The sequence below is a fragment of the Chroicocephalus ridibundus genome, chromosome 2, assembly GCF_963924245.1.
Source record: "Chroicocephalus ridibundus chromosome 2, bChrRid1.1, whole genome shotgun sequence".
Classification (NCBI taxonomy): domain Eukaryota; kingdom Metazoa; phylum Chordata; class Aves; order Charadriiformes; family Laridae; genus Chroicocephalus; species Chroicocephalus ridibundus.
Genome location: NC_086285.1, coordinates 141,812,901 through 141,928,125, shown reverse-complemented (window position 1 = coordinate 141,928,125; position 115,225 = coordinate 141,812,901). Strand labels below are relative to the sequence as shown.

General features: G+C 40.8%; 2 protein-coding genes across 2 annotated transcripts; one reads left to right on the top strand and one right to left on the bottom strand.

Annotated features, from left to right (window-relative positions):
• Positions 1-16,632: 16,632 nt before the first annotated feature.
• C2H8orf88 (chromosome 2 C8orf88 homolog) lies at positions 16,633-30,278 on the top strand. Its single transcript, XM_063324031.1, has 5 exons — positions 16,633-16,711; positions 17,522-17,592; positions 21,512-21,596; positions 25,247-25,353; positions 30,166-30,278. Exons 1-5 carry the CDS (start codon positions 16,633-16,635, stop codon positions 30,202-30,204), a joined length of 381 nt encoding a protein of 126 aa, XP_063180101.1. The 3' UTR covers positions 30,205-30,278.
• Positions 30,279-33,260: 2,982 nt separating this feature from the next.
• NECAB1 (N-terminal EF-hand calcium binding protein 1) lies at positions 33,261-104,491 on the bottom strand. The gene is made up of 13 exons (XM_063327172.1): positions 104,376-104,491; positions 99,422-99,446; positions 86,735-86,843; positions 69,612-69,637; positions 67,125-67,222; positions 51,486-51,622; positions 48,958-49,067; positions 46,537-46,613; positions 41,798-41,851; positions 39,846-39,958; positions 37,680-37,757; positions 36,552-36,643; positions 33,261-33,617 (listed from the first exon to the last, which is right to left on the bottom strand). The coding sequence occupies exons 1-13, from the start codon at positions 104,415-104,417 to the stop codon at positions 33,589-33,591; spliced, it is 990 nt and encodes a 329-aa protein (XP_063183242.1). The 5' UTR covers positions 104,418-104,491; the 3' UTR covers positions 33,261-33,588.
• Between the last annotated feature and the right edge of the window lie 10,734 nt (positions 104,492-115,225).

The window sequence follows — 115,225 nt, the reverse complement described above, 5'->3', positions numbered from 1 at the left end:
AGAACATCTTTAAAATTTCACTGTTATTTAATGAAGTCTCTTACCCACGCATAATACATCTTTCTTGTCATACTTTCCATTTGTTAAAAAAATAGCATAGTTGCCTAGATAAGAAATAGGTAAAGTTGATTTCTATATTATTTGCCTTCAAAATTTTGCTTATGTAGTGTTATTGGAGTATTTTGGGTCCTCTTCATTTTTGTAACGTGATTAGTTTCTCAAGTTAAACTTTTGAAATCCTTTGAATTCTTGTCCGTTTAAGGGGTGCCTTTACAACATACTGAACGTAATTTTGAACCATTTCAGAGAGATAAAACCTAAAGCACCTTGAAGAAATGAGTCATTTAGTACGGGATTTCTACTGAGCATCCGTTTGAAAGGTGTAACACACCTCCGGAGAAGCTCTGCACCCCGAGCTGAACCCCACGCAGCCAGCAGGTGGGCCATCGAGGGACGCGCAGGTTTTCACAGGTGTTCTCTGGCCGTGTGTCACTGAGAATGCAGTCACCCTGCGAGCCTTCTCTTCAGAAATCCGAGTTTGACAAACTGGCATTCTCTGATTATTATTTCTTTTTTTTTTTCCATCAAAAATTACTCAGCTAGTTCTAATCAGTGCTGAAGAGGGCTGAAAGAGCCTACCGTGCTATTTATAGTTTCTGTACCGTTCTTATTTAGGAGTAAGAAAACAGCACTTTACATTCCTGTTAGCATAAAGGCACACTATTGTTATTTTGATGGAAAGGTCAATGAACTAGAAAGTGTGCTTTAAAAAAATATTTAACTTGCCTAACATTTCCATTCTCAGAGCTTTAATTGTCTCTTATTTCTATTTTCATGCCTATAATGTCAAATATTAATCTTTTAGATCAAAACTTTCCATCCCAGGTGTCTGTCTCTGGTATATTTTCTGTGCAGACTCAGTTTAAATAGTAGCGTTTTTCCAGGAATGAGAGCAGGGGGGAAAAATTGTTTATTTGTTTATGCTTAAATAAAACCACACAGCCAGAAAATTCCAGCCATCCCTGCTGCATGCTTTGGAGCGGTTTGTCAGGATCAGTTGGCATTATGTCAGGCACGTTTTCAACTCTCCTGCGAAAGCGAGCTGAAATATGGCTGAGTTACAAGACTCGGAAAAATTTCACCTGTGTGTGCTCAGTAGACATTTGTTAGAAGTAGCTAAAAATCTCAGAACATCTCTCTTATACTGGTTTTTTGCTTCCTCTGAACTGGTCGAGTTGGTACTTTCATTCTGGAGGTGCAGGAAATAATACGTGGCTTGTCCATAACTCCTCCTCCTCCTGTACCTGAAAGAAGAGAAGGACTCTCTCCTCCAGTACCGTGGACCACTTTGTTGGCATTGGGCAACATGAAGGAAGAAAAAAAACGTAACAAGGAGTCAGGATGGAGAAGCAGCCTAGAGGGGGACAGCGATACAGAACAGATGCAGAAAACACAATCTGCGGGAGTCAGAATCAAGGAAAGAAGAGAGGAAATCACACCATGGAAAATGAGGAAGAAACACCTAATAATTTCTTAACAACGTTAAATTCTCTTTAAACCAACCTTTATATACAGATTGCTACTTTTTTGTGTGTGTGGTAAGCCTTTTGGCATAATACCTAGTCCACAAAGGATTGCAGCATCCCTGAGAAGATGCTTTTAGTACTCCTGATCGTTTTCCATCTGACTTCACAGCAACAGGGTGAGAACGGAGATAACCTGGGCTACGAGCTGGTCTTCTGGGCTTACGCTGACGTTGTCACTGTCTGCATCAGTCTATGCTGTATCAGGTAATGGGAGCTGGAAGACCTGTAGAAGCAAGACAGTCCCCTCTCAGATGAAAAGCACACTTGTGATCCCCTCAAGTTGCCTCCATCAACACTGTCCTATGTGACCAAGGGACCTTGGAGTTCCCGGCAGGAACGCCCTGAGCTTGACAGCACCCAGGGACATCCAGCATGTCCCAGGAAAAGAGGGAGCCAATGTAAGCTTTAGTGTGAAATCCACCCCCCCAAGAGCCAAAACAACTAAGAAACAAAAACTACAAGGGCAATTTTAATTTTTGCATATTTTAGATTATAAATGAGTAAATGTCACTTATAAAGGTGTTGTTATTTAATGTTATATTTAGATAATATAGTCCTAACTGGATGCTAGGAAACTAATGGAGCTAAGCAAAATTGTTAAAAATGCATGCACAGTACAAAACAAAACAAAAATAAAATCAGAGCCTGCTACGAAATAGCTTAGATTTTCCTCCGAAGATCTGGCTCACAAAAAAAAAAAAAAGTTTATCATCATTGTTATGTATTTTTCTAAGTTTGTGTGCTGTCAGCCCTCTTCGCTAGCCCTGAGAAAGCTGATGAAACATCGCTGCCGGCATCACTGCGTACCTGCTGTCTCATGCAGTGCTAGCACGAGAACTGTCCCCAAATTCATTCATTTCATTCTGATTAGAAAAACACTACAGTGGTCTCATTTACATATTGCTGAACAGAACAGATGCTGTGGGTTTCCTGAAAAAGTGTGAGAATCTGCATTTCTATTGAAAATACTTCCAGTTTTGTTTAAAACGCCCTGTCACCAGTATCAGAGGTGATACGCAGTAGACTTCATTGACTGGTAGGCTTGCAGCAAGTTAACACCTTTTGTGATGGCTAACAGTGAAAAGAAGACACAACCTCACAAATGAGTTTTTCTTTCCAAATTTGGGAAACACAGCATAGCAACTATTACTGATAATAAAGCCTCAGTTGTACAAACATACTGTAATTTACTTTGTGGAAATGGCACAGTTCTGGTATCACATCTATGGCAGGAAGCTTAACAAGAATGCTTTTTCCGCATTACAAAGTAAAAATGAGTGAGAATAAACCTTTTTTCTTCATCTTTGTTTTAAGGTAAAATGCAGAAACCATAATGTATTAAATATAGTGATTTTAAACCAATGTCATTAAACCAGAACAAAACCACTCTGCAGTCCTTCTCTTTCAGTTTAGTTTAAAACAAAGATTTAGTGTAAATGGCTTGGAAAATAATAAAATACTTTTTTTTTTTCTTTAGAAAAGCTTGGGATATATCTCATTTTGGGAGACATTAAGTGGAAGCTTTCCATAGTTCCCTACCTGATGAATTACAGAGGCTCCTCTCATTCAGGCTTTGTCAAACAAGCTATTGAATTTTCCTGTGCCTTTAGCATTCGGAAGACAGAGCATGTCAAGAGCGTAGAGACCTCAATGTCACGCTTCACTGCGCGTGGGAAAAGCAGCGCTGCTGTCACGCACAGACCGCGTGGCGCTCTGTCGGCCGTGAGACTGCCCTTCTCCACAGCAGAGAAGTAGCCCGGCTGTAACAGTAGCCGGCCATTAGCACAGCGACCGGAGCAAGAACTTCTAGCACGGACACAAAAGACGATATTATCATAGCACAATTTATAATCTTGTTATGCCCAAACCAGCTCATGTATTTTTAATACAGCATTAAGTGTATTGGACTGTTGCTAATACTGATTTGATTTCTGAGAGCAGGCAGAGGAAGAAGAAAATGATACGATTTACAATTTAAATGTTTATATTTGTGAAATTTAATTTACTTCCCTACTAGGATTATCTGCTTTTAGTTGCACACTTGTAAGCACAGGCTGGCTGAGCGAGAAAGCTTGAACGGAATTTTCAAATAGCAGCAGATCCTAATCTTGGCTTGAAGGAAAGCTTTGGTGTGAGCTGATTTAATGAGATATTTATGCGAGCTGACTGAGACCTAAGTTTCCTATTTCGTTATTATTTATGGAATCTCTGTCATTCTTCTAAGTCTACAATATTTTCTAAATTGATGGGGAATATATATTTTAATGAATATATCCACTTCTTCCTCTTTGATACTCTGACTAGAGTGACATAACATTTTCTGTTTAGTACAACTACCTGTAACATAGTTTCAACGATGGCCATATTGCTAACTTTGCTTGCATCCAGGACATCAAAAGTTAGGATTTACTTATCCTGCAAGAAAAGGTATTGCTGATAAGAGCGACTGATACCACTGGAGTCCTTGGAAGTCGCTTTCCAGTAGTAAGATCAGACCGAACAACAAATTCCTGACCCAGGGCAGCTTAATGTTCAGAATGGGACACCGACAGCTGGGTTTATCTTTCAAAATACGTGTATCTACCCCTGGCTGGAGGGGGGCAGGGGGGAGTGAGAGGGTCCCAGCAGCTCACGGGATGATTTCTCATTGACACCGATAGCCGCGTAAGAGACTTCTGGGAAGAACGGCCGGGGAGATCTCCTTCAAATTCTCAACTTCCTAAATGCTTTTGTGCTTAATTAAAAACTTTGGATTAAAAATGAAATAAATGTGAAAACAGTTTGTATTTGTTGATTAAGCTGCGGTTAATATGTTATTAAAAAGACTATCCCAGAAAAGTTCAGGTTTCTTATAAACCTTGGTTTTAATTGGCAGTGGCAGTTAAAAGACAGCATGAAAACTGAAATACTCGCCTAAAAATCTTTTTTTTTATATTTCCAATCTTTGAGGAGAAATGTCATTTTTTTGCTACCTCTTATATAAACAGAGACTTTCTTTTTGCAAATGTCTTTCACTACACTTGTATGATAAACATTAAATCTAGATTAAAGCTCTTTGCAAAAATATTTTTCCCAAAACATTTTTTAAAAAACTTGTAATATAAGCTGTGGTAGAATAATATAAAATAGAGAGATACGATGTACTGGTATAAATTTGTCCCAGACCAAGGCATATTATTACTCTAATACCTTTAAAGCCCTAGAAAATAAGATTTAAAAATGAAAATAAAGGAATACCTGTTAACTACCTTGTAAGGCCAAGTGCCTCTGTAAGCATACGCTCAGAGACTGATTAACAAACAGTATTTCCTACATAGAAATAAGAACTTGTTCTAATATTTTTTGATGTTTCCTTTTTATATTTAGTAAGATGAATCGAAAATCCTTTAGTTGTTTTTGCCAGTTAGGGGGCCACATTCGGTGCTTATTCTCAATGTCAAAGAGTTCATCTGTTTATTTGCAGGCAGCAAATTTATTTTCCAATTCATATACTAAACAAGAGACTCTTGCATATTAGAGAAATCAAATTAATTTTGGTTCCTGTGGTGACTGTATGGCTTCAGTTCCAGAATAAGGTTTCTAGGCACTATTTTTGGTCTTGTGTGTTGTTTTTTTTTAAACTATGTTTGGTTAATGTCAGCAACAATTCTTTTGTTCCTGGCCTGCTCTTGTTCTTTTTTGTCATTTGCTATTTGGTGACCTTTGCTTTCCCCCTACTTTTGCCAGTGTTTAAGAGGCACACAGTAAATTACAGGATAAGATCCAGAGCATCTGGGTGAGAAAAACAATCTTCTTGGCCAGAAGAACCTGCTGTCCCAAGTTACGTAAACAGCTGAAATTTGATGGGGCCATTGCTACAATGAAGTGGCAAGCTTAGATAACTGACAGTAAGTAAACCAGGAGTGTACTGGAGCATAAACTGTACAGTTTCTGGCTTCTGTTAGCAGGGTAATCTCCAGGAAGCAAAGCCAAGCCAAGCCCCACAGTGGATTAACTCCCCCTTGGTGCACCCCAGTGCAAGTCTTCACTTGCCAGAGCATTCCTGCTTCTGGCAATTAGTTTCTATTGCACAGAGTCCCTGCTCCGGCAGGAGTTATTTCACTAACTCCATCAGACTGCTATTTCTGGCAGAGAAAAGGCAGCCACTAAGTGAGTAGACTAAACCTCCAGTGCTAGACTTCTCTGTTGCTCTTAACTGCTATTTCTCAGATCACGTCAATGCAGCGTGTTGGTTCTCTCGTGCTAGTTTGCATGGCAAGAGATCGCAGTTCCACACAGCGAAGCAGAGAATGATGTTCTTTCACTGTCTTCACCAGCACACACAGCAGCCCGCTGACCTCTACGCTGTAGGTGGGTGCATGCTCCAGACTCTGTTTTAGGACAAGACTATGGTTCATCCCCTGCCTCTTCCTTGTCGCGCTTCCAGGGAAAATGGGGAGTGTGTACTGCTAAGAAGCTGCAGTAGTTTTCCCTGTCCTTTTCCACAGTTATAATGTCTGCTGGATGACACATGAAGCATTACCTGTCCTGCAGTATACATACGGGTGCAAAGACAGAAAGGACTGGAAAGCACATTTGCTGTAAGCTTTTAAAACCCTGATACACATACACACAGAAGAACACCAAAATGGAGACAACTCAGTATATAATGAAGAAACATCAATATGCGCTGAAGTTATACTGACTGCTGTCTTGGTACTTCATCATTACAAGCTATTAGATATACGCTATCACCTAGAAGAACAGTGAACTGGCTCAAGACAGATATCAACTTAAAAGCTATGGAAATATTAATCTCTTTCTCCTGTAAGTAAATTAAAATTTAAATGATAACACAAGTAAGAAACTTTATTCTGATTCCTTAGAAATCAGCTATACCTTGCATCTAGAAAAAGCTGAAGGTGGTCATAATTATTGCATTCTAACATGTGGTAATTCACATTTATTAATTTCAAAGTAATATATTTCAAGGTGACAAAGCAAATCTGATTTCCCAGGGTGCATGGCAATGGATTAATTTGCAAAGGATCGCTAATTTTCACTTAGGTCATTCTTACCCTCCTATGTATGTACACATATCTGAACACATAACAGTTTTATTATCTTGCAATCATATTTGCTATTTGGCATGTAAACTAAAATTGTCAACAATTTTGATAACCATTTTCCCCGCAGCTGTGACATAAACAGATTATCTCAATCCAGAGAAGCATGAATACATAGTTTTAATGTGTGTAATTTTTATAATCACTACTCTTTTGCAGAGCTAATACGTGTTTCCTTGTGTCACATTCCAAGCTTTGGTCTTTTTTTTTCCTGTTATGCTCTTGGTCATGACTCCTCTATCCCATTTTTACTGTATCCTTATTTATCAGTACAGGTTTTGGTGGCACTTACTGAGTCATGCTTTATTTCATCTGAATCCAAAGGTAGCAATGTCTTAGTCATAAGACACTATATATACTTCTGGTATTAAAAACTATGACAACCACCTCAGTCAGCATAAGAACTAAATCCAATCCCCATGACTGAAATACTGGGAAGCAAAATTCTGCATTCTATCGGAGCATGGGTCGACTTCTCTTGAAGTTTCTTTTCAGGTTCAGAGACTAATTCCAGAACATAGGATTTTTAGGCCTTTTAATTCAGCTATGATAGATATATCAGATGTAAGAATTCAGAGTAAAGGAATCTATACAAATAGCAGGTGATATTCTGGCCCAAACTCAGAAAAAAATGCAAAACTTGCACTAAATTCATTAAGCCATGATTTCAAAATTCTGTTCTCCCGAAGCAAATTGAATGCTTCTGGGATATTATTATCAACTATTAACTGTGTGAGTCTCTTTTCCTGTATATATATATATTTTTTTTTTTTAAATCTGGCTATTACTAAGTGTATGTATACCTAGATTATAAAACTTTGTTGCTCTGGATAATGACAGATGTGGATGAATTTTTATTGATGGATTCATGTAGGACCACAACCCTTTCTTACCTTCTTTTTCTTATGCTTTTGGTAATACAAAAAAATAAGCAAACAGCAGAGATCTTGATACTCTGTGACATCCTCCTTCATATACAAAGTTAGTTCATCACGCTGTTAGCTGCAGTCTAGCAGTTTTCCTTCATAGGGATCAACTGCCCCATGGCATCTTCTTCCACTATCCAACACAATCACAGCAAAATAAAGCTCTGCATGTGAGATGTGCCCTCCACATTCTAGTTCCTTCAACAGAGGCACAGTTTAGCCTACCAGAACCCAAAAGGACAACTCTGAGAAGCTGGTCCGGGCAGTAAGAGCAGACCTTGCTACCGGGACAAAATGCCAGTGACATAACAGAGCCTACAGGTTCCATGGGCGTTTCTGCCTTTCCATCCTCCTGCCAGTAACTTCTGAAATCCCCTTCGAGAAGAAGGACGTGCAGGTGGTTTTTCAGAGCATACAAAATAACGTCAGTTGAAATTTTCTTATTTGATGTCTGCAGTTATTGAGAATATTCAGTTCACGCATCCTGAATGCCCTGTTCAGTTTAGCTGCGGTAATTAACGTCTGCAATTCAGTACTGCCATCTCTCAGGGATGAGAGATGAGCAAGGCACTCCTCCCCCCAAATAATGAATGCTTAATTTTGATATTTATTTTATATATTTATTTGTAGCATTCATTTTATTTGCTATTCAGGGATTTTTTGTTACTTGTATGGTGCTTTTGATCCTTGCCGTCAAGCTTTTTCTCCACATTCAGAGAAATCAAAATTTTGGAAGAAAAACGATGAGAATCTGTTATAATTAATGATCCCAGAAAATTAATTTTAAAGAAAAATACAAAATCCTTCTCCTAACAGAAACTTGACAGTTGACAGAAGTGAAAGAAGTTTTGCATGTGAAGAAAAGATATCTGCATATATTAATGTACATAGTATTACATGGTGATCATAAACATTCAAACCTCTTTTTAGTTACACTTGGCAAGCACTAAATACAGCAAAATCTTCCCACTTTTAATTCAACAGTTTCTCTAGTCAAAAAGAACAAGATTAATACCCATGATTAATTTTCTGAATTCTCAACTCTATTGAAAGAACAGCATCAATATAGTAAATAGTTCAACTGCAGGACCAGGCAGGGGGTAAAAAAGCTTTTGCATTCTTTCCCTGCGCTGCCAACACAGGACAAGTCACTAGGTTACCTGAAGTAGCCACTTCACAAACGTGCAATGAAAATATTCTGTGTGCACACATAAACATTTACATGTACATCCTTGTCTCTCAGTGTTTGTTCTATTGACTAATAAAGCATGTAACACTGGAAATAATGCTTTTTGCTTTGTGATGAAATTCCTTTGAAAGTGGCTTTAGAAAAAGTCTCCCCCTAAAGTACTGATAAATAAATCACAATTACATACAAAAATAGGCTGATTACATTTGGCTGCAAAACTGAATGACAAATTACACTGAAAATGGCTTTTTAAACTTGCAACCACAAGTCTGCCCCCAGGCTGACCCAAGAGTCCTTTCATTTCAGCACAAACCCATTACTTTGCTATCAAGTGCCATCCATTACAAAACTACAGTCATGTGCAATTACAATTACACGCTCATTTAGATGTGCAATTGCTCATTTTTACACGTGCAATATTGATATTGTCTTCCATAAATGTTTTATGCTTTCCTGAACCATATCAAGTAAAGGGAGTAAGTTTCTGCAATCTATAACCTTCAGGAGCACAAGCAATACGGTAAAAAAAAAAGGAAATAATCTCTCCGATTAGTTCGCCAATTAGAAAAAGCCCGTTGGTTTTGGGGTGGGTTTTTTCTACTTATACGCATTTTGTTTACACAGCAATAAAACCTGTAGTATTTATATTTTGCTATATATAATAAATCTCTCTGTCCTTAGCTCTTTCAATTAACTATTGTGTATATATCACATATTTGAGAGAAGACTATATTATCATCATGTAATGTAAGAATATAAACAATACCAAATGAGGGAGAAGTTTCCAGTAGGGTAATAACCAGCGGCAGGCAAACTGGGAGACAACTGATAAGGCAGAAAAAATGTTAGCTTATGTTTTCATTTCCCACAATTGGAAGCAGGATTCTCTGTAGGCACAGGCAAAGTTGCTTAAGGCAGCAGGTTGCTGGGATCTGCGAAATGGCTTCAGTCCAGTGCTCCCTCTGCCTACGCCAGACGGTTGGAAATCTGGCCTCGCTGCTGCTGGTGGTATTGCCAACTCATGGGGGGCAGCGTGTGAGGCGATAACTATTCCTGCTGGGACAGTCAGTGCCTCAAAAACCAGCCATTACCAGCCCTAATATTCCCATCTTCCCAGCAGGCCCAGGAGCAACAAGCATTCAAAATATCTGGCACGCTCCATTTCTTTCCTCTTGCCCTATTTGTGCTCCTGCCTCTTCTTCTTCCCTTATATATTAAAAGCAGCTGCCCAGTTTACAGCTCGTATGAAATACACAAGTGAAGTTTTTTACTGTTTAATTCATCCTTAACATATTTAAATGTGCAAAAATACTGGAAGGATATGTAGTTCTACATCACTCTATGTGGTATCATTTCGGTATGTCAACCACAAGAAGGGTGGTGTTGATCTTGTGCAAACCTGGTTTGCAGCACCTGGCATGCTTCTTTCAAAAACCACAACAGCCCCATGAAAAAACATACTTTTATCTTGGGTGCCCCATTGACTTTCCTGTCAGTAACTGTTATGGAGTAACAGCGGGCATTTAATATTTATGTGCACTTACGTATTAATAATTGATAATTCGTGCTGATTTAGCTAAGGGAAATGGTTGACATGAATAAGGGAGTAACTTTTCTACATGATAATCTTCCAAGAATAGATGACGGGTCAGAAGAAGCATGATATGTCTGAGCATAAACTAATTCACTTGGGAGAAATTACTTCAAACCAGACTTTAAATGGCAGCAAGTGGGTTAGTGGGTATGCAGATACACTGCATCTGTGTCTGCATAAAGAAATGTGATGGTGCACCGTGCACCATCAATACAGGAAACTAACTGGAAGATGATGTGTTCTGAGAGAAGGCTATAGGAGCATGACATCTATATATTAACCTCTACTTCAGGGACGGTATTCTACTCTGCATCCGTGACAACAAAAATAACATTCAGAGATTGCAGCAAAGAAGAACAACAACGCCTGGTGGAACAAAAAAGTCTTTAGGTGGAACAAACCAGGATTGTAAATCTTAACATTGGATATTAATAATTAAATACCTATTATTTAAGTACTTGCTATTTATATAAATAAGTTACATACTTGATGTTACCCACCTATTCTGAACCTCTGGAGTCAGAGTTAATAGCTGCTATGAAATATTAAAAAAAAAAAAAACAAAAACCAAAAAAAAAAACCAAACCCCAAAAAACCTCCCCAAAATTTAACCAAAAAGTTAAAGGACTTTTCATTAACGTTATGTACTATAGTAAGTAAGGCGGAATCTAGCAAATTAACATCAGGGAATTTTAGTCTGCCCCTTTGGGAGCTAGCAGGGCGTATCCATTGCTATTGCTGATTGCATGTTTTTAGAAAAAATACATTTAGATTTCCAAAACATGCAGGATGCCATCACTTATATAAATGAAAAGCCAGTGGCCATTCTCTGGTCCATCATACTTGTGTAACTGGTTGGTGCAATTGGGCAGGTTGGCAAGGGCTGTTTTCTGGTTCACAAACCACACTTGACGCCTTTCCCAGGCCTGCGGATTTTCGTTTTCTTTCTGGATGAGTCTAGTTGTGGAGACCTCACAGCTGTGTTCCAAAGTCACTTACTTTCTCCTAATTTCCACTGTAAGGCGTTGACGAGACATGACTACACTCTATGGGATGCAGTAGTTCTAAGGATAAACAGACTTAATTTTCGAAAGAGGGGGGAAATCTCATTAACTACCAACAATGGTAGGGAGGAAGAGTGCGTGGAGAAGTGCTTTCTGTTCAGCCATTAAATCACCCAGATGCAAGCTGACTCCTAAATTGCGCTTTTTATGGGCATTATAGTGATTGAGATCAGAAAGTACCCACAGTACAGGCCTCAGAGTAAGAGCACAAGCCGTACCACCCTCCCCTCACATACACCCTGGGCTTCCTGCTGTTTTCACGCTGGTGGTGCACTAGCTGCGATAAGGTAACGTACACTTTATTAAAAAAAAAAAAATTAAAAAAACACATGAAAAATACCCTTAGCAAAAAAAACCAAACCAAAACCAAACCAAAAACCCAACAAAAAAACCGCATAACCACAAAGCACCCAGCGACCTGAAATGGCAAAACTTGAAAGGCGAAGGGAAAAAGAATCAGCTAAAGCTTACTTTACAAACGACCCCACCTTTTATTTCCAGCCTCTCTCAGTCCTGACACGAGAGGGAGCTGGCGGCAGCACCTCACCTTGCCTTTTCCACCCCCCCACCCTCCCCCCGCCTCGGCAGCGCCGGCACAAACCCGCCACGCCTCGTAGGGCACCCCGAAGGGTGAGGTCTGTACCCCCCTCCCTAAAAGGCGGCGGGAAGAGAAGCAGCCCGGGCAGCCCCGCTGAGGGACGCCCAGGTCGCCACAAGCCCCGCTCGTTGACGGCGCGACCGTTAAACGCCCGGCGGCACGCGGCTCTGGCCGGCGCCGTCGCGCGAAGGCCAGCCCCGCCCCGCCCGGCGCTGAGGGAGAGCGGGGCCGCAGAGCCCGTTCGGGGTGCGGGGGGCGGAGGCACTGCTGGCGGCCGTGGAAGCGGCCTTGGGAGGCGCTTATAGGTGGGCTGGGGCGGCCCTTGGCATTTCTCGGCCCAAAGCGGGGCGGGAGGGGCTGGCGAGCGGCGAGGTGACAGGCCGGGGAGGGCGGCCGCGGGCTGCGGAGGTACCGCGGGTCCGGGAGGCGGCTTCTGTCAGGCGGGTTTGTTTCCTTGCGGGTTGTGGTGGGTGTCCGGGGGCTCTGACTGAAACAGTGCGGTGCCTCTTCGGGCGAGGGGAGATGGTCAGTTTCTGGTTACTCGTGGGCCTGCTGGGCTCGGGGGATATTTCATGAAAAAGTGTCTTCATTCTCTTTCATGTGTCCAGGGAAGAGTCTTCCACAGAACATTTCTGATGGGCCCTTGTAAGCTGTCTACTGGGAACGTCCCGACTTGTTAAGATGCTCAAAAAAAAAAAATCATACAGAAGTCCTGCTGGGCCTGATTGCTGCTGCAGAGGGCTTGCTCTCTGGTGGGCAGGTCACAAACTGGAGTAACTCTTGAGAAGCAATATGGGCTTTGTAAGAGGCAGGGGAGGTCTTGGAGTGCAGGAGGTAGCCTGTAAGCAGTTCGTTTCTCATCTATTAAAACTATCCTTTCTCCACTCTGCTTGATATTAGTCAGATAGAACACTGTATTAATGCAAAAGGTTGGGTTGGATAACTTGTTGAGATCTTCTCTAGCCTCTTCCTTCAATTTAAAGGAGGAAATAGAGTGGTTAGAACACTGTACTTTATTTCACTCCTGTCCAACTCCCCTCTTCCTGTCATATTCTCATCTGTTTTGCATTCTTTGGAAGTATGTGGTTTCTTAGACATCCTCCTTGTGGAAATTGGGGGGAAGGGAGAAAGCGGTGTCTTGCTGTCCCCACAAGTCATCTTACTTTCATCGACAGGAGAAAGTTTTAAAAAATACAGGTGTGGTACATTCTAGAAGCTAGCCAGCCTCTTAAACAGTTTTTCCTGTTTTTCTTAAAGAGTGTGTGTGTATCATTTGCAGTCGGGGTATGGAGGAAAACTTGCCTTTTTTTAATCTTATGAGGCAAATATCATTATTGTATTGCTTTGTATGGAAATTTAGTATGTGGTATAAATATGGCTGAAACAAGCATTTCTAATCTGGATAAAATGAAATACATCATCCATGTCAGTAGTCTCGGTTCACTGACCTGCAGGAATTTTCAGTGTTGCTTTTGATTATAGCTTTCAAATCTTTCTTTTTTAAGTTGAGAAGGTAGGAAAACCAGAGAACCAAACCAGAACTTTTTTCCTAGCTTTAGCTCAACTGTTCTAATTCAGACATTAACCCTTTGACAACTGGTTTCTAGACCTGAATGGGTTCAGACTGGCTATGTTGGAAAACTGTTACTTGAATATAGTGGAAGTTCAGTGTTCAAGTTCAAAAGATTATAATGTAGTAAATAGGTTTTTTTTTTCTATAATGCAAAGACCAAGTAAAGTGGGGAGTGATACTGGGTCCTATTTTAAATAGCCTAACTTCTCTTTTCCTGTTCCATACTGGAATTGGATAATCTCTTTAGTTTTAACTCTTGACATCATGACAGTTTCCTTTGAATCTTTTTTTGTTACAATTCTTCCCTTGTCTTGTTTCCTAGAGAAAATGGAATTTCAGTACCATAATTATTGCATTGATTGTTGTTTCTGCTATTCTTTTTCTTTAAAAGAAGATGAAGTTCCTTCAAGTCATGAAATCTTGCAGTTGGCAAAGGAAGTGGGGGTGGGAAGGAGAAGAATTAAGATACAGATATTACAAATTAAGATAATGTGACTGCTGGTTTATTTATGGGGGAGATTTGTCAGCCCCGCACCACCTTAGTAGGTTTTGGTGCTTCTGTAGCAGCTAAACTGAGCGTGAAAATGCAAAACTGTATTAATTTAACTAAAGTAGATATTAAAAAACAATTATGCAAGTTTATGTATATATAAGGAACTCCTGGACAGCCAGTAGACTGTAAAGGGTACACTGATGAAAAGAAAGGTTTATGGCCTATGGAAGAAGGGGCAGGCCGCTCAGGAAGACTACAAAGATTTCGTGAAGCTATGCAGTGAGAAAATTAGAAGGGCCAAAGCCCATCTAGAACTTAATCTGGCTACTGCTGTAAAAGACAATGAAAAATGTTTCTATAAATATATTAACAACAACAAAAGGAGGGCTAAGGAGAATTTCCATCCTCTATTGGATGGTGGGGGAAACATAGTGACCAATGATGAAGAAAAGGCTGAGGTATTTAATACCTTCTTGTCCTCAGTCTTTAATAGCAAGACCAGTTGTTCTCTGGGTACCAAGCTTCCTGAGCTGGAAAACAAGGATGGGGAGCAGAATGAAACCCCCATAATCCAAGGGGGGATGGTTAGCGACATGTTACAGCACTTAGATGCACACAAGTCTATGGGGCCTGATGGGTTCCACCTGAGGGTACCGAGGGAGCTGGTAGAAGTGCTCACCCCACCACTTTCCATCATTTATCAGCAGTCCTGGCTAACCGGGGAGGTCCCAGTTGACTGGAGGTTAGCAAATGTTATACCCATCTACAGGAAGGGCTGGAAGGAGGATCCAGGGAACTACAGGCCTGTCAGTCTGACTTTGGTGCTGCAGAAAGTTATGGAACATGTCATCTTGAATGCCGTCATGAAGAACATACAGGACAACCAAGTGATAAGGCCCAGTCAGCAGGGTTCTTGAAAGGCAGGTCCTGCTTGACTAACCTGATCTTCTATGACAAGGTGACCTGCTCAGTGGATGAGGGAAAGGCTGTGGATGTTGTTTACCTGGACTTTAGTAAAGCCATTGACAGCGTTTCCCACAGAATTCTGGAGAAACTGGCTGCTCATGGCTCAGATGGGCATATGTGTCACTGGGTAAAAAACTGGCTGTCTGGCTGGGCCCAAAGAGTTGTGAATGGAGTTAAATCCAGTTGGTGGCCAGTCACAAGTGGTGTTCTCGAGGGCTCGGTACTGAGGCCAGTTCTCTTTAATATCTTCATCAATGATCTGGACGAGGAGATCAAGTGACCCCTCAGTGAGTTTGTAGATAGCATCAAGTTGGGCGTGAGTGTTGATCTGCTTGAGGGTAGGAAGGCTCTACAGAGGGATCTGGACAGGGTGGATCGATGGGCCAAGGCCAATGGTATAAAGTTCAACAAGGCCAAGTGCACCCAAGTGCACTTGGGTCATAACAACCCCATGCAGCGCTACAGGCTTGGGGAAGAGTGACTGGAAAAGCTGCCTGCCAGAAAAGGACCTGGAAGTGTTGGTCAGTAGTTGGCTGGATATGAGCCAGCAGTGTGCCCAGGTGGCCAAGGAGGCCAACAGCATTCTGGCTTATATCAGAAATAGTGTGGCCAGCAGGACGGGGGAAGTGATCGTCCCCCTGTACTCAGCACTGGTGAGGCCCCACCTTGAGTACTGTGTTCAGTTTTGGGCCCCTCACTACAAGAGAGAAGAGCAACGAAGCTGGTGAGGGATCTGGAGCACAAGTCTTATGAGGAGTGGCTGAGGGAGCTGGGATTATTTAGCCTGGAGAAAAGGAGGATGAGGGGAGACCTTATCGCTCTCTACAACTACCTGAAAGGAGGTTTTAGGGAGGTGTTGTCAGTCCCTTCTCCCAAGCAGCAAGTGATAGGACAAGAATAAGTGGCCTCAAGTTGTACTAGGGGAGGTTTAGGATGGATATTAGAAAAAATTTCTTCACTGAAAGGGTTGTCAGACATTGGAACAGGCTGCCCAGGGAAGTGGTTGAGTTACCATCCCTGGAGGTATATAAAGGACATTTAGATGTGTTGCTGAGGGGCACGGTTTAGTGGTGGACTTGGCAGTGCTAGATTAACATTTGGACTTGATGATCTTGAAGGTCTCTTCCAAACAAAACGATTCTATGATTCTAATTAAAACCCCATTGAATTAAATTAACTGTTAGAAAATACCTTCATTTCCATCACGTGTTCCCATCTCCCTTCTCCAAGTGTACAGACATATATGTAGGAAAAAATCTTCTTGAGAAGAAGCTAGGGTAGATCAGTTGGAAGGAGAAATGAGAGAGATGTCTGATTCTGTCTGTATGCAAATTGTATCCAGCATATTCTGTCATTTAAGAAAACACGTGTATTAGGCCTTTCTTCTTTTTCCTGCCCAGATAGTAAAAAATAGTATATTGTCTTGTCCAGTGCAACTAACGAGTGGTAGACAGACTGCTCTTCTGACTTAACATCTGTATGTGAAACTGAATGCTCTGTATGATTTCTTCTGCTTTTTTAAAGTGTGATACTTCAAAATGTTAAAGGAAACTAAAAAGTTTATTGGTAAATCCCTTCAGCCAGCACGACCTGTGCATCATCTGCCTTCTAAACAAGGTGAGTAGCATGGCTAAGATACAGTTTACTTTGCCAAAGCTTCAGTTGCTTTTACGGAAATAGCAAGGATGTGTAAAGTGATGGATTTTTTTTCCAAATGCTTTTGTGCAAAGACAGTGATGTATAAATATCTTGCTGTGTGTTGATCATCTCTGTGATAAAATCTGAATTTGAACTGCATTAGATTTATGCAGAACTCTTTTTTGTGTTATTCTTCTAACTTGACATCCGAAATTCTGGCTTCAGAAAGCTGGATCAGGCCTCTCCATTGAATTTGGATTTCTTGAGTTAGTGGACTCCTGCTATTGAAAACATAAAATACGCATAATTTAACAAACAGGTTATTGTTTAGGTTTTATTGCAAGTACAGTATACTGCATTGTATGGTTCTCATGTAGCCTTCATTCGAGTTTAAAACAAACAAACAAAAAAGCCTAAGGAAAAAATCATGCAGTATTTGTGTCATTGTTTTTTTGTTTGTTTTTAAATCTCTGTATCCCTTCTGGATATCGCAGTATTACAGCTTTTATTATTGTTAAGTTAGAAATTTTTGGTGGCCAGGGGAACGATGACAGCAGTGATGGTGTGGACAGAAGCTAAGTGACATGATAAATTTTTATTTTGTTTAAAATTCATGGAAGAAATGGAAAGGTGGTACTGTGGTGATTTAGAGCTTTTGTGAATAAATGCCTGTATAATATGAATAATTTCAGCAATGTTCTTGCGGCAAGTATCACAAAATAAAAATGTGGAGTCTGTTTATTTAAAATATTTTTTCTTAATTTTTTCTCTTATCTTCACCGGCATCAGGCATTCCGTTAAACTTTCAGACTGAATTACCTAGCAACACTGAAGTACATTTGCAGACTAAGGTTGACTGGGTGAGTATTGAGTAAATAGTAGATGACAAAGTTGATGGAATGTGTTCTGGAGTGCTATAAATTGGAGGTCAGCTGATCCCTTATTTTACCAAATGAAAAGTAAACGGTATTTTCAGCTAGGAGTGTCCTTGAATCCGTATGTTATAAACCAGTAGTGTTAGAGGTGTTAAAAATAAGTATGAGTTTCATGAATGTGTTTCCCTGATATTTGCATGCACTAGTAGCTGAAAAATACACCTTATGAGTTACTTAAGACTCTTATGAAAGTTTGTGTGGTGTTTCTTTAGTCTTAATTGAATTGAAGACAGCTATTTTAAACTTAAAGTACACATATTCAGTTTTTGCTTACTATGTGTAAAGAGTAACATTAGAAAGAATTATTTTTTTTGTTAGCACATGCACAAATGGATGTGAGGCAGCAAACGTCACAAAAATAGATAATTACACAGTTCCAGTGCATTCTGTAGTTCTGTTTCATTGACTCTGCTGGATTGGGCAATAAATGGGCCTTAGCATTCAAAAAACCAGAAGCACTGTAGTGCTTTATTGACAGAAATACTTGGTTTTAGACATGGTACAATGTGTTTTTCAAACTTTAAATAGGTTGTAGCCACTTGCTGCAAAATGCAGTTGGCAGTGTTCCAACTGGAATTCTTGATGTTTCATAGTCTGAATTTGATTTTCTGTTGATAATGATTTGAATGTTCTTCAGAGTGTATTGGAAGTTTTTAATTATTTTTTGTTTTGTTTTGTTAGGCCAAGTGTCCATTTTTTATTTTAGAAGAGGTCTAATAATCCTGAAGTCCTTAATTTATTGTATGAAGCTTTTGGAAGCTACCTTTGACTTTTTCAGAAATCAAGATGTTGACTGCCTATCCTTGATCCCATATGGAGAAATTAACAGCTATACTTGTCTTTTAAGCAGTGTGTATTTAGAAGAACAAGCAATTCCCTTTCAGAATAGGCCTGTGGTCAGCAGTGTTGTAGTACTCAGTTTCATCAATATTTGGCTACATGTATAGCTATATCTACTTTTTAAACTTTTTCTTTGGCATAGGATGTTGAGAAGGCTTTTTAATACTTTTGACTGTCAAGCTGTTTCATGGGTACCTCCAAATACCAGCTGATAAGTACCCGGTGAACTTGTTGATTTTAGTTGGTGGGCAGCATTGGCCTGGAGGCTGGCATAACAGCTTCACAGAATATTTTTCTAAGCAGAAACATGCAGCAGCTAGTTCTGAAGATACTGACACCTGAATCTGAGGATACGAAGTTGTGTATTACCACTCTTGCCAAAGTCTTGCCAAACATTCTCTGTGTCTAAAAAAGCATCAACAATGATCTGAGAAAGCTGTGCATTGTTACCCATTTGCTCTCCCCATTCCTTGAATCATGTATGTATATCACTTCAGGAACCTGTTCTTTAAAATTGTAGTTGTATTTCAGGTGCTTTAAATCATACTGCTTTTTTGATAAGACGGAAGTAATGCTCTGTATGTACCATCATAAAACTTTAATTATCTTTACTCCGTTTCTTCCTCCTCCAATATGTTTTACAGAAGATAAATGATCACAGGATGAAACAGACTGTAAGGTGAAAAACAAGAACAACTGTTGACATAACACTTGGTTTTCCTTTCAGCAATACTAACTTTTTACAACTTTTTATCCCGGTCATGGTCTTATGTAGCGATGGTCTATTAAAGAGAGAATAAATATTCAAGTTGCGATAGGTTAGGTTACAGGAAATGCAGGTTACTTTTTGGAGAGCTTGGTGAACAGTTAAGATTTTTTTAAAAATAAAGCAGATTGTATGTGCCACTAACTTATAAATAGATTTAAAAAATAAAATAGGCTTTAGAAACAAAAAAAAAGCCAACTCTGACAAACCAGGTTCTTAAAGCAGTGAAAGAGCTGAAGAAGAATCTGGCAACTGAATTCTCCAAACTGCTTTACTCTGTGATATTCAGTATGCATGCTTAAACCTGCTTAGACTTCTGCCAGAAAAAAATAATCATCATTATGGCACATCAGGGGTGCTACTGAGTGTTCGATTCAACTCTGCATAAACAGTGAATTAAAGTATTAAACCTACTGTCTGAAGAACTTATAGTCTAAAACTTCTAGTCTTAAGTCTTAAAGGAAGTGGAGAAGAGCTAATGCTAATAGTGAGCACAGTGATAGTGCTTGTATCTAAGATGTTAGCCTTGATTTCAGGGAATTTCCATCAAAGTGGTGTTCAGAGTGAGAGTGCCTGAATACTCACTGTGCCCTAACCAGCTAATGTAAAGCAAAGAATAATTTTTATTCCTTCACGGTATGCAAATGATACTAAGCTTCAGAAATACATGCCCTGCTCTAGGGATAGTCTTTATAGACGGATTCCATTCTTTGTAGATGGATTTCAGATAGGAACACATATAAGAGTTTTGTTGTGAGTGGTGATACTCAAATGTTAAATTTGGACCAAAACCCAAGCGTAATAGAACTTCTGATATTATAAAGCCATTGGCAAGATGATGTTATGGGAGATGGTGCAGGAAGAAATGTAAAAATATTGTGGTGACATTGTCTGGCACATGGCTGTAAATTCTGCTTTATTATGCATATCTTTTTCTTGTGGATTTGAGGACATGTTAAATCCTTTTTTGTACTTGGAGAAAGCGTTTGAATAGCTGAGACCTGCGAAGACTAGTTGAACATCACAAAGCAGTTGGAAGTATGGCCCTCTTCATTCTCTGAAATCCATAGATTTTTCAGATATTTTTTCCCCCTGTAAGTTTTAGGCAAATCAGGAAAAGGTAACTACATTTGAACCACAGAAAATGGAACTGTGAGCAGGGTGGGTAATATACTAGAAATATTTTACCATTTCTCAATTTGTCTTAGTGCACCATGAAAGCTGGTGGTGCGCTTACAGTACAAAGTATTAACTGGTGTCTCTGTCTAGACAATAGGATCTCTTCCACTTTTGACAAACGCTTCCCAAAATTTTCTGTTCTTCCTGCCAACAACCCCCTCCCCCCCAGTCTGTTTCAGAATGATTCAGAATTCAGTTTTCCTCAGCCAAACATTTTGGGAGCCAAGACAAACTGTTGAGGATACACTTCTTTCCTACTTTCCAAAACGCTCACTTCAAGGTTTTGGCAGCTGGAAGGAACTCAGTGTTATATTGTAGATGTTGAGTCTTGATGTGTATGAAACCTTTTGCTGAGTGAGAGAATCCAAGTCTCTCTTTTGGTATTAAGGATTAAGTCCTTCCTGCTGTTATTGTTCCCCAGTGTAGCAGCTTCTGGCTGTGTTCTGGGTGAGATGAGAAAAAAGGAGGAGATAATTGTGTTCATTTTGAAAACTAGAAATAGCACTGTAAAATTCTGTCTAAAAAATTGCTGTCTCAAATGTGCTTACCTATACTGTTTTGTAGGTCGTTGAACTATTCCTTTATAGTGTGTAATAAAGAGTAACAAACACTCTACAGATTCAAATTAAACTTCTCAGGCATTTTACGTTACCAGTATTCCTATTTACAGTTAAAATTATTTTGCAGAACCTTCATCTTTCAAGTTAGAGATGCATCAACTGTTATAAATAGCTACAGTTCTGACTATGGTTTCATTGGTGCAAGAGTGTTTCCTTTCAGACTGTTCTTAAATTGTAAAGAAGATGGTGATTCAATTGCAAGGACTAGAAAAATTGAACAGAATCCAGTTTTCTTCATGCATAGAAAATACTAATTGCCCAAAATCTTGGTGACTGGTGAAAGCAAAACTGATTACTGAAACTGTGCTACAACTGTTATTTTTAACTAAAAAACCCAGAAACATACATCCTTGTTTTAATATGGTTAAAGGAAACAAGCTTCATAACTTAATTTTGTGAAATATATAAAAAAAGTTTAACTCTTTCCTCCCTATTTTAGTCATCTGAAATGACTGAAGTGAAGATTTTAACTCAAACCATGATGCCTTGTCAACCAAAACAACATGAATCAGAAGCAAAAAAAGGTAAAATACTGCATGGAGATCTGTGTCAGAATTGTAATTTCTGTATGGAAGACAGTTGAACTTTGAAGAGATATGGGCTGCATATTATTTTTTTCCGATTAGCCAGGGCTTTGAGAGTCTGGCTTCCTTCTGTACCACAATTTGAGAGCAATATGAAACCTTCCTGTTTTTCACATAACACTCTAGAGAAAGTATACAGTTTGGCCCATAACTGACTTGCTTGCGTATAAGGGTGTAGCTGTCTTGGGTTTTGGTTTTTTTTTATTAAAAAAACCCCAACGAACCAAAAAAACCCACAAGAAAACCAAGTAAAAACAAGCGCCAAGCATAAAAAAAAATCTGCACACAAACTCCTGGTTTTGTGTAAACTTTTTCTGTGTGTAGAAGTACAGGTTTGGGTTGCGTCCCTGCCTGTTGCGGTCATAGCATACTATCTTTAAGACTATTGCATGCAACCAATTTAAGAATTCAGTAATTTGGCTTTCTTTTACTCCTCTTACCACAGTTCTTCTGAAATACCTATTTTCTGATGGTTAGAAATCACTTAATTTCTTTTATGATTAGTCCTGGACAGTTTGTTCTTGTGTCAACACAAGACCTTAACACAGGCCCTCTGTCCTTAAGGTTTGCTCCTTTTGCTTTTCTTTCTGTATGCCTGTCACTTAGTACTCATAAAGCATAATGGTGTTTTTGTCATGGTTTGGTAGTTTAAGCAAGCCAAACTTCTACTCTTTTTTCGTTAAGGGATAATCTCAGATTCCAAACATATTCTCACAGTCCTTCTTTGCACTGCTTCCTGCTTGATTCTTCATTCTTAAACATGTCACAGAAACTGTGATAGCGATCACAATTAAGTCATCAATTCATTGAGACAATTTTTTCTGTTAATGTCTTCCTTTAATTGGGCATCTCAAATCTCTATTGGTAATCTTCAATCCTTAAGTAATCTCTGGAGACTCGGTTTGTTCTGTTGCTCTTCGTACTCGAGAACTGAAAGAATTCTGTTAATTTTCATTGAGCCTTTCCTACTTTTCCTCAGTCTGAGATTACCATCATCCAGGTTCTTCAGCAGTAATTCTTCACTGTTGTGTGTTACTGGCTTGAAAGTAAGCTTTCTGTGTTTTCCCTTTCAGGCTCAGGTTCATTATTTGATTCTTGATCTTGGTAAATAGAATAATGTTCTGTTCTTTGGATCTAGTTCGGTGTCTGTTTGGTGGTGACTTCGGTCAAGTTCTGTCTGTTTGGTGGTGACTTTCTGATCCATTCTCATTGATTCTGCTTGTGGTGTGTAGAGGTTACTGTGTTCTACAGGATTTTCAATGGCTTCTCATCAGAATCTGGTCTCTTGTATAAGCCAGCACTTTGGACCCTTTTTAGTGGTTAATTGCTCTGTGATGCCTTCCTGGCTCTTCTCTGCATTTGTCCATAATGTCAGAATTTTTTCAGCACTTGTTTTCAAAGGGCTTTTGTTTGTTTGATGTTTGTTGTAATCCTTTCTCTCAGAGTAACACAACTTTAGAGGTCCTGTTGTTCAGCTACTGCCTATACATAAGTCTCTTTTTTTTTGTAATTTTTTTAATTTTTTTTATTTCCCCCTTGCATCACACTGTGAAATTTCCACTGGAACTCCATTTTCATCTCCAGCTGTAAATGAAGTTCTAGATAATAATTTCCATTTGATATCTGTTTGGTGGTAATATGCCCTCAATTACCTGTCTCTACAGTTGTTAAGTGCTTTTTACTGCTATCTCAGTCACTTCCTTGCTTTCTCTTAGAATCATAGAATAGTTTGGGTTGGAAGGGACCTTTAAAGGTCATCTAGTCCAACTCCTCTGCAATGAACAGGAACATCTTCAAGTAGATTAAGTTGCTCAGAGCCGTGTCCAACCTGACCTTGAATGTTTCCAGGGATGGGGCATCTACCACCTCTCTGTGCAACCTCTGCCAGTGGTTCACCACCCTCATCATAAAAAATATCTTCCTTAGATGTAGGCTGAATCTACCCTCTTTTAGTTTAAAGCCATTACCCCTTGTCCTATCCTGAGTCCTTCTCAGCAGGGCTGCTCTCAGTCCCTCATCCCTCGGCCTGAATTGATACTAGGAGTTCCCCCGACCCCAGGTGCAGGACTTTGCACGTGTCCTTGTTGAACCTCATGAAGTTCATATGGGCCCACTTCTCGAGCTTTTCCAGGTCCTGGATGGCATCCCATCCTGCAGGCCTGTCAACTGCACCACTCAGCTTAGTGTCATCTGCAAACTTGCTAAATGTGCACTCGATCACATTGTCTGTGTCATTGATGCAGGTATTGAACAGTACTGATCCTAATACGGACCCTTGAGGGACACTACTTGTCACCAGTGTCCATCTGGACATTGAGCTGTTGACCACTACCCTCTGGATGTGACCATCCAACCAATTCCTTATCCACTGAACAGTGCACCCATTAAATCCATCTCTCTCCAATTTAGAGAGAAGGATGTTGTGGGGGACTGTGTCAAAGGGCTTAGAGAAGTCCTCTTCTTCATATGTTTTTAAACAAGAGGGAAATAAAGCAAGCTGTAAATTTTCAGGTATGCTCATGTTCTTTAAACTATTCTTTTTAAAGTTCCCTCATGCTCTCATGTAAGTTCAGCAGTTATTCCAGTCACTTGTGATCAAAGGCCGGAAAAAAATCCCATTCATGATTGACTTTGTGGCCTCTCTTGTCAGCTGCCTACAGCCTGAAAAGCAGAAACCGTAGTCACTCAAGTGACTGTATAACTGTTACAGGAGGCCCATTATTTTTAAAGGAATAAAATTCTTTGTCACTCAAGTGACTGTATAACTGTTACAGGAGGCCCATTATTCCTAAAGGAATAAAATTCTTTGTCACCAAGGACCAGAGATAACATTTGTCCCTTCTTTGCCTTATTCCTTTCCTCTTGTTTCTGCTTTTGTTTGAGAATATCAGCTTAAAATAGACATGGGTAGACATATTATATCTGAGGCTACACTAGAGTAGAGATAGTTGTACAAACTCAAATGATAACATGCACATTCTAAGCAAAGACCCTGACTGTTGTTGATTCTGTGTAAAACCCTCAAAACTATTTAATTCGTGTTAATCCCTTTGCTAGTTTCATGCAGCAGATCTCATAATTACTTTTAGCCATTGAAAAACATTAACTTAATAGCTCCAAGAAAAGATACACTCAGTTTTTGTTATCTGTCCCATTGAAACATGTGCTGCTTTGGTGTAAGTTATAAACGTATTTTCTTCTAGGGCTTCAAGACCAGTTTGTGGTGTTTCTGTTAATTAGAACAAGTTATAGGGAGTCTGTCTGTAGTGTAAGGTTGGATTCACCTTTTTGTGTTCTTTTGTATTAAAACAACAAACCCTTATTAGCTTGGAATAGTCCTCCGTATACTAAGTCAATTTGATAGAGTTAAAGTGAAATGCTCTGTAATTTACTACAAGTTGTCCTGATGCAAGATATAAACATTGTAATATCAAAGGTCAGACTTAAATTAGTGCTGGTTTTAATACTGATTTTTATATTCCACATGCAGCATTTCCACCCTTCTGTAAGAAACCAAATCAGTTTTCTGAATTCACAACCTTAATGCCTTAAACAACAATGTTGAACTTGGTAATTTTGTATATTCACAGAAAGGATCAAATACAGCAGAGATTTTCTTCTGAAACTTTCAAGTGTTTCTCTGTCTCAGAGGAAGCCAGAGTTTCTTCCTGATCATCCAATTGTACTTGAAAAGCCAGTAAGTGCATTTTTCATGTTAAGTGAAGTTATAAAAACAGTCATGGAGGTTTTGACAACCCATTTGATAGGAGACATTTTTCTTCAGACTAGCCTGCCAAATTGATAAAACCTTCAAAGACAGATTGTGTAGTTTGGTTCTGTTACTTTTGTACATACCTTTCCCAGTCGGTATTTGGCATGTTACCATGGCAAGTACCATATAAAGGAAATGCTATTTTCTTTGATTTCAGGAAAAAGATCAGGTATGTTTACAAATTTAAAGTAAGTATGAAATTGTATTAAAGCTTTCTACTATGAAATCACAGTACATAGCTTTGGTATTCTATGTGAATTCCATCCCTGTCTTTTCAGAATAAAGGAGAAGAATTTTCATAAAGTTCTGTTTTAGTGAAGGTCCGATTCCAGTATTTAAGTTGAGTTGTCCATGCATCAGTGTCCACCACAAAACTATTAATGAGCTTAATGTAGTTCGTGGTATTCTCTTTGGTCTGTGTTGTTGGGGAGAAATTAATAGAAATGAAGTGCCACCTTAACCCTTGAGATGAAATAATCCTGAAATACTTTGTATGCTAAGAGAAAATAATCTAATGGTTCGCATTCCACACACCAAGTGTGGGAAAATGTTCTTGGGTATAAACATTGTAATATTAAATCAGGCTACGCAATGGACTGCTTCCGCAGCCATCAGGGTGTGGTTCTAGAAATAGGATTCCTATCCTGGAGAAGTGTAGAATAAATCATAGAATTATCTAGGTTGAAAGGAACCTTTAAGATCATCAAGTCCAAGCGTTAGCGTAACACTGCCAAGTCCACCACTAAACCATGTCCCTCAGCAACACATCTACATGTCCTTTGTATACCTCCAGGGATGGTGACTCAACCACTTCCCTGGGCAGCCTGTTTGAATGCTTGACAACCCTTTCAGTGAAGAAATTTTTCCTAATATCCATCCAAAACCTCCCCTGGCACAACTTGAGGCCACTTATTCTTGTCCTATCACTTGCTGCTTGGGAGAAGAGGCTGACACCCACCTCGCTACAACCTCCTTTATGTCCAGATGATTACTGTGTTAGTCACAGTTCCAGGTGGTTTTAAATTGTTTAAATTTCTACTCTTTGGAAAAACAAAGTTAAACTAACATGACAGTAATCAGCCTTTCCTGATCTTACTTTTTACATCTTTGTTATATTTTTCCTCAAGATGAAAGCTTTACTTGTTTGAAAACCTGCCAGCAGATAAGGAAGTTTCAAGTCCTGAATTTTCTGACTTTTTTCCCCCCTCTTCCTGTCGCTTGAGTTTGTAAGGGGAGAAAGTTTTGACAATATATACATTCTCACATGGTTAAGTTCATAGGTAAAGGAGGACACACCCTCCCCTCCTCCCAGAAATGGAATCAGTGGACGAATGAACTCTAAAATTGCTCATAACGTGGCTAAATTGCAAATAATTTGAATAGAGGGAAAGAAGGATAGTAAAAACTGATGCAAGCCAAGATGGGTTGCATGTGTTCTAAGAGATTGTTTTGGGGCTGGAGGATCTCTGTCTGTAGGATGACGTCATAAATGTTTTCAGTTATATATAGTCTTGTCTTTAGAAATAAGAGCGTGTCAATGATTGTGAGGCCTGCTTTTAAAGTCTTTCCTCTGCTTTGTGTTTGTCATATGTATGTAAGCCCCTACCTGCAAATGCTAGTTTGTCATACGGATAAAAAAGCAGTGAGTCTTCTCATTCTATTCAGCTGCAAAAGGGATGAGTAAATTACAAACTCTTATTAGTCAGGATCTTGTGTTAGAATAACATAAAGCGTATCACTTAGCTATCATTATAGGTGTCTTAAGCACAAAGTATGGATTGTTGAGTAGGCTGAAGGAAAAAAATCCTGTTCTCATTAAAAAAAAGCAAAAGCTAGCAAAATTGCTGTGTGGTCTTGGAGACAGTGTTGAAAAACGTATTTCAAGTATAGTTGTCTCATTAGTATATAAAAGTGATATTATTAGCTTGCCAGTTATACTTCAGAAGTTAGTTCCACATTATAAGGATGAAACTTGGTCAGCGATAGTCTGTATTATTTTTTTTCAGAATTGACTAGCATAAATGTTTTGGTGTTAATATAGGATAAAACTATCCACTGTTCTGGTGTAGAATTTTAGTGTAGGCATTGCATTTTTAGTACTTGGGAGTTTGTTTAGAGGCATATTAACATGACTTAAACATGTAAGCTCTTTGGATGTGAACTGTCTTAAGATGTATTTTGTATGCCAGTATGGGTATACCTTTTCACTAAGCAGTTTTCTTATTGGCAAGGAAGAGGAAAAAATTAACATTGTTTCCAAGAACATTTCAGTTAAAGTATATGAACCTTGTTAGAAATTCCATTGCCATTTACTGAAATAAAAATGTTATTTGTGGGACACATGTACCCTACCCAGCTAGTCACTTTCTATGAAGAGATTAAAGCACCTGGGGATGTTAAGTTTTTCTGTATGGTAATTCAAATATGAGAATCTTTGAATAAAATAGAAGCTGAATCTTACCCAGGAATGCCTGAGACTTGACTCGGCCTGTCAACTAATGGATCTTACTTTTACATCTTTCCTATTACTGTGGAAAGTTTCACGTTGAATTTCAAGAATGAGGTGTGATAAATGAGGAACGATAAAACACAGTTCAAAATTAGAAGAAGAAACTCCAATTACTGCAGATGTTTTATGGGACAAAGGTGTGCGTTATTTCCTCTTCTGAGTAGCTGCATCTCTTGGAAAACATTACTAGTGAGAATTTAATGAAATACAGGGCTGATTAGTCAACATGGAAATAGGAGAGGCCCCTGTTCAGAATATGGGGCTCATTGGTGTAAAGCTTCTCTTAAAACAGTAAAACTGAATACCCAATTTTTCTATCCATGAGAGTGTTTATCTCAAATGAGAATAATCTGAGCCCAGTATCCCATAAAAGGACTGAGCCTATTACTTTTTTTTCTTAATAGTTCTTATAATACATAGATTGGAGGAAAAGCATTTCATAATTCTTGACCATGTAATCTGAGAAGGAGCCTGGGGTCAAAGAAAAATTGGAGATAAATTCAAAACTAATTTATCCAGAAAAGGCAGTGATTTCAGGCTTCTTCTGGTGCAATATGGTGGCATCAGTCTGTTGTGTTAAATTGCCTGCTTTGTGTGACAACTTGGTTATTGAGACTGGATGTCAGAGTTTGAGCCTTCCACGCTGAAGTAAAGAACAAGTTGATTAATAGTGGAAAGCCTATGGGACAAGTACAAACAGCTTTAGTTTTGATGCAGACAGTGTTTTCCTGGTGCTGTTTCTTTCAAATCTGTTTAGTGATGAGACAGAATTATAATCTAAAGCCTTGTTTTGGGTTTGTTTTTTTTTTTCTTGTTTGTTTGGTTTTCTTTCCTAAGTATTTTTTTTTTGTAGCTTTTAATGAAATTTCCCATAATCTTGTAGTTTGGAAGGGACCTTTTGAAATCTAGTCCAATCCCCCTGCTCAAGCAGAGTCAGCTAGAGTAGGTTGCCCAGGATCATGTCCAGTCAAGTTTTGGATATCTCCACAGGCAGAGACTTAACAACTGCTCTGCGGAGAGATTTCACAGCCTGTTGCAGTGCTTCACCCTTACAGTGAAAAAACAATTGGTTTGGGGAGGCTGTGAAAGCTGTGTCCCTTTCATCAGATCTTACTGGATGTTCCCATTAGTTAAAAAGCAAAAATAAATCAAAAATCTTCCTTTGTGGTTTCTAGAAGGGTGGGAGAGATACAATCTAATTTTAAGGACATCTGGTAGCACAGCTGATATGATAGTGAGACATTATCTGAATGTTGCTGTTCCTGAGATTTCTAAGGTAAGGGTTCAGGTGGATTTCTGTGCAGTTTTGCTTGTGGCATCCTGATAACAAGTCATCTAAAGACAGTACTCTTTTGGTAGCAGTAACAGAAATTATAGTAGAGCATTTGTATCCTGATGATATCATTATTCAGGACTTGTTTTCAGTGGAGTGTGGAAAACCACTTAATTTACTTAAACTGAACAGTAAGTGGTGTTCAATTGTTCTGTTATCCATTGTCTTTCCTCTGCACTGTAGTTTCCTTCATGCAGCAGATTCTGTAGTTACATGGGAAAATTCCAGTGTGTTGATCTATCCCATGTCACCCATTTTTTCTGCATAGAAACCAGAGGGATCGATGAGATGCATGCTTAAATTAAATGAATGATGCTTACAAGGGGCAGGAGGAGGCCTCCAAATAAATTTCTAATGAGGAACAGACAGTCCTATAACATGACAGTGAACTTGTATTTAGGAGCAGGTGGTTGTCAACAGTTTGCTGACGAATTGAGTATTCGGGCGATTCTTACCCATCTTAAAACTTCCCTCGTTCTGAATTTTTGAAGTCACTGCTGAAGTAGACGTGCATCTATGAGTGAAAGCCATATTTTCAGATGAAGAAAGCTTCCTAGAGTGACTTGTACAAGGGAGATGATGTTACAGTTAGTGGGCTGTGGGTTGTGTTTGTCCCAAAAGACATTTGGGTTTTTTGAGATGTGGGGATCAGGCGTACCTATACATAGCTCAGCATTTGAACTGAACTGATGTTACTGTGTTAAGAAAGTATGCCAGGAAGACCTCACATTAAGTCTCTCTGATTAATGAAGTAGAACTGTTTGCGTTAATTAAAAAAAAATATCAAATTGTTAAATATATGTGGAGTAGAAAAGAGTTATAGGCAGACCCATGAAAACTTCGTTTAAATGATCTCTTATAACTGAAGTAATTTGAGGGTTTGTTTGTCTTACAGGAAAAGAGCAACCCTTTTATTGACATATGCAAGAAATGACAGGTTGTTTGGAAATGACAAATCCATCAATGAAGGAGCTACCTATGATCTAGATCTTTATGATTTTTGAAGGTACTTGGGTGCCTACAGATGGAAGTAGGACCCTATGAAACTTACGGAAATGCCTGTTTCTTCCAGCAATTGCCTGAATGCTTTAAAAGTCAAACCTTTAATTTGTAATGCCTGAGATGGTAATACAATTACAGTGAAAATAAATAATTTTACATTTTGCTGTGAGAGAATTTTGTCCCTGAATTGTTTGTGTTATATAGCCATATAGTTTGACCATAAGTTCTAAACCAATACTTGACTGGGTCTTTTGGCTTGCTCCCACCTCCTTTCTTTAGCAGTAATAATGGAACAAAAAAACCTGCCTGTGTCAAATCTCAGATGTTTTAGGGTATGTACTCCTCTACCTTATTTCTGCCCCCGCCCCCTCAAAAACCCCACAATCCGAACAACCAAACCTTCACTTGCTTGCTTTCTTCATTTGAAGTATTCATCTTGACACAAAAGATTCCTTAATATTTTGTGAATACATACCTTATTTCAAGGTATAAACTCTCTTGTTACTAACAGTTTCACTAAAATGGGAAATCTTCTCTCATCATGGATCAGATCAGACCAAGAGAACTGTCTACGTATTCCAGTCCTTGAAGTTCTTTGTAAATAATTGTCCAGTGTTTTTGACTTTGAAATGTGTACAGAATGGACAAAATTGAGGAACAAGACAGATTTTAATCACATCTTATAGGAGTAAATGGGTATACCAATACATAGTTAATGCCATAATTTTTTTTCTTAAGTTAGAATAGTATTTAATAGTGAAGTGGAAAGCAGTAGTTTGAGCATTTCCTGAAAGTATCTTTCAGTTGACATGCATCAATAATAGTTATTTTGTAGGAATATAATTACCTTCAAAACCGGTATTCAGACCTACAATAATGTCATTTGGGCACTGAATGCAATTTTTTAACCTCTGTCACAAATGATAATGGAAGCTGAATGAGAATGTGTTGAACAGTAATTGCAATACTGCAGAAAACTTTCAAGTTGCATTCGATAGACACTGAAATTCTTTCCCTGAACTATGCAAATAAACTTGTTTGAATTCAGTTTCTTTTATGTTTAGCATCAGTTAGTCAATTAAACTAAGCTTCCAAGTGTATTCTCTTTGCATGTTGTTTACAAGTAATATTACAAAGAACTAAAATCTTTTTTGCTTGTTTGGTAATCACTGGGAGTGATTTTTGGAGTGAGTCCTACAGATCGTTTTCCCCAGTATGTGTTGAAGGCAATTTCTGTGTGTAGGTCTCGAAACTCTTCAGTGAAACTTCTTCAACTTGTTCTTGTGTATGATTCATCAAAGTGGTGTTTTTACTAGTAAATATACAAAGGCGAATAACTGTTAGAAGGACATATGACCTACTAGAAATTTCCCCCTCCTCCCAGCACCTAATTGACATGAAGTTCTAAAGCAGGTTATTTTAATATGTGTTATCTAGTGAAAAGGAAAAATGTCATAAGCCTCAGCATAGTGTGTCAGTTTTCACTTATGGATTTACCCTGTAGCAGTGTCACATGTCACTGTGTTTCCTCTGTCAGTAGATCAGTAGTGACAAAAGAAAACATGCCATACACTAGACTGACATCTTGTCATAGGAAAAATCCAGCCAGATCTTCAGGAATATGAGTAGTTTTACTTTGCTAAAGATAAGAAACCTTTAAACTTTCACTGCTCAGTCATTTGTGAGTGTAGTATGTCTATTTGGGTGCTTTTTTAAGAATGAGCAGATCTGTAGCTGGATCATGTCAATATGGAAGGCTTTGGACTTCAGCATTAAAAGCATTCACTTTTGCAGTTACTCTAAGAAGATTTAAAGGTGAAATTTGTCTCTAACATGGGCACCAAATTTAGGTGTGTAGGTATGACTTTGATATCCCCGTTTGCTTAGAGAACCTAAGCTACATTGACTTTATTGGCAAAGGGTTTGATTCAGTTGCCTGAAGGTAGGCATCCGGTGTCATCTGAGACAGGTAGGATATCTGAAGGAGCTGCATGGGGCTGGCATAAATGACACACAACCTAGAGGTAATTCATGTCCCTCTCAGCTGGGAGCTGGAGACCAGTTGGGATACCGTAGAGCATCTCACGCATACTAGATGCCTTTGTTTAGCCAACTAATTTTGCCTCAGAGCTCCATTGATACAATATGACCTAAGATGGCTTGGTCGCATGCAGGTACCTAAATGTGACACCTTTCTTAATTTTGAGCTCAATCCTGGTCATGGTTTCTAGCATACGGAACCTTACTGCAGTGAAGATAGCTCATTTGTAGTCTAAATTCCCCACTTGTAATTACGTCGGTAATGTGCTGGTTGAGTTGAAATAAAAATAGGGAAATCCTACACTGAAGATTTTTTTTTTATTGAATATGACTTTCATTTTACTTTTTGTGTACTGTTTGTAACTTTGGACTGCTGAGATGAGTGGAGAGAGTGGTTATTTAGCATGTAGCGTTTGTCAACCTGTCACAGAGGTGTGAGGTTACCATAGTCACTTGCCTTTCATTCTTGGTCTGGAGGACATACCTTCTGCTCAGATGGAGGGCACAACAGCAAGACTTCTTAGGGAAGAAAGTATTTCTACTTTGAGGTTTATGGCTATTTATGCTCTAACAGCAGTTTCTCTAATGACTTTTCAGTGAGCTGATGGTGATAAAATATTTTCTGAGTGTTCAGGACATAGAGTTCAAAGCAAATTGGTTGTGAAATGTTAAGTTTGTGGATCTGAAGTGGGTTGGCACACAGGCAGATGTGTTTCTTCTTGCGAGGGTAGGGGCTGGAGGCTGTGAAGGGACAATGGTACTGCCTTGTCTTGCCGTGGGCAGAAAATTTCCTGTATGAGTGAAGTTGTGTATTGACACAAGAATTGTCCCTATGTTTATTCTCCTAATTAATGACTTACTGCTTCTCTGAAGCACAAGACATTTTGAAAACGTGTGTTCATGTTCATACCTGTTTCTTCTATAAAAGGAGAAAACAAAAGCATTAAGTAACAATTGTTTATTAACATAAGACTAAAACTTTTCACAAATATTTAGTCATACCAATCAAGGTACACTTTTCTGTGACAGTGTTGACTGAATATACACAATAAACAGTTTAGCATAGTTGTCTTATTTCAGCTTTTAGGATGCATCATTTCACTGGAGAAGGTAATAAATGTGCAGTTCTCCATATTTTAAAATGGAGAATACCACATCCATGATAACAAACAGTATCACAACATAAATTCATAATCCAGCACACCTGTACAGTGCTATATGAAAGTTACTGTAATGAAGAACAATGTGACATTAACATTATTTGGAACCACAGCTTCTAGTTGTTATTGAGGACCCACCACGATGCTGAAAGAGAGGAGAATTTATTTATTTATTTGTTAATATAAACAGTATTTCTTTCTCTACCTCTTGTAAAAAGCCTAAATAAAATAGCTATAATGTATATAAAGGAACATTAATTTATATATGAAGCTAATACTACTTCATTTGAAAACTGCATGCTTTCAAGGATGAGACCTCTCCAGGCAGGAGAGGAATACTTAAAATCTAGCAGAGCTGAATATAAGTGGTGGTGGTGGGTGGCTTTAGTGCAAGAATTTATATCGCTTTTTGATAACATACAAGGAAGCACTAACGTGTCATAGGTGCAGCTGCACAGAATGGAGTGCCCAGATCCCCAGAGAGCAAAACACATAAATCCTCGCTCCTGTTCGGCAGTGTGTGTCGGTATTTTCACTGAGCGCTGTGTCCCCTGGGGGGTTGTGCTGCCTGTAATGACTTTATTTCATGGTGACATTATTCAAACCTGATGCTGTTCTTTTTACTCAACTCTAGGAATTAAGAGCGGTTTGCCCAAAAAGTAAGAGAATTGATGGACTTGTAAAATGTCATTGCCATAAAAGAAGGTCTGTAATCACCAGATTATAGTCAGGGCTGGAGTGAAACACATGTGTACTTCTTCCTCACAGTCCCTCCCTTTTGCCCTTTTGAAATTGTATCTTATGCAAGACAGGAACCACAAGATTTATGGAGAGAGACAGGAGGAAGGAAAGGAATTGTGACTGTATCTGAGATGCCAAGGCCTGTTAGCGGAGGGGTGTTTGAGGCTCAGTAGGTTTTGCATTATTTGGGGATTAAATTCGTTAACGCAGCTTGTTTCTGTGAATTTGTCCATAAATCCTTCAATTTATGGCATTTTTATGCAAAATGTTATTTTCGAAGAAGAATGTTGAGAAGATACTTAAGAATCCTACCTGAATTTGGCCTAGGAGTCTCTGACACATCAGTGGATTAATGAATTTTGGCCAAAAAAAATGCCAATTTAAGAGTTTATTTCATGGATTACATTGTCATAAATGTTTAACGGTTTTGCCCTAGCTTTTGTTTTCTTCACCAAAAGGTTCTCTAGTGTCCTCAGGTCCAGATCTTCTGTATAGCTTAGGCATTCACTGAAGATGAACTGAGTGATTGATGCCGCCCTGGTAGATTGGGCAGAAGCAATTTGGTGGGTTAACAAGTGTGGAAGTGATAATAATAGGTTTTGGTTGCTATTAACTTATGGTAGATGAATTTACTTTAGGATAATACTGGATCTTGAAATTCCATGTCTTCCTGAATCATTCTTAGCCAGGTAAGTGTATCCTTATTAATTTTAATTAATCATCTGAGTGAAGACTCTTGGGTTGTAATCTTTGAATCAGATGCACATTACAGTTTAGAATTGTTTCAGTTCTTAGTTAACCAGACGAGTGAAAAACTGTAGATGCATCTGAGCTAGGGTAAATTTGGTTTTAAAACAGAGCCTATCTATGTGCTAGTTGCAGACAGGTTGGGCTTTTTTTCCTGATTTTACACTGGTATTAGTTTACGGTGTCTAAAATCCTGTCCTAAAGTATACTGGTAGAGCTGAAGCCATCATGTTTTACTTCTTTCATATGTCTACACAAATACGATTTGTATAGATCACATATGCAAAGTACTTTGCATGAAACAGAAGTTCAAACGTCTGCACAGATTTCTAAATAACAGATAATCTATAAAACTGTAAAAATAACCGTGAATGCATTACTTACATTGCCCCCCCCAGCAAGGAGCACACAGTGAGAAATGCTGTTTCTATGGCAACCGCCTGCCAGGATAGAGCGCTGCAGACTGAAATCCTTCTTAGCAGGCAGGCGATGCTTTAATGAGCATTTTGAACCCAATTTCAGACACTTCTATATTTAGGCATTTGTAAACGATGTTTACATTTTATTGTATGTTAATTGTGCTTTAGCTGTGAACACTCCTGGGTCATACTCAGTCAAGCTCTTGGACACAAGGAAGTTTGGGAAAAGACCGCATTGTTTCCTATATCCGAGTTTGTATTAAATCCAGCAATTTCCCAGTAAGATGCAAGATTTGAAGGGATTCCTGCTTCACTAAGTGCAATCTCCTGACACTGCAGGAATCCCGGGCATATAATTGTGTGTTGAGATTGGACTCATGAGATCTAAAAGCGTCTTGGCTGGTTTCTTTTAAGGAGAAACACCAGTTATAGGACTATGTATATATTTTTTTCCTATTAGATGGGGTTTTATTATTTTAAATTTAGTCTGTACTCAGACATAGGGGAAATTCATTGTAATAGATTTGTGTTGCCTGAGATAAAAATTTTGCTGTCGTCTCTCTGAAAATACGGCCCTGATGCTTGCTTTGCCTCATCCGGCACTGTGTCTTTTAGCGGTCATTTCTCTGAGGACGAAGGTGTTACGTGCTCATTGGTTTGTATTTGAAATAGCAATTCGGAATCGTTAACACCTTGCTTTTTCAAAGTAGTTTGTTTTTTCTGTGTTTTAATGTAGCAGAAATTGTACAAGAAATTGGTTTGTAAACAGAAATTATTAGTAATTAAGTAATTAGTAATTAAGGTTCATGTCAGTCAACGTAAATATGATTAAGTTGAAGTCTTCATCAGCAAGCGATTTTTTGCCTGAAAGTCTTAAACAGGGCCTATTTAACTAATCATAAATAGTATTGTTTATTCTAGATACTTTCTTAAATAGCATATGCTAGCCGAACTTTCCATTGTATAAAATAAAGCACTATGGGTCTTATTCTTGCTGATGCATTTACATTTTGATGCTTAAAATAAAAACATTTGGAGTCCCTTTCTCCATCATACCTTGCCAAAGAAAATCTAAGGGTGATATTACACAGTGGTCCTGCATACGGAGCGCACTAGTCTAGCAGAACTCTTCACATGGAATAAACCAAAGAACGTGAAAAATTGGTATTTACCAGGGACTAGCATTGTTGTGATGAGCTCTGGAGTTTCCAAGAAGTCCACGTTACTCCTTTGGAATGTCTTGCTGTAATTCATTTGAAGGTGCCTAAATAGTTGTAAAAAATAAGAATGAGAAACAAGTTTTTTAAAGGGGCTAAAAATCTTTATGAGCATCAGAAATTTTACAATTAATGCTATAACAGAGATTTTGTGCTTCAAAACTTAGAAAATTATGACAGTGGGAGAGGAGACCAGTTCAGCTGTGAAGTTCCTGCATGTTATATTAAACACGCTTTTTTCTTCTGCGTGCTTAACTGTTACCCTGATGCTCGTCTCTCGGTTGTGACTCCGTACAGCAATTCTTGTTCCAAGTGTGTTGACGTGTTACCGGTGTTCTCAAGTCCTTCTGAAAGTAAACTTTGAACTGGGGCTTTGTTCAAAAGGAAAGAAACTAAGCTTCAAGAGACTTCTCTGTCTTCCTTCAGAATGGTTTCTGTCCACAGGTTTAGGATTGTGGGGTTGGTTTGGGTTTTTTTTTAATAGTGAAAGTGGTTAAGGCAAATGTTTTTATTTCTACTCAATTTCTTAGCCATCTGCCTGCTGCAGGCTAGAACTCAGCTGGTAGGACTCTTAATCATTATAACACTTATTTTGGGCCCAAACCAGACATTCTTGGAGTCTGTTGGACGGGGTTTTGTGATGTGGATTTGGGAAGCTTTGGGACAGCCCCCCATGACTGCTTGCAAGCTTGAGTGTGTTGCTGGATGGCGTGCCTCCCGCCTCATTCATTTATTTTATTGTCATCATTGCACTATGGTAATATTGCTGTTTCTCTGTTCTTTTGTCTCTGATCACCTACGGTACATCTGATGCCGTACTTTTCTGTGTTCACTTTCAGGCATTTGCTGTTTCAACTAGCTGTGTTTTTCTGACATTTTTATTTATACATTTCAGTATGTTTTAGTCTTTAGCGATTGAAATATTGTTCTGAGGTGTTAACTATTACATATTTAGCAAGAGATGAATTAGCAGTATTTAAAGTAATTTATATTCAGTCCTTCTATGCAACAGCTCTGTAACTTTTAAAACTTTCTGTAGTCCAAAAAAAACCCCAAAACAAAAAAAAAAAACCCAAAACTTACCTATTCCAGGCATTGCTGTTCTCCCAGAACTCATAAATAATGAAGCGGGAATCACTTGGAAGCTTCTGTATGGAAACACTAAGAATTGTAGGATAGAACTATTTAATCAAACACAGTTATTGGACATATGCATCTTACTCCAAATTGCTTATAAGTATGAACCAAATGCAGTGATTTTTGGAAAAGCAAACAAATTAAAACCCTCAAATAATAAATTTAACAAATAAGTGATTTGGGGAAATATACTGTGAATTATCTGAGCTTTTTTTTTTTTAAACTCCTGGAGTATTTTCACGGCTTTTTATTTATTAATATTTTATCTCAGTACACTTACGATGGACTCCTGAGAAACTAGTTTTTCATATTGCTCCAATAGCGCCATTTATCTAAAGAAATGCTAATCAGTAATACAGAAAATTAATCAAACTACTGTGGTTCAGGGAAAATCAGCTAATAGAGCATATTGCACATAGAGAACAGTTCAAGTAAGTTTGTAGAGTAACTTGTGCTGGTTCATTGAAGAATTACACTGAGAAGTCATCCTTTTGTACTGGAGATGCATCAAAGCGGCATAGAGTTTAGGTGCTTTGGAAGTGGCTAGCAATGGAGTGTAAAGACAGACAGGCTGATGTCTGCTGCAGATTCACTTTTAAAGTAATACCTTTTGGTACTATTTACTTGTCCTTATGTCATTCAGCTACCAATTTATCATGGGTGAAAAATGACCCACAGAGTATCTGCTGATCCTCTACACAGAATCATCTCGTTTATTATCCTGAGCAGAACAGCTTTCTCGCATTTAGGGTACTTAGACAGTTGGGTACTCAAATTGGTGTTTAGATGTATATCCCCCCCCAAATAAATATATATATATGTGTGTGTGTGTGTGTATTTCTTTGTGTCCCCAAGTGCAAGATTGCTGATCTTGCTACTGATACGCTTGCAAACTGGCCTCAGATTATATTTCATGCTGCAATAAGAAATTCCGTGCGATTTATTGGTTTTCTCCAGCCGTATGCAAACATACATTGTAAAATAGCAAAAATATCAAGAACTGTTGGAAAAAAGTCTACCATAAACAGCTACACTGAAAAGCAACCGGTAGGTGGCATTATAGACTTACCAAATGCCTGTGAACTTCGGAAAGAGTAATTTTTTGCCATCCTTTGTTAAGTTCCATTCCAGAGTCATGCAAGCTCTCCCCCCTGGCGTGTTTGCAATCACTACAGTCTTTGGCTGGATGTTCATTTTTGGAAGGGGGCTACGGGGCTTCTCTTCTCTGTTTTTTTCCAGCTCTTGGCCCACAATAGAATTTTATTTTCCTCATCAGACTTCCTTTACAAGTGAACCACTGCAAAAAGGTCACTCGTCTTCCAGCTTAACTTACTTTTTCTGGTCTGTGTGAACACTAGTGATACAATCACCATTAAGTGTGATGATCTCCCAGCGACAAGGCTCATAAATTAGGGATGTGATGGGCAGCCTTTGAAGCCTTTGTATATATAGGAAGATCCTGTATTGTGTACACATTATAAAAATATTTATTTCATAATGGTCAGAGTGTGTACGGTAGTAGCTTTCTCAAGTATGTTAAATTTAGAAATTCAGTACAGTGGTGAGTCCTCAAAATTTGTTCTTAACCCAGTTCTAATATTTTATTTAATTCTAAAAGAAGCAAAGCAGAAATACACTATTTCATTGAAAATTTTGCTTTTTAATTTTTCACATTCTTTATTATGAATGAAAATTTTAAAATGACAGCCTCCCCTTGAAAGCTTCCAAACAGAGAACTGTCAAACAAGTTGATAAGTTGCTCTCTTGCCAGGCGAGCCCAAATGAAGGATGGCAAATGAGTTTTCCAATAAAGTGTCAGCCAGCCTAGGAGTGGCCATGAATTGATGACCTGCAGAGCTGAGAAGTCTTAAAAGATTGTTTAGCATCTTTGGGATAGCCTGTGTCATCATTTCTGATACTACTTAGAGTCTGCACATATACTTTGACATCTCTTTCTGATTTTAGTTGTCTTTGAAAAGCTTTGTCTTAAACACATACATAACCAGCCAGGAAAGAAGATGTTACAGGTTCTTTCTTCATAAATAATCCAGCTCCACTTATAGGTTATTCAAGAAATCGGACTACATTCCTTCCTTTGTACATTGTACTTACTGCAAGCAGCCACCCTGCGAAGAAGCAGATTCCACGTACTGCTTCAGAGCAAGCCGGAATTCCTCGATTTCTTCTTCTATCACAGACATTTGACGTTGAACAATCATTATATGCTGATACAAAAACATTACAATATTACTGCCATATCATCTTCTGAATTCCTTGTACTTTAAACTCCGAAAAGTCTGCCATAAAACAATGAAGCGCACAATCATCAAAAAAACCTCCACAGAAGTTCTTTGAAGTTTGCGGTCCCTGTTTTAGTGCTTTGGAGTGGGTAAGTAGAAACACTTGAGTGTAGCTATTACAGAATCATAGAATCACAGAATGGTTTGGGTTGGAAGAGACCTTAAAGACCATCTAGTTCCAACCCCCCTGCCATGGGCAGGGACACCTCCCACTAGACCAGGCTGCTCAAAGCCCCATCCAGCCTGGCCTTGAACACTTCCAGGGATGGGGCATTCACAGCTTCCCTGGGCAACCTGTTCCAGTGCCTCACCACCCTCACAGGAAAGAATTTCTTCCTAATAGCTAATCTAAATCTCCGCTCTTTCAGTTTAAAACCATTACCCCGTGTCCTATCGCTCCACTCCCTGATAAAGAGTCTCTCCCCATCTCTCCTGTAGGCCCCCTTTGGGTACTGGAAGGGGCTATAAGATCTGGAGCCTTCTTTTCTCCAGGCTGAACAACCCCAACTCTCTCAGTCTGTCTTCATAGCAGAGGGGCTCCAGCCTGCAGAGCATCTTCGTGGCCCTTATATCACATCAGGCTGAGGCACAGAATGGAAGCTCCCAAAATTAGTGTTGACCTTAGAGAAACTGGGAGTTTTCAGAAATCTGGATGAGAGAGTCTTTTCAGAAGAGTCCAAAGCAAGTGTTTATCTTTGGAATATTCAACAATAAAGTCAGTGTGTTTCCTTGGATTAATCCTTATGCAAGCAGGGGTGAGTTTTGAGATAAGAACAATCTGTATTGGATGGAGTCTTACTTCCATAAAGTGCTCTTGTAGTCTTTTACCTCTCAGAGCTCTGACGCACGCCTGAATGAGATGCCTAAGGTAGCCCATGTTAAATGATGAATAGAGAGGGGGTTTTTTTCCCTCCACTGCAAAAACTGAACAATCTTTATAAGCAGGACTGTGGAAACATTTGGCAGTACAGAAGTCCTATTTATCCTGAATTATTATGGTTATCATTTAGTTAATGTAAGTACTTTACATATTGATTAATCCATTGGAGCATGTCAGTTTTTTTGCTAATGAAATATATAAAGAAACACCAAGTGCTGCTTAATTAATAAAACCTCCTGTCTTGTACAGCTTTTTAACTTGTTTCTGCCTTGATTATTGATACTGTTATGGCATGGATTATCCCTCCATCGTAAGCAGCAGGAATGCTAGTGTATTTGAAAACTGATCTTGGGACATGAACTTAAGTTGATTTATGGTTATGATTTTGGTTTTCTAAGTTGTAATATTGATTACTGCTTAAGAGTAGAATAGATGCTCCCCCGTCTTGCCTGGTATGGCTTCCTGTAGCAGTTTTAGGAGGGAGGGAGGGAGGCTGATTGTACAACCATGATTTAAAGCATGCATGCAGCATTAGGTGATCATGAGCTGAGAAGCTATCACCCTGTAAACACTGCTGCAAAAGTCGGTAAATCTTACAAATGACACCTTTCACTCCTTATGTGAGCTGACGTTTTGGCTCACTGTATCATTTGAAAACAATGCAAAAATGAATATAAAAGTTTCTCCTGCATATTCTAAGTGTTGGTGTGTTGCATCTTACACAATGTCTTCTGCTGACTACAATGGATTCTTACCACTGAGAAAAGGGAGGATGGTCATTTTTTTATTTTTATTTTTTAACAAAAGAGATCACATGAGATTGTCGTCTCAATAGCGGGCATGGAAATCAAATGTCAAAAGTCATTATCTGGAAAAGCACTTACAGATTTTGCATTTTCTTCCAAAACTTCCTCTTCAAATGGCTCAAGCTTTAGGTCCTTTCAGGCAGTTGAAAAGAAAATAGAAATATAAGAGGCAATACTACAGCTGTATCCTGGTCTTACCTTTTTAACATGCTATTCTAGTAGCTAGATTCTGTTATATCTCCAGAAGTTATAATTAAATCCCTTCTTTATTAGCTGTAAGTCAAACACAAGCACTGTTTGCAGAATCTTGCATGTTTCAGTGGTTAAATCCAATCCAGGCTGTTCTGTAAAGTTTTATTTATAATGCTGAGCAGGTAATTTTTCATTTGTAACAAATCTGCTTGCTCACAAATGTACGTTGGACTTAATTCAGAAAGGACAGATACCTTCCCAAATTGACACGTGGGCTATGGAAATGCGGAAGGACAGTCATTTGACATGAACGATCAGCTGTCGTAAAATTTTATACAGAAGAAACTTCTCAGGGGGAAGGGGTATGGTTGCAAGGGACTGTTTTCTAGCATTGAAAAAGATCCAGGTCAGGTTTCCGAACTGCTGCGCTTGCTTCTGAGGACAGACTGGGCAGCAGCAGCACAGAGATGCCCCTGTGAGGCAGGACTGTCCTTGCTTATCACACACACTGGATGCGCACTTCGTGAATCAGTGATTCATGCAAACACCACCTAGTAGCGCACACAAAACTATCACTTGCATGCTAGGCACATGCGGTACCCTCTAACCCGGTGCCATATGGATACTCTGAAAAATATCCATACGCCTGAAAAAAAGCAGGTCGATTTGCAATAGGCAGTTGGAGCAAAATGTACTGTTACTGGTGCTTTGCTTCTCATTGCAAACTGTCGTTGTGTAACAAAGATTAAAAAACATTCTACTTGCAGAAGGGTGAGGATTGATTAACCTCAGAGCGGCGGGCATTTTGCCTGCACAAATACTGTACTGGCTGAAAAGCCAACACGAGGTGCGCAGGTAGAATTCAAACGAGCAGGGGAGCTCCACCAGCAGCGGGTGGCAGAGCAAGGCAGGCGTGAAGCAGCGGTCACACAGCAGCTGCCGTGCAGCTGCGCCTCGCCTGCAGAATGCGCATAGAAAGGCACGAAATGGGGGTTCTATACTTTCCGTGCAATTTTTTTTTTAGGGCTACTTATGGAAAAAGAGAGGAAAGGAACGACTCAAGCTGTACTGCAAACTTTCTTCTATGGTAGCAAGAGAAGAATATTTTTTCCGGTATATATAACTTTAGAACTTGAGGAGAAAAAGACAACTTATGAGACTGATTCATGGTTAAATTCATGTTTAACAGAAAACAGAAGAGTTAGATAACACTAAATCAGTCATTCACCAGGTAATTTTCTGGTAGAAACCACTGATGGATAACTTGCTGGCCCCCTCAAGAAGCTAAAAATAATCTATACAAGTTCTCCAGTAATATTATGTCATTAGACAGGGCAGGACTACACAGATGAGGTAAGTCTACACAGACAGCTTGCTGTCACCTCGGAGCATGCGAGCACTGGCACAGAGTCCTCATCCCTGTGGAAGGAGCACTCAGGCATCGGCCAACTCAAGAGAGCCCAATGCAGAGATGAGAGCTCCTGCCAGACAGTAACCATGCAGCCTGGAAATGAAAACTGACCAAGACTGCAGCTCACAGCTGAGGCTCTACGGTCCCTCCTCAGCCCAACCTCACCTCTGCTGAGAAGCAGTAGCTTCTGAAATTGCCTCTTAGTGTGACCGTGTGATCCTTCTGCTCTGCTTCAGGGCAAAGTCAAAAAGAAGAGCTTCAGTAGCTGCTGAAAGACAGCTGAAATGTAACACTTCTGTGGATGTGGTGGGCTAACCTGGAACATCAGCTGGGCTAAAAATTATTAACTTACTGCTGAGAGGTGGCATGTGTAATGGCTTTATCCCAGGTGGGAAGTGATGACCAGCACTTGGTCGCCACTTGATGTTTCTGTCTAATTCATTTCAGTCTGAAGTCCGTGGTGATCCATGCAATCAGCTCTTTCTTGACTTTGCCTTTTCTTCACTTTGCTTTGGAACAGAGTAGATGGGCTGACAGTCTCCTACTGCTAAGAGGCACCGACATCCTTTCTGCAGTCCATGTCCCAGTCATGACCCAGACACTGTTTTGCTAAATTTTGTTTAAACATGGATCACAGGATGCTCCTACTGTCATAAAGTGTAAGATTTAATAAAATGAGGACAAGAGGGAATGTCATTACTACAAAAGAATTCTCACAGTCTTTTTAATATGCCTTAGGACACTTTATAGGACCAGAAGTTTTACGATTTTTAAGTTGCATGCCTAATAAATTGTGGTTTTTTAGTTCACAGAGAGAAGTGCCGAGAGAAGAAAAATCAAAGGAGGTGGTCCTAGAGAAGCTGTGGAAACGGTGAACTTCTCACCTCTCACAGTTAGACCTGGCTGTGAGATACAAAGTCAAGCAGATGCAAAGTTAGGCAAAGGTGGATATAGTCTATCTATTGGCAGGTTTGTCTAGTTGCAATGTTTTATTAATCAAGTTTTATATTGATAAGGAGATAATTATGGAAGGTCTGTGCCCTGCCCCTGTTTCCCTTTGGCACTGAGCTCCTTTTCAAACTGAGGTTCTCTGTCATCTGTAGCAGATTGGATCATTTTATAACATCCTTGTTATAAGTTTATTTACTACAAAATAGTTGGCTGCTTTTTGTAATTCTTGCATTACCAAGTTTCTTTTTCTTTTTTTCACTAACATTCGTTTAAATGTTAAGTTTCCTTAAACTCCTTTTGGGGAGGTCGCTGTGGCAGGCCCAGCGAGCTGCTGCGTCCAAAGCAGAGCTGGGAGTAAAGCTGGACCACAAGCGAGAGTTACATTTCATGATGGACTTTGACATTTCAAAATCCAATTTATAGCTGTTCAGAAGAAAATCAAGTTGCTGCTAAAATGTCATTAACGTGGCAACTGCTGTGTAATTGCTTTTCTCATGCAGAAATGACCTCCAGGAGAAAGCTGGTGTGTGCAGGCAGAGGAGTGTGCCCTGGCCAGAGGCTTAATGGACTGAGCAGACCACGAGGAGCTGCTGAGCATAGCAAGGCACAGAGTGAGAAGCTGACAGAAGTTACAGACAGTGCCACAAGGAAAGGCCGAATTTCACAGCCGAATAAGGAGAAGCGATGCAAGAGACTGTCAGACCTCAGGGATAACCAAAGGGACTACTGGGCTCCTTTTCGGGAGCGGAGCCTTGCAAGGCCAGCAGGGCTGGGGGTGACCGTATCAGTAATGCAGCTCATCAGTAATAAGGCTGAGATGACAGAAATACCTAATTTTGGTCCCAAACTGGGACCAAAGGGGAAAAAGTAATTAGCGGCAGTTTGTTCATTTGGAAGGGAGCAATGGCAGAGAAAGGTCAGCGTGCTTGTCTTGCTGAGCCTTGTGTTGGATCACCACTGCTTATTCTGTCTTCTTGTTAACTCCCTTACTTAACTATTTTCTAGGTGTATAATTTGCTCAAGTTAGACTAGCGGGTGAATAGGAGGAGTCACTTCTCTGTCAGGACCCAAGGTCTGCGCTGATGCTGAGTTACAGGTCATGGGTCCAGCCACAAATACTAGATGGACTTGAAGCCCATGATAGCGTTCATGGGGTGACTATCCATCCTGATCAGCTGGAAAGAAGGAACAGGATCAGGCTGTTGCATGTTCATGTTTCCGCGAGTGCTGCCGGTCTGTTTGCGGGTGCTTGTGAAGGCACCTGTGCTGGTGTGTGTGGATCCATGTGTCTGGAGCACATGCAGAGCCTTGCTGGGATGGGCAGCATCAGCCTCACCAGGACTTGGACCAACTCCCGCCCTTCAGCCAAAAACCTGGTCTCTTGTGGACCTGGAGTAAGAAATACCCTGGGGCCTAAGATCCACTGAATTCAGCCACTCCCTTAGCACCTATCTGAAATTGTGTGTTCTTCAATTGGGACATTTTATGTAGAGAACAACACAGGAATTTATAATCTTACTTTTTCTTCTGCTCTTCTTCTTTCTCAAAAAAAAAAAGTCACCATACACAGACATAAACCACCTTTTATAACAAAAGAAATAGACATTTTCTGTACAGACAGCCATAACTCCAGTTTTTACAAGCCCTGGGAAGCCTTGGTAGTGTTGGATCCGACGGGTCATTTGTCAGACTGCCGGAGGGCTGTGCTTTGGCGTGGGAACTGCAGGCAGCCTCAGGCCGCTGGGGACCAGTGCAACCCTGGAGCTGGGGCAGCTCCCACGACTCCCAGGTGGGATGGTGGGATTTGCATCAGCTTTTGTTGGAACTGCACTTACTAGGAAAGTGGTTTAATCTTTATAAATTAGTATTCTCTGACAAGCACGGAAGAAACAAAACTTTTTGTCAAGCTTTAGTGGGAAAGTTTGGAGAGGAAGAGAAAAAAATCAGATCCTAAAGTGAGAGGCTTGTCCCGTGTTCCCCAAAAGAAGCGTAACTAAATACAATAACATCCTCCAGTCATAGAGTAATGTGACGTTTCAGTTCTTTATGAAAAGTTGGATCTGTGGTGACGGGGAAGGGAAGCCTAGGAAAACCACGTCATGGTCTCATGAAACAGGAAAGAAGAAGGTGAAAGGAATAGGTGGTGTTGAAATTTTGCTCCTTATTGATTGGAAAGACTGCAACGGGGACATCGAAAGCATTTGTGGTTTAAGGATTGTGTTACTGAAAGTGAGAGAACAAACAGGTGAAAAGAAAGACATACCTTCTTTTCCAGCCTGTCAATCAGCTTTTGGAGTCTGTTTATCTGTGTCATCCACTGGCTGTCTTCCTCAGTCCAACCTTTGGAAAATATAAATAACAAACATTTATGAAATGTTACTAAAAGCTGGAACATTGTTTATTCATTTATTTTATATTAAAGTGTTTAGCTTGGCTTGCAATTTATTTTGCTTCTTAAAGATTGTGCTGTAGCTTGTTTAATGTTCATTTAACGTAATGAAAGCATGGTTTTGACTATATGAATTATTTTCTTTTTTTTCAAGATACAATAGAAATCCAATACAGAATGAAAACTATATTCTAGATTAATGCCAGTGCTTTTGAAATCATGCTGATACCTGAAGAACGGAATGTTCTTCTCTGCAGATGGAACCAGCTCATAACTTGAGCACCTCCTGCTCCAAATGCAAAATCATCTTGGCGGGGTGTGTGGGTTAAAGCTTTCTCTGTCTTAATATTTTTCTTAGTTTGCCATTTCTTAATCTTCTTTACATGAAAATTTCTATAAAAGTAAGAGTTAGCTCTTCTGCTGCATAGCAAGCCTCTCCCTGGGTCTCCTTTCAATTACATCCCATGGAGGGACCATGTGCTGTGTCTTTTCTGCAGTTCACCCCTGAGAGCACTGGTGAACGTGAAAGAAATGCAGTCAAGACTGACTTAAACATGCTGGCATGGGCAATACAGCTTAGGCGGTAGGATCTTTCTTCCTCCTGTAGAGAGACAGCAGACCTGCTGTAGGGCCCTGACTGCAAGGACGTTGCCGCGGCCAGCCTCTTGGTGACCCCAGGGTTCCTGCCACAGTGCTTCTCCCAGCAGGATTCCAGAATTATTCAAAGGTTCCTTCCCAATAAAAATTACATTCTTATCATCAGCAGAAAAGAGTTAATTGGGGGTACATGTGCAGCTAAATTATTTAGTTTTCTGGCATGATATGTTGAAGGATCTGCAGGAGCCTCCTAACATCACAGAATGTCTCGTATGCATTAGGAATAAGGGGCTTTCTCTTCGTTCAGAAAAGTTCATTTAGCTGCAACAGATGCTTTTTACCTACACGCTGAGGGGTTTTCACTTTTGTTAGTCATCAGCAATATGATGTCTTAAGGGTTTTCTCGTGTTCTTCCATTAATTATGGATATAATCTTGCAGTGGACTCCATGGCTGATTTAATAACATTAACTTCTTCGCTGGGTTAAAAACTGGCTGGATGGTCGTGCCCAGAGAGTTGTGATTAATGGGGTGAAACCCTCCTGGCGGCCAGTCACCAGTGGTGTCCCTCAGGGCTCAGTTTTGGGGCCAGTTTTGTTTAATATCTTTATCAATGATCTGGATGAGGGGATTGAGTGCACCCTCACTAAGTTTGCAGATGACACCAAACTAGGTGGGAGTGTTGATCTGCTTGAGGGTAGGAAGGCTCTACAGAGGGACCTGGACAGGCTGGATCGATGGGCCAAGGCCAATTGTATGAGGTTTAATAAGGCCAAGTGCCGGGTCCTGCATTTTGGTCACAACAACCCCAAGCAACGCTACAGGCTTGGGGAAGAGTGGCTGGAAAGCCGCTCGGCAGAAAAGGACCTGGGGGTGCTGGTGGACGACCAGCTTAACATGAGCCAGCAGTGTGCCCAGGTGGCCAAGGCCAACAGCATTCTGGCTTGTATCAGGAATAGCGTGGCCAGCAGGAGTAGGGAAGTGATCGTGCCTCTCTACTCGGCACTGGTGAGGCCTCACCTCGAGTGCTGTGTTCAGTTCTGGGTCCCTCTGTACAAGAGGGACATTGAAGTGCTGGAGTGTGTCCAGAGGAGAGCTACCAGGCTGGTGAGGGGTCTGGAGACCAGGTCATATGAGGAGAGGCTGAGGGAGCTGGGCATGTTTAGCTTGGAGAAGAGGAGGCTGAGGGGAGACCTCATTGCCCTCTACAACTACCTGAAAGGAGGTTGGAGAGAGGTGGGTGTTGGCCTCTTCTCCCAGGTGAATAATGACAGGAGCCGAGAAAATGGTCTGAAGTTGCGGCAGGGGAGGTTTAGATTAGATATTAGGAAGAATTACTTTACTGAAAGAGTGGTCAGGCCCTGGAACAGCCTGCCCAGGGAGGTTGAGTCACCATCCCTGGAGGTACTTAAGAAACATCTGGATTTGGCACTTCAGGGCATGGTCTAGTGGCAGAGATTGTAGGGATTTTTTTTGTGTGTGTATGGTTGGACTCGATGATCTCAGAGGTCCTTTCCAACCACGAAGATTCTATGATTCTACGACTCTATATTAAACTGAAGATTGATTTCTGTCAGTAAAGTACCTGAGTTAGTCACCATGTCTAAATTAAAGTTTTAAGAGGAAGATACATGTACATTTTTCTGTGTGTGTGTGTATGCATGTTTTTTAAATGTATTTGAAGTGTAAAATACCATACCTGTGTTAAAATGAGGGCTATTTGGCAACAGGCTGTTCTTCTGAAGCCTTCGAGCTGAGCGTTTTCCTGGCCATTGAACCGAGAGCACTTCTGGTTTTGTTGGGCCTTGTCTGCACAGAAACACAGGAGACTTCACAAGGTAAAACATGTGGGAGAGCTCTCCTCTCTCTGCTCTCACAAAATGTCCTGCGTGTTCCATTTTGAATTAAAAAAGGAGAAATACCTATTAAGACCAACTGAATTATTTTCCAGATTTTCACTATTAATAATCAGTTGTGTTTAAGTTGCTAGTCATTAAAGAAGTGAAAAAAAGGAGGGTTAAACTGGTGTAAATGTATCTTCTAGGCAGAGAAAGCGCGAGGTCAGTGCCTGTCCATGATGTGGTTCTGACCTGACCTAAGGAACCCTTCACGCTGTTTCTTCATTCGCGACAGTTTTGTAGCATCTCTGCAGAAGAACTGAGGTTATAAGAACAGCCAAAAGTGAGATATGAACTTTAAACATTGACCTCTTCAGCTTAAAGATTGAAAAGATAAACAGCAACATGTATCTGTTAATGAAAAAGGAAAACTGATGAGAATTGGCTACTACTGGGTGGAGGGCAGACACATTTCTGGGAACAGTATTGAAACACAGCGGACACAGAAATGACTTATGTTTGTACTGCAGCAGCAGAGATGTTGAAGCCTGAGAGTTTGTGTGGGGGCTGCGGGCTGCCTCCACTTGGTTCTTCATCATCCAGATGGAGAGCAGTGAAGGAGCAGGGCTGCGGTTTAAGTTTTGAACAGTCAGTTGGACGAGTGACTGCAAGGAATATTGGACAATAGTCTAAAAGTTCAGTAGATAATTCGGATTCTGGTCACTGCTTTGGAAAGCTCTCTGGTCTCCTGAAGCACACAATGAAGGTCCACCAAAAGCTCACAAGCTATATTAAGGAGATGTTTTAGGGTGGTATTTTCTGCAGCAAAAAATTCCTTCACGGTAAGCCAAATTATGGCAGTTCCCCACTGTGAGCACTCTTAAATTAGCTTAGGAACATCTTAATGGGATTTTGATTCAGACAGTTACGTTAAACATAATTGAAGATGATTTTACATGGGGACCAGGGCATCTGCATTAGGAACTAACTAATTTTCTCCGGAATAGTTGTAGTTAAAGTGCTGAGTTTGCCTGGGTTTTCCATTGCTACCTCAGAAAAATGGGGAAGATGGTATTTGGCTTAACAGCGGCATACCTCTTTCTCATATTTTTTTTAGACGTAAATAGCATAACTATAAAAATTCACCATCCAAGAGGATATTTCTGAACAGCTGTACTAATAAAACTGGAGAAAGAATTCTCCACAATGCCCTACCAGTCAATGTGGACAAGAAAGCTGGCAGCAAAAGGAAGGTTCATGTCACCCAGTTCTATGCACCCAAGTGAGTGGTTTGAGGTGATCTTTCCAGACTGTATTCCTAGTGAGGCTATCCTCACTGAAGTCAACTCAGAGAAGAAGCCAATGATCACTCCAGAGGATGGTTTAGATGACCTAAGTCAGGCTCCAGCCCTGAACTGGCCATTCGAGACTTCTTTCTCTCCCATCAGGTGTGGGGAACCTGGAAAGAGGTACGCATGAATGGAGGGGTACATGTACTGTGCACACTCCGTGCTCCCTCAGCCTTTCAAAACCCGTTTGCTTCCTGCAGTCAAGCTGCCAGCAAAAAAACCCCAGGGTGTTATTCATGTACTTCAGAGATTGCACAGCCATCAGCAAAGCAAGCAAGAAAATTACATTTCCAAGAGAAAGAATGAAAAAGCAATGCATTTTAAAACACAGGAAATGTTGAGATCTTCCTTGTCCATGAAACCCAACACCTTGTATTTTGCATTCCTTATCATCTTTAACAATAATATACTGAGGAAAACAAATCCATGAAGCCAAGTACCTTTTCAAAAATGTTTTGATCCTTGATCTATGAGGTCATGAAATTAAATTGAGCTAAATGCCTTGGATGGATATAGGTTACCCAGGTGATTGAGAATTTATAGAGTTATGTGTTAACCAGTACTATGAGCCCTGTGGTCTAGGAAGCAGCTGTAACAAGCAAGAGCCTGGCTATTTCTCCTCCTAACATTGGGATGTTGTGCATCCAGGAATGAAAAGAAAATCATAAAGCTGGAAGAAACAAACAAGGAGGCAGTCAATATTCTTAGTAATTTCAGAGCTCTTCACGCTGCAGTGGTCTGGTTTCTGCATTTGATATTAAATAGTCGATGGATTTTAAAAGAAGTCAAAGGAGCAGAGCCTCAGATGTAACAAAATGCTCCTCCTACATGCAACCCACCACAGGATCAGATTGGAACCTGCTCGTATTCAATTTCAGGAAAACTGTTAGTGAGTTCATATATGGAATAAAAAGTGTATCCTTATTTCTCCCATTACTCCCTACACCAGGTTGCTGGGTGAAATGTAAAATGGTCTCGGAGGTTCACAGTGACCCCATTCTTCGCCCCCTTCACCGCAGCTGGGCAGAAGTTTTGCTCACCTCTCCTGCCGAGTCTGCTCCTCCGTGGTTTCCATGGCACACTCCAGGGAGCTCTGCAGGGACTGAAGCTGGTTCAGTGTTTCCTTCAAAAGGAAGCGAGTCACAAACTGCTCCAAATTAGAAGCTTCCTGATAGTCCTAAAAATTACATTGGAGAAAAAAAAGAAAAAAAAGGTAAGGATTTGCCTACTATGTTAGAAATATGGGAGGGAAGATTCAGACTTAATTCAGAAAGGAAGCAGCTTGGATGCTTTGGTGTTTTTACACGCAAGCCACACAGGCAACCTTTATGTTTCTGGACAAATTTTATACATATACTCTGAATTTCCAGGTGTAGACGCTGATCCCACCCAAGCTGAGAGAGGCCCAGCTGCACAATTGCACAACACAGTTCCTACTAAAAAAACCAACCCCTTTTCCTTGCATTTCTCAAGTCCAGTCGATGGCAGTACCACATTACTTTTTAAGCATGGAAAAGCCAAGATGTGATTGACAACCATAGCAGTGAAAAGGCGTTTATCTTGCTCACTGGTCTGTCTCTGACAGTGATTATGGGAACAGTCTTTGATCAGGAAATACTGCCCTGGAAAACTCCACCAGCAGTTTGGCTGAAGGACTGCCTCTGCCAGAGATAGTGCCTTTTGAATGTAACACTCTCTGACTGATTTTTGTTCCTTTAATTCGTTTCATTATTTTTGAAACCAAATATCTATCTATTCCATAATCACATGAAATGCAGCTAAGTGTTCTTTGTGTTGGAGCTTGGCTATTAGAAAAGTTTGCACCTCTATTTAGCAGTCGCTAAGGTTTCTTTCTGTAACTACATTTCCAATATATTTTATGTATTCAAAAATATGCCTATTTTGCAGAGATAATTTCAGAAAGAAATTCTTACGCCTGCTCTCTCCCTCCCTAATATGAGGTAAATAAAGAGTCCCTCCCCAATATGCAGGTAAATGCTGTATGAGGGGGTGACCTATACAATAATATAAACACCCCCTTTGTTGTCTTCTTAGTAAATGTAACCAAGAGGACAGAACAGACTCCTAGAGCCTCTGCTTACTGTGTACAGCTCCCATCAGGAGCAGAGAAGGAAAATGGACTTTCATCTCCTAAACTCAGAATTACTTTGTTGGCTCCTACTTTGATGAAAGCATGCTGATATTCATGTTTTTGTATACTCTGTTTATGTGTGCAAAAAAAACTATTCAGATGATTTTGAAAGCTTTTTGGTACAAGCCCATCTAAAATGGTTTCATAAAATATGAGGGGCACTGAAAAAAGATTTCTCTAGTCACCACATCTGAAGATAGATTATGGTCTATTATCTCTGAGCTTTAAAAAAACCCTGTCGTTTAAATGGCGTTGCCTCCTACTCTAGCTGAGAACCCATTGAATACTTTTGGCAATGCTTGTGGGGTTGTTTTAAGCTCTTCCCTATGTGAATTACAGCTGAAATGCCTTTTTCACTTTTAGACTTCTCTTTTCATGTATGTGTTTGCAATCAGAATACAAATACGAGATGTTTTGAAATTTAAATGTAAAATAAAAGATTGTAAGATAATAGCTTTGAAGCACTTTTCTCTCAAATGAGAGCAATCTTTTCACAATATATGTTATTAAGTTAGTTCTTATTGGAAGACTTCTGCTACAGAAATCTCAGATGCTAAACCATCTGTGAATCATCAGTTACTTATGTAGCCAGGAGCTTCACGGTCTTCTATATTTACTTCTGTCTTCAGATTAATCAGGTGTGAGTCACTCTCCAACAACTAATTTCTTACTTATAAATTTTTAAAATACTCATGAAAGATTGTTTGTCTGCCTTTTAAGTGAATACCTGAGATTCACACCAGTCCTGTAAATAACTTTTATGGCAACCTTTATAATTAATACATCTTATTTTGCAACAGGAAAGCTGATTTTTTTTCTTCTTCTAAGTTGTCTCCATTGTAACCGATTTAAAACTTTGGTGCACCTGGCAGAGATAATTTAATTTCCAACAATTTTGATTCTCTGTTGCATGTTAGAACAACGCGTGTGAATCTGTGGGGCACGGACAGCCAAATAAAACCCTGCAGTAGAAATCCAAGATGTGTTTTAATTTTTCAGCTTTCACCAGTGCACTTGGAAATAAATGAACAAAACATGACAGAACTGACCATTTCTTGTAAGTTTTTAAATGCCTAAGCAATCTCACAAGAGAGGATAATCAAAGTTTTTTTTTAAATTCTGGGCATCCAAAAAGTAAATGCTACAGTTACCTCCATACGGCTTCCTGCTTATAGTCACGGTAAATCTGATTCTGGCATGCTGAATTACGACTTAAAATGTACATCAATACTGTTTTCATTTTGCAAACTGTTCAGGTGGGCCCTGGCTGGCAGGAGGATGGTGTAAATACGAGCTGTGTAATACTTGCCACCCCCTGAGGCTGCTTTTTGACTCCTGCAGAAATGCTTTCCTGCATCTGAGAGTTTTTAAGGTTGTTTTTTTCATTTTTTTTTTTTTTTTTTTCATCAGAACTACTCCAGGTTTGTGCATTGCACCAGAATTTAGTCTTTTTTCTTCTTGTTCTGTTGTCCCATAAGTCTTTATGATCTTTAAATATGGCGTAGAGTTTCCTTATCTGGTACACAGAGCTTTCAGGTAAAGATGGGCTAGGGAGGCAAGATGCTAACATCGTCTATGGGAGACTAGAATTAGCAAAGACTCTTTCCTTATGTATATTTTACGCAAATATTGATTGTTTACAACTCTTCTATGCAGAACTACTGAACTCGCTTAATGCACCCAGTTGGGCAAATGGCTACTCAATATTTTTCTTTAAATAACGGCTCTGAGGCCAGCAATTCTGAGCTCACAGCAATGTTATCTAACTTCGACGTCTTCCTGCTGAAAGGTAACTACTCCTACCTGTCCTTCTAAAATTCTTTGTTATGGAAGAAGGTATTCAGCATATATAAATTATTGGCATTATTATAATTTAAGTCATGGAGGGAAAAAGATTGTCTTTTACAATTCAATTTAAACCTCAACTCCAGTTCTTGGCAATGAGGAATTACCAGCTATGCTTTGTTATCGTTACACCACCTTACTTCCTACAGAAAAGTGCCTTCGTTTGCATTTTCTAAAGGCACACTGGTACAAGATTTCACGAGAAGAAAGAATATGTTAATTCTGAATTCAGAAAAATATGCATTAATTTATTAAGCCTATGTCATTGTAGAATCAGCTTAACTGGCGTGCCCAGCATTTGTATTGTCAGTACACTGCACCACCACTGAATAATGCGACCCACTGGTGGTGTCTGTACATAAACTAGAAAAATTGGCCTGTTTCTTGAATTTCATTAGCTGTAAATTACTGTTCATTAGCATATACATTATACAGCACAGCAGTTTGGGCAGTCGAGATGAAATAAGTCTGTGTTAAGGTATCATTCTGCTTGTTAGTTTTACCGGTTGTGAGTGAATGAGGGTAATTTTCCACGTCTTCCTCATCAAGAGACAACTGCGACCTTTGTAAGCAGCTAAGATTTGAGTTTCCATTAATGCAACTGAAAATACACATAATTAGTGATTTCCCTGTGGAAAAGGTCACTGTGGTCTTTAAAACTGGCTTACGGCTGCCTTAGAAGGTGCAGAAGAGGTTGTCCTTCCGTAAAAGTGGAAGAGGCAGGGCTTAGGTATCGCCTAAGAGAGTTCACATCTCAGGGCTACCATGGGTTCAGCAACTCTCTTGATTGTCTCAAGCCCTGGTGCCAGCCCCGATCCTCTCCCCTTGGGTGACCTGACACCACGCTGATCCACTTATCAGAAGAGCAGCTCCTTGAGCTACTCATGAGCTGAGGAGGCAGATACCCGTGTTTGCTTATTTGGTGCTTGCAAACTAAACCTGGTTGGGACAAAAAATAACTCAGAAAGGGGTGTGAGTTTAGGCAAGAGCTCCACAAACTTAATGGGAAAGGATGTCTGGCTGTCATCTAGTCCAACCCCCTATTCATAGCAGGGCCAACTATGTCCACATGAGTTTGGAACACCTCCAGGGACGGAGATTTACACCATGTCTGTGGGCAACCTTTGTATCACCCCCTCTGTGCAAAAGTATTTTCGGTTATGTCTAGTCAACGTTTTCCCTTGTCAAGGTGTAGCCGTTGACTCCTGTGCTTTTTCTATGCACCCCTGAAAAAGGCAATGTTGTTTTGTTGTCTCTGTAACCCTCCTTTAGACAGTAGGATTACCTCTTCCCAGAGCCTCTTCTCCAGACTGAACAAACCTACTCCTCTTGGCCTCTCCTTCCTATATTGCTATTTTGCTATATAGTTGTTTAAGTTATATAACACTTTACAACTTATTTATTGTACTTTATTATTTATAATGTTACTTATAATAATTATTTATTACTGTTCTATTACTTTGCATTTTTCCGTTTCTTATTTTATATGTTGTATCAAAAAAATTTCATAAAAGTTATTTATGCTTATCTTTACAGAAAATATCCCCAAGGCAACTGAAAAGTAGTTATCATTGAATAAAACTGAGTAAGGAATAATCTACTTCAATGTCCCTTGACTATGGAACATCTCCTGCCCTGTGTGTTTAGATCCTACATTTGTGGGACAATGCCCTGGGTTACAACTTTAAATTCAAGAAATAAAATTAGCCAGAATAACTGTACTAAAATGATAAAGAATTCAAGCCTTTTTCATTTCAAACACTAAGATGTAATTCTTCAGACTGTAGGATGGAATCAGAACAGAGTCAGAATAAAATTATAGTTTCAACAGAAGCCAGATCCAGAGGAGCTCACTGTGTTGACTTCACACAAACGGAACGTTTACAGCATCCTCGTTGTAAGACTGAGCAAGGGCATAACATGCCAAACTATTAAATTCATTCAACTTCCATTTTAGAATGTGGCACGAACTTTACAAGTTTATTGAAGTATTACATTTGGAATAAATGGCGTGTTTAAATTCTGCCTAGAGAACTGGAACAGTGGCAGTCCCTGCCTACCGCTTGCAATGCTGACAAAAGCAATGAAATAAAATAGGTAGCCATGGGTGACTGTGGGAGAATATCGAGACACACTTGTAATAGCATCCATCAGAAGAATTCATGCATGGATAAAAAGTAACTCCTATTTAACTGCTCTTAAGTGCACCGTGTAGCTTAGAGACAAGAAACGGTGGTTTGGCTGTGGTTTCTATCAGCAGGTAGCAGGGATACGTGTAACGCCATCGCTCCCGGGAGAAGGTTGTAAGAATACAAGGAAAACATCAAAGCTGCTGGTGGTTTTGATAGGTATTGACATGAGAATGGCTAGGTTAAATGTTTCTTTTTCTGCTGTGAAGTTATTTTTATGTACTTTTATGTTTAAAGATATGTATTTAACTTAATTAAGGCTATGTTTGGGTTTTTTGTTTTTGTTTTTGTTTTTTTTTTACTTTCTGACTATTTAACACATCATCTCTGCTACCAGCGAAATTCGAGTGATGTCTTTTTCTTATACCTGTAGGTATAAGACTTCCACAAAACAGATCAAAGAAGTTCCCAAGAGTTTTCATTACTCTGATAAGGAGCTCGGAGGAGACTAAAGGGGTGAATCTCTGGAACATCCCTGCACGACTGCTCTGAATTTATCACTTGCAGCTTTTTGAATTTAGCTGTGTTTGACTTGACTGCACCAATAGTCACCATCTTGAATAAATTTTAAAGATAGAAAATCCTATGCAATGAAATCCCCAGATTTCCTTTAAGAATGTCCCTAGACATCACCTCTTCAGTCATAGGGATCTCTGCCTTGTGGCAGGGTGCAACTGGTGATATATTTAGCACTCCCACCAGCATTGCTCTCTTCAGGTGAGTTTACAGCAGAGAGCCGATGAACAATTGAGTACATGGATTTATGCAAAAAGGATCCAGGTTCCAACTGTAACCACTGGGAAGTCTGTCTCATCAAAAATTAGGGAGTGCAAAAAACCAACAAACCAACCTATGGAATTTAGGTCAAGTCATCCAGGTTCAAAAGCAAAACAATTTCTGGAGGATTCTTTTTAGGAATTTACAGACTGCATTTAATCAGTTTTATAGGTATTTTAGCTACAAAATAGACTATGAGAAACAACTGTGCCTGCAAATAGGAACAGTTTTTAAAAGCCGAGTGCAGCTAGAGCTTAGTAACAAGTTCATTTATTACTCTGATATTTTGATGTTACTACTTTTCATCCTTTTGTCGATTTCTGATTACTCAAAAAGGATTGATTGAAAAATTCCTACCAAAATTTTAACTTGATGAAGCTTTGAAATTTAAACAACACAAAAATGCGTTGAAGGCATCTGCTTTTTTTTTACACTGAAAAACCTTTGACAATTCTTCAGAGTTCAGTCAAGACAGTCCAGTCTTTAGGACTTCAACAATTGCTTTAGAATCCTCTCTCATTTTGTAGATCTAATATTGAACACTGATGATCATAGGGCTGGAGCACCGCTGCTATGAGGACAGGCTGAGAGAGTTGGGGCTGTTCAGCCTGGAGAAGAGAAGGCTCCAGGGGGACCTTATAGCGACCTTCAGTACCTAAAGGGGGCCTACAGGAGAGATGGGGAGGGACTCTTTATCGGGGGTGTAATGATAGGACAAGGGGTAACGGCCTCAAACTGAAGGAGGGTAGATTTAGATTGGATACCAGGAAGAAATTCTTTACTGTGAGGGTGGTGAGGCACTGGAACAGGTTGCCCAGAGAAGTTGTGAATGCCCCATCCCTGGAAGTGTTTAAGGCCAGGCTGGATGGGGCTTTGAGCAGTGGAACTAGATGATCTTTAAGGTCCCTTCCAACCCGAACCATTCTGTAATTCTATGGTAATATTTTAGGGGGTATATTTGGTCTGATATTAGAGCTGAATTAAATGCCTGTGAAAAATGGATGTGGTGAACGGCACCATACCTGTCATTTCTTTGAAAGAACAGTATGAAATTTTGAAATTATTGCTATATTTTTTCTTAGAGTGAAAAGCAAAACTATTGTTTTGATTAAAAGAATCTTCTTTTGTTCTTCTTTTGGCCCAACAATTCATGCATTTTTTGCAGCAACATAGCCAACATCTGCCCGGAAGGGCAGGATGTTTTTTTTCCTCCATTCAACTTTTATTCTTGACGTTGGGAACGGGCAGCACAGGGCATGTAATGTCTAATCTGTCTTCTGTTGGTTTTCTGGCTCTGTCTTTCCCTTTGTCTCCTCTGTGAAAAGCATGAATTTACAGCAAATCTTTCAGTCCTCGTTCGCCTCCATGGTATTAACTTATAACATCCATGCTAGTGGTGCCTAGCCACTGAAGGTACCTGAAGACAGCTGGTAGGATGTGAAAACACACCGTTAATGCAAGAAAGACAAGTCCTGAGTCTGCAGTTTGCTTGACTAGCTGGATGATAAATATTCTGAGAGGATGTTTTCTGATGTGGAATTCAGAAAGTACCCACTCTCTCTGAAACTCTCTTCTTCATCTATGATCTTTCAATCAGTATCTTACATCTTCTAAGTAATTATGAGAATCAAACCCCTTAGACACTGTAACGGAAGAAGATACAGTATATGTCCTATTTAACTAGTGCAATAGAGCTAACTGTCATTAAAAGACAGCCGGAAGCAATCAAATGTACAGAAAGAATTTACTGTGTGCAGCTAAGAAATACATTAGATTGCAGTATTTTTGTCAGTTGGCTTACAGTATTAAAAATAATCATTGCGTGCTGCAGTATGTACCATTGCTGTCTTGAACCAATATCTGCCTGCCTTCAGTGTTTTGTGTAATCTTCACCCTGAGCAGATTTCTATTTCTTTATAAGGAATAATAAAATTAATAACTCCTTTTTGTTCTGGCTTTTCATTTCCAGTGGAATCTGGATATTTTGTCCACTTTAAAACATCAAAACAGGAGCTGGCTATGGTATTTTAGACTGATGCTCACCTGAAAAAAACTTTGTGATGAACGCAAGGAACGAATGAGCTGGATTCAAAGCCAATGCATGAAAATTAATAATCAGGATAAACTGAGTAATACCTGCCTTGAATTATTCTTTGGGAGCAGCTATTCATTACATTCATTCTGCAAAAGGTGCACTTGTAAAATGAGATTTCAAAGACAACTAAACTAGATTATGTGGAAACTGTTAATAAATTCTAATCATGTGCAAAAAGTGGTGCCAGCCAATTTAACACAGATTTTGAGAAAACAAAGCAAAACAATTTTAAACCTCATTTTTTGCTGAAACAGAATGTTAATTGTGGAACTCCATTGTCAACATATGGTTGGATAGCTTTTTTTCCAGTTGTTTTGTTTTGTGATACAATTTACATAATCGCTACTTTTACTATTACTTAAATATGCAATTAAAAAAATCTGAGATTTTCTGGTTTAGAATGGGTATCAACCCTCCAGAGTGCAGTGATTTACATAATTACTATAAATGCACCATCAGTAACTAAATTGCACGTCCCTGTGTTACTCTTTCAGCTCCTGCAATCTTCTCTCTGACTGGCTCCTATTTTTAGACTATTCAAGAAGCTTTCCAGTAATAACCGGCATTGACTTCACTTAGGTTTGGGTTTTTTTTGAGCACAGCAGAAAAATGAATGATTTCATAGGAGCAAAGGATTAGACATGCTGTGTCAGTCACTGAATCCAGCACCTTGCTGTTGCACACCACGCACTCCCTTTTTCTACGTTTTTCCAAGCAACATGTAAAAAAACACTTAGGGGTTTTTTTTGCCCCCAAATGCTTGGAAGGCCATTCCAGAACCTGACTGCTCTAGTGAATGAGAATTATATTTCATTTCCATTCTAAACTTAATGAAGTCTGAATTATGTTTTGCATATTTAAATGCTGGGTATAAACCACTCATGGTTACTGCTGCTTAAGTGATGTTTGCTAGTTCACGAGTCTGGTCCCCAGCTGTCACAGACAGATCATTTGGTGTCCTTCATAAAATAGTTGCAAAGGAGGGAAGAAATTCTCTCCAAAGCAAAGAGCATGAGACTTTAGAGTCTGGAAAGGAGACATTTGGTAGTGTCTCATCCCTCATTTCCTATGTTTGCCAGCCATTCCTTTCCATGGAAGTTTGTGGTGTTTTGTCTCCAAAGAACAGCACCCTCTGTAGCGACAGGAGGAGTGTGCACTCAGAGGTCATCTCTCTCTTGATTCAACTTTGAAAAAGTGTACCTTAAGTATTCCAGCCAAACCACTTTCTGGCCTTCATCTATGGAAGAAAGATCTTGCTGTAATTTTGAGGAAGAGAGAGATGTAAAGAAATGGAATGAGAACAGAGAAATAAAGATGATGAAAAGAAGACACAGAGGAACAGATTAAGGAGGGATCTTCAATATTTGTTTAAACAATTTCCTACTGTGCTGAGAGTCCTTCTTGGTTATTTTGATGTTCCCTTTACTTTAGATTTGAATTTTTCATGTTGCTGTTTATAGAATCATAGAATCATTCATAAATGTTTTCTATCGGCTGTACAAAAGCCCTACTCAAGTCCATCCAAGAGGCTGCTGCTGCATTATAGTTATTGGATTTGTGCTTCAGATATAAAGTTTATAGGGTCCAGCTCCACTCTCATTCACTGGATCAAAGTTTCATCTTCTTAGCACTGTTAACCATAAAAGCCCATTTCAGTTTGCCTTTTTTCTTTTTTTTAAGTCACTTTTGAGACAGCTCATAGGGTGGCCTCCATTTGCAAGGAAAAAAGAAACAACTACGTGGGCACTTAGTGCCACTCTCCTGAGGAAGCATCTCTGCCGGGATCAGTTGTTCGCAGTGATTCCCAGTTCCCACCCTTTCACCAATGTATCGATGCAAAAAGCCTGAATTTTGGTAGTTACGCCAGTAAGTTAAGAGCTGGTACACTGCGCACCAAGACCATCATCAGCTCTATGATAGACTAACGCATTAGGTGACGCTCAAGCCAACAGCCACGGAAATCATGGAGCAGGAAGCAAGTCCCATCCTGAAATCCCCTTGGCACAGTCGCTTGGCCACCAGCCAGCTGTGGTTAGACTTTCACCAACACTGCAGCACAAACTGCCCTGGGGAGCACGGTCTTTAAAATAATCTGCAATGGTCCCTTCTTCCCCCCAGGCCTCTGCTGCCAGCCTGCACTGTGCGGGTGCCAGCAGTCCTGGCTGGAAAATGGGGATACGTCCTGGCTGGAAAATGACCCCATGCTGTTGGCAAATGGGAAAGAGGGAGGCAGGAGAGGAGGGGCATGTGCCTCAGCTGGTGAAAAAAAAGTGAACTTCAAATGGGTGTTACGACTTTGATAAAAGGCACTGTTGGATCAGGGTAAGCCATTGTCAGCTTTTCCTCTATGAGACAGTTCCTTGGGAAAAATCCTTTGGAAACCTCCAAGTTCTTAAAGTACCCTAACTAGAGTTTGGTGCCAAACCCACCTGGTTTCCAGCTGCTGACCAAGAAGGATGTCTCCTTTTGCCCACAGGTCTCCCAGAAGTCCTGTATGCTCTTTGTCAGGCCTGTGCAGATATCTTCGACACCCTTGAACAACCCAGGTTTTCTAAAATACCACTAGGTGCCTATGTGTGAACTCATGAACACTTCTATATAGTCAATTCCATTTCATATGAAAATTACACTTTTGGTGATTAAATGGGCTAATTTACTGAGTACAGAATAGTTCATCACCACCAGCAGGTTGCATTTGCAATAAACTATAGCAATACCAGAAATAAAAAAGATAGAGCAAAGCTTGTTTTTACTGAATAGCTGACAAATAGCAACAATTTTATGGCTTGATAACTTAAGGGAGACACGTTCTTTGGCCTGCCAGTTTTTGATTTTCAGTATTCACAAGTCGATATAATCCAGATGTCAAGCATCTTAAAAAAAAAAATTGGCCTATTTTTATCTACCTACATCATTACTCAGTGGCAGATATTATTTTCTGTGCTGTGGGTTGCAAAGCTTCTCTTCATTGTATTTGTATGTGACTGGAAGCTATGGATTGGAATAAAAATGCAGCTTGCTGAAAGTGTTATGGTTATTTGGGTAATAAAAAGGTTAAGATTAAATATTCTAATTAAATATGCTTCTGTGTTTTGTTATAAAAGATGTCGGGAAAAAAAAAAGGCTTAAAGGAACAAGCCTTCCAATGCTTTTGTAAAGGTTTGCTGACTTTAATTTTTAATGTTTCCCATATATGAGATGAAGAAGAAACAACATAAACAGAACTATCCCAGCTTGTACTTTGATCAGGAAAATAACAACCTGGCAGGTACAAGAAAAACGACTGTCACCAATGAATAATCCTTCCTAACCACTCCTGCGTAAGCAACTCATGCAGACTCTCCACCCTAAGGAGACAAATGATCAAATGCCACAAGTCCCTCTAAAAATCCTCAGATATACATTTCCCTTCCTTGCATAAGGATAAATAAAACACAAGAGACCAGCACCAAAACAAAAAAACAAAACCAAAGGAGATGCCCCAGCATCCTCTGGTAGGATGTTTTTTGTATTAAATGTATGTTCGTTGCAAATGCAACTCAGTCTTTTCCCTGCTGAAAGATGTTCCTTTCTATGTCTATTTCTCTGCATTTTTAGCTTTGCACCTTCCCACCAAGCAACAGAGCATGAACCATTCCTACACCCACGAGGGCTTCCTGTCTTCTCATCTGACATGCTGCCCTGTAAGTTTACCTTAGTAAAAGAGTCTGCAATTGGGATTTTGTTCCCCTCACGCTCATCGTACGGCGTCCAGACTTGGGAAAACCCCTAATTGTTTGAAGGAGACCACCAGGCTGGAGCGATCTGACCCTAGGACGGTGAAAGGAAGTCTGGTTTCAAAGTGTCCTGAAAGTGCTGAAAGACTGGAATGTTATGTCCTCTAGATGACTTGATATCTTTGATTTCAGATAGCACGCGACTGGAAGACTGGAGAAAAGCTTAGTTCAGGAAAGCTGTGCTTTCAAACCACAGAGGGAAATAAAATACACAGAAATTATCCTGTCATTACCTTGCGGGAGTCAGTTATCTGCTAATCTGTTGGGTTAAAAATACCTACACATGGAAATACGTTGGAGTGATGAGGACAATTTGGTTCATCCAGATTTAAACCCAGGAGTCCGTACCCAAGCCAAACTCAGGTTGCTCTTAGCGATAGACCTTTCTGACTAAAGGCTGAACAAGTTGGGAATATTTGTAAACAAAATCTAAGGTATTTGTTCATTAATGTTTGTGATTTTCAAAAAAAAAAAAACCAAACAAGGCAACATGAAGAGTCAAATCATGTGCAGAAGCTACTTGGTGCACACTTGCGTACTAGATTTATGGATATGAGTCAAGTAAGGCCACACACTTTGGTGTTACCAAACTTAGATTAACATATGCCAAAAAGTAAAGAAAACTATATTAAACACTACATTTTAGGGGGTTTTAATTGCTAGTTATGTTTATATCTGGAATAACTAGGCTTTATAGATTAGGATTTTAGATTTTTCAGACATGTTGATCCACTGTTCAGCTTTTTGTTGAAGACTGATCCATCTTCATTCTCTGGGTTTTCCTTGGAAACTGAAGCTGAACAATTTGTCGAGGGTTCCAACTCCACAGCTGCCTCTCATGCAAAGTACGGCAACATAAACTGGTATGAAAGCAGGAATTTTCTATAGGAAGGACTGAGTGGTGACTGTTTATCTGACTCTAAAGTGGATAAATAAAATGAATGAAGTACCAAGTTTCTCTTTTTTCCCCCTAAATACCTAAGACTGAATGAGCTGCCTATCTGAAGTGGCATGCACTCTGGGAAAGTTTATCAGACATCGATAAGAGGTGCTAAGCTTTTTCAAATCCACAAAAAGTCGGAGGGGACGGAAAGCTCACAGCAGCCCTGAGGACTGGGTCCGTAATCAGCCCAATGCTCTGCAGAGCAGAGTTCAGGTTCAGTCTCAGCAGTTTTTACTTTTGCTTTTTAATAGGAGAATTCGGTCCTTGGAAATTTGGTCCTAATCATTGGAATACACCATGTCTTTGTAGGTGTCAAAGTGTAGATCTCCAATTCTGAGCTTTTTTCCTATATATGATGGCTTGGAAGATAGTAATAAATGCTCCCATTACCCAGTGACTATTCAAGGGACTAGATTGCTGCAATGGCAGAGCAATGACACAGTTTTAGTCTGTACTAGGAGGGGAAAGCCAAGCCTTGCTCTGCATACATGCCAATGGCCACTCATAACCAAACCACCCTTTTCTGAGCATCTGCTTGTTTGAGCTGGGGAGTCAGCTTGGGCTATGAGCTACATCACATTTTGTGTGCGTCCCTGGCAATGAACACCATTTATACATGCTATGTCAATATGTTAACTAGCTTTTGCTGCACCTCCAGCTCTGATCTTAGGTGGATATGTTCCAGATTTTAGACTTCAATAAAAGCGTGGACTAATTAAGATGGAAATTTTATTATTTGCGCTCCAATGATTTATCAGGTAGTCAGGTCACATAACCTGTTTCCTGAGAACTGAGTTCCTCTTGCCAATAATCCCAAATTTAAATTGTGAATTTAATTTCCATACAAAGCCATCGTTGCTGGGCATATTTGTAGTAGAAAGCTCTATGTTAGAATATTTGAGGACACATTTTTTGTTTGACTGTGTTTACACACTGTGTCTACTAACTGGAATTAAAACTATTTTTTCCAGTGTTAGCCTCGTTCTAGTTCTACCATGTCTAACAAATAGTCAATTGGGATATTCCTGCAAGACGGAAAACCCATTAAGCTTGAATCTTCAGTCAGGAAAATAAAATTTAAAGAAATAGTGTTGGGTTTTTTGGTTTATTTGATTTTTTTTTTTTCCAGATGGGTACTTCAGGCAGACAAATGAAACACTTATTTCAGATTTTCTTATCCATTTTCTAGTCAGGCCAACGCTTACTTCTTACAAGTCTGATTAGTCTACTGGGCCTCCTCCTCTGTAATTAACTTCTGAATTCTTAAATGCTGTGTTCTATTTACTTCCAGTAGGTATCAGATGACGTGTCCTGACCTTTAGCAGTAGTTTATACACATAGGTAATTTTTTTTTAATTATGCATAGCTAGAATAAACTAAGCTGTTGGTTTTCAGTGTCCAGCCCAATGAGGCAGTGAGTCAGTGTACGTTCACTTCATTAGGAGTGGAAGACGCACAGCACGAACAGAGAGACATTCAGTTTACTGGCTCGAGCTCTAAATAAATAAGCTACACTTTCAGGTTTTTATTTTGGCAGTTCATGTAAAATGTATGAGTACTGCACTCTTGCAAGCACCTGAATGCCAAAGATAACAGCTTCGTTTGAGAAGCACAGATTTCTCCCCATTGACTGACTGAAAAAATCAAGTTTTTTTCCCTTTCATGGGATCTTACTGGAAATTTTTGGCTGCAATTTCTATTGTTGACTGCTCGCCTTCCAGTGAATACCCTTGTGGTGTGGGCCTGGGGTTGCGTTTGGAGGATCTAGGTTCACTTTCTTCCCTGATTTGTGCTTTCCCTCACCTTTTGAAGCTGTTCCACCTTGCACAGAAATATTTAACTGTTCGGTCAGGGAAAAGGAGCATACTACCCAGTGTCTTGATGCAGTTTTGATCAGACATTGAGCTGGGGTGCGGTATGAATGAGCAGGTCTGAACATACGAGCAGGTATGACCATAATGAGTTGAGTGCCGAGTGAATTGGCCACCTGTCATGTCCTGCAGCACAGCTACATCCCTTGTCAGATGGATGGATGGATGGAGAAACCGAGCTTCTCCTCCTGAGAAACATCTCCTCCCTCTGGGGTGAATGCTTACTTGCTGTGCTGGTGAGCAACAGCCCTAACACCTCCTCCTTGTTGACTCTGTGAGCGTTGCTTTTGTTTAAAATGCCTGAAATGGAAATCTTGTTCTTTGTCAGGATGTTTCATTCAACCCACATTTATATGTCTTCTGTTGTTTACTATCAGAAATACCTTCAAGTGATTTTCATTGGCCAGTTATATTTTGGGACTAAGTAGTTGGGACACACAGATGCTGCCTACAGTTTTTATAATCATAAAAGTACTGGGGTTCAGCTTCAGGGAACATGGGGAGAGATATTACAGCCCTTTTAAATCTTTTCAAACTATCCTGGAATCTAAATTTAACAGTAACATAAATACAACTCTTCAGTATGTCTCCAGATGACTCTCGCCTAATTTAATGATAGTTGTCAATATAGTTTAAGTCGTTAGCATCTTTTACTAACATGTTTTCTACTTAAAAAAAACCTTGGATTATTTTTTTCAAATTCAGACTAATTTCAAATGTTGATATGCTGATAAAACTTACCCACATTTGGCACGGGACGTGGAACTCTCTCTTGGGATGACAATATGAAGAACCATCCTTCAGATCATTCGCAAAGACAATTTTGGTTATATCCAAACTGTAATACTTTGCAGACAGAGCTCTACGGCTTTGATACTCAACCTTTTCCTACTGGACTTTTGCTACAAACATATATATGTGGAAGAATCTAAATACAAATTAGTAACTTTATCTAGATAAGAAAAATACTGGCTACATGTTCAAATAAACAAAATATACAATGTAAAGAAAATGTCACGATTTTTACTTACTTTCTTTGTTTTGTCCATTGCCTTCAGTATGGTTATGTTTAAGTCTTCCAAGACAGATAGAACATTTTCATACTCTCCTAAGTGCTGAGAAAAATATTCTAAAAGAAGAAGAAAACCCATGTCACCTATTCATGACCTGAAAAAAAAATCACTATTTCATTAAATATCAATTTTATCAAATTTGAATTCAGCTACACTATTATTAATTATATAAATATATAACATGAACAAGAGTTACAATGACATGGGTGAACTTATTTTTAAATTTTGTTTAATTTCCCTCAAAATCATTCCTGGAGTACTTAAAATCTCAAAATCACTGTTTCAAAACATTTTTTTTAACAAATGAGTTGTCAAACTGACAAAAATTTTAAATATCAGTTTGAGAGCTGAAACAGACATAATTTCAAAATATCTACATTATCTTTCTAAACTGGATTTTCTGTCCAATAGTCTATTTTACAGTTACCAGTAGGAAACACAGTTTTCATGTGTATGTACTAAATCTGATTACATTGATACAAAAATGAATAATTCTGGTAAAGCGCTTAGAGGAGGTAAGATCAAGTGGGGGCTGTTGCGAGTCAGGGTCAGCTGAGACCAGCTGTTTTGCTCTGAGATGAAGAGACCGTGAATTCCCCAGGTAAGCTTCTAGTCCCAGGCACCGTGATTATATTTTCAACAAGTATGATGTATGCAAGATACTGTTAGCAAAAATCATGGCAATAACATAAGTTGCAGGATGTCCTTGCATAGCTGCTTAAAGCAAAGGATGCTTTAATGGAAAGAGCTGATGTAAAACCAGGGGGCATAATTCAATCAGAGGGATTACGGCAAGAGTTGGAGGCAAACCTGGGAAATCACGACCTGAGTTCCCATTTTGTCGATGGGGCGAAATACAACAGAGGGAGGCACAGGAAGGGGAAAGTGTGGGAAAAAAAGAGACAGACAATTATGTTAAAGCTAGAGACTGTGTTAGACAAGGCATTTAGACATCAGCTCAGGTGGAAGAACGTGAAAAAACAACACCTAAATGGCAGACAGGAAGAACAAGATTAGACAGGAGCTTTTTGAAATAATAAATAGCAATGCTTTGAGGCTTTGAGGAGGTCAGCGTGAGCTTCTCAGGGGAGTCGCGAGAGCATAAGGTCTCGGGAGCGCTGCGACATAACTTGGTATTGCTGAGAGGCTGAATGAAATGATTTAGAATGAAAACAAATTGTGAATTAGTATCCTGGAAGTGAAGCATCGTTTCCAAGGAGAACTCAGGCAAGTCAGAAAAAGCTGTATAATCAATAGCTTAAACATGTGTCGAGTAAACTCAGTACCAGATTCACAGATGAGAACCACCCTAGCAGCAACCCATGAAAGATTTAAAAGGCAGATAAAACAGCCCATATTTAATCAAAACAGCCAGCAAACAGAGCCCCTCTGAGGCAGCCACTGGGCTCAGGCGTGAAGCAAACCTACAAGCCCCCAGTGCAACATCAACAGCACAAAATCCCTTGTAGAACAAAATCCCCTGTCTTCCTTGGGCAGGTTTATATAATTTTGGCCAGATTCTCAACCAGCAGAAGTCGTCACAGCCCAATTCACTTCATCTGAGTCTCTTGTCATGCACTTATAAGCCACGGGCTGTGGTGCCTCTTAGTGGGTTCTTGAGCTATGGGGTGGAGCTGCCTGTGGGTGAGTAAGTGTGCTGGTGTTCAACTTGGCAGTATTTTCAGCTGTTAAAGGTCTTTGACATTGTTGACCATTGGGAAATTTATCAGGCTACTATATTTCTCTCAGAAATAGGCTGGTTTTGTCAAGTGTAGCTATTTTTTTTTTTTGATGCTTTGGGGAAAGAGTTGCAGAATTTTTCTGTGAATTGTTTTCTGCTGCAAGCAGCATTCCTGAATCAGGTGCTGTAAGGCCAGCTGGAGAGCAAACAGGGTTTTGGGGAAATGACTCACAGCTCAGAACAAGGCATGGAAATGGGTAACTGGGCCAAACTTTAGGTCTTGTGGGAGGTTGGTTTTTTTTGTGATGAAGGATGACAGAACTTGTCAAACTTCTGTTCTTACTGGATCAAGTTAGAGCAAAGTAATGAACTTTTTCCTCCAGTGGGATACTTTTCAAAATTGTTAAAAGACTCACAGCCTTGAAAGTGATGAACTAGCTAGAAAAAAAATATCTCATATGAAAGGTAAAGGAGATAAAAGTTATCTATCTTTACATCAGAACAGCACTTGAAGCTCAGAGAATGTGAAGTATGGATTAGGAAAAACATTTTCAAAGTAATTTCTGCATGTAATGGATGACAAGAGTCTGGAAAGATTATAAGCCATCTGCATTCTCCCAGGAGTTCTTTCAATGGAAATTATTTTCTGTTTGAGCTATGAAGATTAAACAGGAAAAAAAGTCATGTCATGTCACATGGTATGTTCACTTGCCCAGGGCAGCTGCAGGCATGGATTATGTTCTTGCCTAAAAAAAGGAACTTACCGCAGAGCTCTTCTGTGTCAAGATTGCTGGAAAGATAAGAGGATAGAAGGTTAGTGAGCTTAGCAGTGTTTTCTGTTGGATTGGTAAATAGTAGGAATCAAAGATTAGCCTGACTGGGATATGAAGCCTGACTGGCATATGAAGCCTCCCTGCCCGGTCTGTAGCAGATGTGAGGGCCTGGCCCTTGCTCTGCTGCCTTAGGGACAAGAGCCTTTGGCTGCTTCTTTGAAGTGGAAGGCTGTAGCTGGCTGCAGGCACCCTTCCGAATCATCTTCTCACCAACAACCCCCTTTGAAGTTCCTCACCTAGCCTTTGTGCATCATGGTGCAGAGCACTGATCCTCAGGCTTTACATGCTTGGTCCCAGTGCTGGCAGAAATCCATCTAAACACCAGAAACTGTTTTTTTTCCCACCTTTCTGCCTGCATTCCTCTTCTGTGGCTGCCATGCTGGGTAGTGTGTCCCGGAGACCTCAGCTCTCCATGCTAAATGAGGGGAAAACCCAATGCATTTCTCCTGTTTGCAATCTGCAGTAGTGCTCCACAGGAGAGACAGTACAGCAGGAGGATAAAACCAGACATAGCCCATCAGCACGCATAATTTCTAACTTGTCCTGGCCATGCAAACAGTTTCACCAGTACTAACTTCAGTCAAATTAGTGACATGAAAAGAATAGTTGCATTGCCATATTCCCACGCCAACATTATATAAATACATAAAGGTTTGCAAGTTTCCATACAATACAAAACTGTTCATTTCAAACAGATTTCATCTTGATCAACTCTTAGGCAATATTTTCTCTCTGAGGCTTTAATAGGCAAAAGATAAACCATTTCACCTACCGCTCAATTCTGAAAGTTAGCATATTGACTTTCTTCCAAGGAGGAGAAGAAACTAATTATTAAAGAAACTTAAAAGCATGAATGGCTTTTGAATGTTGCTGAAGGGTGAATATTGAATGGCTGATTGCACTTAGGATTTTTTTCACTTATCTTTTTAATGGGCTTCCTTGTTGACCTTTTAATAAAATGATGACACAGTATTATCTTGAATTCATTTTCACCACTTCTAACTTCCATACATCTGGCTTTTATTTCATAAGGGGGAGAGACAGAAATCACAGGATCCTTGGTTGTCAAAAACTTGCATGCTCAGGGCTATAAAAACTTCTGAATACTTTTAATTGATGATGTAGATGAGATTTTTCCCACAACTTTTATTAATGAAAGGTGACCTGATCTATATTTGAATGGGCCAGTTTGGATGGCTGCAAATGGGTCTTGCATCTGATTTTTCCAATGACCTTGGTGGCAGGTATAATGAAAATTATAGTCTGTAAGAATCGCTGCTGATGCTGAGAAACTGCTGAGAAACTTAACTAATGGTCAACAAACTATGCGACGGGAAAAAGTCTCTGCAACTCCTTAAGGCTGTTCACCACAGATCACTATGGCATCGATCATCAGACCAACCACTTCTGCAGTTCAGCAGTCATTTTTGGAACAGTCCTGATGTTCCCTCCTTGAATGCAAACTGAAACCCTGAAAGCTGGAAAATTGTCCAAGTCAAAAAGCAGTGACAGAATATGATGATGTTAAATGACAGGAGTTTGTTGTTCATTGTCCCTGCGTTTTCTGCCCCTTCACGTCATCTGCCCTGATACCTTCTCTTTGTAAAAGGCATTTCTGCATTTTTTAACGTACAGCTTGATAACTGTGTTTAAAACAGCCTTTCATATTGTTAGCCAGTCAAATTCATGCTCTCTTTTAAAATCTCATATCAAAATCTCTTCTGGTCCTTGTTCTGCAGTATCCTCAGCATTGTGGTAGTGATAGAGTAAGGGAGCGGCTCAGAGGTTTTGTCCTGGTTTGAGTGACACAGGACTAATTTCTCTTCTAATGTTTGGGGAAACTGCACTTTTAGAATACTCTAGTGTCTGAATTCCTGAAACTATTTGCTTTATAGCCAGCTAGGCTATGTGGGATTCAAGGTCTCAGTGTTTTCACGCCTTGCCAGGTGCAGGGATGAGGAGGAGCCAGACCCGGGCACTTGACCCAGGCTGGCCAATGGGATTATTTCATACCGTGAATGTCACATTGGTATAAATTAGAAAGTTTGCTGCGTAGCGCGCTCTCTCCCTTGATGGTGGTGGTCCAGAGGACTTCTTGACCCAGTGCTTTGGGCCCTTCCTCCCAAAGCCGCGGCACTCTGTGTCCGACATTTGCTGTCCCCTGCTGGGAGTACACAGCTTCCTGTGATAGAATGGGCTGAGTATAATCCTTGTATATTTTATATTGGCTACCATACTGGTTCTTTAGTATTATTAATGTTAATTATTTAGTCTTATCCTATTAAATCTATTTATTTTTCAACCCTCATGTTTCTTTGTTTTTCCCCAATTCCCCTTCCCGGGTGGGGAGGGGTCATCGGGTGATAGAGTAATTGTCTAAACAACAATAAGTTGTTATGGGTTTCTCAAACCATAACAGGCTTTCAGCACTGCTGTCATCAGAACATCACTCTTAGTCCTATTGACAGAAGTGATGCAACCGCAAATGGACTGTGAGTAAAAATGGAAAAGTATTTAGGTGCTGAATTCATTTTCAGTTAGAATTGGGCACTTGAATAATGAGAAAGTTATTGTGCAAAGTGATTTGTGCAGCAGCTTTCAGGAAGCCTGTGACAGAACATAGAAATGACATAAAGAGCATGGATTTCAGTCTAGCATACTCACAGTATTTCCTTCTCTATCATGAATACCATCTGAGGCTCCATTGTTCTGGGCATCCTATTTGAAGGGGATGCTGTTCTAGGCAGGGGAACTATAATTTTGTGTCACTGATTATTTCATTCTTCCAGAAATAATAACATGCTACTTCAAACACAGTTGTGAACAAACCTAGAAATCCTTTTTTCTGTATACAAGCAATTTTGAGCTCCCTGCTATGGAAACAATTAATGAAATTTGGAATGTATTTAATTGTGCAGGAGTAAGGTGCACACCAGAGGGCTGTTTCTGCAACTCAGTACACAGGCGGGCACCTGTTCATCATGTCGGTGGGGACATCTGACAAGGATGCTTCTGCTTAAACATATAATCTAGCAATGCTGAACATGTTATTTGCAATATTTGCTGATGACTCACATCCAGGCACCAGCACTCCACTCCTGATAAGCACCCGAAGCACAGAGTGCCGCAAAATGCGTTCGTGTCATGTCAGTGTGATTATTTTTTAAACTTCTGCTCTCAATTTGCTTTCTGACTACTAAGTGCAGTCCTTTTACACGTCTGACTTCATGTCTAAAGTGTTCCCTACCTAGTACCATCAGCTGTTGTTAAAGAACTATTACGAATATTGCACTGAGCAGTCCTGATCACTGCAAAGTTGCTCATACCTGTTGCTCAGTGACAGAAACATAAGCAAATTCACTTGAATGAACTGTGGCAAAAGTGCCTACTTGTGGTACCTCTGGAAGTGGCCCAAAATGTAGGAGTGCGAAGCAGCTGTCATCACGCTCTAGTTGTGCCCCCCACAGTCAGCTGTGGACTGGGGCCAGCCAGGGAGGAGGGAAGGTTAAAGATATTTTCCACCGATCCACAACACCATCCACTGGCCTGACACATACTATTCTCTGGGACAAAAGGCACCTCTAGGCAGAGGTACCAGCAGAAGGTCCGTGAATATTCCCTGGACCACAAGAAGAGGCAATGACATACAGGAATTATATATAAAGAACAGACTCTGTCATCTAAAGCAGTTATTTTATTGAAGAATCCAATACTATATGAAAGACTTCATCAACTAACTTAATTTGGGAAATTCATTGCCATGACTATCATAGCTGGAGAAAGATAATGCTTTCTTCTTCAATCTCTCTTCATTCTCAGATATGAGAAGGATTTATTTCAGAGGCTTGAACCAACTCTTTTTTGTGTCCCATTTGCACGTCTCTTTGCTAAATTTGGTTTTAGGGAGGAAAGTCTGAGGCTGGTATCTCCAATTGTTAAGTAGAGGCGTATAATTTGTGACTGAAAGGGATTAAGCGTTACGTAGACTGTGCAAGGGTCACTGACTAATCATCCATGGACAATCTCTGCCAAAAAGCTGTAAGCTCTTTGCAACAAGAAAGCCTGCACACCATCCCACTTCTAGTCAGCAAAATGAGGTAAGTGCTCCAACACTACAGAGGGTGTTGTGCAAAGGAGTTCTTACGTGTGCACGTCCATTTTAAGGATATTCTGTTTCACAGCTCCTTTGCAACAATGAAGACCTTTTCACTTGGGTTTGCTCAAGATTCCTTATCAGTGGAGGCAAAACTGCCTTTTGCCATCAGTAGGATATGGAGTTGGGACAAGCCCAGGGGCTGGCCTCTTCCCCCAGAAAAAGGAGAGGAGGAAGAAGGGGAAAAAGTGGGATAGAGCTCCTGGGGCTGGTCCATGGGAAGCCAAACTTCCCGCTGCCCTGAGGATGCCGCTGGCTTTTCAAGCCCAGGGCTGGCTGGACTGTGCACCCTCTGGTCTTTCGAAGGCAGCAGCCAGCTCGGCTTTCTGGGCTCTGGTACAGGCGGCGGGGTCACAGTTGTTTTAATGTCCCACATTTTGCTGCACTAAATAATTGCCTACTTTGCTGATGCTTAGCTCCGGGCCAAGTGACAACTTCAGAAGCATCACTTACTGCTCTGCGTGTGGCGAGGCTACAGGAGACAATAAAGGGTTTTTTTACTGACTAACAACTCATCTGAAAAATAAAAAACCCCACAACCTAGCCCTTTGCATCAGACAATGATTCACAGGGATGCGATGACTACATATCTGGCTAGCCCCTTAATCATCCCAACTATAACAGTCTCTGTGTTGCTAAAAGAGTCTTAATAATACTATTAAAAGTTGCAGCGCTTGCTAAAATCTGTAGAGAACTGTACAAGGGCTGCAGAGCTATGATTTTTTTTAGCAGAGTCTGAATCACACCAACGTAAACAAGGAGATGGGAGGTACCGTTGTGGTGGCTCTTGTGCCACAAGGAGCAAATTTCAGAGTGTGCACCCTGTAGAACATGATAATGTTTCAACTTCTGGTTTTGCCCCAAAGTGATTATTTTTTAAAATAATTGAGATTAAATTATATATTGTTACACAAAATAAAGTGTTTATTTTGCTTTATTGAACTCCTTGGAAATGCACGTGTTGATAGAGATGCCAAAACTGCTGTGGTTCACTGAGAAACCCAAATGATGGAAGGGTCTAGGCCCTCAAACTACATCTACCATCAAGCAGTGAGCTCACTGCTAGGAAGCCAATGTTATCTTCTGAAGAACTGAACTGAAATGAAACATTCTAGGTCAGCTCCATTTAGGTCAATGCAGTTGAAACTACTCATTATGACTTGACTTTCACAGTATGACTGATTCTCATTTTTTTCTGCAGAAAGCTGAATTTCCCATTAAAAATAACCACTCATATGGAAAATTTCTAAGCAACTCTATTTGCAGCTTGTCTGGCTGATCAGAGGATCCATCAGCATCAAGACTGTGTAGATTGTTCACAGTGAACTCGTTTTGTTCAATCATGAAATACTAAACTGTAATCAGCTCATTCTGACCAGTATCTTGCCTTTTTCTCTGTACTGCATTTCCAAACTGATTTCTGTAGCCCTTGTCTTGAAAAGTCTGACAGTTAAAGTCAATAGCTGCAATTATCTCTCTTAAGGAGTAGCAAACACACCTTTTTGATGTCAGTGCTGCACCATGTGCCTGAAATTCTTATTTAATCTAAAAGATCTAGTTTCAAAAAATGGTCAAAACCCAATGTATTATTTTCCTCACACAATTTTTTGCATTCAATAATTCATTTTTAGAAAAAAAAAAACCCACTTTTTATTCACCTGCAGTTCACCTAATTAAAGAGCCTGTCTGTATCTCATTCTGGTTTTAATAAATCATTTTTTTTTCCTCATTGTACTTAGAAGTTAATTATTTTTTTCTCTGCACTTGTATTGAACCCTGATAAATCAGCAATAGCATGAGACTAAAATATGCCTTCCAAATGAAACAAAAGCAAGCTATCCAAGACATGGGTAATTACTATCCTTGGGCTACTATCACGTTACTGAGGGTTTGTCATTATTAGCTTTACGACCAGAGTCTCGAAGGAAGCACTGTAGTTCCATATAATATGCATTTTGGTTTAGTTTCAGTGCACAGTACTGGGTTGCAGGCTGATGCAGTCGGATGGGTTCCCACAATGACAAGGGCAATGCTAACCAACCTCGTGCTCTCAGACATCGAATTGGCATCCTTTTGGAGTTTACTATTAGGGCAGATGGTCTCAGCATTTCTGTTTTGACACAAGGGAGGAACTAGGGCTCTGCTAATGAAGACCTGGGCAGGTGGGAGGGAGGTGGATTCACTTTGGGGGTCAGAGTCCTAAATGTAGATGACCATATGTGTACAAGGGTATTCAACCTCCCTTGCCTGGCAAATGAGCCCCAGTGTATTCAATGGAGTAGTTTTTTTTTTCAGTGGGCCAGCTAGCAGGAGCCTGAGTAATTGAATATAACGCAGGCATCTAGTGTTGTTTCGGATGCTCTGGCATTTCTCCCACCACTCATGTCCCAGCTGCTTCTCCTGTGCCATCCTGTCCACCTTGGGCTGGTGTTTCAGGTGGGGGTATCTTAAAGGCCTTATGCCTGGGCAATGCAGCTGAAGCCTGGGTGAGCAGTATTACTTCTTAGGCGACTTTATTGCCTATAAGGGAGCCTTAGACACCCTGCTGATACATACACATGCAAAAGTAGACATCTCTCCATAGTGCCAAGTCCCATTCTTACATCCAGCATGACAGACTCTCCCAAATGGCCAGCATAAGCTCAGAGCTGCAGGTGGCCAAGACTGTCAGGTCCTCACCAAACTCATCTCCGGTTTGTGAACAGTTTAACTCGTGCCACACACAAAGTCTTAATGGGATACCTGCCTTTGGGAGGTTGCTGGTGCCCCAGGTCTACCTCAATAGTCCTAGCATCCCTCCTACCCTGTAACTAAGGTCCTGGCCAAGGATTTCATTTTACCAATGAGAAAAGCGAGAAAAACAAGTCTGATTCCCCACTGACTCATATGAGTCAGTAATCAGTGAAGCATTTATCGCACTATCTCTCTGACAGTGCTGCAGACTGAATCCCCTCGAGATCCTCTGCAAATCTCTTAATTTGCAACTTTGCCAAATCTTCTCATTATCTTCTGACACCTTTTCCCTGAGGACGCCATTATGCAAAAACAATTTCCGTGGAAGTTATGAGGGGGAGGGAGGGAAGGGAGAAGGATGAGAGTAAAAGGGAGGTTTACATTTGCAATGACTGCTAAAACCTATTCACTAAACCATTAACCGTGTCAAGGATTCTTGTTCTGCTGAAACAGGGGCTCGTCAGAGTTGAAATTAAAATTAAGCAGGGGCAGATTTACCAAGGAAATGAGCTGTAAAAGCATTCACCCCATAAGCCACAAATTTTAAACTTTTCCTGCATACTTCTCTCCATGTATATAAAAAAAAAAAAGCTGTGCTGCTGATGCTTTTCTCTAATTTCAGCACAATTATTCAGGCAATGACACATGTAAGCAAAACAGCTATATTTCCACCGAACTACCTCCCCTGAAGCTGAACTGTGCTGCAATACTGTCTTGCATGCAAGCTGTTTAGCATTCAGTAAGGGCAGATGTGAAGTCCAGGTAATGCAATCTACTAACTGTTTAGAGAAGGCTAACCCCCCAAGCTGGGGTTTTCTGAGTTGGGATCATTGGGAATTTAAGTAGTTTCTTCAGCAGTATTACAACCCCCAAGCAGCTGCGCCGAACATATGCACACATTGGATTTAGAAACCAGATGAAAGCTCATAGAAATGTTAAGATACAAACTAGGCAGTAGAAATGATGCTCACATTGTTAAAGAACTTAAAATACCAAGTTTACAATAAAAATACCATTTTTGTTCCTGATTAAATGCAAATATGGGAGGAAGAAGATTTTCAGATTTGGGTTTGGAGTATATGTTGTGATTTAGTGATTGAAAAGAAATGAAATAGCAATGGAAATAACACTGAAAAATTATTGAATATTTTTCAAGTTGAAAGTCAGCAAAAGCCAGTCACAGTCAATGATTCTTCCTCCTATTTAATCTGTAAAATATTCTTGGCTCCAATCTGCTCCTAAAAATAGTGCTTAGGAGAATATGTTAAGACACACAATGCTTAAGGTTGCAAGACAACTCCCTCCTCAGCCCTAAAATTCCCAGATACCGCTTTGCAAAAGCCCGCAATTTTTGAAAACATACAGCATTTCTTGTAGGTAACATCACCAGCTCACTTCTCCTACCTTCAGATGGCTTTGAGCATCAGTGACTGATAGCCTTCGCCTTGAGCTGTGTGTATTGATTTGCACTCGTGCCATGATTGTACAAATTGCTACCCAGCCAAAATGGGTGTTTCACATTCACTTGATCAAGGAGTTAATAACTAGGATGCTCCAAGACAGCAGAGCATGTGGCTCTTCAGCTTCAAAATTACATCAGCTATGACCTGCAGACCACCTCCTCCATGAGCTGTGTGTTGTCCCCCTGTTTGTCAGCCCTGGGAAAAATTTCTGGTGCTTCTGCAGCAGATGCGTTTGCCTCCAACACCCTGCCTATTGCTCCCACCACCCTTGCAGGCCTCGCTGAACACTGCATGGCTTGGACATGAGGTCGGGAAGGGGAGAGAGGAGCAAAAAACCACCTGGCCTTCCTTCAGCCTCCTAAAACTCCTCCAAAAAGGTTACCTCAGCTTTCACAAAGACTGCATTGAGGTTTTCTTGAGGGCTCAGGACAAGCACTGACAAGGACAAGCACTGACAAGTGCCCAACTGTGACGTCACATATGTATAACATAGGCGTTGTGTCAAATACGTGCCAAATCAGGAGGCAAAGGTAAGCTCTTCCTCTTGCTCCTTCCCTGCTCACAGCCATGACATCATGTAGGTCTAACTTGGGCTGTGGTGCCTTGACTCCTACCCAGCACACTGTGGGGATCTACCTTGGCCTCCTGATACCTTCAACAGAGCTTAAGATGTTGCCCAGATGCTTATTGTGTGTTTATTTTGATGCTATCTGCAAAACACTTAAACCACTATGAACAATCATAGAATCATAGAATGTGTTGGGTTGGAAGGAACCTTTAAAGGTCATCTAGTCCAACCCCCCTGCAGTAAACAGGGACATCTTCAACTAGATCAGGTTGCTCAGAGCCTCATCAAGCCTGGCCTTGAATGTCTCCAGGGATGGGGCCTCCACCACCTCTCTGGGCAACCTGTTCCAGTGTCTCACCACCCTCATTGTAAAGAACTTCTTCCTAATGTCTAATCTAAACCCACCCTGCTCTAGTTTAAAACCATTGCCCCACGTCCTATGGCTACATGCCCTTGCAAACAGCCCCTCCCCAGCTTTCTTGTAGGCCCCCTTCAGGTACTGGAAGGCTGCTATATGGTCTCCAAGGAGACCTTGTAAAGGGAGAAGGATCATTGTACAACTCTCGATTGAAGCTTAACACTTTAATAATCACTGCTCTTGATTCCTTGCCTATACGTTCATTTTTTAAGGGTCTTTAAATACAAGACACTGCTTTGCAGTAGATGCAAGTGCTAAGTGTTGCATGCTAGGAAACGAGAACCTGGAGACCTAGCTGTAACAGCCCAGACCTAATCACTGCTGCCTCAACACAAAGCCTTTTTTTACAGAGTGAGAGCGTCTGAGTGGGGACCCTCCATAACAGCTTTGTTACTGTTCTCAGTATTTAATAGTAAGTGATTGAATAGGGATTGCCCAAAGGTTCCATGAGATCCTGGAAAGCACCAAAAGAAGTGACTTTCAGTGGAAGTCAAATGCCTAATTGGCTTTCAGCTTCAATCTGAAGTAACGACAATACTGGAAACTGCATTTAAGGAAGAACAGTTAACTCCTACTCCCCGAAAGCTGTCACCTTGTGTTAATTACACATCAGGAATGCTGGTTGTATGGCCTAATCAAAGCTACTGTCTATGTAGCTTTTGAAGCACAGTATCTCTGAATAATCCAAACTTGCTTGTTTTACCGAAGAACACTAAAATTAATTTAATGTATGACTTAATTCTTGGTATTATCTCCCTGCATTGATTAACAAACAGGGGACTGGTATTCACTAGGTCACCACAGTGGCCCATTGGTCCAGTGTCCTCTTGTTTCTTTGTGGTCATAGTAGACTTTTTTTAAAAAATACACCTAAGTTCTTGTTGAATAGGTATGAGCTAGTCTGCCCATGGGGGGAATTTCTGTGTAACTCTGTGTATCTAGTAGTTGGCCTTTAAACTAATTATTATGTTGGCTTATGGTTCAGTGGACAGAAGACCCTTCCACAAATTTAATTGTTTACAATTTCTCTTCTTGATCGCCAGCTCTTACAAATATAATTCTTATATTAAAACACCTTCAAGAAAGGTAAAACTTCGTAGCAGTACTAGAATATGGGAGGAAATACTTCCTTTTTGCATGGACACACTACTTCACCTGATCTGGTTGTCTACGTAGTGGTAGCATCATCATTCATCTATTTTGTACCTGATGTATATTAATTTATGCATTTGTTTCAGGCTGTATCAAAAGGAAAAAGGAATGGAAGTTAAAACAATCACACAATCATTTTTTACAGTGTGTCTTTACTGGTATTGATTTAATGTTTAAAATGTTTAAAGAGGTAATGTAGATTTTATGAAATAGAAAGAAAAAAATAGCCAGTCTACACACAAGTACATTCATAAATTGCAAAATATATGTCCAAGTGATGTATTGAGGAATGATCCTTAGCTAATGCAAACTTTCAGTAAAAGCAATGATCTGGCCTGGATGAATAACCTGTACTTTAGGGCCTAGACAAATTGTAAATATAAATTCTTCTTGGCATAACCAATTCCTATTCTGCTTATCTTTTGGAAACTTTATGTGGTTGTAACTGATTCCTACTCATCTTTTTTTCCTGGTGATTCTGGTCACTGCAGTACCAATTGACTCCTCTCTTACTTTGTAAAAAGATAACACCTGTCTGCACCAAATAGGAAGGTGCAGGGATCATAGTGGGTTAGGCAGACACAACCTTAATTACTGCAAAGTTAAACCCCCTATTATTTGCCCTGCTATCACACTGAAAATGGCAATTGCTCGTTTTATCAGTCTTCCGTAGCCTGTCTGCACGGTAACAGGTATGTTACATTAGCTGGGCTTGGTCTTTTTAAAAGTTAATAACAAGACTGACATTAGGACCCACGTAACAGGGAGGTTTAATACCTGGTTAATTTAGTTCCCTTAAAAGTGTTAAGCCAGTGTAAGTCTTCCATGCTTTGAATATTTTTTGAAAGATTGCTGCACCAGAGCTGAGAAGGGAATTCAGATTTCCTGAGCTTGTGGCCCACGGATATTACCCCAAGGCCATCTCTCCTTTTTTATCTTCAGGCTTTGAAGTACATAGACTCATGCACGCAGACAGTGAGGTTTTGAATGCTGGCAGAGCTAAAAGATCTAATGCAGGTGGAAACAACCCAAAATCTGCTCTTGTGACAAGCTAGATACGAAATCTTGAGATACTCCAATAAATGGTCCAGCAGATCACGACATGCTTCCCTAGCCATTTGTCCTAGGCATTTACAAGTATTGTAAATCACTGCATAATCTCAATGCTTACAAAATATTTCTGGGATAGGGAACTACAGTCTGCATTTTGTAAATAGTGAAGTGAAGCAGAGAGAAGATAAATGATTTGTCCAGAGTTTGAGTCTGTATTTTAACTGGATAAGAGAGACAAAATAATCTGTGCAAATCTTCTCCTACTAGATACACAACAATTTCTCACCCTCCCCTACTCAAAACCAGCCATAAACTACTTAGGAATTATAAACACAAACCGTGATTTTAATTTCATTCCCTTGGGTAATTTGCAAGTGAAAACATCACAAAATAGGTGATTTGGAGATTGTTTGATATGTAGATCATCCTCCCAGTGCTTGCATTACAAAACTTCCCAAGGTTCAGTGAACATTTTGCTGCTTTTCTTAGCCAGCTGGTTAATTTGAGACATTTTACATAATCTGCCCTTTTCAGCAAATGCCAGTGAGTAAAGTTTTCACCTCCTTATTATATCTGCTTCATGTGATTTTTGCTGGAAAGCTATACTAACAAGGAATTTATATTATACTGTCCATGCTGTCTCTCTTTGCTATATCCAATATTTGGCACACTCCATCTTGCTGCCTGCGTGACGGCAGGGTTCTCAAAAGCTTTCAAAGGTACCAAAGGAAAGCTTTTAAAATGTATTAAAAAGAAAGATCAAGCAGCGTAGAAAGCTTTTCAGCTGCAAAGTCGGGCACTAAGCCTTTTACCAGTTGAAGACTTCATGAAAAAACACTCAAAAAAGCATCTTGTTGCTGTTTTAAATCTAAGCTTTGAGCGCGTTTCCTTATTTATATCTAGGTCCTACTCTGTAACAAATGTTAACCAGTCAATAGAAAGCAGCCTTTCTTCTGGTTGGAAAAGGTGATTTAGTAGGCTTTCTTAGTTTTCCACCTGTTCAATTCCCTGAAATACATGACAATATGATCCTTCACAGTACGTGTTCTCTGTGACTTTTCCGTTCTGCTTTTTGCCAGGCTTTTCCTGAACAGTGAGAATGAACTCTCTCTCAGATGGCTGCTTTACTTGTTTCATTACTTGTTCTCAGCACTTGTTCTTGAGAACAAGTTGTTCCTGAGAACAACGTGTTCTCAACTGTAGCATTCGACAAAGTTGCACCTATTCTTCAGGTATGCCTATCTCCTAGGAGGAAAAATGTAATGTTTTTAAACTTTTCAACGTATTTTTCAGGCCCAGATAGTCTCTGCTAAAGAGAAAAAGGGTTATAAATAATAAAAAATGACAAATAAAAATATTTTACAAATTAAAAAAAGGTTTTACAGGTAAAAAGAGAGAAAAAAATAGACGTAGAACATCCGTCTTTTTTCTTAGAAATCTTACATAGTCATCGAGGATATTTGCCCGTATCAGCATGCATCCTCACAAATGCAGACACATGGAATCATAGTACAATAAAACCGCTCTCATGCAGATATGTGGTGCACATGAGGAAGGCCAAAGGTGTATGAATCAGCCTTTTGCTCTCAAATGAGTCTTTGACTGTGGGTTAAAAAAATTTTGTGAAGGCCCTTAACCTGCTAAGCAAATTCCCATGGTGTTCTAAGAAGCATGTGATTCATTTTGCTAGGAATAGGTAGACTGCATGTATTGTATTTGTCCAAGACCATATTTGTTTCTCAGTCTTTGCCGCTGATTTTAAGAAACCAGAGGAAATTAAAATGTTACGCTTATTTCTTCTGTACACAGCACCTATTTATTTAGCAGCATTTCTGCAACCTTCTGCTTTATAGCATGTAAATACTTTTGACAAATTAGGGAAATATGGGAAATGAGGGAAACAATGATAGCTGTCTCTTGTTTTCTTATGGTAACAGATAAGCTGTTTATATTGCTGCTCCTCCTGTGTTGTCCGTTAAAAAAATGGTATATCTGGGAAACCTGTTTCTCTGTTGCTTTCTAGTATCAATAGTCTTCAACACAAGATGGTTTACTGGATGCGTTGGGATTAGGAGTCCAATTCCATACTTCCATTATGTGCTGTCTTAAATCTAATGACTCTGGGGAGGTTACACCTGATTTACAGAAACATAAGTGAGATCAGAGGTAAAAAACAAATCCACAGAGTTATTTAGGCATTTACTCCTAGGGGATATATTAGTCTGTTTATATGAATTAGGTGCCTACGTGAATGCTTTTAGGATGCAGAGAACAGATCTAAAAGAGGATTCCTAACTGTAGGCATTTTGTGGGTCCATATAATCACACAGACAATACTGCGCACGGAAAGTACTTCAGACACCTTCATAAAAAAAGCAATCAAGCTCTTAAGAAAGCAAAGAAATGTGGTTCTGCATACAGACTGTATTTTTAAATGGCTTGAAATAAGCAACAGTTTAAATAGTTTATATCTGAATTAATTTGATTATTGATTTTTTTACCAAAATATATTTGCATATTGACTAATGAAAACCTAGAAACTTTTCTAAAATTTTAATGTTTTTCTTCCTGGAAGATGTTCATAAATGATCATAAACTGAGATACATGTTCCCTAGCATACACTTCAGGGCATGCTCTAGTGCCCAAGATTATTGGTTTGTGGTGGGGTGTTGTGTGTGGGGTTGTGGGTGTGGAGTTTAGTAGGTGGGTGGGGTTTTTTTTGTGTTTTTTTTTTTTGGTTTTGTTTTTGTTTTTTTAATGTGGTTGGACTCGATGATCTCAGAGGTCCCTTCCAACCACTAAGATTCTGTGATTCTGTGATTCTGCAACATTGATCCGATTTCAGACTTCAACTGATTTCTTTCTTCACACTTTCTGGCAAAGGCGAAGCGGTTTAATAATTCCACCTGGATTGGAGGGAGGCAAAATTTGCAAGGCAAGAATATATTCATTAGACTACTTGGTAACAGTGGAAAAAATGGACAAGCTTCCAAGCACACGAGGCCTTCTGTGAGGCTTCTTCTGAAGAATGAGCTTTGAGATGGTTCCCAAAAAAGCCCTCAGCTGGGCTTCCAGGCCTTCTGCTACAAGGGTAGTTGTCACGTCAATGGCCAGCATCATGCCTGGTCATTGACAGGCCTGCAGGGTGATGGGCCTGGGCTAGGGTCTGCTTTTGTGGCTGATGATACACAACTGTCACGAGAACTGGGTGTTTGCAGAGGAAGCAAAAGCCGAGGAGGAGGGGAAGGAGGAGGGGTACAATGCTGTGACACAGACATCCAAAGGAGAACAAGCCATAGGAGAGTCACTGTCAGGAAGAGCTGGCCAAGGGGAAAGGCCTGTCTGGAGCTACCTGGGGTAATGGGCAAGTCCTAAAGTATTGCGGTGATGGCCAGATTCATGTGTCTGAGGAACAAGGCTACTAATATCTTACTGTGACTTAGTGTTTGGATGTTTATGAAGCACAAGATAACAGCATGTTGGTTTTTTTTCCCTGTGGGAAGTAAAAAAACACAGAGTCACAACAAAGTTTGGCATTGGTTGAGATAAGACCCTGTTACACTACTTCTACCTGGGAGCCAGGCTGTGATAGCATTTTAGTACTCGTTGCTACACTGTATGCAGCTGAGAAAAGCAATACTGACTTACTTTATACTCACTCCTTGTAAACAGAATCACAACACACGCTGTGATTGCTACACGGTGTCTTCACAACCTTTTTGCAAAAGCAATAAATGGTCTCTCCTCAGGACTTTCTCTACCCCAGGAACAGTCCAATTTAAAAAAAAAACACTAGCTTAGTAACACATTCCTAATTAACAATAAATGGGAGACCTGCTGTGAATAACTGCTGATGGCCAGAAAGCATATAAAAAGGAAATCCATTCTCTTCTTCAGTCATAGAATCACAGGATGGCTGAGGTTGGAAGGGACATCTGAAGGTCATGTGGTCTAACCCTCCCTGCTCAAGCAGGGCCACCTAGCACCAGTTGCCCATGACCATGTCCAGGTGTCCTTTCAATATCTCCAAGTATGGAAACTCCATAATCTCTCCGGGTTACCTGTGCCAATGCTCAGTCACTCTCACAGAAAAATGTGTTTCCTGATGCTCAGAGGTAACCTCCTGTGTTTTATTTTGTGCCCATTGTCTCTGGTCCTGTCACTGGGCACCACTGAAAAGAGCCTAGCTTTGTCCTCTTTGCACCCTCCCTTGAGGTATTTATGTACATTCATGAGGTCTCCCCTCAGCCTTCTCTTCTTCAGGCTAAACAGTCCCAGTTCTCTCAGCCTTTCCTCATAGGAGAAATGGTCCAGTCGCTTAATCGTCTTCGTGGCCCATTGTTGGACTTTCTCCAGTAGTACGTCTGTGTCTCTCTTGTACTGAGGAGCCCAGAACTGGACACTACTCCAGATGTGGCCTCACTAGTGCTAAGTAGAGGTGACCCCTGACCTCCTAGCAATACTTTGTCTAATGCAACCCAGAATACCATTTGCCCTCTTTGCAGCAAGAGCACACTGTTGGCTCATGTTCAACTTGGTGTCCACCAGGACCCCCATGTCCTTTTCTGCCAAGATGCTTTCCAGCTGGGTGGCCCCCAGCATGTGTTGGTGCATATATTTGTTCTTTCCCAGGTGCAGGACTTTGCACTTTTTGTTGAAATTCATGAAGTTCCTATCAGCTCACTTCCCCACGTCACCCTGGATGGCAGCATGACCTTTGGGCATATCAGACACGCCTCCCAGTTTTATGTCATCAGTACACTGTGCCCCATCATGCAGATCATCAATTAAGGTGTTAAGCAGGACTGGGCCCAGTATTGACCCCTGGGGTACAACACTATTTACTGGCCTCCAACTAGACTTCATTCCACTAATCACCACCCTCTGGGCCTGGCCATTGTTCCAGTTTTCAATTCACCTTAATCACTGTAGATGACAGGAAAAGTTAGACTAAGAGAGCATGCAACGGCACAAGTTTGTCTCTGTTGAAAGCAATAAGTAAGGTTCTTCACACCCTCAACCTGCAGCCTTGTTACGCCAAATGGTAATGGGGATGTCTAAACAGCCTAAGTGACAACACCAACACAATAACCATGCCGGCTCCAGATAGGATGGCTTTTTCTGCTCTTTACTCTGATTATTTCATTTATTTTTCCCCTCTCAACATCTGCTCCAAGGATTCATCTCAGGTAGTAGAGTCAAGAATTGAGGAACTCATATTTAAGCCTCAAGGAAGCCACAAACCCTTTTCTTCACTATCATGGTTGGGGAACATAAAAGGCATCCAGTTTCCACCCTGTGTTCTCAGTACCCAAATCACAGTTATTGGAACATGCAGGTATTTCTACAAGGTCTAGAAACACTTCACTTATGCAGTTTAGAGCCATTTGACACAGCCTAGCTTCCCTGAAGAAGCTTTCTTCTTAAACTTGTTTTCTAAAATCAGTCTGATGTCTTTTTTTTTTCCATTTTCAGGTACAGAGAGTAGCACTCTGTAAGAAGAGGACACTTACTCAGTATTTTGTGTATCGATTGTGTGGAAAAGTTCACGCAGTTCTTCTCCACTCAGAACTCCGTCAGCAAAGTAAGCTTTGAATTCATCAAAGGACAGTTTTCCATCATCTGAAACAGTGAAGAAATAGAAAGTGCCTTAGTTTAATTTATGGTTTTGCTTGTTTACTTCATGCAGTAGAAGAGGAAGTTATTAAAAAACCCTAGCTCTTCAGATTTAGTGTAGAAACTTTACATATTATACCAAGATGCATAAAGAACATGATGTTAAATGCATCAGTTGTTGCATTGGAGTTCTCTGTTTGCCTGGTAACTCTGTTATTCTTCCTCCTTCTCATCTTTCAAGCAAAGATAGTTGGTTTTGGTGAGTCTCTATTGACAAACACATCAATATAGCCCTGTCTTTGCCCTGATCCCATTCACTGCAGCTTCTCCCTGTTTTGCCCCGTGCTTCCCCTGCTTGCTCCCTGCCAACGTCCTCACCTCTGCACAGAAAATCAGGGACATCCTCAGATAGAGGGGGACAGAGAAAATCCAGGGAAATGCAAAAGCAAATACTTGTGGAAGGAACATATTAGTTCAATGAAAACGTCTTCAGCTATCTAGAGCTATCCGTTTATTTCCCTTTCCTTTTCCTCCTCTTTCTTTCCTTTCCCACGTGGGAGACTGAGACTCAAGTGCACAATTCAATAGCAGTGGGGATCTGACCCTGGCTCTCCTCTCTAGCTAAGGACGCTAATCAATACACTGCACCGATTTGCAGCATTTTGATTCTCTCTTTCTTCATAAAATACATCTTTCTCAAAAAGCTCTATGCTTGTGGTGGAATTAACAAAATAAATAAAAGAAAGTTTGACTTTCATGCAATAGGAAGCCAGCTGCCTGTCCTTTTCTGCTGGAAAGAATTTCGGCTCATTTTCTTGGTTAGCATAGAAAATAAATTTCTGTTTGTCAGCATGTAATTTGTCTGGAGATCACACCAAAATTTAGGAATGAGAAAACTGGTTTTGGACATATATCAGAGGTCATACAAAATCCTCAAATGGATTTTCACATGGAGTTTGGATTGGCCATGTAATATACAGTGAAGCCCAACTATGAAGAAGTTGACTTTATCTTCTGAGTATCTGTTGTTCTTATTTATTTGGGACAAAACCAGTCATCACCACATGGGTCCTGATCATCACCGATGACATGTTCATATAGTTAGGAAGTGTCTACAAGACTAATGGGACTCAGAGGGAGGGGTAATACCATGTGATAACATTTACAAGAACAGTAAAGGGTTATAAATTAATTCAAGAGGAGTAAGTCCTTCTTACAATCTCTACTACATTATTTAGTGGAGTCTGTTTCATCTGTTCCTTAATTTAGCCAAAATCCTTGGCTGAGATGTGTTAAGCAGAGATTAATTCATTCGGTATTTTCAGGGTGTCGCCACTTAAGACTGAAGCTTTACCCTCCTTTTGTTAGATCAAACTCTGCACAACCATCAATGCTTTCTAAAGGGCATTCCAATAAATACTACAGCATTTCATTGAAGAAGGGATCATACTTGTTTCTCACCTCACCTATGCATGTCTGAAAATCCCGGAGGAGATGCTGTACTGCAGGTTTCCCATACTTTTCTTTTTTCTTTTTTCTTTTTCTTTTTCTTTTTTTTTTTTTGAGAGGTAACATCAGAAATGGATAATATGTACCACGACTTAGACAGCCTGTCCCACCCACAGGGTGGCCGTAGCTGCACTGACAGAAATGTCAGACTTAGGCTGTTGTCTGTTTTTGAAGGTTGGACCTTGAGATGTGAGCAGCATTAGACTCTCTTGACTCTGGCCTCTAATCATATCACAATGACTATTTAAACAACATACGACAGTCAGCACAACTAATTTGTTCCTGTGTATGTGATTCAAGGCTGAGAAGAAGGAATCAATTAAAAGAAGAAATGTAAGATAATTATGTCTTCTGAAATGAACTAGAGCCTGGATGGGACTTTGAATGATATTGTACAGAAGGGAAGGTGATGCGAGAAACCAACCAATGCTTCCCAGCAGGATGTAAAAAAAATGAAAAAAATAAGTTTGTAAATGGGGATTTCATCGTGGATCCTTGAACAACAGCTGATATTTGCTTCTGTCCTGAAGAAAAGGTGTCCTCTTTTCTTTGCTGTACAGGCATGACTTCGGAAGAGGTGCATGGGTCAGGATAAGGCAAATCCGTAATTTCATTAAAACAGTTATGGGAATTTGTTCCTCATTGACTAGTGTATCTGAGTGAGCTTTAAATGCAAGATTGGTAATCACCAAACAGAAGCCAAAGAAAATAAAACACCATTTGCTTTTACTTAGAAGCTGGAATATTTAAACAGTAGTTACATAATAGTTTATCTAAACTGATTGACCGACCCTTTCCATGAAGCACAGAGAACATTTTCAGAGCTTAACACTTCATAACTCTCTTTTGGTTAGCACTAAATTTAAGCTCACATCATTCTTTCTCTTCCTTCAGTGACATACTGAATGACTCTCAGGGCACTAAACAACCATAGAAGATAAGACTATGATGCCCTAAGCACCAGAAAAATCAACAACATATTGTGGCTTAATTTTACAGTGGCAAAGAAACTGTTATAAAGGCAGTATCTGAATCATGTAACTACCTGCTGTACTACAACATAGAGATTTGAAGAGTAGAGCTGAGGAGTTTCCTCAGTCTTTTACTTGCTCTTATTTAATAATTTCTTTGACTTGAATATATGGCTTCAAATATGTAATCTTCAAGGGGTTTCAAAATTGGACAAATCGAATGTCTGCTTCAGCAGAAACATTTTGAAATGTTTAATATGAAAAGACAGATTGTAGCTGGAGATAATCATCATTATGATCAAAATAAAATGTCAGGATCTACAAGAGCTAAAAACCAAGATGGCACAATACTGTGTTGAAGGTAGGCAATTTTCTTTGACAGCACTGCCATAATTACCTAATTGAGAATCTAAAAACATCTGCCATTTGGCAATGGCTACAGAGAAGGAATATCAACTATTGAGTGCGTTGAAATGAGCTTCTTTTCACAGCCTTGCTTCCTTTGGCTCGTACAGATGCAATTGTTTAATCGAACTGCCTCTGCAGCTTTAAACTTTGCTGGGAAGGGTGATTTGCATGCAAGTTATACACATATTTAAGAAACTTGTGATTTTTGGCAACTTTTCTGATATAAACATATTAAGAGTTTACTTACAGAAAAGTCTGGGAATGACAAAAACCTGAAACATCTGTCTGTTTATCTCTGTTCTTCAGGATCATTGGCTTTACATCAATCCAGAAAATCAATGATCTGTCAACAGCCGGATTGGGCACTTCAGCTGTTTTCTTTAAATTTTACCATCCAAGAGCAAGCATTGCCTTTTGCTTCATCGCTATTTATTCGCAAAAACATTGTGAATGTTATTGACACTGACTGACACATCCCTGAGCTTGTTGCTGGCAAAAGCCAAGGAGATTTGAACCTATTTGGTTACTTACAGAGTTCATAGAGTTACGTTTACTAAAAAAAGCTCTGATTCTCCAGTGTATTTCTCTGATTTCATATGAATATAACTGCTTTGCTAGTGCAGGCAGAGACTCAGCGGCCAGTGGCCCAGGCCACCCCTGCACTTCCTCAGTGCTCAGATGAAGCTCAGACCCAACCCCTAACAAGCGCTCCTTGTGCTGTTTAATTGAAGACACATTTGCCTAGCCAGGATTATTTTCCAAGTGTTAAGAATGGTTTTAATTTTAAAGGCTGCATTACGTATCCCCAGCGCTGCCTCCCTGGGGCACACCTCGCTGCCCTCGGAGCGCCCGGATAAATACTGTCTGGTTTAAGTGCTTCAGAGCAGCTGAGCAGAAACCTTTATTATAGATGCTTCAGTCCTTGTCACTGGCAAAGTGACAGGGGATGGATGATTTGTGACAGACAAACTTCTCTGAAGCCATGCATCCCTCAGACAAATCAATCTTCATCAGTGTTTGCCTTGGCAACGTTATCTCAAAGAAGCTGTTTGGCAAGCCTTGCTTGCTTCTGTGTGTCTTCTCTGATGTCTTTCAAAAGCAGGGTTTCTTCAAAACCAGGCACAGTTGCCCATCCTCCTTGGCGCCAAAACACTCCTGACTGGCAGACAAAAATATAAACAATAAACTGAATCTCCCCGTGTAGCACTTGCAGGTTTCGAAATGTATTTACGTGGTGTTTTAGAGGAGCCTTCCTTTGGGTTACAATTGCATTCTTACATTTATTTCAGTAAAATTCACCTCTCTATTGAATAGATGGTTTTATGTGTAAAATGGGCTCAAGTGATATCAAGTGGTCCACTCCAGAAACACTATCTCCAGGACACATTTTGAATAGCTTATGACTTCAATAGACAACAGCATATCTGACAAAGGAAAGCCACACACATGCTCTCTTTTTGAGTTGAAAGATGACTTCAGTGAGTGAAAAGATATCAAGCAAATAATGGACAAGAGCACGTACATATTTGGAGTCTATGTGCCCAAAGACAATGGCAAATGTGAGTCTGCAGCCAGTGAAGGACGCTACAGTGATGTAGAGGAGCAGGATGTCTCGCAGATGCCAGCAAATGCTGGAGGGCAACAAAACAGCTTCTGCTCCCACCTATTTCAGGCTTCTTGTTAGGACTGTGAGCCTTTCCTAGCAGTTAAACATGCCTGTGGGCTCCATGGAGGACATAGCAGGAGCCACACCAGAGGGAGCTGGTATGGCTGAATGGCAGCCCTAGGGCCTATGGCAATTGGAAGACCCACATGGAAAACTTATGGCAATTGGAGGGAAAAACCCCACTGGGCTAAAGCTCATCCTGGGGTTCACCTTGGTGGAATGGAATATGGAAAGCAGAGCCCATGGCACTGTCCCAGCTCAACCAGACGGTGCCCAGCCTGCCTCCAGGCTGGCAATGTGCACACTGCCAGGGCAGTCGGGTGATTTAGGGTCTGGGGCTCTATGAGCTGTGCCCTTGTAGGGCAAAAATTAGCAAAAGGAGAAGAGATAACAACAAGTGAAACCAATAAAAAGAAAAATCCGCTGTGGCAGAAAGTATTTACTCCCCAGGAAGGTGCAACAGCGACTAGGAAATGACAGTGCTCAAAATGAAGCAGTCATGGGAAAGGGAAGGGCCAAAACCATAGCCCCATCCAGGCCCTCACAGTTCTCAATGGGAGCCGACTTCCTAAATGCCTCGTGGGAGTTGTGACAGCCCTTTATGTCTTTTTGAAATCTGGCTGCCTTTGAAGAACTTAAAGCCTTACAGTGCCTCACTCAGGCCACAGTGCCCCGCATGGCTCAAGCAAACACAGTGGGAAGGCAGCGCAAACTTGGGTCCTCCTCCCAGATCACCTGCTCCTGGGGACCTGCTGCGTGACTTGCCTTTTTGGAAGGAACTGATAGTCCATACCTGCTGTAAAAGATTTGGATCAGAGCACTTGAGTGCTAAAAGATATTGCCCTGTACACAGAGGAAATGAGGTAGTGGGAGGGGGCACACAACAACAGACACAGATGGACTGAACCAGATGCAAAAAGTTGAAAAAGACCTGTTTTATTGGCATATGGCACAGAGGCTGGAATCAGGCCAAGGAAGAGCTGCCAAAATAATAAATTTCAGTGTGCCAAAGAGTATGCTGGTAATATGTACCAGGTCCCAGGCATAAGGAGTTGCATAGGAAGAAGCAGAGACATAGTCTGAAGCTTTAAAGGTTCTGGGCAAGTGCACTAAGCTTTCATTGACTGATCTGTACCGAGTGTTGATATAACCAGAAATAACGATTTTAAAGCCATTATTCCAGCTGTTACGCTGGAAAAGCTTAGCACATGTAACGAAGCAGTCCCAAAGGGAGCAGGCTAACAGGGAGGGGGGTTAGGTTTAAAAGCAGGCATTTTATCTTTATAGAAATAATAACATTTGGAGTCTGGAGCACAGAGTTCACCCTGAAGCACCTGAAGGACCCAGGGAGGTGGGATGGGGAATCCCATCCCAGACAGAGGGTATCTGCAATGGATCCAGATGGTCAGGAAGCAAACAGCAGCGTGGTGAGGGTCCCTCAAGCCCGTGCTACAAGGGTTTTGCCTTATTAATCTATTTTACCAGTACTGATTCAATCATTTGGGACAACAAAACAGTGATGCTGCAGTTCAGAGAACTTCGGTGCTCTGGCTCCCATTCAGAATATACATTCTGTAAAGTCATCCAGTAAATGATGTAAAAAAAACCCCTCAACGTCACCACTATGGCCTGCTCAAACCTGTACCTTATGGGTATCATGGCACACAGAGCTTCCCCGAGGGATTCCTGCACATAGTTGTTTTTCTCAAGGAAGGGCACAGAAGAGATGGGTCACCCTGTCATGCTGTGACACATCTGGCCAGTCCATGTGTATGGAGGGGAGAGCCCATGCCACCACGCAGCGCTGCTAGGGACAATCTATGGGCTAGCTGAAGACCTCGTGAGATGTCAGGATGTTGTGGTCCCAGATTAGGAGGTACTGGCCTATGAAAAAATGCTGAAATCAGGAACTTGGCACATCTTGCTTTGGTGTAACTCTAAAATTTTCCCTGGAAATAAGTTTAATCCCCTAAGAGGCAATCTTCAGAGAGCCTCCAGGCCAACTCTGACAGTCCACTTTAGGGTGATTCAAGAGATCCCCTTCCTGAGGTGCTTCCCCCGCCTTTCGCAAGCATATTCACTCAGTCCTCTTGGATGGCACAAATTAGGTCTCTGGGCTACAAGCTAGAGCCCCTGAGAAGTCATCGTCTGAGGCTTGCTGTAGTTGAGACAGCTATCATCCTGCCAGAGCTCACCCTGGAGACACAGGAGCAGATGCAGCAGGTAGAAAACTCACTGCAAAGTCAGTGTTTGTCCTGCAATGGCACTGTCAATAAATAATGAATATGAAAACACCTATTTTGATTTCTGCAAAACTGATTCTAGAGTAAGCGTTGCGAGATTTCCCCTTGATCATCGTACAGGTGCGGCTTGGTGGTTTTTTGGTTATTCTGTGGAAATCTTGTCAGGTGACTCACGTGTTTATGCTCTGTGAATCCGTCCCTTTGGTCACTGACAGCAGTGGAAGGACTAGGATGCTACTGCTGCACTTGCCTTATTTTAAAGAATCCTTTATTTATGACCCACAGATTTTTTTGTTGGGCTAATGTTCGCATGCTTTTAGAGCTGGGCTGAAATCCCCAGATCATTGCAATCAACAATCAGTTTTGCTACTGGATGTATTATCGTGCTATTTTACACAGTTTTAGAATTCTACATTTAAAAGTGTGATGTCCCTGCTCTGTATCATGGACATCAGCGGCTGCTGAATGAAGACATATGACAGAATGAGAAGATTAGTCTTATCTGACTGTATTTTTCATTTTGCAGATTCTAGTTCAATGACATTATAAAAGATATATTTTTAGGAGGGGAAAAAAAACCTTTCAGTGAGTGCTTGTTGGAAATGTCAGGGAAAAAATGAAATCAGACACAAATGCGCTGGTTCTGGCATTAATAACATTTTGTTGCTGGTCTGCACTGGGTATTTGACATCCAGGTTTGGCCACCTCTGGAGCTCTAGTCTTCTTTTTTTCAGTCGGTTTTTAATTTTCCCTTGTTTGGTAGCAGTCATTCTTGACTGCCTGCAGCATACTGTTTACTGTGTTCCTTGTAGTTAAGTTTGGGGGTTTTTTTGGAGAGTCTCTGCTTCTATAGCAGACATTACCTATGATGTTTTCAAATATCTTCCCCTTAGGAGCTTCAAGGATGTTTGAGATAAAGCTAATACTCAGTGCTTTTTCATAATAGATGACTTGTATTTGCAAATCAATGACAGCATCTATATACAAATAATCTTTTCTAAACACAGAATCATAGAATGGTTCCGGTTGGAATGGACCTTAAAGATCATCTAGTTCCAACCCCCCTGCCATAGGCAGGGACACCTCCCACTAGACCAGGCTGCTCAAAGCCCCATCCAGCCTGGCCTTGAACACTTCCAGGGATGGGGCATCCACAGCTTCCCTGGGCAACCTGTTCCAGTGTCTCATCCCCCTCACAGGAAAGAGTTTCTTCCTGGTATCCAATCTAAATCTACCCTCTTTCAGTTTGAAGCTGTTACCCCGTGTCCTATCACGATACTCCCTGATAAAGGGTCCCTCCCCACCCTTCCTGTAGGCCCCCTTTAGGTACTAGAAGGTGCTATAAGATCTCCTTGGAGCCTTCTTTTCTCCAGGCTGAGCAACCCCAGCTCTCTCAACCTGTCATACTAGAGCTGCCCTTTTTAGGGCTCCAGCTTGGAGCTGCTCCGAGAGCCTGGGGGCAGGAGCTGTAGGTTTGGAACAAGGCTGCAATCAAACACCAGTTCTAAACTTGCGGAGGAGAGAGACAGCTGAGAGGTCCTCCTTCTGGAGGACACAGCTGGGGGGTCACTCCCTCCTGCCTCCAGGTTTGACTGGCTGGCTGTTTTCACACTGAAAAGTGCTAAGGGGAGTTTTAAACGCCAGGAGCAGGAGTAGGAGGCTCACACCTTAAAGGGCGGCTGTTGTGCTGACACACAGCAGCCCACAGCCAGGCAAGCCCGCCGCCAAGCCACTGGGCTCACAGTGATTTGTTTCCACCATCATAAGAGAATAGATCTGCAGCAGCAGCAAGGCTCCCCTGAAGAAAAAGCTGGAGATGATAAAGCAGAAAGACTCTGATAAATGGGAAGAGCAGCCCTCTTCTTCCCCAGGAGGATGGCAAGAGAAATGAGCCCCACCTTGATGCAGGCAAAGGCAGGGCACCAGTTATTTGGTGGTACTCCTTGACTCTGCTCAGTGTTGAACCATCAGTGTTGAAGCACTTTCCTTTGGCTGAAGGAAGACTGTTACGCTTGCAAGATTGAGTTGCTTTCTCAGTAGATTATTACCTTTTTTTTTTTCCTCCATTTTGACAGTCAGACTGTTTGTGATTGGATTTCTGCAACATCGTCTATATTTGAATTTCTATTCCTCTGCTAACAGGAGGGAATTATAGCATGAGGCTAAACTAATAGGGCACACATCAAAGCTGCGTGGTCAGGGGAGGCCCCTGGGTGACCTTTAACTACACCGGATATAATTTCACTTGAGTGCAAATCACTTCAAGGCTAATGGGGTGTACCGTGTCCCTCTTAGCATATCAGAAGATACGAGAAACACCTCATGCAGACAAGCACGTAGAGGTGCTGCAGTCACATGTGTGTGGGGCAATGACTGTTGCCTGTGAGGTTAGGGAGGTAAAAAATTTTCTTCATTAGGAAAGACTGCATTTGGCAGTTCCAGTTTCCCGTACTTTACTCCCTCTCTTGCAGGCCAGGGACAAGATTTTACTTTTTGAGAAGAATTTAATGACTTTGATTTTGTTTGAAATAGCAAAAGGAATGAAATAAATGAAGAACTTTCCTTTTATCTGGAATTTTTCCAAATTAGTTCTGTGTGAAACTCAGATGCTTTCCTTTGAATACATGGAGTTTTGTAAAGTGAACCTGAACAAAATTTCGTTTTGACATGCAAACCTGAAACTTCTCTTTTCCAAAAAGGTCAATGTGCAACATCTCACCTTTATGAAATTGCTTTTTTTTTCCCCCTCTCAGGGCTTTCTGTTGCTTTTGTCAATATTATGAACCTTATTTCTTAGAAATGTGATATTCCTTCCCTATACCTTGTTCTCCCTCTAAGAAAATCACATGACCTTTTCCATTATGGGAGGAGTGTGGATCTGCTCCATACAGAGCAGAGGTGCTCAGCCATGAAATAAGAACTATAGATAAAGCTTATGAAGCTGATCCTCTTGTGGAAGCTGTGCACAGCTGCTATTTCCAGAAACAGGAGGGTAACAGAATGATATATGTACCTGGGCTGGCAAAGAAAGAAGCCGCCACCCCAGAAGAAACAACATTTATATGCCTTCTTTCAAACAGGGGAATGACTGTTCGATGAAAAAATTTCTCAATTAAACTCAGCTGTCACAAATCATTGTAGCGTTTTTGAGTAACAGCAGTTCAGCAGGATTTCTTGGCTCTTTTCGTCTCTTATTTTGTATTGTCTTTGCAAGAATAGTTGTCTTTCCTTGTTGCGGAAGGCTAACTGAAGTCTCACAGTCCCTAAATTCATAGTAAGAACGTTATCTCCTATAATACTCCTGTTTATCAGCCTGATCCACTTTTTTGGATGTATTTTTTTCTTGCTGTTAAGCAAGTACCTAGTAAGGTTTTTGATGATAAATTTTTTGGTGGTATTTTAATCCCACAGAGAGAATGAATATGGCAGATCTCAGACAGTCCTACTAAAAGTGTATGGGAGACCTTAACATGGCCATGTCATAGACAGTAACATAGTATTTGTTACTTTAAACCAATACGTGGGTTTCTGTAGCACAGAAAGGTGACACTGATCCTAGTCACTAACAAAAGCTAATAATCTGTGTTGCCAGCAGTGTAAACATTTTAGTTAAGTGTTCGCATATCCACTAACCTTTCTGGGAAGGTACTTAACTTCCCAGCCTGAAAACAAATCTCCTCCCTATTAATGTGGGACCAGCCTCTGCAGCGCTAGATTAGCAAACTGGAAGTCCCACGGGCAATTGGTGGTTGAGCAAATACAATTAAGCACATAAGAGCTGAAATCATTTCAAGTTAATGGACTTAAATAAACAGAACTAAAGTGACTGAACTTAGCCACTTTTCTCCCAGTAATGTTGTAAAGCATCCATACACAGGTATGGATGCCAGTGACCAAAGTCTCTGGGGCTGACGTGGTTTCGTATTGTTCTGGAACAAGCAAGTTTGTCACTGATCGTGTGAGCTGTTTCCCCTATTTTAATAGCAATGTATAAATAATAAGCTGTGGAGTAACCCCAATGAGGGCTGGAAGTCTTCCTGACCCACCAAAGTGCTGTGGATCCATGAGAGCTGGGACAGAGCATGAGTTCAAAGTCCAGGACAGGACTGTTTTTGAGTCCAGGGGGATGACGAGCACTGCTCTGCACCACGCGCTCTGACTCTTCAGGGTAGACAGGTAAACATCTATTCCAAACACCAGGAGAAAGTCTGCGGGGGACACCAGCAGAGTCTGGCTGTGGTTGGCATGTAGTTAAGCTGGAAAAGCACTGCTGAAGGGACAGGTCCTTCTCCTCCCCATCCCAACGCTCACCTTGGGATTCAACTTGTACCACCGCTGCCCTTGCATGCCACTGGGAAGCTGACTGAGGGAGATAACAAAAAAAACTACCAAAAAACTCTCATAGTGATGGATTTTGTAGCTCCAGAGCTCTTTGAAGGAGCCTGCCATGGTTTCGTGGGAAGTGCCAGCTGCCACACAGGAGGTGGGTCAGGAATATGCAGGTGGAGGAGGTGTGCTGTGGATGGGACTGCCCTCTTAGCAACAGTAAGCGGTTATTCAACAGGCTCAGCTATACCATCAAACTGGATGGTGGCCCCTTACTGTCCAACAGTTCTTCCTTGAAAATTATTCTCTCTGATTGTCTCAATGGTATCCGTTTGCCTTCAGATACCTGTGAGTACATGTTATTGAACGCACATAATACCTGTTTTCTGAGGATTGACTGGGAATTGCTCATCAGGGTTAAACCTGTCTGAGCTGTGGGTTTGACACTGTTCAGTGCCTTCAGGAAAAGACCGAAGTCCGGCCCGTGCTTCTGCAAGAAGTCGCATCTCCCTTCTTCCCATACTTGGGTACGACAGTGCTAAATAATTGCAAGCGTGTATTTCCTTCTCGTCCTGTGAGATCTAACTCCGGTTATGTGAGTTAAGTATAAATACTATTATGATAACTTCAGAGCTACAGAAGCTCTTTATAGCCTCAAACATACTGAGTCTCACACTCTGTGTGACACAGGGCCGTGGCAGTGGCTTCATTTCTCTGCTGGGGTATGTGGCACAAACCCGACAACTTAACTTGCCCAAAATTGTGCAGCAATTCTGAGATGGGAAAAGGAGTTAAAGCCAGGTTCAAGACCGTGACTATGTATACCAGCAAAAAAATCCAGTCCTTAGAGCAAGGCCCTTCCCCTGCTGAGGCCAGACTGGGAGCATCTGTGAAGCCTTGCAGTACTATGCTCCAACTTACTGAATTCAAGGAAGGGAAAAAAATGTATGTGGAAGGAAAATCAGTCAGTAGCACAAGGGAAAAACTTGAGATAAAGAACATAATAAAAAACTCATTACTTTTGTGTTATGTGAGTTGAATTCCAGGCTTTATTCTGCCTACTGACATGCCGAACAAATACATAACTGCCAAATGTAGGAAACAAGCCTAATTGCTGGATATAGCCCATGGTGTTTTTAGAAAGTAATAAGATGGGGCTACTAACAAGTATTTCAAACCTTCTTGTAAACACAATGTCACTAAGAAAACTCCCACGTGCCCCCAAAGTGCAAATCAAGCACACATGCCACATTGCGAGAGCACAAGATCTGCCCTTAAAGAAGCTGTAGGGAGGATCAGTGCACAACAAAATACATTGCATTGAACCTGTAGAAAACATAAAATGACATGAGGGATGGCTGATTTTTCTGTTAGGATATTTAAAGCACGACTTAAAATGCTGAATCAATGATGGATTGTTTTTTCCCGAAGGGAGGGGGGAAGACACATGACCGCTCTTACCATTCTTGTCTGCTCTTCTTAGTATCTAGACAAAAAGAGAGAGAGAGAACAGAATCACTTTTTTGGTACAGATTAATAGCACACAATGCTGTATGTAGTGGGCATTTACAGTTTGAGCTCCACATCGTATTTTCACAAGGCTGCATAAAATTGAAAAGCACTTAGTGTGTCTCCATCCTTCCCTCAGAGTATTGCTTTCTTTAACTCCTCCTGTGCTGTGCTCACTGAAAACCAAGACCCTAGTAAGAACCAGCTTTATTTTCTAGTTTGTGCATGGCTTATAAGGATGATGTTCAGGCACAAAACCTGGTACCATATGGCTACCATGGTACTGGATTCGGGGTTGAGAGAAGTGGTTTAAAGAAGCAGAGCAAGGATGACAGCTGGGAGGACGCGCTGAGCAGCCGAGATGGTGAGAAAGGCTCGGGGTTTGTGTGGGTGGAGGAAGCAAAGGGATAAGTCAGGAGAGGGGACGGCTGGCGTGAAGGGATCACGTGTGGGAGGTGAGATCAGGTGTGTGGGAGCAAATTTGAGGACTGCTCTGATGGCGAGTAGAAAGCAGATACAGAAGGAAGGGGAGAGGGAAATCAGAGAGGTTTATAAGCTGGGAAGGCAAAGGCAGCGCGGGGGTCCCTGCTGTCGATCCTTCGCGGCAACGCCTCTGCCATGCAGCCTGTGTGTGACCCCAGCTTACCCGCGCGGTGTGCAGGGATGCCTTTTCTCCCCGCTGCAAATGGCACCGGCTAGAGAAGCTATTTAAATACGTAGGTGAGAGTCTGTAGCTCCTCGTGCAAAGAAGAGGGTCCTGGGGGGTGGTGCATCCTGCGGGGAGAGGTGGCAGAGCCTCCCAGGCCCAGCTCTGCCACCGGCGGAGGCACACAGCACGAAGCCACCCGGGGCTGCACGTAGGTGCGGTGGCCCTGCCTCACTGCTGGTGACACACCAGTGTGCCCGCCTGTCCCTGCTGGAGCCCCACCGCAGGTACCACCACATTAGTCCGCGCTTTGAAGAAGGGATCAGATCCTGATCCCTTCAGGGATCAGGACTGGAGGCAACAGAGGGGCTCTCCTCCAGTTTCTTTGCTCCCTGCTCTCCAGATGAGGTGGTTTTGCTGTGGCATCGGTCACCATTTGGCATTTCAGACATGTGCGATTGCCATCTGTTGTCACTCTGCTGAGTTTCCAGAGGTAGTCCCCATCACCACTTCAGCCTAAACTGTAATGGGGAGTCGTCCAGGCAACAGTATATCCAGTTTAGGCAGGCGAAGAAAGCAAATATTCCGAATATAGTTTCTATTGCTGCTATGAATATCAGTAAAGAAAAGAGTTTCAAAATGGGCACATATATTTTTGAGAGCTGACAGCAACAGAAACGTTCTCTGGTTTGATAAACAGCTAGTAGCATTTAAGCAGCTTGTCCAGCACACGCCGTAACTGCTCTGCTCCTAGAGGTGAAACCAAATGAGAAACACAAGGATGGAGGTGCCAAGCTCTGTCAGAGCATCTTGGTGACGGTATTCTGTAGGATGGGGTTTGTGGGCAATTAACAGAACTGTGACCCACATCCAAGGCTTCACTGATGGTCCCTAAGCTGAACTTTGCATTGGACCAAGTTCACAGCATGTAAAGTATGAAATAAACTTAGTAAGATGACATCTCCCCTCCCTATATATACAAATAAATCATACATTGCAACTCAATTTTTGGTATGAGGATTGGAACATTTAGGGGTTTTAAATTTTCACTCTTAAACTGGAAATTTTCTCCTAATGAGAACTAAAGACTAAATGGCAGAGCAAAGGAAAGATCATTAAAAGCATTATTAGAATAAAATAAAAATTCTTTGTATAATCCTTAACAGGCAAAATATCAAAAATCAGTTCCAGATTCCTGGAGGGTTTGGCTTGATTTTTTTGGAAACTGTTGTTGACCTTTCTCCTTTCTCAGTGGCAAGCAGCCTTGTTGCCTTTTTGTGTCACCTGAAGGACCTGCTTGTCAAGGGACCCACCTCCATGCTGCCTGTAGGACTTGGTGCTGCTCTGGGGTTAGTAACTATATGTTAGCAGATGGCAAAGCCAGCGTGCTGAAAGGTTCTGCAGATTTTCAGCTGGAAGTGGAGAGATTTGTGAAAGTTGGGGAGGGCGGCAAAACACGATGCTCTGAGATCGAATGGCTTCCTTCTGCCCGGTTGCACCTGATAAAAGGGAGCAGGGGGTGCCCCCGAGCAGAGGGATGCTGAAGGGAATAGCGTTACGTGCCTCGCAGATGCTTGGGCTGAGCTGCACGCTGTGGGCAGGCACACAAGCATCTCTGATGGGACAGAGCAAGGTGTGCTCCAGCGAGGTGATAAATACGCCCAGCATGGACCCAAGCAATATTAACAGATGACCGGTGACTTGTGCCACGAACAGCAAGGGCCTGTGAAGAGCCACAGGGGTGACACAGCCACACCAGGTGACGCGGAGCCACACGGATGGTGTCACAGCCACACCAGGTGACGCAGAGCCACACGGATGGTGTCACAGCCACAGCAGGTGATGCAGAGCCACACGGGTGTCACAGCCACACCAGGTGACGCAGCCCACACCTTGGGCAAGACTTCTATGCAAGCAAGAGCGCTGGCTGCTCAGGCTTGGCTTACGGATGTATGGGCCTGGGACTGGGACTGAGCGCCCCATAAATATGGGTCAAGGGCGGCAAAAGTTTCTGCATAAGTAATTTTTCTTTTTTATTTTTAAATTAATTTTAATTAATTAAGCATTATGCATTTATCAATTTATTAATTATTATTTAAAATTTGGATTAATTAATTTTAAATTTTTTTTTCAACCCCAAAACTTAAGGAAATCTTAAAATCCTTCGGATGCTTGATAGGGACTTTGAGACAAGAGCAGGGAGGAGGTCGCATCAGAAATCAGGTCTAGCTCTCATCAGGTCTCTGCCGATTCCCCAGTGGGACCAGGACCTCAGTGCCTGCCCTTTCTGGGCAGCCTTACAGGCAGTCTCTTGTTGCCTGGTCTAATTTACAGTTAGGTGTTTATATCAGGTGGAGGTACTTCGCTGAGGGGTAATCACAGAGCTGCACACCCCCAGATATCTGTGACATGGGTGCACTCTCACAGGAGGAAGGGCCCCCAGGGTCCAGACCCTGCTTTGAAGCAGGCAGAGACAAGGTTTGAATTTCGGGTTTTTCGCTAGATGTAAGAGCAGAAGTACGGCAGCAGCCCTCCTCTCTCCTCTTCACCAGTTTTGTGAAAGGCATCTGCTTTTCCATAAATATGAACCTGACGCTGGTTTAAGAAATTGCTGAAAATTAAACAAATAATTTTCATTCTAATTATTTTTTTTTACTTTGTGTGAAATCGAAAGTTTTAATTTTACCAGATATTCTGACCACGTGCGGTTTTCTAACCCAGTGTGCTGAGTTAAACCGGGGAGTTGGCTGCATTTAATGTTTTTTAACTCCTTCCTGGCAACTTACCTTTCTCTTCTGTCTTGGTGATATATGCCTGTTATTCTCCTGTTTCTCTTACAAGTGTTATTTATAAGACAAAGAAGCTGCGTTTTCATTACACACTTCAATGGAAATAATAAAAATGAACAGAGTCTAATTTAAATGATTTCTCATGGAGGTTAGAGAAATCAGGAGATGAGCAGAGGGGGGCTGCTTGAAATAATTTGGGGAAAAGGCTCGGGAAGTTAATGTGGGAACATTAGAGAAAACATCAAGATAAAGGGTCCTTTAATACAGAATATGTAATTTCTGGTGACTAACACCGGTACAGAAGTTGGTTTGAAGTAGATCAGAGTTGATAGTAGAGCTGGTCTGAAGATTTGTAGGTCTCATTAAGGACAGGGGATACTTTGGAGATCTTTGGTTGGGAGTTTGCCTTCTATCAGGACTTGCCTTGGACCAAAGAAACGCCCTGTGCCAGGCAAGTTTAGACAAAAAACTTTACAGCTGCATCTTGTGAGATGCTGAGCCCTTGGTGATGGTCTAGCACAGCACTCCTGAGGGGCAGATGGCCAGGTGCACAGGAGGGCACCTCGCTGGGCTCCCCCCAAAAGGCTGAGGGTTGCTCTGCACATCAGCCCTGGGCACCTCAAATCATAGAACCATAGAATCATAGAATGGTTTGGATTGGAAGGGACCTTAAAGATCATCCAGTTCCAAGCCCCCTGCCATGGGCAGGGACACCTCCCACTAGACCAGGCTGCTCAAAGCCCCATCCAGCCTGGCCTTGAACACTTCCAGGGATGGGGCATCCACACTTCCCTGGGCAACCTGTTCCAGTGTCTCATCCCCCTCACAGTAAAGAATTTCTTCCTAATATCCCTCCTAAATCCATCAGGGTCTAACGGGATGGGAGGGAGCCTGCACAGTTTGGGAAAAAAACTTTGTCAGGGCAAGAAACTCTTCAGTGAAAAGCCCGGAAAAAAAATTAAAATAATATAAATCCAAGCAATGCATTTTGAAAAGTGACAGCATTTTTACCCAGCGCCTCTCCTAACCACCCCCAACTGCTAACCTGCTCTCCTCACATATGCACGCCATCGATGCAAACTCGTTCCCCTCATTAACATTTTAAATGGTAAAAACAGTTAAGAAAAACGAAAGGGAAAGGGAAAGGGAAAGGGAAAGGGAAAGGGAAAGGGAAAGGGAAAGGGAAAGGGAAAGGGAAGGACTCACAGCCTTGCTGGCCTTCACCCCCTTCCACCCCAGGGAGGAAATCACGGCTCCAGAAAATAAGAACAAAAAAAAAGAAAAAAAGAAAAACAAACAGAAGAAGAAAAAAAAGCGGCGGGGGGGGAGGGAGGGGGGCGAAAGAAGGAAAAAAAAAGGGGGGGGGGGGGAAGGGGGGGGTGGAAAAAGACGCCTCCCCCCCCACCCAGCCCCTTGCAATTGCTGCCTGTGCTGGAGGGAAGGGTTGATGCCACGGACGCCGCGTACTCACATCGCGGAAGATGCGCAGCCCCGCTCCCAGCTCCGCCGCCATCCGCCCGCCGCAGCCGCCGACACCGCCCGCAGCGGCGGCGGGGCCGGGGGGCGGCACCGGGGAGGGAGGCTTTGCCTGGGGGCTGCGCTCTGCAAAAGCGCTCGGGCTTGAAAATAAGGTCCTTGAATATAATTTACCCCTCAAAGTGGCCTGCGGGGACCTGGGAGTGCTGGTGTTTCTGGGGGGGAGCAAGACACAAGGTGATGGAAAAGGTGGCCTCTAGCACCCGCTGTTCCTGCTCACATAACAAGCCATGGCCACACGCATACCAACTCTGAAATTTATCTTTTTTTACAGCTTACAATCAAGAAAAGTCACACGGGAGCGAATGCAGGGGACAACACTTGAGTACTCAAACCAGAGGCTGGTTTGGGGTTGGGCTAACCAACAGAGCACCAGACCTGGTGGTCAAACCGTGACAAAGACAAACCGCTCTCAAAACCATTTTGAGAGCAGAAGGGAGACATCATATTATGCTAACTTGAGTCTTTACACAGGTACCAATCAACTCGTACGGTGAAAAAAGGATCGTAAAGCAGATCCATTGCCTTTACCAAGGGCAAATAGTACTTCTCACTCCAGACCTGTGGGACACCCGAGCGCGAAAGCTGTTCTTCTGCTGGGAAGGTTATATTTTGACATAAGCATTATAGAGTGTATTTCCTGTCATTTAGAGGCAACACACATAGCTAACCATCATGGAGTGATTTAGAAACTTGATTAGACAGTTAGGCAGCTTGCATTTCCTCAGTGAAAAGGAAGCTTTGGTGTCTGTCTGCCTCGGCATCGATGGCTCTTGTTGCACAGCCCACTGCACACCAAGTGTAAGGTAGCTCTTGCTGCCAGCTTTCATTTGGTTGTTTTTCCCAGATAAAAGGGCAAAATCATTTTTGCAACACAGCTTACACTAGAACACGATCCCATTCTTTTTGTTTATTTGCACGCTTTTCCTATAAATATTTGGCAAAAAAGTCACTGAAGACCTACTCATTCAATCCAGTTTTCATGTAGGCTCCCAAGCCTAATTTTTCTTAATAGTTTGGTGCCTTTGACAGGCTCTTCCCAGATGGTGGGAAACACCAAGCCTGCGTTCTCCTGGCATCTAAGGCAGGCTTTAGACCAGCAGCTATGAACCTCAGCCTCTCTTTACCAGCCCCCTTTCTGTCCGTAAGGGACACATAATACTCCTGGGATGGATAATTATCATTATAAAGATAAACATAGTAAAGACAGAACAGGTCTGGATGTGAACAAGAAGCACAGCGGTGCGTTAGAAGTGCCTAAGTAAACTATATGCACGTCACCGTACACGGAATATTGGTTGTTCCCGGCAAGAGGTAACACACTTTTTTTTAACACACTCTTTCACGTAGATCCAGACAATTTGGTAGATTCTAGGAGAACTTTTTAGGGACACGTGAAATGTGTAAGATGTGTGGTGATAACTAATACCATGTAGACTCCTCTCCTATGCACATTCCGTTTATGACCAGCACCGCAGGAGCATTTTGGAAGCAAGCAGTGTAATAAAAATGACTGTAATGGGGCATCCAGCAGAGACTACAGTTCATGCTGAGCAAAAGCCTGCGGTGTGGCTGGATGGTTAAGTCGGATATTTACTTATGAGATCTAAGACAAGAAACAAAGGCAAATGTCAAAACAGAGAGTCGGAAGCGTAACAATGCAACAGCGCAGTAAAAATGATGCAGCTTCATTCTTTGTATTTGCAACATTCACAGAAAAAAAGGTACAAGAAAGCTGCTGTTGTTAGTCCGCAGCTAAAAATAATTTCATATTTAATCCAAACCCAAAGAGGTCCAGTTCACAGTACCCGTCAGGCTCAGATGTGAGCAATCGTGCTGGGCTGGGTCTATACACCCCAGCTCCTTTCCCCTTCAGAAGGGTAATCATAAGGTTATTTGTGTTGCAAAGCTTTAGTCACTAATTTTTTGACAAACCTGGGAGGGCAGTTTTCCACACAGCTGAAGAAAAGAGTGAGGCTCCACCACAGGGTTAAGTCCAGTCTTAAGGGTCCTGGTCTATATTGGCTCTGAAGAAGCTGATGACTACAGAGTAATGTCAGGAGCCTGGTTAATTTATTCAAGTGCTTGAGACTTGCTGGGGTGTGTAAATACTTACTGTTTCTGCTTCCATGCCTGTGCACCCTCCCACCAATGCCAACCTATGAGTAATATGTTTTGAATTGGGAAGCGTTTGAGGACTGTCACTAAGAAAATGCCAAAGGCTTTTTGCCTCAAAGCTGGGCCAAAAGTAAGCACTTATATACATGTAACAGACAGCACAGAAATCTGGGAGGGTGTCTGAGACCGATGACATGGAGTCATGGCAAAACTCCTGTGCCTAAGCTCTGCTTCAGGTGCTCAGATATTTTTCTAGGTGCAGGCCATCATCCTTCATATGCAAGAGAGATTTAATTACAGTAATCCAATAACAAGATTATAGATTTGAGAAGGGTATCTCACATTAATTTCTATAGCTGGATTTGAGAAAATTTGAGTTTTTTTTTTTTTTTAGAAAAATTGTATTATTCCAATGGTTTTGTGAAATGAAGAATTTTCCCTCTACCATTCCCAGGCTGCCGCTGCCGCTGCTCCTAAGGTTCATATCTCCCATGAAGTAGTAACTGATGTGATGATGCCAGCTCTTGTCTTTGCTTTTCAGTTTGAAAACCCCCGGCAGTCGTTGAAATTCTGCTCTCAGAAATGGCTACCTGCCTTATTCCAGCTCGGTGATTTCATCACTTACAGCCACGCTTACAGAGTCTGCGGGCAGCCCTCTCTCCCCCCGCGGGCAACGCTCACGGCCTGGTGGCACATCTCCTGGTACTTCCCAGCTGAAGGAAAGCCAAGGGCTCTTCGATGTCTTTTTGACTGACATTTGTGATCGTACTGTTACAAGCAAGTGTAGCTGATACTCTGTTTTGCTTTCAGAGGATTTTTTTTCGGGGACGGAATTCTTGCAGGAAAAGCAGATATGGAGCCATCTTATGCCAAAAAAAATTTCTAGCGACTTTATATTGCCAGAGCACTCAGTGACAAGCACTCTGTTTGCTCCCCAGCTCTTACCATGTTCAATCCTAGGCTAAGGAGAATAATGCAACAAAATGCAAAAAAAAAAAAAGGGGGGGAACATGATGTTCTCTGTTACTGATTTTAACAATAGTTAGCAATTAATAGGTCAACAATTAATAAAATTAATATGTGTTTACTTGAAATAAAAAAGCAGTTCTGTTAAATGGCAGAACCAAAACCTTTAATCCAAACAGAGTGCAGCTTTGGAGAAATTTCTATCCAAATGCAACTCAGTACTAGAAATCGAGAGAATTTCCTGTAATAAAAGTCAAAGTTTTGGCCTGCTTCTGAATATTGGAGAAATTATACGTAAAATATTCCCAAGGAAGTTCTACTGACAGATGGGATTTGAGACTGAGAATAGCAGTAAGGAACTTGGACAAACACATCCCACTAATGCTGTCCTTATCCTGGAGCCAGGCCTGTGAAGGCTGGATCAGCGTCATGATGCCAGCCTGACCCCAAGACAACTAGGTGAAATTCCTGGCCAGGAGCCCCTGGATCAACGAATTACCTGCAAACTTGCTGAGGGTGCACCCTGTCCCATCATCCTTGTCCTTAATGAAGATGTTCTATAGCACTGGTCCCAGTATCAGCCCCTGTGGGGCACCACTAGTGACTGGTGGCATGGAAAGGGGGAGAGAGCTGGGACTATTCAGCCTGGAGAAGAGAAGGCTCCGGGGGGACCTCCTCAGTGTGTATAAATATACATATAGGGGCAGGAAAACAAAGCTCTACAGATAGGCATCTCAAAACTCACTCGCTCGCTGCAATACTAGCAGGGAACTGTAAACAAGATTTTAGGATGTGTATTCTCTATAAAGGCCAAAATACACAAACTTAATCATCAAAGGATGCAATAAAACAACAGGGACATTGTATGCGTTTCGCTGTGAGAGGCATTTTTAGCATTCAGGGACTGCTTGTACAAATCACATTAAAATTAACGGGAACTGCAAGACTGAGTTTTCTACGTGGGATACTTACCCTCTCTGTGAAATTTTAAAGACTCTGTATTACCTTCAGTTAAAAAATAAATAGACAGTTTATACTTCTTTGGTCTGTTTCTGTGATGAGTTATATTAATATAAGAAAAGAATAATTGTATTTTTTGGTGTCAGTCTTTTGCACTCTGGAGAGCCCCCTGAAGCAATGCTGCTGGTGGGAGTAGAGGATCTAACAGTGGGAGATATGAAGTCGACTCCTTTCATTTCAGTTAACATGAGCACTGTAGGAATCAATCACCATCTCTTCCCTCCTTTTCCTTTTTTCCCTTTTTTCCTTTTCCTTTTCCATTTAATTTTTCATTCTTTTCCCTTTTTCTCTTTTCCTTTTCCTTTTTTTCCCCTTTTCCTCTTTTCCTTTCCCTTTCCCTTTTCCTTTTTCTTTTCCATTTTCCTGCAGAGCTCTGGGTGTGCATTCATTCCTTCCCTGGGAAAGCTTTTAATCTGAAGACTCGCCCCCCTCCATCATTACAGGCTTCCTGGAACTGCGTTCTGTGTTTGGAGGAATGAGCCCTGAAGTAGACACAATACTGCAGTGGCTGATAAGGACAGCGATATGGGAAGAATTAGAAGGGAAGAACATTATGTGTTCAAATCCCTCAGGCTGTTTTGAAAATCGTATCCATGATTATTAGCGAATGTCAGTGACTTCAGTTCTTACTTACTAGGGCATTCCTTATAAATATTATACCAGGCATAGCAAGAACAGTCACAGGCATTTCCCAGTTAAAATAAGGAAGACTGTCAACCAAAACAAAAAACTTGCTAATTAAATTTCAAAATTTATCATTTTTCAAAATATCATTTAAAAAAATGCAGGCTTTTGTGAATCTCCTCACTCTCTAAGTCAGAGAACAGCTTGCCTGAATGAAATGTAGCAAATTTGGAAAGGCCAGTTTTTCTTTTGGATCCTAATCAGGAATTCTGATTTTCTACAGGAGGACCTGACTAATAAAATTATTTTCCTCCCTTTTGGGTATTGATTAGATGGCTAGAGATAGATATTTCTGATGGACATATAGCAGCATTTAGATGAGTTTAGATTCTGCCACAATGGGACTGATACAAATCTCTGGCATTTGTGAAAATTATTGATGAATATGGCAGTACATAAACAGATGGAAAGTTAATATTTTTATTGGAGACACTCCTAGAAAAATTAATCACAGATCATTACTCTGTTATGCCAGATGCTGAACAGCTGCAGGACAAATGGCAAAATTCACTGGTGAATGGTACAAATCACACCATTTTTGTTAAAAAAGTCCACAACAAAAATGTAATGAAATTCCACCTCCCTGCATAGTCCTCAATATATGTCTGTTGCTTTTTACCTCAAATAATCTCCTCAGTAGTTATGAGATAACAAAAACAAATATCCTGGAGACAATAAACCTATATTGTTCAGTTCCTTGTGATACGCTGCCAGCGTAATGATTGCGTTACATTTCCATAATATTTTCTGCGTCATTCACAGCAGTGAACCTGGATCCCACAAATCCATATTAGTAACATTACTGTCTCATAGAGTGCATTCATTGCCTTGTGGATTATATCATAAAGAGACTATTTTCGAAAGGTCATTGGTATCTGACATCTAACTAGGGATTGTCCTCAAACTCTTTTGCTATTCAAAGATTGAAAGTGGTTGCAATCGGAATTGTCTGTGGGATAGAGAGAGTTTGTTGGTATTAAAGAATTTTTCAGCTTAAAAAGAAAATCACTGAAAAACTATTCCATAATCATTGTAACATTCAACTGAAAATAATCTAAAGTCACAGGACTCTATTACATCTCAGACAAAACTGGTTTCCATGTTCAAAAGTCCTTTCTGCTTTGAAATTTTTTTTGTAAATATATAAGCAGTTGATTATTGAAAAGATTTCAGCATTCTCTGTTCATCAGTTAGAAGTAAGAGCTTTTTCACCAGGACTGTATATTTTTTGCTCACCCTCCCCCTCATCTCTAACTGATATTAAATATATTAATTTTTATTTTTAATCCGTTCCTGCCAGGCTGCTTTATCCAGCTCTATATAGCTACTACAGCTGTGCCATCTTGTGGTCTGCGCAAAGCTTGTAATGTTTTGCAGCTTGTAAATTAATCAGAAGTGTAACAACTTGTCACCGGCCACCACCAAGGCAGCAGGAATCAAATGGCACCCCCCTAAGCAATAGCCCGCCCACTCTGTTCAGCAGAGGATGCTTCCCAGGAGGATCCATGCCCAAAACAAAGTTTCAGGTCAGCAGGCTCCCGGCTTGGCTGGCAGGGAGAGCAAGGGCTGTCGTCACTGTAATGTCCAGAGGTCTTTTCACCCTCGAAATGCACGCATGTCCTACCTGGACCCTCAATAATTCATAGAAAAAGTGTATGCAAGATTTTCTATAAGGTTGTGCATTTTTTCCAAAGCAGAGGATTTACAACCAACCCTCTGCTATCGCAGTTCAGCTTCAGCTGTGGATCTGAATTTTAGTTAAAGTTACTTATTGTGGGCTTCTTTTTGCCTTTCTTTGTTTTTAGGAGGAGCAGCAGATGGGTCTACAGGCACTAGTCAGATTTGATTCCAGTGTCACTTCTAACTCCAGAGCAAAGAAATTACTTACTCTGGTGTAGGACTGGCCTTTTAATCCCAGCATTAATAACCTGTACTTAGAGAGACGCTTTTCCTGTTGAGAGGAGAAGAAGTGGTTTTACTTACTGCCACGCATTTAGGAATCCCTTGGGCTTCTGTATAGAATCATAGAATCTTCATGGTTGGAAAGGACCTTTGAGATCATCGACTCCAACCATACACACACAAAAAAAAAAAAAAAAAGCCACAAACAAACAGCCTACAATCTCTGCCACTAGGGCATGCCCTGAAGTGCCACATCTAGATGTTTCTTAAATACCTCTATGGATGGTGACTCAACCACCTCCCTGGGCAGGCTGTTCCAGTGCCTGACCACTCTTTCAGTAAAGTAATTCTTCCTAATATCTAATCCAAACCTCCCCTGCCGCAACTTCAGACCATTTCCTCTGGTCCTGTCGTTATTCCCTTGGGAGAAGAGGCCAACACCCACCTCTCTACAACCTCCTTTCAGGTAGCTGTAGAGGGCAATGAGGTCTCCCCTCAGCCTCCTCTTCTCCAAGCTAAACATGCCCAGCTCCCTCAGCCTCTCCTCATATGACTTGCATGTCCATTTGCAAATTAGAAATGCCTTACAGCTTCTTTTTCCTGCTCTAGGATGCCAATGTTCAAGGTGTCCCTTCCAGATGCTGATTAGGTGCTGTCCTAAAGTCTCATATGCTTTCATTTGCCTCTACTTGGAGACAACCTTCTCCCTGATAGTTAAAAATCTTTTCCTGTTTTCCACATTAAACATATTCATGGCCAGTTTATTCCCATGTATTATTGTGTCAGCTAAAAAGTCTTTTTCCTTCCCTGAGGTTTGACCTTGACAGCTTTACAGAGAATAATTGCTTCCTCTTTCAGCATTGGTTTTGCTAGACTAGCTAAACTAAACTAAACTAAACTAAACTAAACTAAACTAAACTAAACTAAACTAAACTCTTTAGCTTTCCTCTCACTCAGAAGCTGTCAATCCCCTCGTCATGTCTGCGTTCTCTGCGCTGGTTCACGTTTGCTTCTCTTTTTCAAAGCAAGGGACTAGGATTTTATGCCATCTTCCAGAAGTAGCTCACAAGGAAAATGTCATTATATGTTTATTTACTAGAAGTAGCTCAAACAATACTTTCTAGGTATCTTTGCTTCTTTGCAAATGCATCTTTGGTCCATCATCTTCCCAGACGATGAACTCCTAGACTGTAACACAAATCTTATTGTGGGTCCTTACAATATATTTGATGGAAGCTCATTGCATTGCTGTGACTCTTTAAGGTCATCTGGTTCCTCCTGAATGATATTGCAGTCTTCTGCTTTGTCACATCAGCAATTTTTATTAAAAATTTTAAAATTAAAAATTTAAAAAATTAAAAAATTATGATTAAGAACGAAAGCTCTGTGTTCATTATTTGCTTCCAACCAACACAGGAACCTATTTTCCTTACCAGTTGAAAGATGACCTGGCAGTGCTATCAATTGGACTTGAGTCCAGAAGGTTTTGTGGTGTTTGTGTGGCTGTGTGGAGCTCTTCTGAAAGTGTCCATTCTCTAGGAAAGTGGGAAGCATCACCACCCCTGCACTTGGTAGGCATTGAAGCCCTCCCTGGAGCAAACATTTGCACCACGGGTGAGGATTCCCCAGGGAGGCAGGGATGGGACTTGTAACATGGGCACCCACCAGCTGGGTGACACAGCCCAGGGTCCAGGGCAGCATTGCATTCGTTTGCTGAGCAGCCTTGGAGCATCTGGTTAAAAAAACCCTCAGGAACCTACAGGGTTGGGGGAGGAGGAACAGCGTAAGTACTGGTATAGAGATGACTGAACCCACCACAAATCCTCGAGGATCTCTACTGCTAACCTCCTTCCAGCATTGCCGTTTTCCTTTTAACAGAATGAGATTGTCATCTGCCCTGTTCCAAACCTCATGCACTTTTACAGTTCTTTTATGAGTTCCTTTCTCATTCATCTAACGGATATGGTCCCAAGTGGCAGCACATTAAATGTTTTCCTCAAGTTCAGATAGATGAGATCTGCATTTCCTATTCAGATCTGTTAGCACATCAAAGAAGCTTAGTCTGGCATGCTCTACCATTGGTAAACACATGCTGCCTTTGATCTCATTTTCTATTAACCTCTGTGAGCTAAAATTATAATAGCTGTGCAGTGTTTCTAATTAAAAATCAGAGTTCCCACGAGTCTCATTTTTATTTCTACTTTAATGGTTTCCTTTTGTTCCCTTCACATTTGCTTTTACATTCATGAGTATTGATGCGAGTATAAATAAATACACATATCGTGTTCCTGAAAAGTGGGAGATCAACAGCTGGGCTTGCTGAACTCCATTAATTTACAGCTCAGGTACGGCTCAGGCTACTGCCTTAGGAGATGTTGCGCCCACATCTGTCACAGACTGCACTGGAGAAGTCAGGACAGAAACATCCCATGCAAAGGGTCTAGAACTAGGGCTGTCCCTGTCCCTGTCCCTGTCCCAGCTGGGCTGCTTGGGCACAGACACCGGCTGCCCCCTGCCACAGAGGCAATTGCTCTGCCTCTAACACTATCGAGTCTCTGAATTGCATGCAGCTCTCAGATTTTTATTTTAAATAGTCTACTTTTGCCTTAACTCACCGAGATCTGTTGTTTTTCTCTTCTCATCTGTTGCAGTTTTGTTGTAAAAAGCAGACAAAAGCCAAATTGTTCTCATCTTTCGAGCAAAATGACCCAGGCAGCATGCATGCTCTGGTCTCCCATCTGAACTCTAATCTGCTATGAGAGGGGTGCTCCTCCTTTAATTTAGATTAACTTTTTTTTTTTACTCTACAGCCTAATACTGTCTAGCCAAAAGCTTTAGGGAATTTTCTCCAGCCTCTCCTAATTACAGTGCTAGAACAGCATATTTTCAGCAAACATGCCTTCTTCTGGCTCTCAACCAGAGTTGGTTGCAAAGAATAATCGTGTTTGAATAATCTTTCCACCTTTCCACACTAAAGTGTTTGCTCGGAACTAAACAAGTAAACCATCGAACACGCTTGTGAATAATGCATTTGACAAAAGTTGTAAAACATTAAAATGACATCGACAAATACTCAGATCACTCTCCCCTAAAATGTAAAAGGAATGGGAAATTTCTGTTATCTTTTTAAAAAATAAGAGTTTATAAACCTCTAATTTATATTTTGAAGTTTAAACATGGTGTCTATATGCATTTTAACTCATTTTGAGCTTTTTATATTGAAATAAAAATCGGAATTGTAATCTGATGAAAACGCATGAAGGTGGTTTGAGCAACGTAACTTCTTTCTTTTATTGGCTTTGTCATTCAATCAGTAAATTTCTGAAAGTGAACACTTTAGAAATCCTGAATCTTACCTACTAAGTCATTAAAACAAGAGATTTAAAGCTGTGCAAAGCTAGTCTCTTATTCCTGCATGACATTCAGCAGTTTTGTTTGGCCTTTAGAAAGCTGTGGTGCATGGGAAGAGTCTCCCAGTCACATCTGGTTCCTATCTTATATTCTTTTCTTTCCCTCCGTTTTGTATTTAAATTTCTGCAACTGAGAGGATGTGAACAGGTTAAATGAGAGCAGCGGAAATAAAATGCATAGATGTACAAACTCCACCTGCACAAGGAACATTGCCCACACTAAGCCTTCCCGGCAGGTAAGAATTTGGGAGTTAACAAGGGTTTGGGAGTTAACAAGGGTTGGGAGTGTTTGTGGTGTATCTGATAAAACCGCCAAAGCAGTTAACAGGATCAGGACCTAAGATACCTGCTAATGGGCTATCAATTTCTGCAAAGCACAAATGAAAGCAGGGGAGGTGCTTACACAGAGAGCACTCTCCCCCGTCTTTGGGTCGTTGGCCATATGAAGACAGGGATGTGCGCTGTTTGCGGAAGCTGGCACGGTCCGTCGGATGCTCCTCTCTCCCTAGCAGCACTGTGTGTTTAACGGGATCAGCTTTAATATCTCAAAGCTGTTGGCTCCTGATTCTGTTTCTCAAGGTAGAAAGTGACTGAATTATCTGAAAAAGTTACGAGGAGGGAGCTTTAATTCTGGTGAATATAAGACAAAATTTGTTGGCGGATACGATGCACAAAAAATTACAAA

What these genes read in the sequence shown, in the direction of transcription:
- C2H8orf88 (XM_063324031.1), top strand. Translation starts at nt 16,633, where the DNA reads ATGTTAAAGGAAACTAAAAAGTTTATTGGTAAATCCCTTCAGCCAGCA. An exon ending in TCATCTGCCTTCTAAACAAG is followed by an intron (nt 16,712 to 17,521) that starts GTGAGTAGCATG and finishes CACCGGCATCAG; the next exon opens with GCATTCCGTTAAACTTTCAG. An exon ending in TGAATCAGAAGCAAAAAAAG is followed by an intron (nt 21,597 to 25,246) that starts GTAAAATACTGC and finishes GTATATTCACAG; the next exon opens with AAAGGATCAAATACAGCAGA.
- NECAB1 (XM_063327172.1), bottom strand. Translation starts at nt 104,417, where the DNA reads ATGGCGGCGGAGCTGGGAGCGGGGCTGCGCATCTTCCGCGAT. An exon ending in GAGCAGACTCGGCAGGAGAG is followed by an intron (nt 49,068 to 51,485) that starts GTGAGCAAAACT and finishes GTTTCTGTGCAG; the next exon opens with ACAAGGCCCAACAAAACCAG. An exon ending in CACAACAATGCTAGTCCCTG is followed by an intron (nt 33,618 to 36,551) that starts GTAAATACCAAT and finishes CCTCTCTTTCAG; the next exon opens with CATCGTGGTGGGTCCTCAAT.